At 38.1% G+C, this 144,179-nt stretch overlaps 3 protein-coding genes and 1 pseudogene across 6 annotated transcripts; all 4 read left to right on the top strand.

Moving 5' to 3' along the window:
• The first annotated feature begins 29,497 nt into the window (after positions 1 to 29,497).
• Positions 29,498 to 53,418, top strand: LOC145773819 (uncharacterized). Its single transcript, XM_082584949.1, has 10 exons — positions 29,498 to 29,626; positions 29,933 to 30,079; positions 31,110 to 32,435; positions 32,892 to 33,008; positions 33,795 to 33,893; positions 37,147 to 37,242; positions 40,583 to 40,651; positions 52,036 to 52,295; positions 52,522 to 52,704; positions 53,124 to 53,418. The coding sequence occupies exons 1-10, from the start codon at positions 29,548 to 29,550 to the stop codon at positions 53,181 to 53,183; spliced, it is 2,436 nt and encodes an 811-aa protein (XP_082441075.1). The 5' UTR covers positions 29,498 to 29,547; the 3' UTR covers positions 53,184 to 53,418.
• A 19,880-nt stretch (positions 53,419 to 73,298) lies between these two features.
• Positions 73,299 to 97,640, top strand: LOC145768262 (uncharacterized; annotated as a pseudogene). The gene is made up of 26 exons (XR_014288927.1): positions 73,299 to 73,511; positions 74,489 to 74,594; positions 75,050 to 75,159; positions 76,407 to 76,538; positions 76,893 to 77,074; positions 77,751 to 77,895; positions 78,170 to 78,239; positions 78,469 to 78,533; positions 79,645 to 79,782; positions 80,434 to 80,637; positions 81,122 to 81,256; positions 81,848 to 82,007; positions 82,653 to 82,723; positions 83,239 to 83,428; positions 83,676 to 83,838; positions 84,145 to 84,328; positions 85,100 to 85,199; positions 85,623 to 85,749; positions 86,278 to 86,424; positions 86,828 to 86,996; positions 89,477 to 89,566; positions 90,276 to 90,421; positions 90,822 to 90,992; positions 91,366 to 91,694; positions 95,079 to 95,187; positions 95,661 to 97,640. The product of XR_014288927.1 is annotated as an uncharacterized LOC145768262 (transcript).
• Positions 97,641 to 100,459: 2,819 nt separating this feature from the next.
• On the top strand, positions 100,460 to 118,210 carry LOC145768242 (uncharacterized). Its single transcript, XM_082579731.1, has 2 exons — positions 100,460 to 100,758; positions 118,061 to 118,210. The coding sequence occupies exons 1-2, from the start codon at positions 100,501 to 100,503 to the stop codon at positions 118,208 to 118,210; spliced, it is 408 nt and encodes a 135-aa protein (XP_082435857.1). The 5' UTR covers positions 100,460 to 100,500.
• An 11,737-nt stretch (positions 118,211 to 129,947) lies between these two features.
• Positions 129,948 to 135,246, top strand: LOC145764507 (protein N-terminal asparagine amidohydrolase-like). 3 transcript variants are annotated; one of them, XM_082576233.1, is made up of 8 exons: positions 129,948 to 130,058; positions 130,149 to 130,248; positions 130,480 to 130,608; positions 131,258 to 131,420; positions 131,878 to 131,997; positions 132,547 to 132,784; positions 133,275 to 133,370; positions 134,603 to 135,246. In XM_082576233.1, exons 2-8 carry the CDS (start codon positions 130,174 to 130,176, stop codon positions 134,763 to 134,765), a joined length of 984 nt encoding a protein of 327 aa, XP_082432359.1. In that variant the 5' UTR covers positions 129,948 to 130,058; positions 130,149 to 130,173; the 3' UTR covers positions 134,766 to 135,246. The 3 variants fall into 3 exon arrangements, with proteins under 3 accessions (XP_082432359.1, XP_082432285.1, XP_082432433.1); XM_082576159.1 differs by having other exon boundaries at positions 130,471 to 130,608; XM_082576307.1 differs by lacking the exon at positions 133,275 to 133,370 and having other exon boundaries at positions 130,471 to 130,608.
• Positions 135,247 to 144,179: the final 8,933 nt, after the last annotated feature.

The following is a 144,179-nucleotide window of genomic DNA, read 5'->3' as shown; positions in this document are numbered from 1 at the left end:
GTATTTTATTTCCTTCCTTTTTACTTTAGAATGGTTGTTTTTGAAGAGACTGGAGTATCATATAAAAGAAATGGCGCAGGTTTATAGAAATAAGGTGATGACATAAGGTGATCAATTTTAAGCCAATGTTGTTATAAGGTTATAACGTCTAAACGGTTTGCTGTCTTGCGCGCCCGGATACTTACTGCAACGTTATTAGGGAATAAGTTTCTGGTCGCTGATGTCGTCTTTTCTATGACGTAGCCCCTCCACAAGTGAGCATCACCAGACCATTACTTCAAACTGTTATATGATGAAGCTATTGTGGATCAGTCCTATTTGTATTTGGTCCTGTTGGACCCTTCCAAACGTCTTGGCAAAACAGCTAAGAAGTTTGCATATATATTTACAAAGAAAGGGGGTTATGCAAAATGTCTGGCTGCACAAGCTGCCTATACTTTTTCAAGAAGTGTGAAGAACACCCTTGCATAGACAAAACGAAACACTGTCTTGAAATTCCACAAACAATGAACAATTTTGAGCTGTTTTGACTGAAAATAAACTATAGTTGCTTGTTACTGCTTATTGTGTGCTTTTGTTGCTAGAGCGCCTGGCGTTACAGATCTGCTACGTTTCAAAATTCTGTAGGTAGTGCGAATGTGCCTGACGTAACAGATTTGCTACGTTTGAAAAAAAAATTAAAATACTCGTAAAAATAAATTTAAACATAAAACATATGTTGACTAAACTAAAATGTTTTCAAAAAATAGAAAAAAATTTTTTTTTCAGCTAAACCATTGTCCATATGTCCATATGTGATAATAGTGACCATGGTCATTGTTTTCATATCCAGGTTTATGCCAATGGTTGAAAAATTATATGAAATCAGCTAAATAAAAAAAAGAAGAAGAAAGTCTTCTTGTCCACAATCAGATGTGTCTTGTCAGGCGTGCCATTGAGTGTCTGGCCACGAAAGTGCATGTCACTTAAAGTGACAATCAGTGCGCTCGATAAGTTTTTATGTTTATTTCTTTCAGCTTCTTCGAGTCATGCAAACAACCAACAACAACCTTCAATTGACTTCACTTTACCACAAACATCTGTCCAGCAAACACCATCGTTGCAACCTCTATCAAGTAAGATTATATTCTGCTAACAACATTTAAAGTTAACCAGTAATGCTCAAGTGCATCTAGACACAGACGCACCATGGTGACCTTCTCAACAAACTTACCCCATCTACATCTACCACGTCTTCACGTTCGCGTTTGGGCGTTGATTATATTTTTTCTAAGTCTATTGGCTGTGATTGTCCTTCATAAAAACAAATGGAACCAAGTCAAAGACAACTTAGTTACACGAAGCCTAGCTACAGAACAATATTAGTCATCGCTTCTGCATTTACAACTGCATTGTAGCATGCCTTGATTATACGTACATTGCAAAATCCTAAATTATATTAGCTCTAAGAAGTCAATGCGTATGCGCTTGAGCAACGCATTTGAGAATTGCTTTCTATTTAGCGGCACCTAGCGAATGGATTAGGAATTCACGGATAAGACTTCAACAAGCAAACCTTGCTCTGTCAATCTCGGTAACCGGCCAGACGTCAGTGGTTCAAAGCTTCTAGGAATAAGCTATCAGAAGCTTTGCCGGTCCAAGGATAAAGATTCAAACCAACCAACTTGTTTATTCAGTAACTCACAAATGGAAACAGTTGCTTCGTCTTAATGAAAGTGTGGTACTGACGTAACAATCAATGCTGATGTCAGACCAACATTGAAAGGGAAAAGTGTGCGAGTATAGCATATGTGCAATTTTGCATCCAATAATAAGGCAAGGTTCTGGAAATATTATTTTGTTCGTCGGGACTCTGAAGTCCCGCTGCGCAAAAACGCTCTCCTTCATCCCCGAAAGATTTGAGAAACATTTTTTTCTGTTTAGTACACCAAACGATGTGAGTACTAACTCCAGATATTTTCAAACAAAGAGAATTCACGCTTGGGCCAAGAATCATGTTTTTTGGTACAAAAGCGACAGTGTTGGACTTTGTTGAGTATTTTACACCTTATGATATAGTTACTGTGAACAAATGACTAAAGAAAATAGGTAAAGCTTTTTTAGCTCGTATTTTACAGTTGAAAAACTACAGTGGGACTCAGAAGTCCCGTCAGTGATTTGCTGACATTTTTAGGTCAATTCTCTAAACTTTCGGTATGCTGGTGGTGTATGGTAAATTGTGTGTTTTATATCAAAGTTTTATATCGAGCATGTTACTCAGGTACTTTTAAATTGTTGTAGCCCACATAGTACTACCCATACAGCAAAGTCTGTCATTTTTACATTGATTCAACGTCTGCAGACGTTGAATAAATGCAAAAATCACAGATTTTGGTAGTAATTGGGTAAAAATTACAGATTTGGGTAGTGTTTCACTGTGAAGGTGATGTATGTTTGTGTGTTTATGGAATTGCACAGAAGCTGAACTATGGTGTATTATTTTCAGCAAAGTTTGTAAAATTACGAATTCAAAATGAGTAAAAAGTATCAACTAAATGATGCAATGGTAATAGTGGAAAACTTTCCAGATGATTCTTCATCTACAGATGAAGAATCAGATTTTGACAGCGATATTGAAGTTGGAAATAAAATAGATCTAACTGATACAGATTATCTGTGTCCGGATGTTACTGTCATGAACAATACCTAATAAAAGTGACGCTGAAGAAGTTGGTGATACCAGTACATCTGCTCGCACTGATGAAGTTGCCAGTACATCTCGCAGTGTTTGCAAGAAATTATGGAAGAAAGCAAATGTGAATATGGAAGCAAGCAAATTTGATTCACCCCAAGGTATGCTATACAGTAGGCCAAATGCAAATCAAAAAACAAATTAGTAGTACTTGCAGGTAGTAAGTAAAGGTCCCATACTCAGGTACTGAGCTTTGGGGAATGAGAAGATAAGCTTCTCATCATACTAAGCCTTCGGCACTAAGGAGAGTAGGGTGGCCAGTTCCTTTCTCTCGGCCGCCTTTACTTCAGCAACTACGCCCACCCAATTTATTACACCCTGGGTAGAGGTGAGCGGTATTTTTCAACAACCGGCTGAAGCCGGGAGTCGAACCAGGTTTGCATAATTGGAAAGCCAACGCCTTATCCGTTGAGCCATCCCACCACTTGCAGGTACTTGTTTGATTTACTTCTAAATTTAGCATTGTGTATATTTTTGATCATGCGTGCAATAAAGTTCATGGATATTATGTGAATTGTAAATAAGCTATAGGCTACATATCATGATTTGAATTTTCTTTGCAGGACCTCAAGAAGCTATGTTTGCCACTGCAAATACCCCTGGAGACTACTTTCTGCGGTTTGTTGATGCTGACATTAGACAAATGCTTCTGGAAGTAACCTATATCGTGTACAGAAGCAAAAGTCTGCAACTGTCATGTAAGAAAGAGAACTCTATGGCTTTTTGGGAATCAATATGTTGATGGGCTATCATAGATTGCCTTCATGGCCTCGCTATTGGAGGGCAGATTTAGATGTAAATGTTGCACTGGTTGCATCCACAATGCCTCGCAATAGATTTGCCCAAATATTGTCAAATTTACATGTGAATGACAATGCCTCCATTCCTGAAACAAACCAGGATAAACTTTACAAAGTTAGGTCTTTACTAACAAAGATAAATGAAAAATTTCAAGATTTGTATTGTTGCACAGAGAATCTAAGCATTGATGAAAGCATGATTCTCTTCAAGGGCAGGCATTCCATCAAGCAATACATTCCCATGAAGCCAATAAAAAGGGGATACAAACTCTGGGTGCGGGATGATATGCATGGGTGCATCAGCAAATTTGATGTATACCAAGGCAAGGACTGTAAAAATGACGAGCTTTATACAGATGTCGGATTAGGTGAAAAAGTTGTGCTAATGTTGATGGATGATATAAAAAACAAATACCACAAAGTATATTTTGACAACAACTTCACCTCGGTGAAGTTGTTAGAAACCCTGAAGAGAAATCAAGTCCTTGCATGCGGGACAGTTCGACCCAACAGAAAAGGGCTCCCAGTCCACACTGTTGCTTCCGACAATTAACTGGACAGTGGCCAGTTTGATCACAGAGTGGCAGAGGGTTTGGTTTACTACAAGTGGATGGACAGGAAAGCAGACCACATGCTGTCCAACTTCCATGGGACTGAACCAACATCTCTGCTAAGGCGACTAAAAGACGACTCAAGGAAAGAATTCCAATGTCCTGTGGCCATCAAAGACTATAATGCATTTATGGGTGGAGTTGACAAAGCTGATATGCTTTGTGCTCTCTATGGCACCAACCGCAAGTCTAAAAAATGGTGGCACAGGATTTTTTTTGGTGTGATTGATAGAACAGTCGCCAATGCCTATGTTGTGTACAAAAAGCTTGAGGAACAAAACTGCTCTTTGTTGGACTTCCGCAGGCAAGTGGCACAAACTTTGCTAACCCTTGGAAGAAGCAGCAAGGTTGGTAGGCCATTGCAGACTCTCACCAAATGTCACAAGCAACAAAAGACGCAAGTCCAACTTCTCAGTGTCCAAATCCATGCGTTTGGAAAATCGCGGCTGCCATTGGCCTGTGTTTGTAAAAGAAAGGGGACGTTGTGAAGTTTGTTCTGCCAATGGTTGTGAGTCTCGCCCACATTCAAAATGTTCATACTGTGATGTATTTTTGTGCTGCAATCAGCAAAAGAACTGGTTTGTGGTATTTCATGAAGTCTAATAAAGTGTGTCATTGCCGTTTGTTTTTTTAGTTTCTGCATTATTTGAACCATCAACAGTGACATGTTCGTCTATGTGTGTGTGGTTTCCTTATTCACAATATTCTGAATGTGTGTTCTTGTCCTCTCGATGCCATGTACTACTTGTCAATATACTCCATACATGTGGTATACTATTTTATTTCACATATTGCATTGATTTTGGCTATCCTCCTCTTTACTTCTGTTGTGAGAATATTATCATCGAACTGATAAAACCTCCTGAAAAGTAAATCCTGACAAGCTTCACATACTTGGAGAAGCTTTGAATCACTGACACATGCCTGATCAACGAGATTGGCCGAGTAAAATTTTTGCTGATTGTGGAAGAATTGTCTGAATTATTCCATCCACTAGGTGGCTGATGAATGGTGAGCTATCCTTGAAGTGCGTTGCTCGAGTGCACACCCTGAGAATCGAACCAGCGCCGCTTGCTTTTGTCATTTTCCGTCCACAAAATCCAAAACTCAATTGCAGTAAAGCACCCTTGGCAGCAGTATTCATTATGCACTTTAGGCGCATAATACCTGTCGGGACTTGTGAGTCCCATTGCACAGTTTCCATGGTTACAGTTGATGCACAGCAAAATAATTTTGCAGTTAAGCATTTGGGATCATAACTAGACGGTACCGGTATACAAAAAATCGCATTTCTTTGCATAAAAAGCGCACCATGGTAAACAAAGGGTAGTTGGTAGGCTACATGGCAGCAAAGGCCATCTTGGATTTTGAATCTCGAAAATAATTTTGATTGTGATACTAGAATCCGACCAAAAGTGAGGAAAAATTGAAACCTCGTGTGTAAAATCATGACACATTCGAGGCCAACTGGGTAACAATGAGATTTGTCCATTTATTACAATTGGCTCAGGAATTATGGCTCTTCTTTTCAGTGAGTGGGCTTAAAATGTTTTGCGCTTAAAATGTTTTTCTTTTTAAACTGTAAGCGCTCAAGAGGTGAGACATGGAAACATTAAGTTTGAATCTCAAAGTCTTTGAATGTAAAGAAAATAAAATTTTCACATTCATAGATTTAGTGAAAAATACAATTCTTGATATTCTCTGGTGAAAAATACTTAGTTTACAGGCAATGTAGTAATTTACATTACAGCCGGCCATACATGAGTTGTTTTGCTTCAGTGCTTATGCTTTAATTTCTTTAAAGATTATTCATAGAGCTGAAGTTGTGCTAAAGATTTTGCATTCAAATTGAAAACATGTTACTTTGGTTCTACAATCGTGTATGAACCAATTCCTTCTTGGAGCACGTTTTGTGAGTCAATCTCTCCAGAATATCAAAACCACCCACGATCTGTTTTGAGTTAGCTGCAGACAATGATGTCACACTGTATCTTTCCTCGTAATGTGACGGAAATGTCTCACTGCGCTCGATTGGAAGTCATCCAACTTGAGTCATAACTTGCACAGTATTTGATTGTAGCAAATCTGCTGCAATAACAAGCCATTACTTTACTTTGAAACGACTTTAATGCCCTTCTTGCAATTTTCCATTTCCCAGTTTATCTCACTTGGTGGTAAACGTTGGCACAGAAGCCTTTTCATTTTGGACATAATTTGTAGAAACCTCTTTTCCCTAAACTCGATTATGATAACTGCGAACAAACCCAGGAGCTAAGCAATGCCTTCACAAATTAAAATAACAGTCCTAGAAAAGCAGATTTTATTACAAAGTGACATTTTGATATGAGAGAAATTAACCGATGTAGATTGTAGGCTACATTCTTTCCTGTCGACAGCAATCTTTAATCATTTGTCATTTAAGTTGATCGATTGTGGAGATCGTTATCCTCGGACTATCGAGCGTCGAACCAGCGTTGCTTGATCTTGAAATGTCTTTGTTGGTAGTCGGAGCTAACCCCACTGAGCTATCTGGGTGGACTTCACACCAGAAAACACATCAGACAACTGAGTATCTGAGATTATGAACAGTAGTTGCAGACGGGAAGAGAAGCTTTTGTGTCAACTTTTCGAATTGTCTTTCAGCAAAGTGCCTTGCAAGAACATAGGTGCTTGACTTCGCTTGGTGTCGCATCCTCGTTCTTGCAAGCATCGTACAGGGTTCACATAACTCACCCTCACAGCAACAAAAGCATGTTGATTTTTCATCGAATTAAACACAAACAAGTTGTCATCTATAAAGTTTGCTTAAAGCTGGGTAATGTTGTCTGCGCAGACGAGTGGTGAGATCTCTCGATCGTCGTTTGATAGGACTTTGGTTTGACACCTCTCAAGAGCATGTGACAAGACTCCTAAATGCATGCCGTCGATGGCATAGTGACGTCCCTTCGACTACAGCCCTTGATTTCTCTCATGTAAGAACAGTACGCTGCTCCTGATAGAAATGCCCACGGCCCTTCATAGAGCTATAGCCTGGTGAACTGAATCAATGTTTTTGATTCGAGTTCAAAACTTGGAATAGCCCTTTTATTGAAAACAACTGCTGTTTTAATTAAAACGTTTAATACGTTTGAAATTAAATGTATTATACAAACAGTGCATTAAATATTCTTCCACTTAATTATTGATTCTGAGGATAAAATATTTCACTGAAAACCTTTAGTTTCTTCAAATTTTCATTGCCGGTCTAACACTAACCTTTCATTATAGCGCTGCATATGCTGGTGGTAAACGAAACGCCAAATCTTTCAATTTTGGCAAATATAAAGTATTTTTGTGATCATATCACAAAAATTTGATGTGATAGTAAAAATCTGGGTTTAGATTCAGATTCAGCACCCCAAAATTACGTGATAGGCTATCCGTTTTCAAAGTTCAAACAGCAGAAAAAAACTTTTTTTGTAGACCAGGGTTATATTTGTTACCGCAATATTCTAAGATAAACATTAATAGCATGCAGCGTTAGATACTGCGTACGAAATGCGTTCTTTTCTAACGTAAGAGTCAACTTATCTGAAAAATTATTAGTGCGGCCCGCCACACCATTCTTTAGTGACAAAATAGCCCTCATGCAAAAAATATTGACCACCCTTGCATTGAACAGCGATAACCTTCAGTGTCTTGCAGGTTACTATTATTTTGTTCAAGAAAGCAGTAGGCTACCTTGTCTTGCGTAAGGGTCGAACTGAGATTGGAAGCACGAAATGGAACTTAAACCAGTTGCCAAGTCTGCGGCCATTCACATAATAGCGATCGAATAGCTTGCTAGATTTTTAGTTGAAGTAAGTTTAATATTCCATTTCGAGCTAAAATAGCACGTAGGCTACAGTAGGTCCACTTCCTGCAAGCATCGTACAGGCGTTCCCACAACTCAGCCACAAAAGCACGTTGCTACCTCATCGAATGAAACGCAAACAATTTGTCATCTATAATTTTTTTTTATTTCTCCTCAATAATTTTTATTCTCGTTCAGGTCTGTTCAAAACAAAACTAGGATTATTCCTTTCTTTGAAAATAATTGTAGTTTCAATTTCTTTTTAAATTAACACTTTGATCCCAAAGGGAGGCCAGATCTGGCCCCCTCACATTTCCTTTAACTACTTGAAGCACAGTAATGTTATGCCCTTGGTTTTTTTCTTGATTTTTCCCAAAATTGCAAGGCGGATCTGATGATGTAAAGTTTGATAGGAAAAGTTTTGTAGTTTGTTTGTAAATTCAAGATTTTGGTAAATTTTTGCTGTTTTTGGCCAACGTTTGGCAAAGCATGAAATCGATTTCTTTTCGCTTACAAGGGATAAGCTCATAATTGCTCTGTGAATCAACATGCGCAAGGAGAGAGACTATCGCGGAGTTTTCCATTGTTTTGTTTGACCTAAATTTGTCCCGAGCGGATAGCAAGAGCAATCCAGTTAGAAAATCACTTTTTTTTTATATTGATTCAACGTCTCAAGACGTGAAACCAGTATAAAACAGAAAATATTTTCCTATTGGGTGGACCATAGAACATGTTATTCCTTTTTCATAGCATTGCATTGAAAAATCGCACAATGCCCAAACATTTCTTGTGCTATAATATACCAGCCAGTGAGAACGCAGTTGTTCATAAAAAAAGAATAAGTTCTATCTTGTCATTTTAGCGACCCGGGAAATAGTTACCCACCACCAATAGAGGGATTCCAGTTCCACGTTACGCTTCAATGCGCACTGAGAGGTGAAGCTTGCTTGGAAACGAAACCCTCTGTTACCAGTCAAGTCAAGTTGGTTGCTTCGATGCTAAATATCTATGATGGAAGTGAATGACTGGTCAAAATCTTTACATTTTACAACATTTATCATCGTTTGATATAAGATCAATATCAGACTGGATTGTACCATCTGCAAGACCTCTCAAAGGAGGTTATCAGTTTTTCATTGAAGATTATTTACATGAAATTTTTACTAAACGTGGAGATTCTCAAAGTTATATCTTTGTTATATCTGCAAGGAAAAATGTTGGCCAAGTCAGAGAAAAAATAAAAAACCGCATGAACTCACACTTCAGATGAAGCAATCCACTCCAGTAAAACAGAAAGGAAAGTAAGGCAGGGCTTGTAAGGCAGGGTAAGTATATGGTTGTAGGCAATCTATTGGCCTGATGCTAAATATATCTTTCTATGTCATGTGAAACTAAAACTAGGCCTATCACGTTTGGCTACATAGTATATATAGCCTACTTTGTTCTGTTACCGTACATAAACTTTTGTTTGGTATTAATTAGCATTTCTTTGTGTTGCAGACTTGGTGGTAAATGCAGTCACATTACTGCATTGCTATACAAGATGCATCATTTTCACATTCGTGATGTAAAAATGATCCCAGGAGCTTTATCCTGCACCAGCACAGAGCAACAGTGGCACAAACCAAGAGCCGATGCCATTTTTGCAAGACCGACCGGACCAAACGAAGGGTGAAAAACCAATCACCCAGATTCAATGCCAGAGGCAATGACCTTAAACGTCCCTTGCTTGAAAGCGAAATTGAAGCCTCTGCAACATGCTCTGCTTCAAATGCAGGGGAAGGTCGGGTTCTGCGAGCCACTTTTTACTTTGAGATGCATATCTTCTACGTTTCTCAATAATTTTCTCTAAAAATTGGTTTTACAATGCCTTGTAGTGCTACCTACTCTATAGCAAAAGTATAAGTTATTATTTCAGCGAATGTTTAATTTACGCTCAAAAACATAAACACGCGCCAAGCGTCTTATCGCACCTCACATGTGGGGAGCGACAAGCCACAATTGCAATAAGCTAAAAAATGTAGTATTTTAGCAAAGAAATCACTTCACCATATCACAAATGCAATTCTAAAACATAGTTGTATTATTTATGTTGTGAAATCAATCTTCAAGCCAGCTTCCAAGCCTTAAATTTTGAAATAAGCGATGGAGAATTTTCAAATGATTTCTTGGGATGAGTTGTCAGAATTTTCATGTGAAATAGCATAATTAATAGTTGCAAACGAAACAAAAGTCAGAATTGTGATATAACCTAATGGAAAGGTGTGAAAAGCAAAAAAAATGATGTCATATGACACTTTAACATCTACTATCACAGCCACTTGTCATGGCTTGCAGGTCCCAACACAAGGTGACTCAAGGATCCCTACCTGATCTTTCAGAAATGAAACAACAGTTGAAAAAAAACCAAGATTGCTATCTAAAAAACTTTCAGCTTCATGTCATCATAAATATATCACCTACCATTACAAAAAAGTTCATGAACATTTCTTGCATAACAAATGAGTTATTTTAAAACACATTCAGTCAAAAAAATTTACTTTTTTAACACAAAACCTATAAATCCTCATTGCACGTCTTCATTTTTAATACAATTTTGACCAAAGGATTATGGAAAAGTTATCCAAGCATAAAAAATATAAAGACTTCAAAAAATGCAAAAAGAATACTTTATATTAAAAAAACGGGGGTGGATTATGGCTCCCACCATGATCATGGGTCCCAACGTTCCCCACTATTTTCCTACCTTTCGAAACATCAATTGCATCAAATAAAGAGATGCTTGTACATGAGCTTACAGGAAGCACATGCTCTTGAGGAGGCAACAACTTCGCAGTCTCAATCAGTTTTATGGCGCAATAGCCGAAAACGACGACTAACCTCCTCAAACTTTGGAAAAATTATTATGTGGAAAACTAAGGCATCTACGGTAGGCTACTTCCTTTTTAAAATCAATTTTTAAACCACCAATGCTATAGACCATGTTCCAGATGTTCGCTACGGTTTGACAAAGGAGAAGCATGCAGTTGGGTTATATCTCAAAGAGATGGAAAAACAACTAAACAGAGACGTAGAGATTTTTGACAGCGGCCTAATAGTCAATCCTGGGTTAAATTTTTTTGGAGCTTCCCCAGGTGGAAAAGTGATTGACAAGTACGAAACCGGAAAAATTATTTGATTCTTGGAAGTGAAGTGTCCATTATAGAAACAACTGTGTACAAGAAGCAGCTCTTAATGACGACTTTTGTCTCCATTTCGTTGATGATGAACTAAAACTGAAAAGTACACACAACTACTTCTATCAAGTTCAGGGCCAAATAGCCCTCAGTGGTTTCCCTTGGTGTGACTTAGTTGTCTATACTTCAAAGTCTTTATTTATTGAGCGAATACACTTCGATATAAAATTCTGGACTGCAAAAATGGTAACCTACCTTCCCTTGCAAATTTTTATGTTAGTTTTGCGCTACCATATTTGGCTGAATAATTGTTTTTATGGTAATAATGTGGTTATGTAACCTGTTCTGCGTTCATGACTTTAAAATAAATCAGAAAGGCGGTTTTAAACAGGTTTTAATATGAACGGAACTATCTGTGCAGTGTGCAGTAGCCTACTGTAGTTTGTCTAGAGCAGTGGTTCCCAACCTGGGGTTCGCGGACTCCTTGGGGGTCCGTGAGAAAGCATTTGGGGGTCCGTGATTACCTTGATGAGTTTTGGACAATATGCATGCATTTGATGAATTTTGTTCTATATGCATGGATGGAGCACCAGCTATGCTCGGGAACAAATCCGGATTTGCTGCTTTAGTAAAAAAGCGAAGCTCCTCGCATGGTTTTTACCCATGGCTTCTTGCTCAGGTACGCCTTAGCAGCAAAAAACTTTACCAGCAAGTGTCAAAGAAATTCAAGGACCAGGTGTGAATTCAAGGACCAGGTGTGACTATAATTGATGCAGCTAAAAAGCTGAAAGCGTTTTTAGCCAAGTTGCCGGTTTGGAAACGCAGATTGGAAGCAGGTAATTACGCTAACTTTCCAATGTTAGAAAATCTTATCTTGATGGATGAAACTCAAAGAGAATGTACTCTTTGATCTCTATGAGAGAAAAATTTTGCGCACACTTGGAAACCCTGCAAATCTCATTTCAACGTTATATTAATTTAGAACACCTGCCGAACGAAATTGAAACATGGATTCGAAATCCTTTTCTTTTTGACTTGAACAACATTAGCGATGACGATCTCAGTAGCCTAAAGATGACCTAATTGATTTGAGATCAAAAGAGTAATTAAGCATTGAATTTCATTCAAAAACTGTGGAAGAATTTTGGTGCTCACAACTGCAAACCTACAGAATTCTTGGCAAAGCAAGCGATTATTGTTTTGTTGTCATTCATAACCACTCACCTTTGCAAGGCAGGATTCTCAGCTCTTGTTACAATAAAAACTACACATCGAAATCGCCTGGACGTTGAAGATAACATTGACATGCGTGTTGCATTATCAAAAACTCAACCACAGTTCAGTCGTTTAGTTCAGGAAAGGCAACAACAGCCCTCTCATTAAATTTGCTTATGTTGATAAAGTTTCGGCATGGCACTTTAGGTCACCTTAATATTCAAATACTGCTGACATTTCTTGGACAATTCATTCATTTTCTTATTTGAGTAACTGTTTAACCTGATATTTGCCGCAGGAGTCATAGCTGCAATGCAATATGACACAGTACAGTAGTTGAGTAGCATAATTATTACAATAGTCAATAGTATGATAATTGAGTTTCAGGCAAAATTTAGGTAGTGGTGCGCAGAATTACTAATTTGTCTAAAGGGTTCCGTGACAACAAAAGGTTGGGAACCACTGGTCTAGAGTTTCAGCGCAAGCTTCAACCCGTCACGGTCTGTTGGTTCACCGTGGAATCCCTCTATTACTCGTATACAATTCATTGAGAACAGTAGAAGTTCGATCCAACAAATATCCATTGCCGTATACAATACGTCACTGTGCGAAAGATATATAAAACCAATACAAATCAAAATTCTATGAAATGAGCAAAAATTGCCGTAAACATGCTTGATTAGATTTGAAGGCTTTATATAGCTATAAAAATTTCCAGAAACGTGTTCTTTATTCGTGTATTGGTAGATCCATTACGCAGATTCTTGTCATTGATAAAGTTTTTTTGTGCTGTCGTTACAGAGCCTTGTATCATATCATTTTATTCGAAATTGCATGCTCATATTAGCAGTGTTTGCAAAACTTGTGTTCATGCTTGCGTAAAAAAAGCATTTAGAACATGAGAAAATCCATCGTGAAGCTGCAATAAGTGTAGCCTAATTAGCGATATACAGTATAGTATGGGTTTTCAGAAATTCAAGGTTGATAATTTGCACCGCGTTTTTTAGGTGATAGACAGATACTAAACTCTATGATCATTTACTTTTGGTCATTGTTACATCACATTTTCACCACTGGATATAGCTATGAATGGATTTTGATATAAAATCATATGGGCTATTTTTGATCAACCTTTGTTTTAGGCTATGTTTATTTTTTGTAGTTTTATGATCTCATAACATTGATTTTCCTACAGAATTTAATTATAGGCTATTGCCATAAACATTCAGTAGGCTATTGCCATAAACATTCAACTACGTTTTATTTGTGCAGGACATGTTTGAATAATAGAAAACTCGCCCTTTTCGTTTCCATAATCTTGAAATTTTTGTTGATTTGCTAAATCGCGTTAGAGGTTTGAAATTATTACTTGACGTACTGCACAAGTTTCGTTTTCTACATAGCTAATACCATACTGTAGACAATAGATAGACAACAAAGTAGGCTAATTGGGATTGATTAGTGTTTTTCAATCCGATTACTTTGTTGTCTATCAATTGTCTACGGTACAACAAAATAACTTCTCTTCCAAGTAACTAACAAAATTGTAATTTTCAGCTTTGTAATAACAGGCGACTACCATAGACAGAAAGTGTAAAACGTGTAACATTCATAGAATGGCAAGACAATGCTTTACGGCCGAGGAAGCGATAGAGCAGTTGGTTTCTGGCGCAGAAGAAGAATAATATAATTAATATAATCAATCAACCAATTGTACGCAGACGATGATTTTTCATCAATGGATTCACCGTCAGCATACGATTTGATGGATTTGACTTCTGAAAGTGAAAATGAAGAAGATGGAGTTTCTACAACTCATTGCCCCAGGAAAGCCACATCTCTTCCCTCAAGGCCAGTGCATGACCTTGACTCTGCTCTGAATATTAACAATTATTCTATCCTTCCACTTGCGTCAGAACCGAAATGTTACAGTGCCATTCTGGATAGACCTGCAAGTAAACGTGCTGCACCTACTTTCATAACGTGAAAAAGTGACAGGCCTCTCAGCAGTGGTCGCCAACCACGGCATAACGTAATCCTTGGCAATCCTGGTCCATCACAAGAATCGCAACTCAAGACTGATTCCCGTGGTGTATGGGAACTGTTCTTTACTGCGGAAATGCTAGAAATGGTAGTAACCGCCATAAACAATCGTATAAGGAATGCTCGTAAGTCTTTCGATGCTTCCACAAGCCGCAGTACATTCACATTCACGAACGATACTGACAAAACTGAAACATCCGCATTTTTGGGGCTAATGTACGTGAGGGGCTTACAGGAATGAATGATAAAAACGTGCAGGTACGTTATGATCCCATAGTTGGTCCACAGTGTTTGGTGGCACTATGAGTAAGAACCGGTTTAAATTTCTTAATTCTTGCATCTCTTTTGAAAATCAGGAAACAAGAAAAGAAAGATGGATGTCAGATAGGTTTGCTGCAATGCGGGAACTCTTTGAAAATTTCAACGATAACTGCTCCAAGCATGTTGTGCCTGACGACTATCTATCAATTGATGAGACTCTTTATCCGATGCGCACGAAAATAGGATTCAAACAGTTCAACCCGAGCAAGCCGGCGAAATATGGACTTTTATTCAAATCGGTAAATGCTGTTAGATACAGCTATAGCCTACCTTCATTGCAACACCTTATTGCGGAAAACCAGTTGAAGATCCAATGCCTTACTATGTTTCAGGCACAGAAAATATTGTGAAATACCTCATCGAAAAGTTGCAAGGCCAAGTCGATCTCCAAGGATGAAATATGTCTTTTGATAGACTCTACACCAGCATTTCTCTTGCTAACTGGTTGCTATCCAACAACATCACGTGCGTGGGAACTTTGCAAGCTAACAGGAGAGGGTTACCTGTTGAACTGAAAACCTGTGGAAATCGGGAAGTTTACTCCTAGGAATGATTTTGGGAAGAACAAAAAAAAATTGTTTTGCATTCTTACATTATAAAAACAAAGAGCAAAGGTATGAGAAACGTCCTGCTTCTGTCAACAGTCCAGCCACTGCTAGGAGTCACAAAAGACGACAAGAAAAAACCCGCCATTTACTTCTTGTAGTTGCTTCATCATGAACGTAAAATATCTTGGTACGGTAAAGATGTTAAAAAAAAAACATTGGCTATAACTTCATTGTAATATGAGATCAATATTGATACTAATAGCAACTTAGTATTGTTCAAAGGTGCAAATTTGATGCGCATAGTGTGATAAACTGTAGAATTCTTTTCAGGTTGTAAGGTTTTAAGTGGCATGGATTAAGTAATGTTACTAGTTTGATAAGTAAATAGGTTGTCATTTTAGATTTTTTCAATGCAAATTTACGAATCTTGACTCTTGATATTTTGAACTACATCTTTATAATGAAAAGATTCAGCTACTTTTGGTCTGGCTTTTTATTGCAGTTGATCTGACGACATGAATACTTAGTCACTGCTGTCCAGTTATTGTTGAATTTTCAGTTTAAATTGTTGTTGAATCCAGGTAGGCCTAATATAATGTATATGCATATTTTTGTGCCACAAGAAAATTATTTCAATTTGATGATTTATTTAGTTTAAAGTTAATTCAGCCTTGTTTTGCTAAGTTGAACGTTTTGCTGCCTGTGCTTTTGTACACCACCAAGTTGATGACTGTGGAGTTTTTAAACTGCACTATCTCAGAGGTTGTGAGTAATTTTGTGTTTTATAAAATATATACTCAAAGACATAATTTGGGCAAAATTTGGGCAAATTTTGTTCGCCCCCCCAAAATGTTTTATTCTCCTACGGCTATGGCGACAACGTAACATGTAGGTGACGTCACAATATGGAACGATCAGTCGATCATGCGAGACGCCTACAATTTACTAATATACGAACACAAAAATGGTGGAAATGTATTTACGTAACACACGCAATGTAGAAGGAAATAGTAAATTTTCATTGGCTGGTGGCAGATCAAGATGTCGTCAGATTACATTCTAATTTTGCACAATTGTTTGTAGTAGTAACTGGAAAGTTTTCCAACCCCAAGAGCTAATAAAATTTTTATAAAAAGTGTTTCCATTACACCCTAGACTGCTTATGTTTTACCTTCTTTAAAGATTATTTATAGCGCTGAAGTTGTGCCAAAAGTTTTAAATTCAGATTGAAAACATTTTACTTTGATTCTACAATCGTTTATGAACCAATTCCGTCGTTGAGCACGTTTTGTGAGGCAATCTCTCCAGGATATCTCCAGTAGGTTTGGTGTGTTTAGAATAGGCTACCACCCACGATTTGTTTTGAGTTATGATGGAAATCACACTGCATATTTTCTCATCCTGCAATAGAAATGTCTCACTGCGCTCATTGCAAGTCATATAACTTGAGTCATAACTTGCACAGCAGGGGCGGATCTACCGGCTGGGCCTGATTGGTACAGGCCCACCCAGATTGACAGTGGACCCACTCAAAATAAGATTCATGAAAAAAAAAAATTAATGCTTAACACTATAACAATCAAGTGGTACTGAATTGTCTGTGGCATCACTATTTCACACTGAAAGCTACATAATGTACAGATGCATCTTTCCGCAAGAATTCGAAGGGTGACTTTGGTGACGTGCTCAAACTGACAGAAGAACTGATGGTAAAACACGAGAAAACTAACTGGGACGTGGTTGCTTCTCGTGAAAGCCAGCTGCCTTCGAAGTTTCACAAGTCTGTTGTCGCGACAACGTTAGGAAAAACGGGCGCTGTGGAACTGTATTCTTGACAGGCAGATAACGGAGTTAAACTGCCGCTTTATGGACGACACGTATGGATTAATGAGAACAGCGGCCTCTTTCGCACCGGGATCTGCCACTTTTGGCGAAAAAAAAAACATTCTAAATGGTCTGTATGGCATTGAGATCGCAGATGCTGAACATGCTGTATTTATTCAACACATCAGACGGAAAATGGTAGGGAAAACTTTCCTACAATAATGGAAGTACTGGACAGCTGCCCTGCTGACATTTTTTCTAACATGAACAGTTTTTTAAAGTCATACTAAAGGAAAAACCTGGCTTGGCGATTTTCCACTTTCTTTGTGTTTAATATGCTACCATAAAACGATTTTGAAAAAATTTGGCCCCATTGCGGTCTGACCACCATTGCGCACGTGCTTTTGTCAGAGGTTTCAAAACCGGATAAGGGCTTGAGCAGCGAAGCGTGCGACTGTACAGTCTACGTCACCAGCGACTAGCAATCAGCTGATCGGGCAAGAGTTTTTACTGCGTGAGTTTCAAATGACAGATCTTGTTCTTCAAACAGTAAATCAGCCTCTTTTACATAGATTCAACGTATTCAGGCCTTCAATCAATGTAAAATGAAATTGTAAAAAAACAATTTTTGAAGGCAAACTCCACAAAGGCATGTAAAACGATTTCAGCTAGGCAATTCAGAAGGCGTGGAGTAATCAGCATTTTTTACATGGATTCAACGTGTCCAGGGCTTGAATCAATGTGAAAGTTCTTGGAACGAAACACGTCTGAACTTTCCAACCCAACGCGGGAAAACACTCTTGATAATGCTACTGCTAGTACAGTTGTGGCCAAAAGTTTAAGACCAAACCGCAAATTTTGAGAAAATCAGTTCTCCGTCCTATTTCTTGTCGTTTGTTTACTTATTTCTTGCTAACTATATATAAGACAAAGTAATAAGCATTTATATTGTATTTTGCATCAAAATCTCAAATTTTTAATATTTGGTGTGTCCTCCTTTCACTTTGATGACGGCCTTGATTCGTCTGGGCATACTTTCGATTAAATCTTTGAAAAGTTTTTCAGGAATTTCACGGATCCAGACTATAATTTGATTGCTTCCAGTAGGAAGGAATACTCGAGGGATGTTTTTCAGCAACATTATTCTTGAGAAAAGTCCAAAAGTTTTCTATAGGGTTAAGATTGGGTAGTTCCCCGGCCACTGCAGAAGAGTGATTTTCTTAGCCCTAAGAAACTCTGTTACTGTCTTTAAACGATAGCATAGGGCTCCATCTTGCACCAAAATCATGCACTCGTGCACCGACATGTGCATTATTGTGCAGTTGTAGCTTCTCTTTCATTAAGTTCAAGTATTTCTGGCCGTTCATCATGGTTCCTGGTTTTAGAAAAATGAGTTTGGCTGTATCTTTGGTCAAAATGGCTCCCCATATCATCACACCTGGTGGATGTTTCATTGTTTGCCGGATATGCTTTTCATCAAATTGTGTTCCTGAGGGTCGACGGACATTTCTTTTTCTTGCATCAAACTGTTGGACACTAACTTGATTCGTCCGAAAATTAAACTTTAGATTATTGGGCAGAAGTCCAGTGTTTGTGCTGCAATGCAAACAGGAGGCCCTTCTTCATCGCTGGTGCAAGCCTCGGTTTTCTTGCTGGTTTTCGTGACTTCAGACCAAATTCTACAACTAAACGGTGGCTAACAGTCCTCCTGTTGACTGGAATACCGGCTTCATTCAAATCGGCCCTGATTTGTTTGGCTGAATATGTTGGAGACTTCACCACTTGCCTTTTCATGGAGATTTCAGATCTTGGAGTTGATTTTCAGGACAGCCACTGCGTTTTGCATCAGCATAAGTTCCTGATTTCTTAAATTTCACAATTGCCTGATGCACAAAAGTTTTTCTAAATCCAAGCTGATCACCAATTTGACGTTCTGTGTAGCCTTCAATGTGGAGAACAACAACTTGACATTGCTGAACCTCCGAAAGAGAGCACATTTTACCCATTTTAAGTAGATAAAAAATACAGAAATGTAATCTTTACTGGCTTATGTTCAATTGATATTTGCTAAATAATGACTGATTACATCAGATTTCGACCCAGAATAAAGATGATGCACTTTAAACAATATCAGATGCAGTATTATGGCGTAATACAAAAAAACGTCATAAATCAAGTTTGGTCTTAAACTTTTGGTCACGACTGTAGATACTACAGTATGAACCACTGATGCAGGACCCACAAAGATTGACTGGTGAAGCTTCCGATCGGTGTGCTCTGTGAATTATTCCAATCCCTACGTGATGCTATATGGAGAGCTGGCCTGATATGCGTTGTTAAAGCGCGCACACCGAGAGTGGAACCAGCGTTGCTTGATCTTGAAATCTCTTCGTTAGTAGTCGGGGATAAGCAAACTGAGCTATCTGGGTGGACTCCACACCAGAAAACACATCAAACAACTGAGTATCTGAGTTTATGAACAGTGGTTGCCGAAGCGAAGAGAAACTTTTGTGTCAACTTTTCGGATTGTCTTTCAGAAAAGTACCTTCCTAGAACACATGTGCCTGATTTCGCTGAATGTCGCATCCTCGTTCTTACAAGCATCGTACAGGCGTTCACACAACTCACTCTCACAGCCACAAAAGCATGTTGCTTGCTTATCGAATGAAACATAAACGAGTTGTCATCTGTAAAGTTTGTTTTATTTAAAGCTGAGTAATATCGGCTGCGCAGCCGAGTGGTGAGATTTCTTGTCGGCCCTTGATACCTCTCATGTAAGAACAGTACGCTGCTTTAGATAGAAATGCCCACGGCCCTTCATAGGGCTATGTCCTAGTGAACTAAATCAATGTTTTTGATTCGAGTTCAAAACTCGGAATAGCCCTTTTATTGAAAACTACTGCTGTTGTTATAAAACCAAGCAACCACACGGTATTTAACATTTATACATTAAACTGAACATAAACTATAAACTACGAACGTTTTCGGCCATACACATGTTAGCCCTTTTCAAGTAACGAAAAAAGCTGATTATACATCTACATTGAAAATCAATATCTTATCTACACAATAAATTCAAAAACGAAATGCATAAGAATGAAACGGCAAAGCAGAGGAGAAAGGCACATCACATGGCGGTTAATTCCGCGAGGCAAAAACGCATCATATGATGAATCATGGATGAATTAAGAAAAGACGTTAAGCAGACAGGAAGCACCTGCGGCAAGCAACTGCGTATTGAGGCGAGGATTGCATGATTTTATTAGCAAACTTAATAGTGTAGATTCTAATGATCTGTTATAGCCTGATGCTGCGAGTTCGTTTTGGCAATATCGAATTGCACTATCTTTCGGAACACAGTTCCCTAGTCATGTGCTATGACGAATGGTGTTGAAGTCAGTGAGTGGTTCTATATTGTGGCTCTTTGGTTTAGCTTGATGCTACCGGCTGTTTAGTTTCTGTGCTGTTAGGCGTTATTGCTGTGAAGTTTTGTTGGATCAGTTGATTAATAGATTAGGTGACGTAGTTCTTCCCTTTATTAGCAAAGCCTTGTGGATTTTAGTTTCAAATTCGGTGAAACATTTACTCACAACTCTAAAGGATTCCAATGATACTTTGTTGTTTAAGAATGATTGGCAATCGAATATATGGTCTTTAATGGCGCTTTTTCTGTTCAAATTACTTAAATCTAAGTGCTCTCACTCTCGTGGTCAAATGCCGCGTGGACATACCAATGTATGTACAGTTCGCGTCATGCGAACAAGTAAACTTGTTACACGACATTTGAACACAAGCAGGAGGGTGTCCTAGATTTAAGCTGAAAATAATTACCCACTTTATATTTGTTTTTATTCGTTTTTATATTCATTGAAAAACCATGTGGGGCATTAAAATAAAAAAGTAAACCATTGAATTCATCATTAAAACTATCAACATTAGAACAAATATCTTGCGTTCGCATGAGCAGGCACTTAATTAATCCAGATTTATAGGTAGAAGGACCTATAGCATTAAAATTGAGAAGCAGGTTGGTATTGGTTGGTTTTCGCCAAACCGAAGTGTCAAATTTGTTGATATTAATTTTAATTTCGACATCGAGAAAGGGAATGGTCTGGTTGGCTTTTTCTACCGTCACAGTTATACAGACGAAATCGCTTAATAGTTATACTGCTTAAACGTATTAATCGTTTATTTGAATCAAAAGCTGAAATCCCAAACCAAATCCAATCTAATGTTAAGTAAAAACATCGGTTAAGCGTATACCGCTTAAAAGAATAAGTCGGATAAAAGCATCAAGATTGCTTCTAGTTTGCATACTTCATTCATTTAATCGTATAATTGTACCTGTAAGCGAAAAAAGAATGTCTCTTTCGCATAATTGTCTGCAATGTGCAAAGGTGAAATGATGCAAAGATTAGACCAGTGGTTCTCAACCGGGGTGCCGCGGCACTCAAGGGTGTCATTTACGTTTCGCAAGGGTGCCGCAAGTTACTAGAGTAGCGTTATGAAATATGCGCCCAGACGTTGAAAGGATTTGCGCTAAAACTGAGCGCAAATTCACACTGACTTTGTTTGAAACAAACTTCATTAAATTGTACATGATATGATACGGAGCTGTAGTTAGTTTTGTTTTTGCGAAAACTCTTTTTAAAATTATTTTTATTTATAGCAGAAACGTTTTAGTTTGACTGTGGGTGCCGCCAAGCTATTTGGTTGTTTTCAGGGTGCCTAAGCCGAAAAAAGGTTCTTCTTCTTGCTTATGAGGCAGCAGTTCAGGCAACATCTTCTAATTGTTTCAACGTCTGCAGACGATAAATCAATGTAAAAAAGACCAGTTTTGCTGGCTGGAACATACCGCATAGTGCTACTGTTATGTAACACAAAACTAGTAAACTCTTTAAAGTTAAACCAGAATATTGTAAACAGTTGTAGGAAGCATCAGTTGTAATGTGCGTTGCAGCCCAGTCAGCACAGACATCCTCAATAAATACGCCCTTTCACAATAAACCTTTTTTTAGTAAATTGGTTAAACGAATCAATCGTATAATCGTATCAAAATGTCTGGCAAATAGATGATTCGATTAAAGGATTTCGTCTGTATTAGGATGTTGTGTTTGTTTGTTTTTTCATATGTTTACCCTGCATTGCGGGAAAGCGAACTTGAGCGCTATGCATCGGTGTACGCCTTCCGACGTACACCTGACCCACGCTGCAGCCAACTGCAATGTCTGTTTCCGGTTGTCTACTCTACTTATGACTTAAATTTGGTACTACCCATTACTCGAAATCGATCACTGGGTAGAGGCAATTATCGTAAAGTTTCTTGCCCAGAGAAACAATAGCAAGTGCGGGTGGCTGGAGTCGAACATGCAGGCTCTCGACTGCGAGCCCAACGCGCTAACCAATCGGCCATTGCTGCCGATTGTGAGTTAAGAATGTTGAGAAACTGCATACAAGATTTATCATCATTAAATATAGCAAAAATGTCGTCAACATAACGTAAGTAGCTTACAATCTAAGATGGCAGTTTACATCAGTTTCAGAAAAAAAAAATTAATTTATGCCAGAAAGAAATTAGCAAGAGTTGGACCCAGAGGCGAACCCATTGCCACATCATCAATTTGTTTATATAATTTGTCTTTCGAGAAGAATCCCAGTTTATATAATTTGGCTGTGGCCATTTACTTAATAGCAATTGAATAGCTTGCTATAGGTTAATTGAAGAAAGTTCAATATCTCATTTCGAGCAAAAATAGCACGTACAGTAGGCCCACTTGCTGCAGGGAGGTTGTGGAAGGAGGTTTCTATCTACATAGGTTCCGTCTACACCTAACTCAACCTCAAAAGCATAAAAGGCATTTTCGAATTGTCTTTCAGCAAATTGCCTTGCTAGAACACAGGTGCTTGACTTCGCTGGGTGTTGCATCCTCGTTCTTGCAAGCATCGTACAGACGCTCACACAACTTTCCCTCAACCAGTGGCGGCTCGTGACTTTTGGCCATGGGGGTGCTGTAAATGGTGATGTTAAATATGACGTCATGAAGTGACAGGAACGGACGAGCGCCGAAGGCGCGAGCCTCCTAGGGGGGCCTGGAGGCATGCCCCCCCAGAAAATTTTGCACATTTATATGCTCTAAAATGCCATTCCTGGTGTTTTCAGGACAAAAAATAAACATTTTAAGCAGTTGAAAATGTGAATTTTTAGAACTTTGAAACAAAAAAAATGTTTTTTCGTAATACTTTAGCTGCCAGCGTTTTGAAAGAGTGAGAGTTCTCCTCTTCCTCTTGTTGCCATGGTAATGAAAAAATAGGTTGCCAAACTATTGAAACGCACTTTGAAATTTCGGAGCAAATCGGTGTTGCAATAGATCGGCGAAATGACAATTGCATTTACAAGCGCCGCGCCAGTCAGCAAATCAGTTTTTTTTACATTGAATCAACTTGTTCAGACGTGAAGTCTATGCAAAGAAAAACGATAGGCCAATTGGTTGATGTAAATAGGCCAATGTAAATACGAACTGTTAGGCTAATTGGGTTCTTTGAACAAATCCAATGGCTTTAGTAAATGTTTCTCAATTAAAACCTGTACCTAGTCAGCAAAGTTCCCTTTTGTACATGATTTCAACGTCTGGCGATGTGAAATGATACAAAAATGAAAAAATTTGCAGGCCAAGTGCCAGGCTACCGTGCCGACGTTGCACTTGGCCTGTTGCACCTATAGGCTACCATGTTTGGTTTGCCTCTATATGACATACATTCAAAAGTTTTGTTGACATCAAAAATTCTTTGACTGTTTTGAGTTACAGCATCTTTTTGTGAAAAAGGTTGTTTTGATATAAAGCAATTATTTTGAAGAGTCTGTTCAAACTACTAACTTACAGGCTGAAGGCACTCAAAAGCAAACAGTGGATGAGATATATTTCAAATATCATATTTTTATTATTATTTATTTGCTTCAGACAAAGCTGTCCATATCCAAAACAACAAAATAATACACAAAATGCACAAAGGTCACAGAGAGCCACTTTGGATGTAGTCGGTTTAAAAGCTCACTAAATAGGCTAGGCTATCTACTGTTACAAATTTACATACAATCAGAGATGGGCGTGATCTTGATCTTGAAGATCACAAGTGATCTTGATCTAAGATCACTTTTTTGTGTGTGATCTTGATCTTGAAGAACAATAAGATCAAGATCACTTTAAAATTGAAATTTACTTACTAGATAGAGGCATTTTTTAAGAACTCGTGCTGTCCAAAGTAGTTAGTGGCAACTACTAACATTAAGCCACTTTTAATATGATATGTGTCCAACCAAAGACGATTTAGACTTTAGAGTCTCCATCTAATCTGGTCAGTGTTGCCATTTCAAAATTAAAAAAGTTTTCTGTGTTGGTCATAATAAAGAAGTCAACTTTCGTGTACTTTATGTTGACGTATAATAAAAAATGATTTAACTTTGTTCACAATTTTGTCCATGTATGAATTTTAAAGAAATGTTTGCTTTCTTTGACCCAATTTAGATGTTTCAAAAGTCTAGAATGGCGGTGTTAAAAAATCTGGACTCTAGCCGACTTTGGACATGTAGCCCAAAGTAGTTTATTGCAGCAAATCAACCAGACTAAGACTTGTTTAGTGTCTGGGTATGGAGCGGTTTGTCGGACCGCATACCTCTGAACTTTTTTGATAGCAGACAACAGTAGCCTATCAAGGTTGCCAGATGGGTAAATTGTGCAATAAACATTGACACAGTAAAAGTTAAAACTACTTAGTAACACGAATAAAAACTCCCACATGAACCAGACAAAAATTTGGTAAAAAATGATGCAGTTCAAAGTTTATATTTATTTATTTAATACTGGTAATATGTAATATGTAATATGTAATAATGTAATATGTAATATGTATCATAATATGTACATGTAAATATGTAATATGTATATGTAATATGTAATACTGGTAATATGTAATACTGGTTCATCTCACTTGAATCACCTAATGTTTGCAGATGACTTGTGTGTATTTAGTCCAAGTGCTAAAGGTACCCAAAAACTCATTGATGTGTGTGAATCCTATGCTTCTAGACATGACATTATTTTCAACTGTAACAAAACTGTTGGATTGGTCCATCAATGTCGCAAATTTAAAGTTTTGACTTCTCCATGCATGCGGCTGTACAATACACAAATTAAATTTGTTGGACAAGTGAAATATTTAGGTATACTGATTGGTGATACCATCAGTGATGACGCTGATATTAAAAGGCAAGTGCGATCTCTTTATGTCGCTGCCAATCAGCTTAGGTCCAAGTTTGGAAATTGCTCTACCGAAGTTAAAAATGTAATGTACCAATCATATTGTATGCCAATGTATGGTTCGCAACTATGGTGTAACTATAAAACTTCTACTTTAAATCGCATACGAGTTGCTTACAACGACTCGTACAGAATTATCCACAATTTGTCGAGATGCGACAGTGCTAGAGTGTATCAGGTACAGAACGACGTGTTAACATTTGATGCTCTATTAAGAAAAAATTGCTATGCATTTGTAGAACGTTGCAAAAGATCAATTAATCCACTTTTGCGCAATGTTATGTCTTCTGATTGCTACTTTAATTCTACATTTTATATTCACTACAACAGTATTTTGTACGTTGTTTGATGTAGCCTGCTTGATGTTGTGTTAGTCTGATAATTTGTGTGATGACTGTTAAAAAATTTGAATTCTATGGACTTTGAGTCTGATGCAAATAAATAATAAATAATAATAAATAAATTATAAATAAAATGTATAAAACCAATTGCAAATTTTGCGACTTTTTCAGTACTACTGTAACTCGGCCTTGGGTGTGACGTTGCGATTCTACGCAAACTACGTCAACAATAATCGATAAGCCTAATAGCAACAATCACTGACTTATTACAATTCTTAGGCCAGCGATCGAGTAGTTAAAAGTAAAAGTTAGCAATACCAACTATATACCTTTACCCAGGTTGCTTATAGTAATTATTTTTTGCAACATCATTGATCAAAAACTTCATTTTTTTCAAGTACACAAAAAGTGATCTTGAAAGTGATCTTGATCTTCAAGATCACGATCTTGATCTTCAAGATCACATAGTTTGGTGATCTTGATCTTCAAGATCACCTATTCTTGGTGATCTTGATCTTCAAGATCACCAATACTGGTGATCTTGCCCATCTCTGCATACAATGAGCGTTGGAAGAATTGAAAGTATTCAGAACGATAAAAACAATCAGATGACATCAGGCCTGATATAAAGCAATTTGAGGAGTGAATGCAACGGAGTGAATGCAACGGAGTGAATGCAATGCATAAAATCATCAAATAACTTATTTAAAAAATGAACATATTATTACAATAAAAATGTAGGACTAGCAGTAAAAATTGCCTTTGAACATTGATTTTGTTGTGATTTGCAGTAAGCAACTACTCTGACAGCAAAATCTGCCATTTTTACATTGATTCAACATCTGCAGACGTTGAATCAATGTAAAAATGGTGGATTTTGCTGTCTGGGTAGTCATGAAACATTGAGAGCTATAAGCCTTATTGTTACTCAACGCAAAAAGAAAGTTTACTAGCTGGACGCATATTGGACATATGTGTCTAAATGCCACTTGTACTATGAGACAACTTTTCTTCCTCCTGATCAAGACATCTTTCCCAACAGCTTTTCTTCTGACTATTTATGTCAAATACCATGATATCTTCTTCAGCTCTCTTCTTTTATTCCCGCATCTACATGAGTTTAAAATATACTATTGTCTTATTTCATTTTTAGGTAAAAATTTTCACAAAAGTTGCGGTACTTGTTTGCATAAATACGAGCAGTTTCCTTTACAGTACAGTAGGCTATGCTATTATCAGGTACGATACCATGTAAAACATCGTAATCTTAATGTTAAGCAACAGAAAGCAAGGTTGTTAAAACTAACATTTAAATTGGGTGATCATTTATTTTTTCTCACCTCATATTCCACTTGACTTTCACTTTCATATCCAAAATTACTTGTCTCTGCCAAAATACTTATATATGGTTTGACAAATCAATGTTGGACAACACATTTTATAGATTGGAAAGTTTCAAATTAACTTATTTACAACCTAATTGAATAACGCAAATCTGCAATTTATATATACCATTAAGGTTTGATCTGGCATTATGGATTTGATGTTTCATACAGTAGGCTATGCAGTTTAAAGATTCATAGCCTATTCACTGTTGGCATATACCGGTAGTTCAGTTTATTTTTCATCATTGACGTGTCTGAAATGAAAATGATTGTGAAAGCTACAATATAGACCTAACATCAATACGGTATACGAACATGCCAATAAACAGGAAAAGGTACCGGTAACCAGTTAATGCTATGCATAGGTCTATCTATACTGAGAAATGTTAAAGAAAATAAATGTAGCCTATGCTGTAAGCATCTGTTCTTAGTCCAACATCATAATTGTCTAAAACACTTGACGTTTAGGTCTAACTCTACAAAAATACTTAATTTACATTAGTCTAACTCTAAACAGCTCAAAAAGCAACTGCAAGTTAGTGAGGGAGAACACACATTTAGCTGCCTGACTAACTTCGACTGACAGGGTTGCCAATAGTAATACCACTGGCTTACAGTCCAGCAGTTTCTGTCGTAAGAGAAATTTCAAGACTACAACATGGCAACTCTGGTACTGCAAAAAACGCAGTCCCTCTCCCAGCCAAAATCGTCGCTTGTGAGAAATTCGCGCATGCGCAATACCGCACAAACTAGCCGAAACTGGGACTGCAGTACCAGAGTTTCCGTACCAGAATTTGTTTAATGCGGTGATTTGTGCTATTGTTTTCTAGATACAGTAGAATTCGCCTATAGTAACTTCGGCTATAGTGACACTTCGCCTATAGTGACACCTGTTGCAAAGTCCCGTTTGCAAACCATATGTTTTGCATAGAAATGACTTCGCCTATAGTGACTTCGTGTATAAGAACACTTTGCTTACAGTGACACCACATTTCTGTCCCTTGGGCTCAAAAATTTCCGTATAAGGACACTTTACGGTGTATTTCCAGTTTAAGTTGGAATCATATTTTGTCCTTATCAGCATTCGCCGGTTCCCAGCCAGCAAATCCATCTTTTTACATTGATTTAACGTATGCAGAGGTTGAACCATAAAGGATTGATTTGCTGACTGGGTTTGAATTAAACCAACATGGGATGCGCATGCGCAGATACTGCACAAGTGACGTTATCAACGACGTCATCATTCGTCTATAGTGACACTTCGCTTATAGTGACACTTTTTCCGCGGTCCCTTCAGGTGTCACTATAGGCGAATTCTACTGTATAACGATAGGTTTGAGAAGATTTTCAAGAAATACACATATATTAGGTTCTTCAATAAAAGTTAGGTTATACATTAAGTTAGGCTATATGTGTAACCAGTGAAATTACGCTAGGGGGTGCTGCAGTACCGCAGCACCTTCTGACGAGCCGCCACTACTCAAACCCACAAAAGCAAGTTGCTTGTTCATCGAATGAAACACAAACAAGTTGTCATCTGTAAATTTTGTTTTGTTTAAACTCCTCAATAATTTTGATTCGCGTTCTGGTCGGTTTAAAACAAAACTTGGAATATTTCCTTTCTTTGAAAAAATTTGTTGTTTTAATTTCGTTTCAAATTTAACTCGGGCAAAGCGATGCAATAGTCTATTGTTCCATTTCATTGTTGATTCTGAAGACAAAATATTTCAATAAAAAACTTCACTTTCTTCAAAGTTTCACTGACATTTAAAATTGGAAAATAAAAATAATTTCCAACCAACTTGATATTGCAAATTACACGATGTTTCAACGCTTTCTAATGTTGCAATTTTGCAAAGCAAAAAATCGTTCTGTTTGTTGTTGTGAGTTGAAAAAAAAAATCCACCAAGAACATTTCCTTTTTTCTATTGTTTTCCAAACTATGCTCTGCTCACGTGATCACTGCTATAAAACGCGCGATGCCGAGCGCTTCTGCGCAGTCGACGTCTACGTCTCGACGAGTTGGTTGGCCTTGGTCTGAATCCAGTGTTGGTCAAACTGGAAACAGTAAAAGTACAGTATAACTTGCTGTGTTGTTTTGATGATGAGGATAAGTTAGATTGGAATAATAATGCATGAATCCCGCGTATATAAGTTTGTACCATTTAATGTTGAACAAGGTGGTTTGTCGACATGAAATATGGACGTCAATGAGCCCCTGTCGAAACTATTATTCAAATCATTCGTTTGTGTTGATTTGTTCAATATAAATTTTATGTTGCTTGGTTTATGTTGTTTAATTTGATAAGGAAGAGAGATGTTTATGACTCACAATTGTGTTTTCTAGCATCAAGTAGGCTACTTGTTAAGTTTTATTTTGATTGGTGACTAACAGCTAAAAAAAAATGTCTTTCCCACAAAATCAAGAAGAAAACACATCAACTTCAACTGAAGAAACTGGAAGACCATTGACAGGAAGTTCTGGTAAGTTCATTTTGACAAATATCTTTAAGAAATTGCTCAAATATCGTGGTACGCTCGAAAGCGGCCAGTTTGACACCAGTATGACACGCTGCTGTGTCATAGGCAAAGCACTTAATAACGTGCCTAAATGTGGAGACTGACAGGCTTCCTTGCATTTCTGACGACTTGATTTCTGATCATCAACTTTTTACACTAATATAGCAAGCGATATGAAGAGCGTGGCTATGTTATACTAAAACACAAACCTGGTTCAAACGCCGTTACTTGTGTTCAAGGTTAAACTCAAGACACGATGTTTTCTTACAGAACATCCTCAGAACAACGTATTGAACGTCCATCTTCATCAACATCATTATGTTCATCAACAATTGGTCCAGGTTGACCAGCGGCAAAACACAACCGAGATTGTTCATCAACCCGAACAAAGCAATGTTCCATCTGGAGATCAAGAAGGTTTGTGAAATGTCCATGTTCATATTAAAGATGAGTAGATTTCAACAATAATGACAAATGAGACTAAACTAAAAACGAGGCTTATACGTTGACGTCTTTATGTTGTGCCATCAAAGTTTGAGCGATTTCTGTGATTTAAACAAATGTCAGTTTCCTTTAAACACCAAAAAAGAAAGTGGAGAATTCAAATATAATGTCATCACAACAGTAACAGAAATTACGTCACAATGTTTAATCATAACATGCATAATGTCAAAAAACAGTGGTTCCCAACCTTTATTACAAGACGTTGTCTTGTTGCGTTCTCCAATTTGCATCGACTCTTGATCTATGTCGTGACGTACCCATCGGCTTTTCTGTGCCTTTCCACTTAACAGTTTAGTTAAAGTTTCAGCTTACAAAATATTTTAAAAATGTTGGAGCTTTGAGAGAGGGTTTGCCTTGCTGAGCTACAAACGCATAAAGTCAAGCAACATGAAGGGTTCAACTTGTTTATCACACATTCGTATTTAATGTCGCTTTGCTTTAAGTGATTGTCTCACAAATGTACAGATTGGATTGATCTTACAAATGCAATCTCAATTTATAGCTGAGAGTAACTAATAGAATTATGTAAAGAAATATATTTTTATTATTAACTGCAGGCAGTGTACACCGTTTCGTTTTTTTTTTTTCGCGCAACGCCCCGAGTTTAAGACGGATACTCTTGCAGGTTTACAATTTTCCATATGAAATGGATTTGTTCCCGGTTTAGACCTTCCGGTCTTATCAGTGCAGTAGGTACATTGGAATGACCATGGAGATATATACCTCCATGCGTCATTTTCCATTTGTGGTACCTAAATATCAAGAATGGTACTACTGCCAGCCTTGCCAAAGTGCTCAAACTGCAAGCAGTGAGCTCTGCACAATGCATATCAAGGTCCTCCAGTTAAGTGCTCAATCGGCGTAAGCCAAGAGCACCCATCACTAATTACAGTGCACACCGTTTCGACCTTCCTTATTTTGATTACGTGTTGTACTTATTCAGATCCAAGCAAAGGCTTCGATAAACTGAAGAAAACCACTGGAGAGCTTTATGATCGCAAATTCGATGTGGATGTGGCGAGGTTCGATATTCCCGCATCGAATGTGCCAGAAGTTCATCCAGAGCTTCTTTCAATCGACTTCTACGAAGGAAGGTTCATTCCCAACGACGACCAGTATGATCCCAAAACCAGACAAATTAAGTTTAAAGAATCCGATAAAAATGTTTCGATTGATGAATTAATTTCACGTATTAAGTCACAAAGCTTCATATCAATCGTCGGTTACCCTGGGGCAGGAAAGACAACGTTATCAAGGCGCCTGGCAAGGCGTCTAGACGAAACTAGAGGCTTTCTTGTTCTGAGGATACCTTTCATGAGCATGAATGATTACGATGATGAGAAATTAACTTTGAAGGAATTTTTACTTGGAGATATAAATTTTGACTTGAATTTAAAAGAAAAAACTTATGTTTTCAAATGGATAAAAAATCACATGCAAAACTGTTTTTTCGTCTTTGACGGATTCGACCAGGTGAACTGGAATTTGATGGATAAAATGAAAAGATCGAATTATGACACTTTACTCACCTGCCAAGAGCTTGTGTCGAATCTGTGTCGAGGAACTTTTTTACCTAATTGCCACATTATATTCACCTCACGACCACACGCCATGTTTACAATTCCAAAACAATGTCGACCAAAACAAACATATTTTGTTGGAGACTTAACATCTGAAAACATGAAAGTCTTAGTTGATGCATTGGTAAATGATGAACAAAAATCAAGTGAAATTTTGAACAAATTATCTGTAGAAACTCCTCATCTAGAACCGATGTGTTACAATCCTTTGATGTTACAATTATACTTACGAGCTTCTCTTCGTTCATCACACGAGGCTGTAAATATTTCAACAATGACCCAAATGTTTCAAAGAGTGCTAGGAAACCTCAGAACATCAAAACACACAATTGCTTTAACAGATGAAATTGTCCTTAAACTGTCCCGAATCGCGTACAATGGAACAAAAAATGGAACCGTAGTAATCACAACTGAAGATCTTCGACAAGAGCATCTTTCAACTAAAAATGTGCAAGATATTGTCATGGCATTATTTGCTTCAAATAAAAATTGTGGCCTTTTCGAGGGTAACCAACAATTGTATTTTTCACATCAAACCTTTCAGGAGTGTTTTAGCGCATTATACATGGTCCATCAAATGCCGTTAGATAATTATACATCATTTGTACAAACTAACCTACTTGTCGATCACTGGTCAGTCGTTGTTCAATTCTTATCCGGACTTTTGTTGGATCCATGGATGAATGAAGGTAATTATATTTTATAAACAATAGTTTTGTTATTGCACTGCAATCGAATACAATTTATGTATTGAAATCAATTGCAATTGTGATTGTCCATACTTGAAGAATTTGTTTTCTATTAAACCAGGAATTCTTAACCAGGGTTTCAAGAAACAGTGTGAGATGTAGGCGACTGTTACTTTTCAACCAATTCTAAGAGGGCGTGGAAGATCTGGTTGGTGATTTGAAGGGAGAATTAAAATGACAAAAGGATAAGAACCACTGTACCAACTTAACCTCTTTAAACTTATCAACTGAATTATTTGTTTTGTTTAAAATTGTGTAAAAGATGCTGCTGGAATGGCACAAAGGGCTATGTGCCGGTATACTCAATTGTATAAATATTATGATAAACTACCGAAGCTGCAACTTGTTGAATCATTTTGTATAGCTTCATAAACTAATTATGAACATTTTCTACAGATTTATCGAGTTCTGCAATAAATCAGTTTCCTTCAGATGCATCTACGTCATCACTGACATCACTACGTCATCAATCACCATTTCAATCACCACCTCTGTCTTCACAAATTGCTTCAAGTAGGAATATCTACTAGACCACTTCAAATTTATGTTTGAAATAACAAATTATTGATTTGTATCAACGTAAAGTTTTCGTCCAACTGGTTAGACGTATAGCGGGTGCCAACCTTGGTTTCGCTGTTTATTTGTTTTTGTTGTTGTTTTAGCCACACATCTGCATTACCTAGTTGGTTTCTTTTAATTTTGTTTTCTGGTTTGTTTAGGTTAATCTAGATTCTAGAAGCTTTGCATAACTGCCACTAGACACATAGAATGAGAGAATCAGAGAAGAGATACAGAGAATCTTTTCAAAATTATGTTGCTTACCTTACGAATCATTTCAGCAACTAGGTGACGCTCAATGACCAGCTGTGTTGGAATTATGTAACTCAACTGCACAGGTGGATACTTGAACCAGCGTTGCTTGTTCTTGTTGGTTCTTCAGTTGCAAAGTCGATGAAGTCAAAATGAGCCATTGAAGCAAACTTCTGCTATTTATGAATTGTTTATTATTGAATGTTGTCTTTTATAGATGATGAAATGATGATAGCTCAGCCGTAACGGATTGTCCAATTATTATCTTAAGTGATAATAGTGACCATGGTTGTTGTTTTCATATCCAAGTTTATGCCAATGGTTGAAAAATTATATGAAATCAGCTAAATAAAAAATTGAAGAAGAAAGTCTTCCTGCCGCAATCAGATGTGTCTTGTCAGACGTGCCATTGGGTGTCTGGTCACAATAGTGCATGTTACTTGGTGACAATCAGTGCGCTCGATAAATTATTATGTTTATTTCTTTCAGCTTCTTCGGGTCATGCAATCAACCAACAACAACCTTCAATTGACTTCACTTTACCACAAACATCTATCCGGCAAACACCGTCTGTGCAACCTCTATCAAGTAAGAATATATTCTGCTAACAACATTTAAAGTTAGCCAGAATGCTCAAGTACATCTAGACACAGACGAACCATGATCACCTTCTTAATTCACTTATCCCTTCTACATCTACCGGTTTTCACATTTGCGATTGGGCGTTAACTTATTTGGGCGTTTATTATATGTTTTCTAACCCTGTTGGCTGTGATTATCCTTGGTAAAAACAAAGAAATTATTCAAAGACAACTTAGTTACACGTAGACTAGCTACAGAACAATATTAGTCTTCGCTTCTGCATTTACAACTGCATTGTGGCATGCGTTGATTATACGTAGCTTGTGAAATGCGAAATTATATTGGCTCTAATAAGTCAAGTCCGCCACGTTAGCTCAGTTAGTTAAGAGCGTGACTTTGTACACGAAGAAAGCTCACGATCAAGCGACACTGGTTCGGATCTCGGAGTATGCGCTTGAACAACGCATTAGAGGATTGCTCCTTTTTAGCGGCACCTAGCGTATGAACTACGAAATTACAGACAAGACTTCAACAAGCAGAAACCTGACTCTGTCAATCTCGGTAACCGGCCAGGCGTCCGTGGTTCAAAGCCTCTACAAGTATGCGAAACTTCTAGGAATAAGCTATCAGAAGCTTTGTCGGTTCAAGGATAAAGATTTAAACCAACCAACTTGTTGCAAATGATTTAGATTGTTGTGCAAATGCCAGCATTTGATGAATGCAAATTAGCAGAACCAACCAACTTGTCTGTTCAGTAACTCACTAATGGAAACCGTTGCTTCGTCTTAATGAAAGTGTGGTACTGACGTAACAATCAATGCTGATGTCAAACTACTAAATACCCAGTAACGTCAGTGAGGGAAAGCAAGGAAAGCAGAGCTTACCTGAGCGAAAACTATGCAAAATATAATGACTGAATTCTAGGTTTAACTTCTTATTATTTTTATCACGTCTATTTTAACTTGATAATTACTGTATTGTCACTAATCGTGACTAGAATTACTCGTAACGCTTGTGAGTAGTCTAAGTCCTCACCAAACCGCATGTCTTGCCTATAAATGCTAATTAAAGCAAACGCTTTTGTCAGAAACCACCACTGGGGCTCCAGGGAAATCAACTTTCAAAGTTGCTTTCCCTACGTTCAAAAACGTCAAAAAACGCCTTCGTTTTATCCAATCCTCACTCGTTTTGCAAAATGTCACCAGCTGCTTAGCCAATCAGATCTGTTATGGTTAGAATTGCTTTCCCAGTGACGTCGATGCGTACAATCGCTAGACTATCTCATCATACGCACAGAATGGTCTCTCGTCACGGTACACAGCACAGCATCATAAAGGCGAAAAGATGTCATAGAAACATTTCAGACCGCAGAGAAACTGCATTTCTTGTATAGATTCTGATGTCAGTCTCAGTTGGTAATAGAATCAACAGAAAGAATCAGCCTACATAAGCTTATTATTTCTAAGTGCAGACAGTGTACTGTGAGACAGTGGCACACCGTTTCGGCCTTCTGACCTCTTCAGTGCAATAGGTAGCCTACACTGGATAAAGCTGTAAAGCAGGCTTCGGGCTTCGCCCGACGGTTACGCCCTTCGTGCTTACTACCTTGCTGCAGCATATTTCCAAGTTGCTTTCCCTACGGTTTAAGTCACCGAACGTCACTGTAAATACCCTACTACTACCAATTACCCTCTAGGCCTCTAACACTCAACAAAGCTGAGTTATTAACTAAACTTACACGTAAAAAGTAGCAAAGTATCAAATATGAGATTTTGGCGTAAGCTGTATTAATGTGCCAATTATCATTTAACAATCATTTAATTTGTTTAACCATCATTTAATTTTGAATTCCTACTTTTACTACTACATATAAAGTAAATTAACCAACAACACTTTGAGTCACCAAAACTAAAAACTTCATGATTTTTATTGTTCACTTATTATAGTGAAATGTTGAGCAATGGGGCGCAGAAATTGAATCTTGCCTAGTGTGCACTGGCCCTGCCCGCAAGCAAATGTGTGCCGCTCAGGGACATCTGCAAAATGTTGTCATAAGCTAATAAATAATCTAACTGTTTAGCTAGACCTTTAATATACGCCCTGAGTTGTGACTCGACCATAAAGTTATCAGTGACTTGTTAGCAGACTTAGTACTGATGTGAAGTGTTCAAAGATCACATGACGCAAGCACAACAAAATTAACTATGGCTTCCTTTCAAGGCTCTCATAACCTTGTTGCTCTTGTTGAGCTTTCAAGAAACATTTTTGTTGATATCTGAGCTAGACAAGCACGTGACTATTTAAGAACGTTTTTTTCATCTTACAAACAATACAGAAAATAATTTTGCAGGTCACTTTTGAAACAAATTCAAATTGTTAGTTTTGGAAATTTGTGGCATTTAATTGAAACTTTGATCCAGCTGTAGCAGGTTGCAAAACTATTTTAAAATGGCAATATTGATGAAATACTAGTTTAAACATTTGAAACGCCAACATTTACTACTGAAGAGTCAATATTATGTTATTGCATACTTAACACTATCTTAGTACAAGCTGTTTTCGTACGCGGAAAGTACGTCACGGTCTATCTTAGGCCGTGCTAATTAATTGCTAATAGCGGGAGATATGAAAATCACAGAGCCAAAATGGTTTACAAGATAATTGCCATGTGTATTGTGCGTACAGAAATTAAGTTTTTACAAAACAAATTTATTGAAGTAAATTGTTTGAGATGAAAAAACGTCAGAAAGTCGGTTTTTATTCTAATTTACCAAAAATAGCTTCAAAGTTAAAATTTTTGAATTATAACATAAAGTAATGCTAAAGTAAACAAAAAATACTTGTGCACATTCATATAAGGTATTTTTGAACGTTTTTACATTTCAAAGTAATTGCACTAACATTTATATTGCACTAGCATTAACGTATATATAACTGGCATTGCACGAAAATTTCTAGTCACCTGAGACGAAATGTGTATTGTGAAGGGCAGGAAGGTTGGAGAATGACCAGTGTAGGTTTAGAAAATTCGCAAAGAATAAAAACTAAACGTCAAGAAATTTTACATTTCTAGCATATTTCCTTCTGTGAAATATTTCACTACTCGAGCGGGGTGTCTTCATAAACCCCGTGTTGCTACAGATAGTGTTAACCTGGGACTACTGTATACTCTAGTTAATCTATTAACGAAGTGTTCTTTTTTAATAATCTACTATCCGAAATTAAGGCGCTTATTGAAAACATATTTGTACTTTTATAGGTTCTTTAAGGTCAACAACCATCCATTCACCTTCAGAAGAATCCGATGTTTCAACACTCCAACCACCTTACCAGCAAACCCGATTATCTTCACCAGGTAAAATATATTTTACTTTGTACGTTAAATTAAAAATACAGAGATGGGCAGTAGCGCGGTACTTTTGTAGCGCCGGCATTTTCGGTAAATGGAGCCTTAGCGGCACTACATTTTGTTGGAGTTCGGCAACAGCGGCGCTACAATTTTTCAATGTAGCAGTAGCAGATAGGCGCTACATTTTTTCAGTCTTACTCCCGCTGCCCTTTACTTTCTATATTAAAGTGAAAAATTAGCTATTTTTAAGAGAATTTTTATGGAAACAATGCGTGAAAATATTAAAACATAAATAATTCGGTTATTGCTGGAAACATCAAGCCACGTTGATACCGACAAGAGTGACACCAACACTTAGGAAAGAGCTTTTTTAAATAGTCGAGGATTCGAATATATTCTAGAATAGTTTTTAATCTTTAATAGTTTAAAATATTTTTGTCAAGGAAAATGATTTAAAGTAAAGTGAAAAGTTTGTTTGGAGTACAAAATATGTTCATTACAACGTGAAGTAAATGCTGTGCTGTGTTCATAGCTATTCGAATCTTTTCCTGTTAAACATTCTCTCAGTTTGATAGTAGTTAACTCTGCAGTGGAAACTAATAATGTGGAGACTCACGCAATGCAGTCTCTTTTCCAGTATCCTGCGATTAACAGCGTGACATCCACTGACAAGATTTTATTTAGCTCTTATTGATATAATACAGTTATTCAAAAGAAGTGAAACCAAACAACCGGCAAAGGTTTTCATATTAATTTACCGTCTTCAAACGTTGAAACAATATAAAGACGGATTTTTCTATCCAGTGTGTTACGCAAGAAAAATGCAGATTGATATTGGTGTTAAAGTGCTAGGGAACCAAATCATTATATCGCACCAATGACTGCCGCACTGTTGGATTATGAATTATGATACCAATGTCTACCGCAGTGGTGTTGACCAGTCAGACCAAATACTATACGCTTCAGCACACTAATTATTATGTATTAACTTTAATAAATTAAATTAACAGTGTTATGTTACTTAACAAAAGGCGTATGTTGGCTAATGTTACTTATATTTTACTTTCGGTTCTCCCGAAAGTTCTATTTCAACGTTTTAAAAGAAACCTAGTTTTCACCTGAAGCCTCTTCAAACAAATATTTTTAACCGAAATCTCGTGCTTTTCTTGCAAAAACAAAAAGTTAAAATTATCTTCCTGACGTTGCCGTAAAGTTGCAAGCTGTGAAGAATCGCCTCAAATCGGTTATTTTCTTTTTGTTTTTTTTACTATCTTGGAAATACAGAATGACATTAACTCAAGTACCGAAATCGTCGATTTAGACCAGAGGTGACGAACCTGCGGCCCGTCAAAACATTTTGTGCGGCCCCCAAAACAATTTGACAATCACTCATGCATTAAAGTCAAAAGACATCTCAAAGCTGTTTTATGCCTTCACTGGTACACCTTTCCTTTGCTAGTTTCTTGCCTTAAACACTATAACTTTCAGGGTTTAAAGTTAGAAAATAGGAAAGCTATAAGGTAAAGTTGTGAAAACACTATTCACCAACTTCACCTTGTATTTTGAGAGTTGCCACATCGTCTGTTCGACCTAATATTGAACGCTTAGTCAAGCAAAAATCTTTCCAAAAATCCCAATAAGCAAAAAAATTCAATTCTTCAATGTTATTTTTTAATGTTTTATGCTTCAATGCTTCCTTAGATAGCTTCAGCTGTGTGATTTGCACGGGCTTTTGTTTGTTGTTTGAAAAAGAAATTTCATTAACTGATTTGTTGTTTCGGAGCATAATGGTCGAAACATTTAGTCAACTTGAGCAAAAAGGATAGAGCCAAAAAAAGAAGAAACCATACTCATATGAAAGCAAACGCTTCGAAAATTAAACTGTCTTCATTATCAGTGCAAGTATAGGCCTACTGTTGCTCTATCGCTAACCTTTTTGCTCAAGTTGATCTGTTTCTATTTTTTTGCTGCTGCATGTTTCGATTCTGCGTAAGATAATTTCAACTGTGTGGGTTTTATTACTTTCATCTGCCGTTTGTTTGTTTTCACGAATGATATCTTGAGTCGCTTTTAAAAGATTTCACAGTAGATTACGATTAAAAAGTTGTGTGGCCCGATAACTCATGTGTAATTGACAAAGTGGCCCGCGACCGCAAAAAGGTTCGTCACCCCTGATTTAGACGATGCGATTTCTGATGAGACTGCAAATGTCACGCATAACGCATAGGCGTTCAAAAATAAAGTTTAATCCGGTTTTTACTTTTTGCAAAATATTTCAAATCTAATTTAAGAAGAACCGAAACTTTTCAATTTGTATGAAATGATAACCTCCAATTGTTCATTCTTTTGAGTGAATTTTCATGTTTTGAAGGTATCTGTCAGCAACTCTCAAAATTTCTAAAAAATTAGCTAAAAAATGCAAAATTCCATCAACTAAACGCAATAAAATTATTTCTGAGTAAAGAAATTCGTTATATAGCGTTATATAGTTAGGTTAATAGGTAAATAGGTTATTATAGCGCCGAAATCTCGGGCAAAAACTCGCAACTCCTAAATGAGATTATCACAGTTCTGCGGGAAAACCTCAAGACTGGTTCCTGCGATGTCAATCAGCGTGTGTGCGCTTGTGTAACCAATTTGCTGGGCTGCTCGCGCGCAGTCCGATTCAGCGTCTGCAATTTATTTGCTGCAGTCAAACCAGAGACTTTAAAAATGGTACCAATTGTGTTCTTTTTTGCAGCAAGCAGTGAGAATAAGTCGGGTAGTAATGTGATGACATCGTAAACCTGATATAAAGAACACAATTGGTACCATTTTTAAAGTCTCTGGTTTGACCCGAACTGGTTAATCCCGAACAGAACTGGAATCAAATCAAGGACGCCGAAACGATATTTGCTGGGGGGGGGCAAGCTTATGAAAAAAAAGCACTTTTATTTACTGAAAGGCCAATTTTTATACAAGTTGATAAGATATAGCGATAATGCTCATCTATCAGCTCACTATCAAGTAATGATACAAGTGTCCGGTAGGCTATAAAAAGAAGGGCATAATGTTATAATGATGTAACCTACTGTGTTGCAGAATGTTGTGACGTGCATATTATTTTAAGGCAAAAATGAAAGATTATAATTAGGCTAAAAGCGAAAAGCTGAAATTGTTCTATTGCAAAATGTGCAGTAGCTTACATGACCCGCTTCCGGCACCCCTGAATCAGATCTACCAGTATCAGACCCGAAGGCTAAACCATTTGGCCACAGAGCTGGTTCACTCCAGCAATGATAAATAACGTAAATAGGACGAGAAAAAAAATGAATTAAGTTTTCATGATGGATTTAATATTTTTCAGGTGAAAAACTGCGAAAACGGGAAGTATTTCTTTCAGAGCTGTATAAGAAAACTCAAGAGGTTGCTGCAAGTAAGTAAATGTTTTTACATAGTCAACACAGTTTTCTATGCTAAGGATGTTTGACCAATTTTGGGGTGGCCGAGATTTAGGCAACTGAAAACCAACATTGCATCGTTGTTTTGTTGAGTAGTTTTGTTTATAAAAGTTTTTAAACTTCAGGTTAAAAGTGATCCAAAGATGAAAAGTTGCCAAGTGAATAAATCAGCCAGGTTAGGAAACAAAGGCTCTAGCAGCATATATTAGTGTAGATATAAGCACGGTAAGCATAAGAGCATAACAAGTAAGCTGTAGGTTGCAAAATAAAGTGGAAAATCATGATCTCTAGTTCACATTCAAGCAACAGTACTTATTTCTTTCAGGCAGCAAGAAATTTTTAAATTAAAGTAACTCAAACAGATTTTTCTACAAAGGTCTAACTTATCACAAGTTAATAAATATTTGTTAACCATCTCACTAATAGTCAGTAGCGTTAACAAGGAGATCCAGATGGTACGTTAAGACCCTGTCAGAGATGATTTTATGGTCCTTGACCTTTTCAAAAGGCACGGAAACTTGAAAAACATCGAGTATTCTTTGGATATACCGATAGTGTGTTTTTGACGTGTTTCTATCTAGGCCACAAGAATCTCATTGGTAGCCTACCTGTTACAAATTATACAGTAGAACCGCTACTCAGAGTCAAAACTGCATATTAAGATTCATTCTACTGGGAAAGCTTTGCATAAGCCTATGATAAAAGAATGCACCTCTATTAAATGTAAACCCAACAAAATTTCAGTCTTAAACAAAAATTAACTTGCCAAAATTACGGAATATACATTGCAACATGCACTATATGTCACGAACACTATGTAGGCCAAACCATCACAAAGTTTTCCACACGTTGGGCCACACACAGATCTATTTGGAACAGTTTTAATTACTCTGATAAATCCGGTGACAAAGCAGCATTATAGAAACATTATGCAAAATTCCACAACATTGAACTGAAAAAGAAACCAGCTCTGGCAGACTGCTTTGTTGTTACTTTCGCCGAACAACCCAGCAAACAATGTTTAGACATCGCTGAAGATAAATGGCTACATAAAATTAAAGCCACCATTAACATACAAAAATTGATTCGACCAACCACTTAGTCTGCTTTGTTACTCCCATGTTATCAGCAACCTCCGACCCCTGTAGTGTAGATTATTCAACCATGCCCATCCACAAGTTATTCTTTTTGGCGTTATATCAATGTAAACTTATGGCAGTGGACTGTAATCTAAATTGCGTTTTTCTTTGTATTCGTCTGGTTGAACGATTGTAATTTACTTGATGGATGATAATGTCATGTGTTTTTGAATTTTGTACCAGTATAGTGTTGAAAATCGTGGCAGAACACCGGTTTAAGATTTAGGCTTGCAGGTTTTGATTTTAATTTTATGTAACCATCTATTTAGAATATAATTTTATGCATGTTGATAATATCGGAGTTTGCTTTATTTGTTCGTTTTACGTATTTTCAAATTTTCTTTTTTACATGTGCTAGTTGAAGATGCAATTACTATAGCGAAATCGATTCTTAACTTAATAAATAACACTAAGAGGTTAGATTGTTGTGCAAATGCCAGCATTTGATGAATGCAAAATAGCAGTAACACTTGACAAGTCAGAATTATCATCTCTTCTGGCAGTGAGTCCTTCAGATCATCTAGAATTCTAGATAACAGCGAAGCAATGTTTTAGCACTCTCTTCTGTTTAGCTAATGTCGGCTCCAATCCAAGTCTCGTTTAGACATCAGCCAAATTTAACTCGATACTTTTATTTTAAAGCATAGGCTATAACTGCCCTTAAAAAGTGGCTGCCCCATAGCATTTTTTCACATATAAACTAGGTGGGCAGTTGCCCACCTAGTCCCTTCGCTTGCCCCCCTAGACCTTTCTTTGCCCCCCTAGTTTGAAACTAGGTGGGCAATTTTTAACACGTAATTTTTGTTTAAGTTTAATCCTAGTTTTATGTTAAAACAGCAAATCTGTAGTTTTTCTACATTTATAATAGAACACTTTACTTCTACGATCTATCAGCTTGCAATAATGAAAACAGCAAGGGGCAAATGCAGCGTTTTCAAGGTCTGGTGACTTCAGCTGTTCAAGTCAAATGTAAAACTTAGCTGATTGGGTTAGCGCTGCCAACCAAAACCAATATTCTGGTGTGAAGTTGTTATGATAGTCTATAAGTTATAGAGTGCGCAGCAGTAGGCCTACCTAGGCTACCGAACGCGGAAATTCGTTAAAGGTTTCCTATAGGTGTTTAGGCCTAGCAATAGCCTACACTGGTAGTGGTACGGTACTCTATCTGTGTAGTGTACCGTAGCCTACTTAAAAATGTAACTTAGGTCAAGCTGATCAGATGAAAGACCAGCTGTCACTAGCTGTAGCTCTGACAAATCCATGTGATGTTCTGGCTTCGCTAGTGTCGTACAGACAGAGAGCTGTTCTACTAAAAATACTGTGTTATGGTATTTAGCCGCCCCGTTAGCTCAGTGGTTACACGCCCGGCTCAAGATCACGCGGCGCTGGTTCGACTCTTGGGGTGTGCGCTTGAGCAACGCATTTCAGGACTGCTCTCCATTCAGCGGCACCTAGTGAATGGCATAATTCCCCGGCAACAACACTTCAACAATAGGAAAACTTCACTCTGCCAATCTTGGTAACCGGCCTTGCGTCAAGAGCCTCTACAAGTATGCGAAACTACCAGGAATAACCAATCAAGGCTTTGTCAGTCCGAGGATAAAGATTCAAAAACCAAACCAAACCATGGTAGCCTATGGATTTATTTATTCTCAGACTGGGAAAAGCCTATCAGTTGGGAGAAAACTTTGCAGCTTTTTTCAATTGAATTTTTAAATTATAAAGTGACCAAGTAACGTTTTTGATACTCTTCACACTTTGAATTACAGGTATTTTATTTCTTTGGCAGTTAAAGAATGAACTGCTAAATGGAAAGCTTTGGCATATGCCTAGAACTTATGAGCCTATACCTTTGACCTTACTTATAAATATCTTTAATGTTCCATTCAAGCAGATTATCAGTTTGTGTTGTAAGTAACCGGCACCTCAAACTTTGTGTGAGGTTTTATAATTTTGAATTGCCGAAGTTTGTTTCCTGATAAGATTCAACTCATTATAATATCTTAACACTTATGTTTTATAATATATATTATCATAACTTAGTTCTTTCTTTTTACTTTATTACTGCTAGATTAAATTTTTTTACATTATTATTTATAAAATATTGTGGGCGGGGATGAATATAGGAATTAATTATGGGTCTCAAAAGTTTAACCTAAGCAATAAGCATAATACGTCTTTTTAGTTTTACCCACAATTTACCTGAGAAATCTACATTTTTACATGTTTTACGCTAGAAAAAATGCTCTTTTTCCCATCATTTACACACGAAAAGTGCCCTTTTCAACATAATTTGCGCGCTAAAAATGTCCTATTTTGAAAATTTGCCCACCTAGTCCCAATTTGTGAAAAGATGCTATGGGCTGCCCCCATGAATCGAGAAAGGTTTGACTTCGATTTTCTTTTTTTCTTCTGTCCTCAGTGGTTCAGGTAAAATTTGAATCAAAGTTAAAAGTAATTAATTACACATTTTTACGTAGACTACAGCAATTGTAATTGAGACTAATTTTTGTTGTTGTGTGCAGTGGCGTTCGTAGCTATTTTTAATGAAACGGTTGAAATAATGCTTTACTGAAACAGCTTGAAATCCAAGGACTTGAATAAAATGAATCTCAGGATCAATATTTAAAAATAAATTATCTAGCTACGCTGTTAAAATGTCTCGATGCTGCTAACATGTCACAGTTAACATGTCCCTACCTGTATAAGTTACTGTATTCAATTCAACTTTTAGTTATCTTTGTTGGAACGCAAAAGAAACGAAACTTAGAAGCTTTATATAACCTATATTTTTATGAATAGCAACATTAAAATCATTCAATAGCCTACATAACTACAGCTGATTGCCTTTTTGTTCAAGTGGAGTGATTTTGAAAGCAAATAAAGGAAGCGTTTTGTCAAGCTGTCCTTTTCAATTTTTAAAGTTTCTTAGGAAACATTACTTCCTTTCACAAACTTAAAATAGAATATTTAAGAGACAAAACTTTAAAAATGATTTAAACTGGTGTAGCTTCAATAAAAAATCCAAACAATCCATTTACCTGGCATTATAGTCTAAGCGTAAAACGTATTGACCTGGAATAAATTGCGACCTTAACAAATTAGGTATCGTTGGAAAGCTTAACTCATCTAGATTAAGATTTTCACTCCTCCAACCAGAGACCCTTGGCAAAAAAAGTTATGACCGTTTTTTTAGCAGCACCTTGCGCCGCTAGTGTCGAAAGTGCAATTTTCCTTTTGCGCAAGCTTCTAGTCTAATTTTTAACTTTTTTCCCTACGTGTAGCCTATAAGAAAGAGACAACTCACATTTGAAAAAATATTTTTTATTTTTTAAATGACGTCACTCTGACCTCATCAAATTAAAATTGCTTACATCAGGGGTGTGCAACGTGCGGCCCGCGAAGATGTGCCAATTTTGAATTGCGTGCGGCCCGCGAAACGTGTTTATAATTTAGTTTAGTCAGGTAGTCTACGTACGAACAATTCATTAGAGCGGATTATTGCAGGTTAGGCTACATTTCGCACCTTCTGTTAACCACTTTAGAAATCTCCCACCAGCCAGCGCTAATCCGATTGTATTTAATTATTTGCAACGTCAGTAGATCAGATGCACAGAATTGCACAGGGAACAGCTCAAACTACAAAACCGTATTCTGACGGTAATTTGGTGAAGCAGTGTCTTATCGATGTCGCAGAAGAAATGTGCCCTAAAATGAAGAGTGAGTTCGAGAAAATAAGTCTGTCACGGTGTACGATAGCGAGACGTATCGATGATCTTGTTTGTGATATTAGTGACCTCTCAGGGATAAGGTGAAGAACTTTGTTTCATGGAGTTTTGCGATCGATGAAAGTACGGACCAGAAGGACACAACACAGATGGCCATATATGTAAAAAGGAGTGGACAAAGACTTGAACGAAACGAAAGAGCTTCTGTCACTACAATCAATGAAGGGTACAACAACTGATGCTGACATCTTTACTAAAATAATTGATGCTTTTGAGAAGCTAGTACTGGACTTGTCCAGCTTATGCGGAATCGTAACTGATGGTGCTTGATCCACGTCCGGAACTGGCATTGGATTCATAGGTCTCTTGAAGTCTGCCTTGAAGGAGAGAAAAATCGATGATGACATAGCAATTTTTCATTGTATTATTTACCAGCAAAATTTGTGCGCAAAATCCTTGAAGTTCAAACACGTCTTGAGCCCGCGGTTATTAAGGCAGCAATTTCATTTGAGCACGGGAGCTCAACCATCGTCAGTTTCAAAACTTTCTGGATGGTCTCAACGCGACACATAAAAATGTAGGGCTACTGTGCTTTTTCGAGTTGCGTTGGTTAAGAAAGGGATGCATGTTGCGACGATTTTACAAACTGTGGAAAGAAGTCGTGAATTTTTTGAAACTTAAAGGGTACCCAACAGCTGAAATGGAAGACAAAAAGTGGATAGGGCCTATACGATCTAACTTTCTTGGTTGACGGTACGCACCTGAATGATCTCAATACAAGACTGCAGCGAAAAAATCAGTGTATGCAAATCAAATGTATGGTCACATAAAAGGCTTTATCAACAAATTACAACTTTGGAAAGCCCATATACAGACAGGAAATCTTTTCCATTTTCCAACTTTGAGAGACTATGGAATGCATCCTGAAGAGAAAACTGAACTTGCGGACCAATTTGAAAAATTATTGTATAAATTTTTGGCACGTTTCAAGGACTTCAAATCTTATTCTCTTCGCCATTCAACACAGACATTGACAAAGCACCAGCTGATATCCAACGAACTGACTGATCTTCAAGAGAAAACGGATTTGAAAGCAAAGTAGGCTATTTAGAAATGAAAATTGGCGATTTTTACCGAAAACTTCTCAACCAAGATGACATTCCATATTTGAAAAAATTCATGGCTTCAAAAATGGCTCTTTTTTGCTCAACGTATTTGTGCGAACATTTTTTTTCTAAAACAGAAGAAGTCGTTCGGAAAAGAAGCCAGCTGCAAATTTCTCACTGAACTCGTTTGAAGTCAGTGTGACAATAAATTTGAATAGCAGTTTTCTTCAGAAATTTATGCGTCTTAACTTATTATTTCTTCAAAGAGATAAGGTCCCCTAATAATGCCATAAGAATAACACGAATAACAGAAAAATTAATTTTTGTGCCTGCAACTACTACAAAGCATATGTTAAATAAACGTGCGGCCCGCGGTTTCACCCAGATGTTTATATCTGGCCCTCCTGTAACAAAGGTTGCACACCCCTGGCTTGCATTACTCCCAGCCCATTGATAATTGCAGATCCAATACATTTCAGTTCAGTTGTTTTTATTTCTGACCATCATATCAAAAACAATATACGTCAACATAGCAAAGGTCCACAAAAAGGTAGAAGCGACAAAACGCGAACGTTAAAACGTGCTCGATATATTTAAGATTTGTATGGACAGTTGCTATGAACATCGTGCGTTATTAAGAGTGCTGATAGCCGTGAGGAGAACACGTCTTGATGCGTTTAACTCATAGCAAAGAGCAAGGCAGGCAAAGAAAACACCACAAAGAAATCCTACCACGGGTAAAGCCATTTCAAGCGCAACGCACCATGCCTGGCACGACTCACAAAATAGATAGGCTGTAACTTGACGACATGAAAACAAAGACAAACTAGCAAAAACAACATCATCATCCTGCGGAAATCCAATTCTACCCAGAGAAGTTATGTCTTGAAGATAACAAGCGTGCTTTGTAATAAAGTTGCGTTGATAAAGCGATAATTTTACACCCCAGTCAGTTAAACTCGTCACCTCCACACCGATCTAACGTCAGCAAACGTTTAATTAATGCAAAAATGGCAGGCATCGCTAGCTGGTATGCAGTAGTAGGATCTAAAAGATCGTTTTTAGACAGAACGGAGCTTCATATAATGATTCAAGGGGGCATTTTGACCCCAGGTCCGGTTTAATGACGAAACTAAGCGCTGTAAGTGGCGAGAGTATATTATGGGCATTATACTAAAAGTGCGAAATTTTTAAAACTTTACTTCAATAATTATGCCTTCGAGGAAATGGTTGACAGTTGAGTGCCCAAGGCGTGGAACTATTGTTCTTGTCGACGGTGAAAATTCGACTCACACTGCTAATGGATATGCCATGTCTGAGGAGTAGGCTACAGCTCAACTATCCAGTGGAATCTTTCGGGTAGCCCAAATTTCGGCAAAACACAAATATCCATCAGACAAAAAAAATTGGCAAATCATGCGTGGGTCTGGGCAACCACCCTATGTATTAACGCAGCAAGCGCTTTCCTGCCATAGGAGAATAAAGATCGCCATGAACTATGTGGTACCGTACAATTGTTTTTATTTGATATTGCTTTATATTTTATTATCATAAGCAAACTTAAGAAAAAAATTTCATACGTTTCTAGGCTCATTTTCAGGTTCAGTCCAGCCTTTGCAGCAACGTTCTTATATCACTTAACTGGTGTGAACTTCTATGCTCGGTCGCTCATAAAATCAAAAGGGCAAAACGTTCCATTTTTTTTTATGAAATCATTTATTGAAACGTGATCAAACTGTCGCAATCCTCAGGGCAGTCTTTTTGTACATAACTGAGATTGCAACAAGTTTCCCCACGACACTCTCCACATGCTGTTACGCACTTTAAGCCATGTTTTCTGCAGCTGGAAGACATTGTACCATATTGATTTTTTGTTCCTTCTTTGCATTTGCATCGTACAACGTTCAATAGCCATTCTGGTGCCGGATCTAAATTGGTCTTTATTGGCATTACTACTCCTGCTGTGTCAGCTTTCCATCGCCACTGTGCGAGATCCAAGATTTCGGTGTCAAGATGCTTCTACTGACATACCTGACAACAGTTTTATATCAACTTAGATAAATCAAATCTTGCTGCCATAAATTTTTTGATTTGTAGTACACCACTTGATTATGCTAGTCATGTTATAACGCAAGTTGTTTTGCTATAAATTGCATTTTTTCCCTTACAGCAGTTTAATACTGTAGCGCAATTTGCTGTAATATTTTGAAGTTACCGACAATAAACAATTCTTGAAAAATATCTTCAAGTGCTATAATCTATAGAGCAAAGACGCTTTTTTACTAAATGATTACCGGTATTGTGTTGCAATACCATTAGGCTACGCACTATTATTTCACCTGCAAATGTACTCTGAAGGAATGAAAACGAATCGCAGCTTCGGTGGGTGGCAATCTTTCAGGATGAACAGTGGAAGCTGTTGCAACCATCTGCATGTATTTGACGTACCGTAGTTGGCCAAGTGAATCTGCAGGTTTTTCACTAAAGCTTGATGATCAACAAAATATTTCATTATTATTGGTGAATTTCATTCAGACTGGTACTCAGCAACATTTTTATTTATTTTTATTTAATTAACTGTGCACCAATACAGTCCCAGTAACCAACCCTTTCAATAACAAATCTCTTCCAGCATCAGCTATTTGTCCCAATACAGTCCCAGTAACCAACCTTTTCAATAACAAATCTTTTCCAGCATACATATTTTCCAAATACATCAGCAGATTGTTTAAATTCTTCCTTCTTCAGGTAATTGAACATCTTTAGCTTTCCTAAGCAACAAGACAAATGAAATAATTAATCATTGTCACCAAATAATGTGTGCATACACTCCGTACATTTGCATTACAAATAGAAGTAAATACAATATTAGAATAATATTTAGTAAATTTGGTAATGACTTCCACGTGAATTCTTGCATATCTTTTAAAAGCTGATCAGAAAATGGTAAAAATGTACTTTCAGACAAGCATGGTAAGCAGTTCAGGAATGAAGAGTGGGGAAAATCCAGAAAATACTGAAAGCAAGATTAAAATGTACTGCTACCACAGCTGATTAATTATGGTACCTTGTTGATATATTGCAGAAGTTGTATCACATCCACTCCAAGCATGAGCAAACAGCAAGTAATTTGAAACAACTTAGAAATTATTATTTCATAAAAACCTTTGTAAAGCTGTGAAGAGAGAAAACTAACCTCAGACCTGGGAAAAAAAATGGCCACACAGCACATTTGCTCTTTCATACTTAATCTATATCTTAATATGATATAGCGTTTACAGGTGGTCTCAGAAGTAACAAGAACCATAGTTCATAGGCCTACTGGTAGGCTGGCCTCCTTATTTAACTGATAGAGTGTGCAACTACCAGAATACGCATTATTGCATGGATATCACTAGAAGCTACCAAGTCTCAATAAACACCCTTCATTTGTCAGTTTGTGCACCAGTGCACTGGTAGCCTATAACAGTGGCCTACTACGGTACCATATTGCAATCATTGGTACAAATACTTCACACCTGCATGCAATGCCATTTAAAATCCAAGATGTTAAACGAAAGTAAACTCAGCTAAAGGAATAACAGAAAACTCAAAAATTTAATATGAGCTAGACGATTAGACATTCTGCATGTAAAGAACATTTAGACCTGTTTCCTTTAACTTTCATCATAGCCTAGCATACACTGTTATAGGCCTAGTGCACCTGTGTATCCCCTGCTGCCCGGTACCGTACCTAACGTTTTTACTTCTGTTGCAAACCAAATTAAATGAATAACCTGACATAACTTACCGATAATGATGTTCTTGTAAACAGTTCCCAAAACAAATTAAACTAGGCTATATGCTTGCCTGGTAGGCTACTCAGTTCTGTGATATTTAAGCTAGTAGGCTACTGCAGAGTGGTAGATCAAGAATCTTTGCTGTCCCAAACCTACTCAGTACTACCACTGTCTAGTAACTTACAAACCTCATGGCTAATAAATAAGCTGGTCAGTGGTCACCGGAGCAACTTCGACTGCCAGAATTTTATACGGCTTGCTGGCCGTTAGCCTAATCATTCTGCTACAAAGTACGTACAATTTCAACCATGTTTCTGCTGAAAGCATAGCTAGCTGCGCCACTAGCGGCGCAAGGTGCTGCTTAAAAAACGGCCATAATTTTTTTTGCCAAGGGTCCCTGGTTGGAGGAGAGTGATAATCTTAATCTAGAGGAATTAAGCTTTCCAACGATACCAAATTTGTTAAGGTCGCAATTTATTCCAGGCGGCCCTATATTTTCGCATTTTACGCTAAGACTTAACATTCATCTTAAATTTTTGTTGATTACTATTTTTTCTGGGAAACACTACGGTACACAGAAAACTCCCGCGCAAAGCTGCAGACGACCATTTGTGTTGGTTAGAAGAGTTGCCGGAACAGAATTCAAACAAATTTTCCCGAAACTTAAATTTGTATTTTTTGGAGTATGTGTGTATTCTTTGAAAATTATAAGCTGATCGTATATTTTATTTTAATTTTAAAAACTGTGAAATTAGTACCTTATGTGTTTTTTCCCAAGTGGTTTAGATTTTTTATCTTTATTCTATTGTTTGTTGCGTCAACTACTTTTCAAATAAAAACTTATTTGGCAACTCTGCACAAAAACTCCCGCGCAAATCAGCAGGCGACAGTCATGTTGTTTTTGGTCGTTGAAGAAGAAGCAGGAAAGAAATGGTTGGTGCCAGCTTTTAATTCAGTCATCATTCTGCTTAGTTTCACCAGAGAAATGTTTTAAAGTTTGTTTCTGTCCTTGTCTTCTAAGTGGGGAACAAAAAGCATCAGCTTGGATGAAGTTTCAGCAAGAAATGACTGATTGGAAAATTTCTTGATCAAGTTGTAAAGTTTCTTCGAAGATTTGTCGAAAAAGAAATCAAAGTTTATTTCAATTTGCAAGCTTTGGTTAGTTTCATGTTTTAGCAAAAGTTTAGTTTCTAACTGCAAAGCTAGCCTAATACTGCTCAGGTTATTTTTCAAATTGTGATTTTGACTTAAACCTAAAAAGTTTTGTTTAAAGGCTGGGGCTATTTTTCCCATGTAAGTGTTGCCAGATAAGCAATTCTGCCTTAATTTGAGAAACTTCAAAAACCTTGAAAACAGAAACTTGTGAGTTGGAAAACTTTGAAGTCTCGGACACAGAAAACTTTTCTAATCTGCCACGAAACAATGATTTTTGGTTCAAAATAATTGTTTGTATTTTGTTTACGAGATAAATAAATTAATGTTTTATTCTTAAGTAAACAACTTGGATTCAATGTTTGATTATTTTATGGTTAGAACCAAACTGTGGTTTTAGATGACAACCTGGTTAACCGAGCTAATATCGATTGATATTATTCCTGCATTGTTAGATCACAATGATCGCTCCATCATCGCCATCAGCAGAATCCTGAGGGAAGGCAACAACGAGGATGTGACCGCGGTCGCAGGAAGTCATTTTGATGGAGGGATGATAGAGATGTTTGCCGCAACTCAGAATGACTTCCATGCGGTGACGTCATTCCTCAAATCGATGCCAGGGCGGATTGGAAAGCTTAATCTGTCCTGGTGCAAAATGAATTCCAACCAATTCCGTCCATGGAAGGAAGCGATCAAATCAATGCCTGGATCCGTAAGTCATGTTTAACTTTTATAACCAACGTTTAATTACATTGATCCATGGTTGCATTAACATAAGTTGTTACGTTGATTCAACGTTACTTTACATTGTTTTATCGTCCGAGTCCAATTCAGTTTCCAATTTTAATTATTTAAGTTTTGTTAAACTTTCACAAATAAACAAAACGTCGCAAACAACAACATTATTTAATTGTTGCATCATAATTATTTGTGTTTAGATTGTTGAGATGTATCTCCATGGCAACTTCCTATCTGTCCATGACGTCATCGAGGTAATGAGCAAAGTTGAGGAGTGGGTTGTGATGTGGAAATGCCTCGATGATGGTGATGGGAGGTGGAGAGATGCGAACATGATGGAACGATCCATGTTGAAGGAAGCTCTGGATCGGTCGGACAATAAGGTGAAAGTTACGTTGTATCAACGTTATCTAACATAACATGTAGAGTACATTACGTTGTATCAACGTTATCTAACATAACATGTAGAGTACATTACGTTGTATCAACGTTATCTAACATAACATGTAGAGTATATTACGTTGTATCAACGTTATCTAACGTCACATCTACCAAACTCTAACCTCGAATTGTTGATAATATTTTGCTTCTGGTAATTGTAGCCTAGCTAGCCTATGGTAGCCTACAATCACCAAGGTTTGTTATTCTATCGTTGATTCTACGTCAATAAACATCAACGTGAAGTATTTGCATCAACATTACATTGGTTCAACGACGTTCCATCAATACACAGTTGGAAGGATCCAAAGTATTCCAAGTTGTGGAAACTTCTTTAATTTAATTATTCGCTTCGTCTTTACAGAAGTTGAAGATCTGGTTTGGCCATCGTGACGTCATCACCCACAAGGATCGAGATGATTGAAAGATTTTGTTGTTTATTTATTTGATGTTGTTTTATGTTAAATTAATGTTATCCGATCTTTGTTTATTACATGACGACGACGAAGTATCAACCATAGACGACGTTGTATCAACGTAAACTTCAACGTTGTGATAATGAAATTGTTGTCAGGAAAGTGTTGGGGGCTCACCTCTCTTCAACGACATCTAGTGTTGCAAATTATTAATTTTATTTAAAGTTTCAATAAAAAAATTTAAATCAATTTATTAGTTCACAGTGTTGCCAGGTGAGTCAATTGTAAGGTGTTGTCAGATTAGGCTGTTTCAAAATTTAATAAAGGTTTCAAGTCAGGAATCTGTCGAGATGAGATGAGCTTTGATTGCAAGTAAGGTCAAATCAATTTCTTAACGTGTCGATAAAATAAATAATTTTAAAGTAATTGTTGAGTTAGTGAGTTAACTTTAAAGTAAATAAGTTTAAAGTGATGCCAGATTAAGTTGTTTTTTCTAATCCAAATATATGCAGTTTAAGTTTATACTGGAGGAAAAAATGTTTAATCGTAATTTTTGTAACGAAACACATAACGCAAGATTGTTGAACTAATAATAACAATATTTATATAGCGCCACAGTCAAACTATGCTCCTGGGCGCTGTACATGACAATGGTGATAATTAATACGCTACTTTCAGTCATAATGTTCATTGAAATAGAACGTTTTCAAGCGAGCTTTGAACTATGGGCTAAATACCCATTGTCGGGCATCTTTAGTGCTGCAGGATGTTTTTAAATAAAAGTAGTGTTTCTTATATTCGAAGTCGATTCAAAATAATAGAAAATCAGAAGAATCAACAATATTGCAACCTGCTAGAAATTGTCCTCAATCACGAAGCAAAACTCACGGATCTGGCAACACTAGAGAATTATTAGGCATTTTCTGAAATCGCCAGACATTTTAAAGGGTTTTCGGACCATAATCTTACTCTTAACCTCCCAATGGCAGCCCAAACAACATTCTGCAAAACTGGTCCAATTGGATCTGACAATGTGTATTTAGATTAACGTAGCCTACTTAAAGGCCGCGTCTAAATCTAATGACGAGTTTAACAATAACTTAAACTGAATCTCAAACCTACAGTAAATCGTCGTAGACAAAGGCGTAGCAACCGCCCTCCAATCGGAGGGGGCCCCGCAAGGAATGAGGGCCCCTCCGCCGAAGTTTTTGGAAGACTATCGAAATATAGGCTAACCACGTAGTCACAAACGCACGCGAAATAGCAGAGCTTATTGGTATTGAGCAGGTGTTTTCAAAAAACACGGTACGACGTAGAAAGTGAATGTTTGGTTACGAATGTGCTGATGATTCGAGTCGTCTTTCTGCTGAAGAAAAATTTAAATCTTTGACCAACTCGTGGTGTGGTGCAAGTTGTTTGAATTTTTGTACAATGCTAGCAGCCTGAAGAAGTGTCTCAGAGAAAATGATTGGGTTGGTTGATTTTGAATCTTTATCCTCGGACTGACAAAGCCTTAATTGGTTATTCCTGGTAGTTTCGCATACTTGTAGAGGCTCTTGACGCAAGGCCGGTTACCAAGATTGGCAGAGTGAAGTATTCCGATTATTGAAGTGTTGTTGCCAGGAAATTATTCCATTCACCAGGTGCCGCTGAATGGAGAACAGTCCTGAAATGCGTTGCTCAAGCGCACACCCCGAGAGTCGAACTTGCGCCGCGTGGTCTTAAGCGGGCATGTAACCACTGAGCTAACGGGGCGGACAATGGAACTGGACAATCACTGCAAATAAAAAAAAAAAAATGGTAGACATTGATGCCAACGAACTAATAATGGAATTGAATCGTTTTATTTATGTCATCGAGAAATAGAGAGGACTTGTCACGGCAAGTATTTTTTTAACGTACAAGAACAGCCTTCAGGAGATATATCCGAATCTTTGCATTTGCACCAGAATTCTTCTGACCGACCACACCAATTACTGTCGCCAGTGCTGAAGGGACCATCAGCAGAATGAAACTGATCAAGAATATCCTGCGCTTAACCGTGGCAGATGACAGGTTTTCTGCTCTTGCAGTTAGGCCTACCATCGAAAACAAGCTTACCAAATCCCTGGACTATGACCCATTACAATTTGCGCAGAACAAGGCTCCAAAAAACGCTTTGGGTAATTATGGAATATATGTCCACACTGTCGCTGTAGACCTTTGTATAGGCTACACAGTGGTGGGCGCAGCTAATGTAAAAGTTAGCTTTCGACAAAGAAATCAGCGGATTTCCAATAAGTTTACTTTCGCTAACGAGTCCGCTAAAATTTCTAAATATTAGCAAAAATTCTAATCCGCTAACCAAAGCGTTAGCTTCGCTAATTAGCTGAACTGTGTCCTCTACTATGTATAGTATATAGGTTACATATTAGTCCAGTCGTTGAAGAGTTTTACCTTGACTTAATTGGTGTAAAGCTGAAATTTTGCACATTGGTTCTGTTCATTGTGTACAATGAACAAAAAAAAATCCCCGTGAAAATTTTTTGGTGAAAAAAAGTTATCCACTATTTTCGAAATTTCGCCATTTTTTTCAAAATGGCGGATGTACAAATACTGAAAAATTCAATTTTTATGAAATTATTGTTAGTGTTGGTGCTCATTTAAAAGTAAATTTTATACTGCAATTATTTCACATTGGCAAAGTTTTGGTCCACCGTGATTGCCGGAGGAAGTTTACGGATACACGGAAAAGGGTTCAGGAATAAACTGTTCGTTGCTATTACACTACAATATTCATCAGCTCAGCTGTAACGCTAAACTGAATAAGAGCTCTGCTGGAACTGCTGGAAATGATGTAAATTCAGTGTATCACATACGCATACTCTCGCATTGCAGTGTTTTTGCTTTATAGCCTATTATAGACTGAATGTAATCCTATGCAATTTAACACATGCTTATATTCATTTCATAGATGAATAAAACCTCTATTACACCAAATTTCTAAATTAGGGGAGATGTGGGACCTATCGGACAAAATTGACCTAACTTCTATTATTTCTAATTTTCAAAGCGGTGTTGAATGTTCTGATGTGTTTTTGTTTACTTACATTTATAACGAATTCATACTGACCCATGGACAGCGGTTCCCAATAAGAACAGTAATTTTATTTACACATGAAAAAGATGACTCAAATGTTCGAAGGGTCCCCAGCGGTGGGGATCTTTCGGACACAGGGTGGGGACCTTCCGGACATAAAAAATGAAGTAAAATATCATGAAATAATATTTTTACAGCTTTAACAATTGCTGATGTTACAAAAACTGTGAAGAATGGCTATATAGAAATCGTCTTCAGAACACGATTTTATTTACAACCCATACAAAGCCAGATCAGCTCCAAACCTAAAAACTTCACGTAGTCGTTTCGTAGTGGCAACTGGGATGGTTTGGGAAGCACTTAAACAATGTTATTCAACGTAACTGATGCTACATCTACTTCTTCAGGAAAGTAAAAGCTGTTTTTGATCTTCTGTGATCGTTTCACAAAATTTACCTCGAAACCACCATCTTCATCAGGCCAGGCACAGATTTTTCCGATAAAATTTCTATGTTTTCCCTCTGATGAAAAGTCTTTAATGGCAGCAAAATCTCCAACTTCCACCTTGTGCTCCATAGAATTTGGACCACCTGAGATTTCACTTATTCCACTTGCATAAACCTAGAAACTTGCATAAACCTATTCCACTTGCATAAAGCAAAAGATAGAATCATCATGGTCACTTACAGTGTCCGATGATAAGTGTACAAATATATCACTTTTGCTGGTGGAAGAAACAGCTCTTTTTGGGCGTTTCGCCGGCAGCTTGTTGCGACGTGAAAGAATAATTTCTTTTTCTGGAGTATCTGTAATTATTGCATTCTTGCATCTATTTTTATTGGAGCGTTTGGAACAGTGGGGACCTTTCGGACAGTGTCTCTTTATCATGTCCGAAAGGTCCCCTGATCTCCATTTTGACCAAACTTACAAAATTTTCTGAAGTGAGAAAGGCGTTTTTATCTAAACTCTATTCCTTCTGTAACCATTAAACAAACTTAACCAAACAGCATTTACAGCATTTACACCTCTTGCTTAATGTTTACAAAAACATGTGGTCTGATAACGAATGAAATCTCGGATCCATAGAAGAAAAAGAGTGCGTCACGGTCACGTGGTATCAAAAATATGCCGCTGTCCGATTGGTCCCCGTGTCCGAAAGGTCCCACATCTCCCCTCAGTAGCGGCGCCACGGGGTGGACTGGGGTGGACATGTCCACCCCACTCCTATTTAGGGTCAATTTTGTAATTCGTCGAGATCCGATGAGAAAACTTGGGGGGTGTATGCAGGGGGTTAGGGGGGTCTAGTGACTGCGTCATAAATTAATTTCAACTTCTTGCGTATAAATTACTTTTGCAGCATTGACATACAAAGAAATGAAGAATCTTCAATTGTTATCGCTCTGTTGTATTGATTGATTGTAGTCTAATTTTACTATTTTGAGGTGATGGCTTTTATTACAACTGAGACACAAGCTTTATAAGACCTAATAGGCAAAGGTTTTGATGGGGCCACCAACATTTCAGGCAAGGATGAAAGTGTACAGCAACACCTAGTTGCAGCGAGTGCCAAAAACTGTCGGTATATTTTCATTGTTTTGCACACCAATTAAATCTTGTGCTTGGGCGCAGTGTTAAAAACGTAGCGACAGTCAAAACAATTTTTAAAACAATTGGTAACATCTACCACTTTATGGACTGTTCTCCCAAGAGAGATTTTTTGTATGAAGAGCATTTGAAAAAGGAGGGAATCACGTCTGAAAAAATTGCATTGCACTCGTTATCTGATAGGCTACTACAGTAGATGGTCTGCACGTTCAAATTATCTGGATGGGGTTTTAATGTAGCCTCTATCCAGCACTGCTGTCAATGCTCCAACAAATGTCAAACGAAGGTAATGATGTGGCTACTGGTTTGTTGTTCCGCATCAAGCAATCTGAATTTGTTACTGCTAGTCTTATTCCTCATAAATGCTTTTCGTTAAGTAAACAGGCTTCAGATTATTTAAAAAGTGAAGAAATGGATCTCACCACTGGGGTTATTGCTATCAACGACTTGACAAGAGCATTTGACTCACTGCGTTCAGAGGAAGATATTAACAAATTGGTTTTCAACTCATCGCTGTTTGCGGATAGAAATCAAATTACCCGTGAAACCACTACGCTGGCTAAGCGATGCCGCTACCCACCAAGCCATTTCCGAGATGGTAAGATATTAGATATTAGATAGGTTGCAACAGTCTTTTTTGGAGTGAATCTGAATCCATTACAGAAAAGTTAAGAAGAGATTTTTCTTCATCCTTTGACAGAATGCTAAATGAACTTAAAAAACGTTACTCGGATCAAGCATGTGAATTAATGTCAAATGCAACTGCATTTTATTTCACGCACATGTCTCCATCAAATTTGCCTAAAGTTAAATATTTAGTCAAATTTTATAATTTCGACGAAAATCAGGTTGGGCAGCAATAGGATCTTCTTTTTTTGAGGTCAGCTAATTGTCACAAGTGGAAACTAGAATTTGAAAAGCACCAAAGTGGATTGACCAAGACAGGCGCGGATTTATGGGGGGGCCCAGGGGGCCTGGGCCCCCCCCGAAGTTTTGTGAAAAATTGTATGTTTTCGCATCAAATGGTTTGATATGCTTCTAAACAGCTGATATTAGTCTCTCGCCATCACAATTGATGAAAATGGTTGTTTTAATGTCTATTTTCTAGCATATCGTATATGTCGTAGTATCATTGTTCATATCTGTTTAGCTTTTTCTTTCTTTTTAATTGATTTTCAAATTTTCTGGCCCCCCCCGAAAAAAACTCTTAGATTCGCGCCTGGACCAAGACCGCGTGGTTGTGTTCGCCTTTACTTTTGAATTTGTGTGGACAAAACGATCTTAAATCATTTGTAGGCTACAGCAATTTGTTTCAAATTATTGGTACTGTTGCTACTTTGCCCATGACTGTGGCATCTTGTGAACGTATCCACAGCAAAGTTAAGACAATAAACTATTATCTGCGGCCTGCCATGTCATCACAAAGACTTGAACATCTGCTGCAGATCAGCAGTGAGCGAGACATTGTCGATAACACTGGTCCTCAAAAATTAGTGAAAGCTTTTAAACTGACCTGTGAGCGCAAAATAAAAATTTAGTGCAGTGATTCTTAACCTATTGTTACGGCCAATCTCTGTACAAATCAAACGTCATATAAAACCGTTCAAGTCTACTGAATATTACGTCATGGAAGTTGCTAGAAAATGTGCCAAAATTGCACCAGCGTTCATAAGAATTGTGTCAAACCTGTTTGGGCCTGTTTGGGCCTGTTTAAACAGGAAATATTACATCAGCTTTAAACACCTGTTGGAATGACTTCATAATTGTCTTTCATTATTGCGTCACAGTACTGCATACGTGAATTTGAGATATTGCTATCTATTCTGGTCATTCGTAAAATGATTGTTTGAAAGTTGGCCGCACATTTAACTGTTGGCTTAGTGCTTGCTAGCTGGACAAAGGTTCCGTCTTTTATCCAAGTAATCTGTTCTGTAGTGACAGTTTTCAGTGGTGTACGCGTTGCACCCCCTCGTTTTCGGTAGCCGTGGGCTAATTTTTACAGAAATACACTGTTTGAAAAGAAGTTCAAGTGTGTGTTTTTTCGGTCATTATATGCAGACGAAAGGATCCGGGAACTTTAAGTTACAATTTTCCCACGAAGAAATTATGGTTTACCGCTGTGACCACCTATGGCTATGGGTAATATTGGGTAACAGCTAGGTTTTTAAAAATTATGTTTAAGGGACAACCCAATAATTTTTTATGAGGCCGCCTATCATTGCAGCAGCTCCATGACATAAAATAACGACAAGCTTGCTAACATCAAGATCGTAGTGGGCAATTCTATGGACCACAGATGAAATGTATGGGAGCGTTTGGTCCCATTCTATTATTTTGTTCATAATTTAGAGTGCGCTCAATGGAAAACCAGCTTTTGCCTCCTTTAAATTCCCTTTGTTTATTTTTCAATAAATTTCGCAACCGAGCTGCAGTGAGTCACATCGCAATCGGTAATCTTAGCGACCATACTTTACGGTAGTATATTACCTCGAAATATGTTTGTCCACCCCACTCATTTTTGGCTGGCGCCGCCCCTGTCTCCCCTATAGTTAACAAGTTAGTTTTCTGCAGAACCGCAACCAGCTTAGAAATGTTATCGTTTCTCAGACAGCAAAATCCATCATTTTTACACTGATTCAACGTCTGCAGACGTTGAATCAGTGTAAAAATGACAGATTTTGTTGTATGGGTTGGCTGTAACAGCGCAGCTTTCACGTAAATTTGAGACACTAACAATGGCGGACGCTTTTTTTAATTACTTCAATCGAGATGCGAGAAGCGCAGTCTAGTTGTTATAAGATGTCTATGTTCCCAACCTGGGTGCCATTTACAAAACTCTGGGGTGCTGCCAACTATTTCTCATATTTATTTTTTATTTGCCTTCAAATCGTCTGCTGGGATTATTGTTGCTGATAAAATTTTCATGCTCAATTGTTTTTTTACATCATTTATCAAGGGGCATTTTTTGTCATGTGCCGCATATGATGTTTCGTGGTCATAAATACTTAGTATCAGTTGAGCAAGCCATGAAAGGGCCATAGGCATTTCTCTCCTACGCAGCTTAGCTTATTGTTTATTAGAGTATAAAAAATCAAGCGCTATTGTCGAAAGGGCATCACTCCGCTATTAACGGGCATGCCTTTGAGGGTTGAATGCACCAATACCAATTAACTTAAACAATGATTAAAGTTAATCATTGTTTATCTAAACAGTGATTAAAGTTAATTCGTTGTTGGTATGCACCAACAAAACTTTGTTCATGATTATAGTTCAGGGGTCACCAACTGACGGCCCGCGGGCCGCATGCGGCTTGCCACGCTGTTATATGCGGCCCGTGGAAGGTATCAGCGTACAAGTAAGTATAACCAAAAATACTTTTCTCGAGGAGTTAAAGAGCATGAAAGAACAAATACTTTCCGGAAAGCATATTTTCACTTTGCATACGATTCCACCGACTGACCAATCAGATTATAGTTCTAGGTGGGGGTCGCTTAAGGTTATTCCAATGCGATGTCCAGCCACACTGTCCCAGTGGTTGATTAAAACGTCTGTTTTCGAATTTCGAAATTGTCTGTGAGCATAGGGTTTGCTTATTTTAAGTTTGTAAATGTCCTGTAAGCACTGGTGTGCGTTTCACCGTTATTGTGTTTCATGAGCAGTGTTCCCTTTATGCAAGTTTTTGTTGGCAAAATAGGTCGGTGTGTCAACTCAATTTATAATAAATTGGCAAAATGTTATATATAAATTTAAAGATTTTTTCTGGTTGTAATACGAAAATATTTAGCTTAGTACTGCGAAATGTTGTCAATCAACAATTCTTGCCATGCTGATACGCACCGCAAGTGACAGTTGTCTAATAAAAATCAAAGAAGGACGGTTTTCTAGAATCTCACAAAATGGATGAAAAAACAATTCATTGCTTTTTTAGAGGGAACACTGTTCATGAGTTTATGATAGAAACGTTTTTTTTTTCGGTGATTTCCTCAAGTGTTTGTTTCACGGTGCCTGGTTTCTTTCTCCTTAATTGTTACTGAAGCCTATTTTTTACTGATATGTTTGCAGGTTACTATTGTTGCCTGTATTGCGTTGTGTCAAACATTTCCTTGTTTACTAAAACTGTTAATTGTAAGATATCTTTTGTGAAGCGAAGTGACAACACCACTCTTGCTTGGCGATGAATATTCTGATGAAACCGCTGGCCTCGCTACATGTGCGCAAAACAAGTAGCCTCGTTTATTAGACATTATTAAAGAAGTCAAAAGTGTTGTTGAAGGAGTTTGGCCTGGCAGTAGCGTTGTTCGACTAATTTTGTTGCTGCGGTATTCTAAGACAAATATTAGCAGCAAATAACGCTGGATACTGGGTACGAAATGCGTTCTTTTCTACCATAAGAGTCAACCTACCTAAAATTTTATTAGTGCGGCCCGCCACAGCTCTCCTTAGTGCTAAAGTGGCCCGCATGCAAAAAAGGTTGGTGACCCCTGTTATAGTTGATCAATGATTTAAGCAGACTGTTGATGGTTTTTGCTGAGTCATAACTCTAGCAATGAGTATTTCTTTGATTTGTTTTGGGATTCAGTACAGTTCAGTGGTAGAAAAAGGTAGCCTACTTGTATCAGCTAATCGTCGTCGTCGTAAGAGCATCTGGGGTTGAGAGTCTATCTTTTTATCACCTCAGATTCACGATGTTGCCGGACTACACTGGAAGGCTGTTAGAGAACAGCCAGTCTTTGGTTTCATCATCCAAAACACGCAGACCTTCCACTCCATTACACGGGCTGAAAATGTTGTAATCGTTGATGATGTGGTCTGCGGTAGGCCTATACCCTATAGCTATTGAAGACCTGTAGAAAAGTTCGTTTGAAAGTTGTCTTTCTTTGATCAAATTTATGCGGTATTTAGTCATTAAACACGTTTTGCATGCTGTAGTATGCTACTAAACCAAACAAAAAATAATCTGAAATCTGAATGTAACACTTTGGCTGCTAATAGTAGCTTAGTCAGAGGCAGTGATAGGCAATTTTGTTGTTTAACATTTTGCGTACCAGTAGCCTATTGTAATGTCGAATGTTTGTTTCTAAGTATACGACGCACACCTGAGATCTAATGTGAACATTTGATTAGTTCTGTGTTGTGTTTTGTGCGAAAGGTGCTTATTGGCATGCTGATTTCTGAAGCCCACCATTGAATATAGGTCTATTCTACTCTTACAACTGTTTTGGTTTTATGTACCGGTAACTAAAATAACCTTTCCACCCTTTGTTACAGAATTATTTTGACAGAGTTTTACTATTCATTTAGGCTTAAAGTACTCTCAGAATGCGTGTTTTTTCAAGTTTTTTTTCACAATTTTGTGGTGGTGGCCTCCCAGATCTCCTATATGTTTGCTTTAATAAACTACTCATTTGTCTGTCACGATTTGTTTGCTGGCTAAGCCCCTGCATATGACTTTAGTCAAAGAATTTTCCAAGGCAGAAAATTGAACATTTTGTCGTAAAGTATGGTTTAGCGTAAACCTTAATTTTAAAGTAAATTATATCGCTTTTGTTGTTGACGTCACGGAAAATGTTGCACCTTTTGGAAAAAGCTTTGCCCTTTACTTGCTCCCTTGTAAAATGGAACAAGTAATACCACTGTATGATCATCTATTGATAATACTGTCTGGTTTGCTTGTTTTGTCGTTTTTGGGTGGTTATAAGGACAAATGTTTGTGTGCAATAATATTGTAACTTTATTAAACTTATACCCTATAATTAGCAAAGGAAGAGGGGAATTAGTTTAATTACAACTTCAGCCATGGTATTAGAATACAACAATACATTCTAAGACCTTACATTCTACATTTTCCTTACACTACATTATTCTTTACATGACATTCTAAGACTAGTTTATTCTAACAGCTTAAAATGTCCTGTTGCACACTAAAAGCAGGGATAAAATTTGTGTTGAAAATGCAGCCGCTATACACCCCTCCCTCAATTACATTATAAACTTAGTTTTATTTGAGATATGTAGAAAGTAGGTCAAGTCGCATTTTATGCCCTGCACTTATTCACGGATGACTTTTTTAGGCAGAAAGCGGAAAAATTATTCTGCCAGAATAACGGTGGTCTTATCAGCTAGGCTATTAACCAAAAACACTCCTACAGCTTCCCTCACAAGCTAGCCCCAAAAACCCTGTCAACTGCAAGCAAATTGCATAGCTTCCCAGCAATCCAGTTTAGGGTTTCCGTTAACGGAAAAAAATGTGATCCGTGTTTCCAATTTAAATTTGAAGTTTCATAACTGATATTTCTTGAAAGTTCACGCAGCAAGCGGCGCGGCTTTGTCATTTCAGGTAACCACTTTAACAAGTCGAAATTCTGCCACTGAAATTGACTACAATGCAACCGCCAACCAATCAGAACGTGTTATAAGAGGCTACCGTCCAGTTGTGACCCTTCTAGCACTCATCCAGAGAGTTAATGCTTGTTTTGAACTTTATTTGGTAATTACAGAAAAAAAAGAGCAATAGCAGTGGTGAGAATCGAACACGCGTCAATGAAATGGCTACTTTCTAGCCCTAACCCTAACCCCTAAGCCAACCAGCTGACAAAAAATCCATCACTTAATTTGCTTTCTATGATCTTCTTTTCGTCATTTTTTACGTCACTTAAACCGTAGCTTATGATTGGTTGGCGGTTGCATTCTAGTCAATTTCAGTGGCAGAATTTCGACTTGTTAAAGTGGCTACCGTCATTTCAACCTTCCACGCGGCGCGGCACGCGGCGAAAATATCAAAAGCGGCCGCGAGCGCGGCGCGGTTTGCATCACTAGCAAAATTTTCTCCGGGTTTGGAAATGTTGCCAGAAGCACATTAAAAATTTTGTATCTTTGTTAGGAAACTTTGTAGAATAATTAATAAAAAAACTTGAAAATTTAGGATCTGGATTCTGTTTGTTTTAAAAAAAAAACAAGATCAAGATCCGTGTCCGGTTCCTGTGCACCACTGCAATAAACACACAAAGTTAATAGCAATAGCTCAGTCCGCCCCGACAGCTCAGTTGGTTAGCGCGTGAATTCCGGAACGGAGAAGCTTCAAGATCAAGCGGCGCTGGTTCGACTCTTGGGGTGTGCGCTTAAGCAACGCACGGTAAAGACTGCTCTCCATTCAGCGGCATCTAATGGCTGGAATAATTCCCCGGCAACAAGACTTCAACAATCGAAAGCTTTACTCTTGTCAATCTCGGTGACCGAGCCTGCGTCAGTGATTCAAAGCCTCTACAAGTATGTGTAGCGAACAGTATATAATTTAGCTTATCTGCCCATACCTAGCTGTGGAAGCTTAAGCTACAGCGACATTCCGAGCGCAGTGATCGCAGGGAATGATCGAGAACGTCTAAACTTCTTAGTTACAAGTATGCTTTTATTGTAGAAAGGAACTTCACGTCAATCAATCAATCAATCAATCAATCGTTTATTTATCAAAAAACAAAACACAAAAGTGACATAAAACAATAATACATACAATGTTGAGGTTTTGTTATTGATAGGGAGACAACGAAACGACCATACGGTCAACTAGTCAGTTGCCACCCTGGAAAGAATAATTTGAGTTATGAAACTAATCAACAATTTAACCAAATTAGTTACAATCAAAAAAGAAAACACAAACAAGACTAATACTTCGACTAGTAGCTTACAATTAATTGTCAGCTTCATAAAATTGTGTGCGAGATTTTCCAACAAATAGTAATTATGAAAATCAGTGGACACTGGACACCATGACAATAGACATTGTTGAATGTAAGAGCTTAGGCCAAATGAAGACCCACTTATCAAGTATCATAACTTTGCAAGGCTGATGCTTTGCTATGTTTTTTGAAATCATAAAAAGATAACTTTTTGAGATTGCTTGGAACCTCTGACCACACCACTGGTCCAAATACTTGTATGGATTTTTTGCCAAATTCTGTATTAGTGCGTTTAAGTCACCGTCACGTCACCATATAACTTAGGAGGTTGCAACCATCTTGATTATAATCGAACACAATTCCAAATCACCACAACCAAACTGAGCCTTGGCTTAGATTCCTGAAGAAAATAACTTGATTACAAATTATAACATACTAGAAATTATATCACTACTGGACCAAACATGGTCTTCCAATCTCACAAAAACAACATTTCTACTGCACCAAAAACTATACTGTTACTGTCTGTTGAATTGAAGGCCAGAACGCGATATACATAGTCGCTGAGGAATCAAGTATCTGTAGGCTATAACGTTGAAGAGACGAAAAACTACGCATATGTGATTAAAACTGCCGGTTGCAAGAATGTGTTTAGCTTACTGGCATGCATTTCTTGAGGCACGCAAATTCCTAATCACGCTTCAAAATCCCGAAGCACAACTGCAAAATTACTTGAATTTGTTTGGTTTGGTTTATCTTTATCCTGCATTGCGGGAAAGCGGACTTCAGCGCTATGCATCGGTGTACGCCTTCCGACGTACACCTGACCCACGCTGCAGCCGGCTGCAATGTCTGTTTCCGGTTGTCTACTTTACTTATGACTTAAATTTGGTACTACCCATTACTCGAAATCGATCACTGGGTAGAGGCAATTATCGTAAACTTTCTTGCTCAGAGAAACAACAGCAATTGCGTGTGGCTGGAGTCGAACATGCAGGCTCTCGACTGCAAGCCCAACGCGCTAACCACTCGGCCACGGGTTACTGGGTAACGTAACATATATGCAAAAGAACGACAATTTCACGACGGTAACAGACGTTGAAAAGACCTAAGGTTGAACGCAGGGCGCTACATATGCGAAACTACCAGGATTAAGGTCTGCAAGAAGCTTTCCCAGTCCGAGGATAAAGATTCAATCAATCAAATATGTTTATCTTGCATAACTGGTTTTCATCTGTGGAAGAAAATTCATGCAACTTTGTCTTGATCTTCATTTGTCCAAATGGCTTTGCTCAGCTTACCAAAACCCTATTTTAATTTGATGAATTTAGCCACATACTGAACGACCAATGGTTACATACAAAATGTGTACCTTGATAAAAAAGGACATCAGGCCTATTGTGGCAAAAATGCCAATTAGGGAACAAAAACAAGATGATATTTGTCAAAATTTTTCGAGGGCCGAGCCCTTCACCCGACTTTTCGGACATTACCTTTGCATCGTCCATTTAAAAAAAAATTTTTTTACAGCATTAAAGGTCAAGTTCTTCCCCAACTTATTTCTAGATCCGTTACTGTATTTTCGGCCTATTTACTAGGCTAACTTATTTTTAAAATTTTAGAGTTATTTACTCGTTGCTAAAATGATAAACGTAAGTTTTTCTCCACATTGAAAGAGTTTGCGGATACAACCTTTCTTGCCCTAGTTTAAGAGCCATCACTAAATATAGGGGCCCACTAAGTATTAGATTTTCAGGGGGTAAATGGTGCACACACGCCCCGAGTGTAACTTAGTAGATAGGCTACATAAATGCTTTATTTTTTGTTTTACGTTAGAAAGCACGAGGTGTTTGTGGTCAACACAGCGAGAAAAGTGTAGGTACATAAAACACACTTTTGAAACCAGGTGATATCAAAAAACAAACGACTCAAAAATTAGTAGCGACGCTACAGCTTCCTTTGAAAGTGAAACGAAATAAATAAAGGGGTTATGAAACCATGAATGCGATTGCGATATCATATTTATGATGAGCCAGAAGCAAAAGAGCGTCGTTTCTTTTAGCTCTTTGTCAACGCAAAGATAAAATCATTTGTGACGTAGTTAATGCCCAAAATTTATGCTTATAGTGGTTGTCAAATAGTCATAATAATAATAATGTTTGTTTTTATACAGCGCTGTATCCATCGCAGAATGCGTTGCTCCTCAGCGCTTTACAAAGCAGACAGTGTCAATGCAGCCGTATAGAGGCGCAAAAACTGTCTACACTGGCAAATTTGATCTTGCGACCGTGTGCATTCAAGCGCTAACAACGTCACTTTCTGCTTGGTTACGTCATCTGGCGGGAAATTCGCCTCCAATTGATTCAAACTATTCAATCAAGCGCATCCATCATTGTACTGACACAGTGTAATACAGGGGTTCTTAACCTTTTTTCCCTTATTACCCATTTCTGTCCAGATCAAAGTCCCATTACCCAAAATTTAATTTTATCTATTTTGACATATTAAAAATATAAAACAGCGTTATTCAACAAAAACAACGTTTAATGCAAACAAGGACATCAATAGTGTCAGTGAGACATTTGCTCTTGTTTTATGTGTAGCCTACAATCGGTGCAATATTTGGTGCGATTTTGAATAATTATTGCACAACGCAAATCTGACTCCAGATCTAACAGCTTGTCTGCTAGACATGCCACCCTGTTCTGAAACATTGTATTTGAAATATCCGTCTTCAATCCTTGTTTATGTTGCATCTCAAGAAATTCAGTAACCTCTGGTAAGAAACACACAAGCCGAATCAACATGTTTCTATTTGAGAGCCAGCGTGCAGAAGTATGAAACAACAGAAAATCATACTCCACTTGCTTATCTTGACATAATTTTCACAAGAGTCGTGTATTAAGGCCACTCGCTTTTATATAGTTCATAACTTTAATAACACAATCAAGTGCTTGCGTGGCTGTGACATAGTTCTTGAACAATCGGAAACTTCACTCTGTCAATCTCGGTGACCGAGCCTGCGTCAGTGGTTCAAAGCCTCGACTAGTATGCGAAACTGCAAGGAGCTCTGCAAGAAGCTTTCCCAGTCAGAGGATAAAGATTCAATCAATCAATAGTGTTGTTGCGAAGATACCGAACAAACACCATCAGTTGAGAAAGATTTGCAACATCAACAGACTCATCAAGCTGTATTCCAAACACAGGAGAAGCTTTGATATTTGTGATGAGTTGTGATTTGTTTGTTACATCTATAATTCTAAATATTCTGGTTCAGCTGATTACCCACCTGCTATCCTGAAATTACCCACATGTGGGTAATTACCCATAGGTTAAGAACCACTGGTGTAATAGGTCAACTGAAAATAATCCAGAGTAGTATTGTAGACCTAGAGCTATTCTATAACTTGTAGAGTTGAACACTGCAATCAATGCAAGGCTAGCAGGTAGGCCAACCCAAGTTTGACCAAAAGCCTGGTGAAGTACTATCTGAACCTGACCAACAGCTAAAGATAGTTTGAATCAGTCTAAGAGGTAGGACTACCATACTAACTGGAAGGCCAACTTTAATCATACCAAAAGCCTAGTGAAGTGCCACCTTAACCAAACTAACAGCTAAGTAGCCCTATGTAAGACTTTTTTAAACCTAACCTTTTAATTTTTATCTACACACACCAACTAACCTATTAAATGAAACAGAGTGCCATCCTTCCAGAAAACTGAAACTGCCTTTCCATTTAAGTTCCACAAAATGCCAAGACCTGAGCTCAAACTAAATTTTGCGCCAGAACCTTAATCAAGCAAATCTCTCCAGAGCGTAAAAAAAGCTCGCGACGACCAGACATTTTCAGGCCGACGGCGGCGCTGTTGCCGAGAGAAGCTTTGTGTTAAATAAACAAAGAATGAGCCACGCTCAGCTCAAAATATTTTGTAGTGTAGACCAGGCTTTAGGTCGCAATGTTGAAAATACATGATTTGTATGACTTCAGCGCTGTGTTGTGTGTGTTGTATGTACAGGGCCGTAGCAACAAAGAACATGGCCCCCTCCGAACATAAGTCCGAGGCCCCATACAACGCAGAAACTGGAATGTGGTAAGCTTATTTATTTTACACAACATGCAGGGTTCATATTTTGTAGCCTATACATAGTAGAGGGCACAGCTCCGCAAATTAGCGAAGCTTTCTTTTTGGGCCTACTTATTCTGCCATGACATTGTTTGGGCTTGGTGAGTTTGTTGCGGCTAACGGCGAAAGTTGAATCGCCTACTGGTAGAGCCGGCTTGCTGGGGGCAGCCGAGTTGCACGGGTTTTTTGAGCGTTTGGTGTGGTGGGAGCGATGCAGAATTGTGCATTTTTGCTACCTGGATAGTCTTGGCCTGGCAAAAGCTTTTCTACCAAACGACAAGCGCCCTTAGGTTGCACATTACTTGTCGAATAGTTGTTGTACGACTACATAAATCGCTTGGTTTACATTTTACATCTTATTATCAATTATGATAGCCTATTTGGAGAGTTTGCACAAACACTTTTTTTTCAGAAACCCCAATTATGATGTACGGTAATGTTTCTTCCCTTATACCCCAATCCTCAATTACGATGGCCTTTCATTACTAAAATCTACTATGACACAACAATGCGGTTGAGATTGGATTCTTGAATCTTTAATAAATTATGCCAATTGAAAGCTTTTTTTAATAGTTTTATGCAAATAAGGTAACTTAGCATTTGATATAATTCCTTGCAGATACCAAAATTGCTTCTTTTTGTAACACTAAAGTATCGGCCAAAATATCGGTATCGGCCTAAAAACGTGATATCGGTATCGACCAAAATATTGGTATCGGTACATATATCACCACCGTTTCAAACGGCTAAACTTTCGCTACCGTCGTCCACTTTGGCCGTCGCCCAACTGTTCTCGCCCAAGTGGGTATCGCCCAGTTGTGGTGTAAGCTACCGCTTGTAAATGTACTGCTAAATTCACTTTTTGTTTTGGAAGGATTTTCTTTTAACTTCAAAAATGTTATTTGCCATGTGATTTCAACTCAAGAGTGTGATGATTCTTTACTTCAAACTGATGTTTACCGTTCACCTTCATGTCCTGTCATCATTGTGGTTTCTGATGGTGATATTTGCAAACATTGCAAATTTTGCATTTTGATCAATGCAAAATTGCAACGTCAAAGAGAATCCTATAATTTTCAAATTGGCAAGTTACCGTTACAAAAATTTCCACACGGGCAACAAAGAATGGACTTCTGCAGACAGCTAGGAAACAAAAATCAGACTGAGTTTAGTTTGTGTGATGATTTTGCTCTACTTTTTAAAGTATCAACAGCATAACATCTTTTTAAAACGAATATATATACATGTTTAGAATTGCAAGAATAAAACAAAAGTTATCCAGAAAGGAAGATATTGTTGCATTGGATTCTCTAATTGCTTCAGATATTCATCAGCTTATGGAACGAAATTCTGACTCGTTTTATTCCCTGTTTTATCGGGAACAATTGAAAATGCAAAATCAACGTAAAAACGGACTACGATTTCATCCAGATATCATCAGGTAATTGTTAACACTTCACCAATAGTGCAAACAAAGCAATTAAATTATAAATTAAACATTCTTAACAAACTAAAAGTAACATATATACATGATGCATGAAATAAAACTGGAAATTGAGTTACCCCGTTCAGTTTTCAAGGTTACTTTAGTAACCCAGCTTCAGTCACTATCTACAACTCTTCTTACAAAGTTGAAAAATTTTTGCTGAACGTATAACGATTAACAAACTTTGGTTGATTAACCAGATATGCATGTTAATGAAAAATGTAGTTGTAGCTGTAGTTGTATGCTGATAAAATTTTACGCTTTTTGAATGTGTTGCTTTTTTCTTTTTTTAGATTTGCTTTAAATTTAGCAATGAAAAGCGCCTCTTGTTATGATAAGTAAAGGCGAATTTTGATTTTACCTTCACGTCGCACTTTGATTGATTACCGGTAAGTATTAACGGAGCTAGATGATGTAAAAAGATAAAAAAAGGGTATATAGTACTGCAGTTACTTCCTTGTTTTTTCCTGTTCAAATGATATCGAATTTTTTTGTAATCGGTAACCTTGCTATAAACCTGTTTTAGTAACTTTGTGTGATTTGTGATTATAGTATTTTAAAAATGAAAACTAACAAACCTGAAACACAGTACTGATAACTTCTGGTTAAACTTTTGCCTGTATACAGACTATCGACTATCGAGTGCATTTATGCAGTACGGTTTGGCGGTGTTGTTGATGTTTTACTCTGCTCCTTAAGAAATTACAAGTGGTTTCTAAACTATACGGCACCCTATATTATGCAATATTTCACTCACTGTTTAACTGGATGTGATTGTTTTGTGGTATGTTTATGATCTTTTTGTTAGCCACGAATAAGCAGTGTGGCTGTGACAATTTTTGTCATTTAGGATTTATGTTGACATGCTCTTTTGATTGTACCTATAATATGCTGTTTTGCTCTTTTGCAGCACCCTATAATATGCTGCTCTTTTAATATTTTGTAGTAACATGAAATAGGCTAATAAAGTAGCCTCAGTGGACCTATGCGGTTATTCAAAAGATTAAAGTGATTATTTTTAGAAAGCATTGCGGCAATCCAAAGTACTTCTATCTTTGTTGAGATTGAAGCATTGCGCAAACGGCATGTTATCCCTTCATTGTCCAACGATACTAAATTCAAATAGCAATTACTTCGTTTTTCATGCTAACTGGAAGTTATTGATCGACTTTTCGGTTTTGACTTTTGTTTTGTTTATAAGTTTTTCTTAACAACAACCCAGATAAACAATGAATGTTTTTTACATTGATTTCACATTGGTTCTACGTGGAATCAATGTAAAAAGTATCGATTTACTTAGTGACAATAATCTTTCGCTTTACATGCGACTGCTGGAAGAGTTAGAAAATACCAAGCACGGTTTGACTCTCCCAACTCTTTCTATTTGTTATCAGGAAGCAATAGCATCCTCTCTGTATTATGATACTTGTAAAGTCATAACCAAAATAAAAAAATTTGTCATTTTTACATTGATTCAACGTCTGCAGACGTTGAATCAATGAAAAAATTGCGGATATTTCTGTCTGGGAATAACTTAATACAAACATAAAATCGTTTTATCGACGACACAATAGACAAAAAATTAAACTGAAAGCTGTCACTGCTCAGCAAAACCCAGCGGGTATTGTATTTCAAGCATATTATACCTATAAAAGTGTCCTCACGGGGAAACAAAACAGCTTTTAGAAATGTAAATATAGCTTTGCCTAACACATGCACATTGCTTTGAACTTATTCGAACATCAGAGGCTTTGGTTTCTTGGTTTTGTCAATGGAGTTGCATATAAGCGGAATGGCCCGTTTCGGTGAGTCCGATCCCTATTTGGTGATTTTTTCAATTTTTTTTTTTAAATTATTGGGTACCGTAGCCTAATTATCATTACCGTTTTAGGGTTAGAGGTTAGGGTTAGGGGTGAGAGGTTAGGAACTCACCGAATCGGACTCACCGAATAATAGCAGACCCGCATATAAGATGCCAATCCTCTCTAACAAAGCTGTTGGAGTGTCGTAAGTAGTTGCAATAACATTATTACAGTATTTCGTGGAAGTGATGTATAGCCTTGTGATGGGATCATCAGTGGCGCTGGGACATGTTGGTGGCAAAGACATCGCGAGCTTTATTACATCATGTGGCTGTGAGTTGGGGCACAGCTAGTATGAAATGTGAGCTCAACGATGTAGAATAGCTTTTGTACAAACAATTTTATCCGCACTGCTCTAACTTAGGCATGACGAGTGCAATGAACAAGTGTCTACTTCCAGGTATGGACTCATCTCTTCGGAGTTATCGCTTACGACCGCCCTCTCGTGGCCGTACAAGGTCGAGAGCTGACTCCTACTTGAATACGAGTGAATATAACGAACCAAGGTGGGTGAAAGGATGTAATGCTCTCTCGTGGTGTAATCTCGGTTGGATTGCCGAACCTAATCGAGACGCATCGCTACATAATTGTGCAGGAAGACAATGCAGGTTCAGTTCAAACAATAGTATTTTTATTGTCTATACGTGTGGTTTGCTTCTGAATTGGGTTGATTTCAACAATTCAAAGCTACCAATAGGTTAAGTGATGACGTAGGTGTTGACGTCTTTCAAAACTACCATTATGCTTCTTGTCAAGGTAAGATAAGTTTTCTTGTCATGCGAACACAGCACAGAGCAACCTAACTTATAGTTTAGAATGTTGATAAGGCAACTTATTGGCAAGCCATAGACAACAACACGCAGACTCGTGGCATCGGTCATGCTTCACTGGTTATGCAATTTGTTTCATCTTCAGCCTCACTTTCAAGTTCATGTTAATTCTCTACTTTTTCATTTGTACGTGGTTTACTGTTAAATGATTTAATTATTTTGTGTAAACTGAGAACTTTAATTTGATTCCAAAGACTTGATTTCACTTCTATTTTTTTTTTTTTTTTTTTTTTTTGTTTATTTTTATTTTTTATTACACAACAATAACAACACAGATAACAAACACAAAAATATTGTACTCATCAGCACATCAGCAAGATGCATGCAAGTTCTAGTTCACAATCTATCTATGTCATGTGGTTCCATTTCAATTGGTGTTTTTTCAAATTCTTAGACTTTACGGCGATCACTCGCTCTGATTGCTGAGTTTCTTTCACCGTTTGAATAAACTGGGAAATTGTCGGGTAAGCTTCGGCATATTTGCATCGATAAACAACATAACGTGCGCATAAAAGTAAGCAATTCAACAAATTAGAATTCACAGTTCCAAACAGAATCAACTGGTCATTAGCTATGACAGGGTATCTCAGTTTTGCTGATATCCAAGAAAAAACATCTTCCCAATAATTCTTTTTAACATTTTTCCATGACAGAGATGTCATAGCGCCCTCTCGTAGTCGTGCTTCAACACCATCGGCAGCCGTTAGGAGAGCGATGCAGGTGCTTGAAGATACGTACAGACAGCAATCCTACTTGAAGGTTTGTGATTACGGTCTTTGTTCTGATGTTCATCTTGTAATACTTCTTCCTGGTCAGGAACTAACATGCCAGTGAAGGATAACATTAGTGCTTGTAAGCGATTGCCGTGTTGTTACACTTCAAGAATTGTTACAATTTCACTTCTAAAGCGTTTTAAACCGATTGTCGTTTGTTGGAAACGTATCTACAGGTGAGAAATCTCGTTATTATTGTTTTTTTTGCTTTTAACCTACGTTTTTGTGGTATGTAGATCCTTACCTTTTTTACTGCAGTATCAATAATCTGTCTCAATTTTGACCAGATATATTATGGTATATTAGGTTCATGGTACATTTAGGTACGTGGTACTGGTACAAGTAGGTAACCTACGTATCAAAATTTGTACCACTTAAACGGATATATTTGTAACTACAATTTTTTTAGTAAATACATTTATTTTCTTTAAATCCAACCAGAGTGATCGATGGTCACGGTTTGCTGATCATGGAAGCATCTACAACGGACCAATCAGAGCGCGCCGTTCGCCGTCTCCCATTCGTTCCCGATCTCCTTCCCCAATCAGAAGGTAAGTACATGTTGCCAGGATGAAATGATAACTTCTCATGTGGCAACCATGGGAAGTAAAAGATTTATGAAAACTGCCAAAAACGATGCATTTAATTCATTCTTCAATGAAATAATTTTGATTGAAATTTTAGTTAAGCTTGGACTTTATATTGTTTGGTTTGTTTACCATGAAACTGACTCTGTAATTACTGGTAGATGGCTTGACCAGTTAATGGGGTCGCACGTAATAACCTCATAGGTTTTAAACAGCATCCTCGTTTGAAAGCGGAAGTGGCTACATTTTGATACAGTTCAGTAACGTTAGTTTTGCGTTATGATTATTGCCTCAGTGCTAATGCATTGCACCGAGTCGCATGCGCTTGATTACGTCGTGCCGCCTTGTAGCTCTGAGTAGTTCGTAATTATTGCAGCAGGACTTGGTAACCACTACACAGTGATTTGTCACTTGTACACAAAGCTCTACTCGTGTTAAGACCTCTTTTCGATTCCTTTACGTTTGTGGGTTTCTGCAGCTATTCTGCAGCACCTACAAGCGTAACACATTTGAAAGTGGGCGTGGCTATATTTGAAAGTGGGCGTAGACGCTGGCATCCTTCATCTTGATTCAAATATACCACTACAAGGCATTCTGAGGCGAATACCAAAACAAACAATAATTTTGACGTTGAATTAGTTTTACTCTTTCTCGTCCCAAGATTTTCTGCAATTTGATCGGGAAACCCATGTGGTTTTGCAGATGTTCCATGCAAGGTTTGATTTCTGATACAATTTCCTAAAACTTAAATATTTCCTCAACTTTGAATTTTTGGCCTTTTTGGATTTTGGCCATCTTGCGTCTCGCGTGTTGAAAGTAATCAATAAACTTCTAAATATTTTGTTACAAACAAAGCATCGTGTCACGCACTAAGGAACATCATTCGCTTTGTTGAACTCAGATCGCCATCTTTGTGGCAACAATTTAAGGAACATCATTCTAATTGTGCTTTGTTGAACTCAGATCGCCATCTTTGTGGCAACAATTTAAGGAACATCATTCTAATTGTGCTTTGTTGAACTCAGATCGCCATCTTTGTGGCAACAATTTAAGGAACATCATTCTAATTGTGCTTTGTTGAACTCAGATCGCCATCTTTGTGGCAACAATTTAAGGAACATCATTCTAATTGCGCTTTGTTGAACTCAGATCGCCATCTTTGTGGCAACAATTTAAGGAACATCATTCTAATTGCGCTTTATTGAACTCAGATCGCCATCTTTGTGGCAACCATCCCGCGTGGTAGAGCTAGAGAGGGCAACTTTCAAGACGCTTTGGACGACAGTGAGTCCAGAAGGGAATTGCTCTTGAAAAAGTTGGCTGACGCTCAACAGACAATGGAGGTAATTATTGGATAACAATCCTGTTTGTGTTTGATTGAAATGCTTTGATGGAGAAAAAAATAAAACACCATTTGTTTCAAAATCGAAAACACACAATAGGCTAGTTGCCATTTCATGCACAATACTGAACCTTAATGGATCACAAGTTCACAGCAATTGCTTCATTTCATGATGAAATAATAATACAAGTCCTTGAATCGATTTTAACAGCGGTTTGATTGTTTTTTCGATTTATACTTTATTTGTTCTATTGAGGTTGCAAACAGAAAACTTTTAGTTTTTGCGAGGTTTCAATTGACTTCTGACCTCATGCAATTAACGTAAAACATTTCAACCTGATGTTGTGGAGTTCAGATTCAGAACGAAAGACTCCGAGATGGAGAAATGGATGTGAACGAGTGCAAAGCCACCATCAGGCTGCTGCAACAAGTCCAACAAGAGCTTGAAACTAAGACGCAATTCCTCCAGAAAGAAAGAGAAAGTTTCCTGGCAAAGTCCAAGCATGACGCGGAAGAAAAAGAAACGCAACGGAGAAAGTAAAATTTAAACTAACTGTATCAGCTTGGTAGTGGTGTTAATAGAAGACAGAAATGTAACTTTAAATAGGTTTTAACATGCAGGTATTTTATATTTAATGTACAAAAAGAACCTACAACATAATTGAATTTGCAATTTAATTATGTTGTATGTTCTTTGGGTATGAAAAATAAAACATGGTAAACTCATTGAAATTATTTTATTTTGTGTGTCTGCGGTACAACAAAGCGAAATCTTTACCAACGCTTTATCAATATGAAGCTATTACAAATCTTTCGCCTTTACATGATGTGCCTCGTGCATCAATTTTCTTTCTAAACTTATCATAAACTCATAATTTGTTTCATACAAAATTATATAAAATATAAGTTATAGTAGAATACAGAATTACACAAAACATTTTGTTAAGCAACTCTTACAGTAGCCCAATCTTTTGCAAATAAATTGTGTTCTTACTGTTTAGACTTTCACTGCTTATACCAATATGACTCTGATTTACTGGATGTTTAAAATTTATTGCCACATAACAATGTCACTTTTGCAAAATCTACCAACCTTTCATTTGCTGAGGGTTGTTGCTTTATCGCTCTCAAAAATTACGCGAAGGCATGCGTTCTACAATTTAAGCTCTAAACTTGATGCAACGACGGTACGTGGTTTAATTTTTATTTACAGAATAGAAGAACTGAATCGGGAATCGAACCGGCTCCGTTGTCAACTTGAGCTGATGCCGGCAGACAAACAACAGCACCACGTCACACTTGAACATTTGCACAAATCAATTGCAGATTTCAAACAACAAGTTAAAGATATTACGGAGGTTGGCAATTATTTCCAATATGCGGTAGGCTACAGTTGTTGTGCTTTAGTCGTATATCCAACAGATTTACGCTCTGTGGTTGAGATTTAGATTTAAGTGGATGGGAAAGCAAGGAAGCCTAACTTCGTGTCCACCTTCAGGCATACCATTGTTAATGTTGAGGAGATTTTTAACAGCAGAGTTTACAATCTTGTTTCATTTCTTGTTATTACCTATTGACTTCGCAATTCGCATACGCATCAACAAACGTGTATTAAGTTATTCAACTTCGCAGACTCAATCTACAACTAGTTCTGAAATGAACACGGCCAAAGAGAGGTTGAAAGTTGCTAGACAACGAGTTTGCTAGACAACGTGGCCGGCTGCATAGCCGAGTGGTGAGAACACTGGAACGGCAATCGGAAGGGCGCCGGTTCGACACCGCGCATGCGGCTGTGTCTTTGGCAGGACACTTAAAGGCATGCCTGAAGGTGGACATGAAGATTGGCTTCCTTGCCTTCCCGTCCACTTAATCTAAATCTTCAACCACCAGGTGTAAGCCTGGATACGACAAACAAAAAAAAAAACGAGGAGAACTGCTAGAAAAGGAAAAGAATCATGCCTTCTCGGAGTTGGAGAAGAACCAGAAGACACAACAAGTAAGTGTTTTTTCAAAGATTAACTATGTATTTTTTTAATTCCTATCCTATAAAAGAAGGATGTGGTCATAATAGTGCCCAGAACACCGACTAGGTTATTGATTGTCAGACACACGGATTTAAAATTTTAGTAGAATTTGTAAGAAGTTCACCAGTGAACAGTGGTTGTTGATGCAATTAAAACATTGAAATGAACAAAAGTAGGTTTAAGTTCTCTCAAGATTATAGATATCAAGAACTTTGGGAACAACATTCCCAACGAAATTTAATAGGTCTTATTTTAACGAAATCCATCGCTTGAGCACTGGAGTTCAATGACTTCTTGTCACAAAAGAGAATTTTCAAAAAAAAATAAGTTAAAATATGCAGAACCAGAGAAAACTAAGTAGCCCATTGTATAATATTTTACCGGTTAGTGTTTTTTAATGAAATAATCTTTCACGAGGAAAGATTATTGATCAGCAAACTACACTATTTTAGTGACAACTTATAATGTCATAGTTGTGACGTCAGCAGCTCTTCAAGGGATTTTTTTTATTGCCTCTTTATAATTTGATTCAAGTTTAATTAAAATAATTCTTGATTTTCGTGCCTTTTGTGTTTGTACCTGATCATCTTGTACCGGATCTGTGGAACAAATAAGCTCACTAGTTTTTAGTTGCTACCAGGGTAGCCTACTCCTAAACCTCAAGGTCATGAAAATCTAAGATTTCTTTTAAACAAAAGTAAGCTTTGTTTTTGTTTGTTTATCTTTATCCTGCATTGCGGGAAAGCGGACTTGAGCGCTATGCATCGGTGTACGCCTTCCGACATACACCTGACCTACGCTGCAGCCGACTGCAATGTCTGTTTCCGGTTGTCTACTCTACTTATGACTTAAATTTGGTACTACCCATTACTCGAAAATCGATCACTAGGTAGAGGCAATTATCGTAAAGTTTCTTGCCCAGAGAAACAACAGCAAGTGCGAGTGGCTGGAGTCGAACATGCAGGCTCTCGACTGCGAGCCCAACGCGCTAACCACTCGGCCACAGCTGCCGACTAGAATGTTGTAGAACGTTTTAATAACTTAGTTCTGTACAGTAACTAATAGTGTTGCTCTGGTCAACAGAAACTATCTGCTCTTCGAGAAAGTTTTGAAAACTTGGAAAAACATCACGGAGAGGAAATGAAAAAAATGAGCAAAGATATCGCCGAGCTACGTCACGATAAAGACAGAGCGAACACTCAGTTCAGAGATGCGCAATCGGTGAGTGTGATGTCACAGTGCTTGCTGCTACCATGCAATAAAGATATATTTCTTAAAATTTGTTGCACTTTTGTAGTAAGGAATCATGAAAAGAGAAATATCTCCTGGCGAAGTTAAACCACAACAATTAAAAATTCGGTTTCATGTCTTGTGATACGAATAAACTTTTTTTCTCACAAAGTAGAACATTAAAAGTGAACCAACGTGAAAAAAAAATTGAAAGTTCCTCGTGGCGGAAAACACATTTTTCTCTAACTTGTCGCAATTGGATAAACCTGTGTCATTAGTTCTTTTTGCTTCTGAGGGTTACTGTTTCGAATTGTTGCCATTCGCTTAATTGCAAGAATCCATGTATTTTGAGTTGACTACTTATTGTTGGGCTATTGCAGTAAAGCTGAACGTTGCAAATAGTGCTAGGCTCTATGGTGGAGCCCAAATTCGACTTGTATTGGCTAAGTTGTATATGCTCATTTAACACGAAACACCGGAATATCTACGTTTATTGAACCAACCCATGCGATATAATTCACAATAAAAATTTAATAAACGCATTTCAGTTGAAGTATTGGAAAGAAACATAATATTCAGCTTTAACATTCTCAAAACCTTATATGCTGTTTTAATCTAAAACAATTTTTTGCAATAATTCAGCAATATTCAAGAATAAAAAAGGAACTTGAATCCAACAATCAACATACACAAGCACAACTTGACCACTGGAGGCAGGCTTGTTCAAAGCTCACCTCATTGGTCGAAGAAAAGGAGCATGACCTGAGCGATTGCGTCACCCAACGACGAGAAGCTGAAGAGAGCTTAGCTCTCGAGGAGGCGCAAAGAAGAACGTTAGAGATCCAGGCATGTCGTATAAAGAAGCAAACGATTTAATAATACATTGCCGTAACGTTTGGGTTAGGTACGATATCAGTTGAAGTCTTTCTCTGCCTTTGTGCTTCCCGATAGCTCAGTTGGTTAGCGACTGACTTGGTGACAAAAGAAGCTTCAAGATCAAGTGGCGCTGGTTCGACTCTCGAGGTGTGCGCTTGAGTAACGCATGTTAAGGACTGCTCTCCATTCAGCGGCATCTAATAGATAGAATAGTTCCCTGGCAACAGAACTTCAACAATCGGAATCTTCAGTCTGTCAATCACAGCGACCGGTCCTGCGTCAGTGATTTAAAGCCTCTACGTCTACAAGTATGCGAAAGTGCCAGGATAAAGCTCTCAAAGAAGCTTTCCCAGTCCGAGGATAAAGATTCAATTAATCAATCAATAACTCAGTTGGTTACGATCTCGACTTTAGCAACGACGATCAATCGAAACAAAATCTCTCTTGTCTTCAGCTGAATGATGCGCAAGTAGCTGATGAGGAGCTCAACCACTTGCGTTCCGAACAAAAGCGACTTTCCCAAGAATGTGCAGAAAACCAGCAGATGATCACTGTGTTGGAGATGCAGAGGGACATTCTGGCCAAATCAGTGAGTATTTTGTTAGGCGACAGTTAGTTTAGTTGTTTTTTTTCCACAATGGTAAGGATTCATTTGACTCACAAAAGTCAGCAGTTGAGAACTATGTGACATGAATTAGTGGTGCGATACTGATAAGCCCATCTTTATGGGCGAAACACGTGTCTATCACTATCAATTCTTGCTACACTCGACTGCCGAGAAACATCAGTGAGTATTGGTAGAATAGTAGATGATTACTTATTCCATGAACGTGCTGTTTGCAAGATTCAAAACACCGGTTTATGGATTAGTTGAACCTGACATTTGGATTACTGAAGACACAATCGAACAAATTAAATCATAAAAATAAATTGTCACTCACAATGTCTCCCTCTTCTATCACCGGTTTAAATTACTATTTTACTGAGTAAAATTAACATGATTAACTTTAAGATTTTATTCTCACTTTCTATCTGCTGTTTGAAACCTCTTGTTAGATTTGGATCCTGGGTCTAGGACACTTTTACAGTATATAGGCCTAGCCTACTTTTTATTGAGACTTTTAGAAGTATCCAATTACTATGTATAAACTACATTAACAAGCAATTTACTGTTTTTCAGCCGTCCAAGACTACAAGTGAAAATATTTGTCAGCCTCAAATTGAAAAGCTGCAAGCCGAACTGGCTTTGATGAAAGCAAGGCTACAACAAACAGAATCAGAACGAGACAATCTTGTCAAAAATAAAGATAAATTGGCAAGGGATACGTCGGTAAGGATCAGTAGACTTAAATGCAATGAAAAAATATTTGCCAAATTTTCTCACTCTAGATATTTAAGTTCAAGTTACAACTACGCAAACTTTTATTTGAATATCTTGATGTCGAACCTGCACTCTTGTAATAAACGTAACTATGTGATGTAATAATATTATTAATATGCGATATATCAATTTTGCCCTAACCGGTAGAGCTTCGATCCCGAGAACGGTTTCAACCTAATAAACTGACTCACCATCCAGGCACTTCATGTTATGTTCTGTCTCGCTGTCACAAAAAACAAACAAATTTTCCAATATCATATCAGCATTAGCATAAAATCATTTTATTTACAATTCTATGATGCGTCATGTGTAGATTCCCTACTCATCTTCTTGATGCAGACTCCATTGATATTAAGTCTGTACTGGAGTCAACATACACCAGCACTGCATGACCGCTGGAGGCAGGAAGCCTCCTCTTACAAAAAAGTAGCAGCAGAATAGTATCAGCCTAACATCAGTTCATGACGTGCCCATAAAACAAATGTTCAAAGTGAAACGCATTGTTCAAAAGGAAAATCAACTCATAAACAAAACAAAATCCTTCAAAATCCTTTTTAATAATCCTTTGTTATTTCATTGTTCCCAATATTTTATCAGGTTGAAGCCTATGGTGACGTCACCACGCTAAAAGGAGTGAACCAACTTCTTGCTGAGCAACTCACTCAAGCACGACAGGTCAGTTGGGGTAGCTGGATAGTGAAACCACCTTTGCTGGGTAGCTTTTACGTTGTCACACGTTGAAACTGCAAAAATTAGATGCTTATTATTTATTTTTCTAAATAGAATGAATAGACATATATCCGTTGTGGCAGCTTTTGTCTTTCACAATATCTGCTTTCAAAGAGCATTCCGCATTATTGCATGTCGCTTTCTATTAATTCTAAATGTTCTGCAATCACTCCCTTCATTGTGACGAAACACCAAACTTCTTCTACAACTGCCTCGCCTGAACCAGGCATCGACGGACTCGGATACTTTTGTCTAAAGCACAGAAGGTTATGCTCTTAAAGTCTAAATAAACGCTTAAACGACGATTTTTGCATTTTCGCTTTTGACTTCATATCATCAATCATCATATCAATCTTAAACTATGGGAGTTTTAAAATCTTTTTTTCTTTGCATTTAAATATTGAATTACTGTCGACACCAAGTTTACTTTATGTATGCGTTATTTGCTTTAATTATATTAGGAAGTGGAAACCTTACAAAATCTCTTGGAAGAAAAATCGAGAGCCTATGAGAGAGAAGTGAGAGAATTAAGCAGAGAGAAGCAACACCTTGATTTAAGATTGGCCAGCATGTCTGATGAACTGAACGCGTTACAAAGCGATCAATCGCGAAGAACAAGTGACAACAATTCGGAATTGAAAGGCATAAAAAGTAAAATCTAAACCGTTCAACACACAACAAAATCGAGCATATTACAATACAGACGCCTAAAAATTTCAAAAGGAAAACAACCTTTGCTTATAGATTACAATTTTTCTTCTTACTTAAAGACATTATTCTTACTAACTTTGAAAAATAAAAACAATCTTTTTCCGACAGCAGCATTGTCTGTGGATGTTGTTTTGTCGTTTTATCTTCATTTAAAACCTTTTGAGCGAAATTAATTGTCTATCATCAGCTGAAATGGTTTGGATGGAGCAAGATCTTAAGGAAAAGAATCAAGAAGTTTCAGTTTTAAAAGGAGAGTGTGCTGTCTTGGAAAACGGGAAAAAGCGAGAAGAAGATCGAATTAAAGTCCTGGAGGAACAGTTGGAAGAGATGAAGAATGCAACAATTAACAAGTAAGATGGATGTGTATTAAAGTTGTGTATGTATTTTATAATTTTCATATATTTATAAGTAGTTCATTGCTTTGCCATTTAAAGCGATTTAGTTAAAGTGCACTTGTTAGTTTAGATATTTTTTTCTTAATCAAGTGAGATTTTTGTGATATGTTGAACTACATTCATCATTTCATACAAAAATGCATTGTTACTAAGACACTATTTTGGTGATATATTATATATACATATATTTTTTTTGTAGAATTTAGTAGCTCATATGTATCATCGATATTTTTTGATAAGAAAATGAACTTTCAAAAGCAGATCACTAGAGAAAAAGCCAGATGAAAAATCCAGCGCCGATCTTCGAATCAAAGCCGCGAAGTTGGAAGCTGCAGAAGCGGAGAACGCGGTCCTCCAGATGCAACTTGTTGAGCTGGAATCGCTGAAGACATCTCACAGCACAATGATAGGAGCGCTGAAGAGACAACTAGAACAAAATTTAACAGTAAGTTTTGCTCATCTCAATCGTTTTCTTTCGTTGGAGACAGGATTGTTGAAATGTCAGGGCAGGTGATGGAAAACCAAGTCAGTGTAGCTTTGTCCAGTGTTTCTATACCATGCATTCCAATTGATGCCTTGTAAACGGGATATTCAAGAATGACATGGTCAGCAGTTTATTCTGCCAGGCCGATGAGGGAGCCAGAACCCATTTGTATGAATTGGAATGGAAGCGGCCGAATCCTGTACCCATTCTGTGAAGTTTGACCCAAGTCGGCTGGGCCAGGTCCATACCATGGGGGCGCGCCACCGGGTGAGGTATGAAGCCATGGAGTTTGGTGTCGGTGGCACACCATGCTGTGTTCCCAGTGTCTTCCATACAATGTTCTGCATTGGTGGCATGATCACTAAATGGTTGTAATAATTCAAGGGCAGCTGATACAAAGGGGTGTCTTGATTTTAATCGCCAGGAAAATTCCTGAGGTGGAACGCTGAGTTTGGCGTAGAGCAAGTAGATCAAAGATCTTCTACCCGGCCATCCAGGTGTATAATTGTTTCCTTTCTGCGTTGGTAGCCATTATATAGCTTCTCAATGTAGCAAAGGCATCAAACTTTTTTTAAGTCTTTGTGGAGCAGTCTACTGTACACAAAGATTTGTTTAAGCCATTATCTTAACAATAAAATTACCTTCAAGTTTTAAGACATCTTTTACATTTGATAAAGATTTCAAAGTTAAGTGTAATATATGTAATATATTCTGCCATAATTTTTATTTTAGAGTTCCGGTGACAGCGACAGTTCCGGGTCGGGAAATTCTCTTATTGCAGCTACGAAGGAAATTAAATCATTGAAGCGTGACTTACAACGAGCCATCGAAGGTGATTTGTGATGGATTGATGTTGTGAACAAGCATCCTTCGTTACTTTCAAAATTAAATGCGTTTGTACAAAATGGAACGCATTTTATGTTGTTGACTTCGTCTAACCTACACCCAGACATGTTGGTCAACGTCTCTTTTGTCATCGCTACTGCATCATTTCTCCAGCTTCACCGGAACAATTTATTTTGGTCCCGATAGGGTCACATGGTGACGGGTTGATTGGAATGCTGTAGCATTCCATAGATTATAGTGTGGACGATTTCCATATGCGCATAACTACACATGGTGTTCCACGTGTAGTTATGTTTGAAAGTTAGACTGGGTTGAATATCATTGGAGTAAATAATGGTGTGGAGAATTCATAGAGGAATGCCAATCCACAGTGATCGAGCGATTGAGCAAATAATTCAATGTTGCTTAGAAATTGGAATTAAAGAAAAACACGTCAGTGATCTGAAGAAGAAATTCGTCGAGAGTCAGCGACTCGAACAGAAAGCTCGACAGGAAAGAGATGAATTGCAAGGGAAAGCCATCATCATGGAGTCATTGTGAGTAACAAACTAAATAGCAACAAAGTCCAAGTGAAATAAATTGAAGAGATTTTTTAATAAAGAGCATTGAGCAAATTATATAGCACGTTCCTTTTGTTCAAATATTGGTTTACAAATTACGCCACTTGTCTTTTATCGCTTTAAGAAACATGAAAATGTGTGAAATACTTTTGTGATAATAGAAGCTGAAGATAAATCCGGAACAACTGCCTTAATTTTGGTAAACCTAATATCCGCCATTGTGTCAAAAATGACTATTTTTCATTTTTCTACGTTTAAAGGCTTCATGTATCTCCTGACAAAAATTTGTGCCTCTGTGTAGTATGGTTGTTGAGATAATTGGTGTGTAAAAACTAACATATTAAATAAATAAGCCTAACATAATAAACACAAAAAGTCGTTTATCTCGAAAACTTGAAAATGGCGGATATTAGGTTCTGACAAATAACGGCAGAGCTGTAAGCTTTAGGTTTTGACGTTGCCGTCAAAGTTTCATCAGATTTTTGACAAAACTTTGTTTTCTAGAAACGATTCCAGCCAAGATTTATTAAAGGAGCTTGATGAGATGCGAGAGGAAAAGTTCAACCTTGAAAAGCAGCTCAGCAACTTCCTGACGACCAAGACAAGTCAAACTCCACCGACTACGCTTTCGTTGCCTGAAGATCTTGACAGGTAATCTGGCAACACTATAGCCTACTATTAAATGCTTTAATATTGACTGATTAAAACCATAATAAACCGCATCCTTGATTCTTCTGAAACACGTTACTGCTGAAGCTTTTTTCACAGAAAAATATTTCTAAGTTGTAGAAATTCTTCTTTGTTGTGAGCACAAAATTGAGTGCTGTTACACCCCCTAACATAATTATGCTTGTTCTAATTTTACATTTGTAAAATTAGAAAAGTAATTCTACATGATCTTGTTCCACCAATTACACAGTCGCATATTTTGTAGCTGGAAACAGAACTTTTCTTTAGAAAGTATTTTAGTTCTAACTAAGATGCTCTTATGAGAAAGTAGAGCATGAGATGGAAGATTATAAATTTTAATCATAACCTTCAGAATGTTTTACAGAGATCTGGAAAACCAGTACCGCACAGTATGTGAACGAAACAAATGGCTGGAAACAAGGATTGAAACCTTACAACGCGAAATCGAGCTCATCCGAGACCAGAACACATTGTTGCAGGAACAACGGAACAATGCGGAGCGCGAGGCCGCTAAGTTGCAAGATGAGCTGAAGGTTGTGAAAGAATATGACTTACCGCAGCAAAAACAATTCTTTTTATGATATGACAATAATTTAGTGTAACCAATGCAGACATTAACAGTTTGCGCTTTGCTATTCCGATGACATCGGGAACCCATAGAAGGCACAAGGAGGGCATATGTTTTCAAGCAACTGCAGTCAAACCCGTGTGATCAATTTGATTGCTACAGTAGCCTATGTACTAGGGTGTTTCATTTTTTCACCATTTTTGAAATTCAAAATGCCTGGGGTCCCATCTGGTGGTATTTGGGGAAAAAAGTTTACACCCCAATTTTTTTTCAATTATGACGTCATATTGAGGTGGTCCACGAGGTTTGAAATTTTTGGTCCTCAAAATCACGAAATTTGGCCGTATCTCCGGAACCACTCATCATAGATCGACAAAATTAGTATCAAAATGCGCAGAAGGGTCGGTTTCCTATACCTGATGTAGAGAATATTAAGGTCTATCTGCTTCAGAAAAAAAGTTATTTCAAAAAATCTGATTTTCGGTCTATTTTCTCCTGATGAACAGAGATCAGGTGATCAAGATAAAAGTTTTTCTGTATTTTTCCACTCTTGGAAGCTGCTATTGCGTAATAATAGTTGGTGTTGAGGTTTCAGTACTGGGCTTGTCTAGTCTTGCTATCTGGTTAAGCAAAGGCCCATTTTGCATTGCTCCAGGACCTTTCTTGGCGCCGTCCACAAAAGAAATGACATGGGAAAGATATATTTCGTTTATGTGGAACATGCATTCAAGGGTATGAATATCATGCCAACTTCATCATTAAAATAATTGACCAATCGAGTATTGGCTCCGGGCTTTTTTCCTCTGTTGAGAGCAGTCGTATCAGCCATGACTGAATATACTTGGGATAAGTGAACTCTGCAAGCCTCCTGGATGATGGTGCCAAATATCAGTTCTGCAGTGACCGACACACTTTTGGGAAAAGATTTAACAGCAAGCACACTTTAGTGCTTCATGCCATTATCATCAACAAGTTGGTCCAAGAAAACGTATCGATTTATTTTATCGACAACGCGCCCATCATAACATAACTGCATGGCAGAAGCTGAGTAGAGAAGGTTCTCACTTGCCATCAGAGATTTTTCTCTCGTTTTTTGTCGTTGACGGTATACTGTCGAAGGTGATGCAGTTACTTGATCTTTTCCAAGAAACAACCTCATAAGATCTGACTGCTGGCGTACCGAAGTCATCCTACGATCAGCAAGTACATAACTTCTATCATTTAAGGAAAAAGAATGTACTTTCTAGTAGCCTACACTTTTCCCCAAACAGCTGGTTTCAGAGGCTCGTATTCCTTATCATCTTCCCAATTCAAATTCCCATCAGAGTCACTTTCGCTACTGTGTAGACACCTAACTACCGGTACTTCATTTCTTTTTCTCTGTTTCAAACATAGTAGTGCCGATGCTTTGCAGATTGCATGCCAGAAGTGCTAGGTTTCTCTGTTTGCTAAGCACTGGAAGACCAGCTTTGTTCCCTATGCCAACTACATCTTTCAGCAGTTCATCCTCTGGTTCATCTTTGAAATGGGGAATTTTTTTCAAAAAATTAGGATTAGTTTCGGCTACTTTCTTCCTCAAGTAAAACTAGTGACTGACTATATCTGAATTAAGGGGAAGCACATTTCTCACCAATTCCTTGAAGTTTTGCATCGACTTATTAATACCTGACCTTAATGCCATGATGACACTTATTCTAAAGCAGGTGAGCACTGAGCAGCATACCTCTCCTCAATGGTTACATTACGGTAATATTATATGATAATAGTAATACTTTCAAATTACCATTTCATCTCTTGCAAAACGAACAAGGACTATTATTACGCAATAGCAGCTTCCAAGATGGAAAAATACAGAAAAACTTATTATCTTGATCACCTGATCTCTGCTCATCAGAAGAAAATAGACCGAAAATCAGATTTTTTGAATTAACTTTTTTTCTGAAGCAGATAGACCTTAATATTCTCTACATCAGGTATAGGAAACCGACTCTTCTGCGCATTTTGATGCTAATTTTGTCAATCTATGATGAGTGGTTCCGGAGATACGGCCAAATTTCGTGATTTTGAGGCCCAAAAATTTCAAACCTCGTGGACCACCTCAATATGACGTCATATTTGAAAAAAAGTTGGGGTGTAAACTTTTTTCCCCAAATACCACCAGATGGGACCCCAGGCATTTTGAATTTCAAAAATGGTGAAAAAATGAAACACCCTACTATGTACTGTAAGAGAACACAAATTTATCTTAAAATTTCATTGAAGTGTTGATTCTGAAGTGTCCACGCGAATCAGTGATAACCATGCTACAAAAAATCCGTTTCTTAATGGTTTAAAAAATTGAAAACTTTTGTGACATGTCAAGTTTTTAACTATTTCTGGTTTTGCGACTAAACTCGATTCATGAAGACACCTTATAATTATTTCTCAACATTACATTATGATTAGGATCTACGGATGACGTCAAAGGGCACGCGACGTCAGGGCGAAGTAGAACAGATTCATCTTCAGCACAGCAACGCGGAGAAGATGCAAAAAGTAAGATTCGTTCTAGAAACTGATAACAATTGTGACGTAGCCTAATTACCATATTTCACTAACAGTGCCATATAAATTGCATGAGCGTCTACCCAATAGCTCCGATCATTAGCCCACCTGATCCGGTTATTTGGTTACTTACAGTAGCCTACAGTGGGAGATTATGCTGGAGAACTGCTTATATGTTTAATCTATTCTTCCTGTAGTTAACGGGTTTATTATAAGAAATTAATTAAAAAAAATAACTTTTTCGAACTAAACAGTACTTTATCTGTGGTTAAGCGTTTAAATTAAACTTAATGAACTTCCCTTAGATATTCTGTTTTTGTTGTCTTAAATTTAAGTTCTCCACATTATTGACACATATAAATGACCATTATAAAATGACTCTTCTAACCACGCTTTGGTGTAAGACTATGAAATTGCAAAAGTCCTCAAAGTAGCGAAGTCGTGTTGCGTTGTGAGTGGTATATCCATGCTTAGACCTGGTGGTTGAAGATTTAGATTTAGTAAACGGGAAGCCAATCTTCGTGTCCTCCTTCAGGCATGCCTTTAAGTGTCCTGCTAATGACACAACCACATGCTCTTGAGCGGTGTCGAACCAGCGCTCTTTCCAGCGCCGTACCAGAGCTCTTGCCACTCGACTATGCACCCGACGACCAGGATTGATAATATTGCAAGCTTGTATTGATGTAGTTTACATTTGCAGATTTTAGATCTCGAACGCGAATTGTCTGAAAAGAAGCAATTGATTCGTGCTATGACGAAAGAAATTGAAAGTTTGCATAGGAAAGCAGATAAAGGAAAGATTTCCTCGTTCATGAAGAAGCTGAGACGAAGTAGCGATTCGGGAAGGTAAACAACATTACGCTTTATTTAGTTTTTATATCACTGTTGTGTCACTGTCAGTAGCTACGTGTCATAGAGAAGAACAAAATCACAGAAGAGACGATAAGTTGGAAAAGCGATATATCGGGGATTTTATGACGTTACAATGTTTCTTCATCGAATTATAAGTATACAATATATCTTTACAAAAATTAGCATTACTTTTAAATGCAGATTCTTGTGTAATAATAAAGCCAAATCTTAAAAATCATGAATGTACTCGCTACAGCGTTTTGTTAAATTTTGTTTGAACTTTTCTTGCGTAAAATGTATTTTTGTGTTATAACTTTATTATTGTGTCATAGGATACTATACAATATTTCATGACTAATGTTCAGTTTGTTTTATAAATTTTTCCCAATTTCAGTCACAGTTTTGAGAAAAAGGCCAACCTGAGCAAAAGTTTCGATGTCAATGACACAATGAACGAAAGATCTGGGTTCGGTTCCCCGCCAAGCACTCTTGACCCAGGATATTCCACCCTGTCAATACCTCAAACAAAGTCTAAAAGATCAAGTTCATTGTCACCCAAAAGCAGGTTTGTACCATTCAGAATGAACCACTAGAATTGACTCAATTGAGCATACAGTGCTCCTTCCATACCACATTCATTCAACCATAGTTCGACGCCACACTAAGCCATGTTTGTTATTTCAATTATAACAGTAAAATGTCATGAAGTCAACTATAACATTAAAGCACAACTACACTTCTCAAGGATATTGTTGATGCTAAGTAAGTAATGAATGTCAAAACTTAAAAATCCATTCATAAAAGTCAAATAGATAATTTATTTCACTAATTATACAATCTTACTATGCGGTTCATCGTAGAACAAGTCTGAGAGGATTTTAGTTTTTACCATATGTCAACAATCACAAATATCAACGGTATATCATCTTACCTTGTAGATCATCTTCCGGAGGAATCCCAAAAGTTTCACGAAGCACCTCAGAGTCCCAAAAGTCTAATAACGTCCTTATGATGCCTCTCTCTCCTACGCTCACGTACGTCAGCGCGATTGATGACGTCACGGACCCATACACTCCATCGACGGGGAAGCGTTCGCGGTCACGGGACGATCAGTTGTCTCCTACGCGAGTCAGCTTCGATGAGAACTCGGACCACGAGTTGCACACCCCATCATCGAGAGGAAGATCAAGAAGTGAAGGATCATCTCCTAGACGTGGAACTGATGAAGATCACGACGGTGCGTTCTATGCAGAAGATTATCTTCCTGAGGATCACCATCAAGCCTCCATTAGATCTCCAATAGAAAGGTTTGAACAATTTTAAACTTTTTCGTTTGCAGTAAAAATTCTATGCGCGTGACATGAATGACCTCAAGTTAGCTTTTGCCAGCAGCTCAATAATGATCTAATTTTGTAAATGTACAAACTACAACATCACGCAACAATGTAAGCGGCATCTACGCGCGCTGCTGGCCAAACATGTTTAGGAAAGCTCGCTATTGCATGAAATACGTCCTGTCACTTCCGTTCGTCGTAGGCTCCCTCGGGAGCTATGCTCCGTTGAGCTCTCGAGCTTTGGCGGCCTTGGGTGTTCCTGCTCGTGGGGTAGCAGAGGTGGCTAGAAAAGAGGCTTCCCTTTCAATCGAAGGTTCCCTCCGTGTCTGGAAAGCTTGGAACGCCGGGCTCACTCGTGGAGGGGCTACGTCATAGAAAAGACGATTCCAGCGATCAGAAGCTCAATTCCCCAACAGCAGAAGCTCTGCAGTAAGCATCCGAGCGCGCAAGACAGCAAACCACCTCAAAACCCGCCAGTAATTGTGTGACGTCATGTTAAGTCCATTGTTTCATTATCAATTTATCTGTAAACAATTGTCGTTTCATCAGCATGCTGCAGCTCAATGAAGAATACAATCATCATCAATAAAATAAAATAGCAATATATGAATTAAGTATATATTGCATATCGTGAATGGACTCATATCATCTATCGATGACGTAATATCATTAACAACACTGGATCTGTATTTTCATATTTCAATATTTTAGAATATCTGTCACGATTTCTTTCTATCTCTTACCAGGAAAGAGACTTGGAAAGGTTCAATGACGTAGTTTAATGGGTATAACCGAAAACAGTCAATTAAATGTCGAATAGTCCTACTAGTGAAATGATAATCTAACTTCTTGAAGGACTTTAATAAACGGCTTCTCTTCTAACTCTAATTTCGAGCACAATTTATATCAGCACCAATTCTCATCTACTTGTATTCAATTACTTCAAGTCTCAATCACCAATAATTTCTGCACCAACTACCAATCCACAACTCATAACACAACTCTCATAATCAACTCATAATAATTCACATCATCAACTCAATAATAATCTCAGAATAATCATTACGCAAATTACACCACTATTTATAGAAGATTTCTCGGTATAGTAACTTCGAGAAGGTTACGTAATGTCACACCACTCATTGTTCTGTCAAGTTGAATTAAATGTAAACAAGCAGAAGCTCAAAGAAGTTTAAAGAATATCACGTGGTGTAGAAGATTCTTACATAATAAATATTTCGCAATCGGACATTTACTGATAAACAACCTTATGACGTCATGACAAACGACGCTCAGAAATCATGAAAAACAACAGAACCTTCCAAAATTGCATACTTACAGATGATTCTAGAAATACGTTACATAATACAGATTTCTCATTCAAAGGTTACTTCAAGTCATAACCGATAATAACACATCGCACTAGAATTCTACAACCAAAACAACACGCTCGTTGAAGATAAAAAGCAAGCCATCGCGAGGCATTGCACGTTGATTGTGACAATATCACACACTACCTTCTCCCGATATGCTGCTCTTTCCCGCTCGGATCAACCTCGCGTTGCTTTTAACTCATCGATAAACATGATTTCCCAATCAACTCGATGCAACCTCCAAAGTTTCATCCCACTATTCTATATTTTTTCCTGGTATCGTAGCCTAGTCATATCTACGCTTCGATCGCTAGTCCCCCCGACCCATCTGGGCGAACCTGCCTCAACGTCTGGACAGTGCACATTTGTGCTCGTTGGTTCAACGTCAACACTTTTCCAGTAAGTAAAGCATACAATATATTCCCACATACCTTATTTTTTTACACCAATTAATTGAGCCTTTGCTCTAGATTTTATATAAATTTTGTCTCCCACGAGTATTCAAATCGTCCTTGTAGCTAAGCTTCTCTTCCTCGTGGGAGACCCCAAAGTTTATCCGCTCTGCCTACGGGCAGACCGGGTATAGGAGTCAAACGTACCTGTGTTACGGTCACGTGATGGAGACGTGGGCGCTGCCTGGCTTTATAAAACCTCTGTCGCCCGGCCCGTCGTCAGCAGACCTTTTTGCGTTTGCAGAAAGCTAAGCCCGTCTCCCTGGCCCGTTCCGCCATTCTAACTTTTGCGGACGAGTTGCACAAAATTCTTGATCCACACTTTCCTTCCACAGGTACCTAGACTCCCCAGCCTGGCCCCCGCGACCTAAGCTGGTGGACTTCCCTTCCGGGTGCATCGCCACCCCATAATCACACCGCTCCCCGCCTCCACGGGGCGTGGCAGGCCGGTTCTTTAAAGTCTCTGACCTGGCTATGTTTATTGTGTTCTTCTCGCCGTGTCAATTATTTTGTACTCGTGCGTCGTTGATCAAAATAAAACAGTTCATCATCGAGTACGTTCCTCACAAATTGATAGCCTATATGTATTCTTTATGTTTGACTTTACTACAACCCAAATAACCTCAACAGTCTGTTTCAATTTTTGTGAAATTATATCAGATCTTTTGAAAATCCCAACAAGATTGAAACAGATTGTTGCGTTGTTTTCTCCGTTGAGTGAGCTTTTTCGCGAAAAAGCCACTCTGTCTCTGGTTCGACGGGCACTGGATCCCAATCATCTTCTCCATTCCAAGATCTCTGCTCCCCCAAGAAAGCACCTCCATCGATTGAAATCAAGAAACCCATTCGTGCCAGCCGCTGAACTTCTGATCAACGAAGCTGATGGACAAAACATCTCTGCGGCTAATTGGGCGGACCATAAATGGAAGTCAAACACAACCAGACTCCGTTTGTTCACCCCCGATGCCGACATGGCTTAGTGGCATGGTTCCACTCGTCCCACTGGCCTGGCATTACAAAGACAGGCGTTGGTGCGCCTCAACCGTCTCCGAAAGGGCGTCGGGATTTTCCTCTCAACCGTACACTAATCGGGAATGACTTCTTTATCTACTTGTGAATGTGGTGCTGCGGAACAGATCACATCAACAGTTGTACCATCTTCAAGCTACCTAATGGTGTGGTAGCTGGTAGGTCAAGCCTACATATCTTGAATGATGAAATAAAAGACTAAGTGCTCTCTAGTAGCCTTCCAGCTTAGTCCGGAAACATCATGAATCTGGAGTGGTAAAAGGATAAACTCTCGGCCCCAGAGGCTCACACGACGACGAGCACTATTTTTGTTCTGTTGACAACATTTATTGTAGCCTGTAAACATATTTAGATACCGGTAGTTATTTTACAGTGTTTCTATTTTTGTTTCTACGTAGCCTACCATACTTAAATGTTGTTTAACGTTACAAATAAACTAAATGAAATGCATTTTCCACGTTTAGAATTTCCAAAGCTCCTTCTCCTGACGACCATGAGCCCCATCCTGAAGAGTTAGGAAACTTACCTACTCCCACTTCAAGCCCATCTCTCCCCTCCCCATCTTCAGCAGGGTAACACTTTTAAATAAATTATTAATAGTTTTTCTTTCAAAGCATTATTCAAACCCAAAGAGTCAATTGGATTGCCAAACAGCGGTATCGGGGTAGACCATATTTAAAGCGTCCGCCCCGTTAGCTCAGTGGCTACGCGCCGGGCTCAAGATCACGCGGTGCTGGTTCGACTCTCGGGGTGTGCGTTTGAGCAACGCATTTCAGGACTGTTCTCCATTCAGCGGCAACTAATGAATAGAATAATTTCTCGGTAACAACACTTCAACAATCGGAATACTTCACTCTTTCAATCTCGGTAACCAGCCCTGCGTCAAGAGTCTCTACAAGTATGCGAACAAGTACCAGGAATAACCTATCAAGGCTTTGTCAGTCCGAGGATAAAGATTCAAAACTAAACCAACCAAAACCAAAGCGGCTTATCTTAGTATTAGAGCTAGTATTCTTGAACTTATTGCCTTTATAAAACTCCGCAGAAGACGAGGCTTGCCAACATTAGTAGTTCGGTCGAGCGAAGACTCCGATGATTTAGAAGAACAATCTTCGATATCAGGGTCAGAAGACAAAGCGACGTTTAGTCAGAATCCGAGCGGCTATCCCCGGCCAATGCGTGCAGTCGCCCCCGAAAAAAGCAGTTTTTCATCGAAACTATCCTTTAAAAGCAGTTCGCATCCACAGCGGCCAAGGTCTCAACCAACCTTCAAAGATGTGGACACTTCTTTAGCTGCTCATTCGAGCAAGAAAAAACGGTCCAGCCTGGTATAGGCATAAAATCGTGATACCATGGTAGATAATCTTGATTCCATATGTACAACGAGACTGTTCGTCAGGAATAAAATTACGTTTTTTTTACGTTCTTTTTATAGCTAACAGGCTGAGCTTCCACAAGATGCTGAAAATATGTTGATTACCATTTTTTTTCTTGCTTATTGTTTTCAAAATCTTGTGGCAGCCTAACATAAAATCACGAAAAGAAAGTAAAAATTTCTCGGCAACAATGTCACAGTGATATCATTGTATCAGATGATTATTTCAATTGCTGCAGTATTGCAAGTCTAGTTATGAAACCAGTGTAGCTCCAATGCATGCGAGATCGTTGTTTTCTGAATAACTTGCCACCTATTTGTTCAGTTGGCATCGAACCCACTCATCGAGCGACTGTTTCATATGGTGATCATTAGAATGACTCTGAAGTTTGTTTTATTAATTGAAAGCCTCGATCTTTCAATAGCGATGGAAGGTTCGAGCTTGTTGCTGGCCGAAGCTTCATCAGATTCGAGTTGGTAGCTGACGTCACAGTGACGTCACAATGCAACCACTACAATAATAGAATGTACGAAAGTAACATACAAGGATAGGTTAACGATTGTTTACTTAATCGGACTCCCACTGAAAGCTACAAGTGAAGAAGAACTAATTTACTCAGATCAACGTCAGGAAAATACGGTTATAGGCAAATTGTTCGTAAGCAATTGTTCGCAAGCAATTGTTCGTAAAGCAATTGTTCGAAAGCAATCGTTCGCAAGCAATTGTTCGTAAAGCAATTGTTCGAAAGCAATTGTTCGTAAAACAATTGTTCATAAACTGTTTTTCGTAAAATGAAATCCGTAAAACAATTCTTCATAAAGCATTTCTTCGTATACATCAAATTTTAACTGCATGCACGAAAAAATGCTTTAGGAAGAATTGTTTTACGAAGAATTAATTTTATGAACAATTTGTCGGACACCGGAAAATACCCGGCGCAACTACCTACATAGTAAAATCTGTCATTTTTACAAAGACATTTGTCTGCGGACATTGATTCAATGTAAAAATAAAGGATTTCGATGTGTAGGTAGTGATGCTTTTTGCCCAAAGAAAGCTAAAAACTATCTCCAGTAGATATTTCATGCCGTAATTACAAATAATAAAAATTTTAATATTCTAAAAACTTAACTTTTACGAAATTGATGCTAGTTTCTAAACAAAATGTAATATTTTTTTTTTGTTGACTACATTTTCAACTTCAATTCTCCAAATTTTATTTTTGTTTAGAAAGCGTGAGTTAAAAGTTTATTAGGTCACACTTAGTTACGGCTTGTTGATGTGTTTGTTGGCGTTGGTATTATTTATTTGTTAGATGTGCAAGTCCATAGGCGTAATGCAAAGCACCTTCCATAAATTACGTTTTTATAAACTTTTTTAGCAACCAAATCAAACTGATGCTTTGCAGTAGAAACAATATTTTTGTGAAGTGGCAGTTGATGTCGAAGTGCCAAAGTAGCCCACGTAAGTAAATGATGTTTTTTGTAGGCTATCTCAAAGAGGAATGTCCAAATGGTTTAATTTATGTTATATTTTACCTTTCATTTCAACATTTTTGTGATATTATTGCTGAAACAATTTTTGGAATAAAATTACTGAAGAAGTACGTACGATTGAAGGTAAAGGTGGTCCCATACTTGATTCAAGTGTCGGGTATGAGAAGATAAGGTTCTCATTGTAGTAAGCATTCAGCACTAACGAGAGTAGGGTGGCCCGGCCGCCTTTACTTCAGTAACTACGCCCACCCAATTTATTACACCCTTGGTAGAAGCGGTGTTTTCAACAACTAGCTTTGCCGGGTGTCGAACCAGGTTTGCATAATCGGAAAACCAAGTCATTATCCGTTGCGCCATCCAACCGCATATAAGACTGTGAGCTGTTTTCAAGTTCCACCACTCTATTGTCAGGGTTTTCCAGACAATACAGTAGCGGAAGCTAATGGGAATGAAGAATCTTCTACTTTTGACCACTGACCGAGTGAGCAAAGTGTTGTTGTGGGTCTGTGGGATGCATGTGGTTGTGTAAAATGTAGAACACTGTAATTTTGTTTGATTAAATTCGGGACTGGGATTTAATTTAAAATAATTTCATTTTTGAAATTGAAATGTGTAAACTTGCGGGGTCTTATGGTTTTTCAATGCTTTTATTTGATCAGAGTTTGAATTGAATTGATTGACGATGAATGATGACTCTGATAACAGCAGACCACGGCACCTAATGAGTGGAATAATTCCCAGGAACAAAACTTCAACAATCGGAAAACTTCACTCTGCCAATCTCGATGATCGGCCCTGCGTCAAAAGCCTTTAGAATTATGCGAAACTACGAGGAATAACCTATCAAGGCTTTATCAGTCCGAGGATAAAGATTCAAAACCAACCAGACCACTGCTCGGCGTAACGATTACTTCAATGATGAAAGGTTTGGTTTTTGTGAAAATATGAAAGTGGTAGGCACTTTATCGTAACCCACTCTTCAAAAAAAAACAAAGCAATCATGCGTAACGTAGCCTAGATACGCGAATCAGCTGATGTCGGTCATTTGTCTCAGCTCGTGATATTCTCATCGTCTTTCAATCAGTGCACCACAAGCGTCCTTCAATCAGTGCAATCCTTCCGTACCACACAAGCCTCCACTGGCAACGCATCAGACCTAGCGGCCAGCAAACTAATCACAAGGCTTGATAACAACAGACGAGAGCGATGAGAAGAGACGGTCCAAAACATCGACTTCACCCACTCAAGCAGTAAAGCATGGTCCACGATAAACAGGCTAACTGGCAGGTCCAGACTAACCGCTTGGATAACGCCCCATTACAGCCAACTCTATTGCATCACAACTTGTAAACAATGGGGTATACCCCTTAGGGGATAAAAGCACGGCTCGCCAAGTGGCTAAGGAAGTGTCTCAACTGTGGAAGGTTCCAACACCACCTGAGCAAAATATATCCCGAGACTTCACCCTCGCAGAATTCCAGCATGCTCTAAACCTCCTAAAGTCAGGCAAAGCACTGGACCCTGACCATATATGCCCAGAGTTCATCCTCCAGGCCGGCAAAGCATTGATATCTTGGCTGCACGGTTTCCTCTCCTCCTGCCTGCACCACCTAAAAATACCCAAAACCTGGAGACGAGCTGACGTGATAGCCATACCAAAGCCCAACAAGCCCCTGGATGACGCTAGGAGCTACCGCCCTATCTCACTCCTATGTATCCCCTATAAAATCCTCGAATGGCTCATCCACACCCGAGTGGATCTAATCATAGACCCACTCTTACCACCAGAGCACAGGTTGTCGCCGTGGCCCATCAACTGTAGAACAGGTCAATCGCATGAGCCAAGACATATAGAGGATTGTTTTGAGAAAAAGAAAAAGGCTGGTACCGTATTCATTGATCTCACTGCAGCATATGACACAGTGTGGCACCGCGGCCTCGCCTGCAAACTTCTTCACTTTCTCCCCGACTGGCACATGGTCAGAATGATTATGGAGCTTGTATAAAACCGCAGTTTCACCAGTAATATAATAATCTTTAAATATGTTAAACTTGATAACGTTGCTCGGCTTCGTATGCCTATGGTTCAACAAATATCATGAGAGAATTACATTTTGAAGAAAGTTAAAAACAATGGAAATTCATCACGGGTCCCTACAGATTCTTTTTTGAAAGATGTAGATACAAAGAAATTTACCTGAATGTATCGCCACAACCAGCGTGGCCTAATGGGTTAGGGTAAAGGAGTAGGCCTAGTAATTTCGATTGCGTGGGTTCGATTCTGCAACTTAACTGAGTGCAAGAAGGATCATAGTGACTGCAATCAATTGAGTTTATAAGGAAAATTGTGACAAAAACACCAGTGGTGTCGTATGCGTTATGCATGATTGAGTTGTGTCCTTCGAACAGTGTGGTACGTTAAAGTACCTAGCCATGAAATCGTGGTTGAGTGAATTTGGCATAATATGTGAGAAGATTTAGTGGAGCAGAACTGACAAACTTTTCTCAGCCCTTAATTGGAGAACTCACCTTGGAGAGCTGAAGCTGGTGGAAATTAACACAAATTTGTGGGAGTTTCGGAGCATAGCAGAAGTTAAAAAAATTCACATCTGTATCCAGCCCTGCATCAGTGGTTTAAGCTTACACAAGTATGCAAAACTGCCAAGAATAATAACCTATCAAAGGTTTTGTTAGTCCGAGAATAAACCAACCAACTAACATGGAATCATCTGGCAACACCATTTGTTTTGCAATTTTTTATCATCATTGGTGTGAGTGTGAGTGGTTGGGCTGCTATGGAAGATTTTTGATCAAAATTTATGCTTTTATAAAATTTGGTTTGAAGTTGGTTTTGGATGTGACCACCAAGTTGTACAGTAGTACACAAAATGTGGTACCGATATTGACATTCAAAATTTTACTTTAACCAAGTCGCTATTTCCAGCTACAGTACAGTAGGCCTATTTGTTTTTGCAAAATAAATTTGTTGCTTTAACCAACTGTTTTGATATCAATGAGGATTGCTTGCAGAAAAAGAACATCTCCATTGATTCATCTGCTTGATGTTGAAATCAAACGTCAAAAGCTTCTAATAGATATAAAAAATAAGCGGAAAGCAGAAGAGAGTGACATAAAAAGTTGCAAGCTCATTAAGTTAGAAAACAATGAAAACGAAACATTTCATCAAAACTTGGACTTAAAGTTTTTTTCTGCATTTTATTCTTCTGGTTCAGCAACAAAGGAAGAGAAATGTGACACTACAAGTACAAATGTGAGTGATTAAACTTTTAGTGTGCACTGAGCTTGGGGTTGCTTGTGTTATGTGAAGTTCCTTATCAATTTTGGTCTTAAAATCACGTGGCACTCAAATACAAGAACGCAACTCCAAGCTCTACAAACAATTATATTCTGGAGAGGAATATTTCCTGCTAAAATTTTATTAAAGTTATTGTGTTGAGTGCAAAATTTGGATTTTTGTGAGCTGGTTAAGAGAAAAAACATTTTGCACAAGGTTGAAAACAATAGATATTCATAACAGGTAATCGTAAAGGTCAACCCTGTAACGGTACTGTAAATTGAGTGCAACCTATTCCATCTTCTGAACATGCCGTTTCCCGATTTCGTCCCTTAAAAAGATCGAGAAAAAAGTAGGCAGTGGCTATTTGACCGGCGCCGGTCTTTGAATCTGAAACACTATTTGACCGGTCATGACGTCACTATACAGTCACTTTTTTTTCTTTTTCTCTTTCAAAGCAAAAGACGAAAAGCGCGCATTTAAGTTCTAAATCCAACCATTTCATTCAACTCGATACGGTACGTGGCGCGTGCGATACGTCGCCGACTCCTATTCTAGAGGGACTGAGTTTGATACTACCCGGAAGCGTTCCTTTTTTTATTTATTTTTTTTTAACTAAATTTTGACACGAAGTGCATTTTTGTAGTCAATTTTTAATTTGAGTTGCCTACAGCCCAATTTTTTATGTCTTTTCAAATGTGAGTAATAAAGTTAGAGTTTTTTTAATTTGCTGGAATTTGAGAATTTCTTTGGGTAATTTTCCGTTTGTGGCCGTGCTAACTACTGATATATAGCCTACTACATAATTTTTCATTCAGGCACATTTTAAATCTTTCAAGGTTTTGCCACCTTTTCCCGTTCATTAACGTGCTGGTAGGTCTATATCGATTTTTGTATATAGGGGTAGGCAGTACAGGGTGGATTTTAGCCACTAACTTCGGATTTTGCATAGGACTCTTTTTTAAACAATAATATGATATGACAATGCAAAATCAGCAAAAAAATTTGAACTTTAGGCGTTTTTGGCGGTTAGCACCACAAAAAACTGAAAATTGCATTTTCGGATTGTGAATTTAACAAAAAATCACAATTTTCTGGAATAAATGGTTTTCAAATGTACAATACTGCATAAACTTGTCATTTTTTTATGCAAATGGGCTCTGTGAAGATGGAATAATAACTCAAGACTAATTTGGAATTTTATTAGTAAAAGAAAAGTCCAAAAAACACAAAAAAATGGTGAAAAAGCATCAATTTTTTATGATAAAGTGTTCAGGAAAGGACAGGCCTATTGCAAAGCCTTGGACACTAGAAGAGATACAGTAGAAGAATGGTGAGATATAAAATGGTGAAACTTTCGAGGTTAATGCATTTAATGGACTTCTTAAACCGAGGGGAGGACATTCCTGGGGGGAGGGGGTATGAAATAAGGATTTGAGTAACTGATTCCAGAGTCATGCCGCTGAGGGAAAATACCTAAACGAATTTTATTAAATACATTTAGTAGGCTACTATGATTATGTTAATCTTGTTACTAATACTATAATTGTTTTTTTCAGATGACAGAAAACAATACAATATTTGTGCTAGGGGATGTACTTCCCAAAAATTATGATGCAGCAATTGATATATTTAGTGTTGCCTAAAAACTGAAATCAGAGAAGATGACGCTTTGCATCAGGTTATATGTTACTGCTTTGATAAAAACATGGACAAAAGCATTCGGAAAAGATTACATCATTGACCGGAAATGCATCATGGAGAAAGTTCAAAAGGTCATAACCCACTACCACAATCCTGTTTATGCCGAACACAACCGCACAAAACCAAAAAAGATAGGAATGGCTTTCGTGAAAAAGAGTATTCGGCATCTCCCACATATCCTGGAGAAAAATGTTATTGATGTTCAATTGTTCATAAAGAATCGCAAGACGTATACAGTACCAACCAATGGTCTTCTTGAAATAGGGAAGAATATGGATGATTTAACAAGCGACTAAAAGGCTTTTTATATCGACCAACTGGGTATCAAGTCATGCGCATCAGTGAAGAAATTGAGTATGGCATAGAAAAGGAATCAGAAGTAGCTGAACAACCGGCAATCATTGAACAAGATAGGATTGAAGAACAATACATGCAAATTGAAGACGAAACCGACCTATTGAATACATTAAGTGATCAACTGAATATCAGTGCTAATCGGCCGGGGCACATGTGAAATACAATGACAACCAATCAGTTGATCACTTAATGTATTCGATAGGTTGGTTTCGGCTTCAATTTGCATGTATTGTTCTTCAATCCTATCTTGTTCAATGATTGCCTGCTGTTCAGCTAGTTCTGATTCCTTTTCTATGCCATACTCAATTTCTTCACTGATGCGCATGACTTGATACCCCAGTTGGTCGATATAAAAAGCCTTTTCGTCGCTTGTTAAATCATCCATTTCCCTATTCAAGAAGACCATTGGTTGGTACTGTAGTGTATACGTCTTGCAATTCTTTATGAACAATTGAACATCAATAACATTTTTTCCAGGATTTGTGGAGATGCCGAATACTCTTTTTCACGAAAGCCATTCCTATCTTTTTTGGTTTTGTGCGGTTGTGTTCGGCATAAACATGATTGTGGTAGTGGGTTATGACCTTTTGAACTTTCTCCATGATGCATTTCCGGTCAATGATGTAATCTTTTCCGAATGCTTTTGTCCATGTTTTTATCAAAGCAGTAACATATAACCTGATGCAAAGCGTCATCTTCTCTGATTTCAGTTTTTAGGCAACACTAAATATAGCAATTGCTGCATCATAATTTTTGGGAAGTACATCCCCTTGCACAAATATTGTATTATTTTCTGTCATCTGAAAAAAACAATTATAGTATTAGTAACAAGATTAACATAATCATAGTAGCCTACTAAATGTATTTAATAAAATCCGTTTAGGTATTTTCCCTCAGCGGCATGACTCTGGAATCAGTTACTCAAATCCTTATTTCATACCCCCTCCCCCCAGAAATGTCCTCCCCTCGGTTTAAGAAGTCCATTAAATGCATTAACCTTGAAAGCTTCACCATTTTATACCCCACCATTCTTCTACTGTATCTTTTCTAGTGTCCAAGGCTTTGCAATAGGCCTGTCCTTTCCTGAACACTTTATCATAAAAAATTGATGATTTTTCACCATTTTTTTGTGTTTTTTGGACTTTTCTTTTACTAATAAAATTCCAAATTAGTCTTGAGTTATTATTCCATCTTCACAAAGCTATTTGCATAAAAAAATGACAAGTTTATGCAGTATATATTATACATTTGAAAACCACTTATTCCGAAAAATTGTAATATTTTGTTAAATTCACAATCCGAAAATGCAATTTTCAGTTTTTTGTGGTGCTAACCGCCAAAAACGCCTAAAGTTCAAATTTTTTTGCTGATTTTGCATTGTCATATCATATTATTGTTTAAAAAAGAGTCCTATGCAAAATCTGAATACCTTCATTTTTACTGCCTACCCCTATTGTATAGTATCTTTTTCGTCCCGGACGCGTTAATGACGAAAAATAAAACGATTGATTGATGTGACCGTGTTTGCTGAACGAAGCATTACATTTTTGCTCTCAATAAGTTAGTTATATACAATGTTAAATTGTATATCGACAAACACTGGACACAAACATGCAAAGACAGACAAAATTATAAAGATATGGGGAAGGCCTTCATCCTGCAGTGGAATAAAAATGGCTGACAATGATGATGATATACAATGCTTCTTTTAAAAAAATGGTAATGGTATGTAAATGTAATGCAACTCAAATTAAAAATTGACTACAAAAATGCACTTCGGGTCAAAATTTAGTTAAAAAAAAATAAATAAAAAAAGGAACGCTTCCTGGTAGTATCAAACTCAGTCCCTCTAGAATAGGAGCCGGCTAAGTATCGCACGCACCACGTATCGAGTTAAATATAACGGTCGGATTTAGAACTTATATACGCGCTTCTCGTCTTTTGCTTTGAAAGAGAAAAAGAAAAAAAAGTGACTGTATAATGACGTAATGACGGTCAAATAGTGTTTCAAATTCAAAGACCGGCGCCGGTCGAATTGCCACTGCCAAAAAAGTACATCCAAACTGGAAAATTTTGTAATGTTTGCAGAAACTTCGATCAGCGACATCGTTTTTCTTCTATGGTCTAATCTAAAGCAGAGGTGATGAACCTGCGGGGCGGCCCGTCAAAGAATTTTGTGCGGGCCGCAAAACTATTTGACAATCGCTCATGCATTAAAGACAAAAGACATCTCAAAGCTGTTTTATGCCTTCATTTATAATATGTTTTATGCGTTATATGAAAATCCGGAATGGCCCGTTTCCGTGAGTCCGATTCGGTGAGTCCGATCCCTTAACGGGGAATTTTTTCAATTTTTTTTTAAATTATCGGGTACCATAGCCTAATTATCATTGCCGTTTTAGGGTTAGGGGTTAGAGGTTAGGAACTCATCGAATCAGACTCACCGAACCGAATAGTAGCAGACCCTAAAAATCTTAGTAGGCCTATGCAGTTGAAAGTTGCCACATCGTCTGTTTGACCAAATATTGAACGCTTAGTCAAGCAAAAAAACTGTCCTAAAATCGCACTAAGCAAAAAAATTCAATGCTTCAGTGTTATTTTTTAATATTTTATGCTTCAATGTTGCATTAGATAGCTTCAGCTGTATGATTCGCGTGGGCTTTTGTTTGTTGTTTGAAAAAGAAATTTCATTAACTGATTTGTTGTTTCGGAGCATAATGGAACATTTAGTCAACTTGAGCAAAAAGGATAGAGCAAAACAAGAAGAAATCATACTCATATGAAAGCAAATCGAAAATTAAATTGTCTTCATTATCAGTGCAAGTACTGTTGCTCTATCCTTTTTGCTCTAGTTGATTTGTTTTTATTTTTTACTGTTGTATGTTTCGATTCTGCGTGAGATAATTTTAACTGTGTGGGTTTTATTACTTTCATCTGCTGTTTGATACTTTTCATGAATAATATCTTGAGTCGCTTCTAAAAGATTTCATAGTAGGTTACGATTAAAAAGTTGTGTGGCCTGATAACTCATGTGTAATTGACAAAGTGGCCCACGACCACAAAAAGGTTCGTCACCCCTGATCTAAAGTGTTAAAGACTACAAATCACAGATACACATATTTTCTCTCATGTGTTAACTCTTGATACTTGCAATGCTAAAATGGTCTGGAATACTGAAATAGTAAAGTTCAAAAATAAGTTGTGGGCGCTAATGTATCGCCACAAATAGGCAGTGTGGGCACGGGCAGTTGCATGCTATTTTTTTAACACTGCTAATTTTTGGTAGTGGTAGCAGCGATGCATTTATGTTGGAGTAGTGGCGCTACTTTTTTCTAATGTAGCGGTAGCACGTTGCTTTTCAGTTGCATTCCAATTGTTTGCTACTTTCCAATTTAAAGTGAAAAAATGACTCGTTTTTGAAATTTTTTGTGGAAACAATGCGTGAAAACATCAACCCAGAAATAATTCAACTGCAACAAACATCAACCCACATTGATACCAACCAACAAGTGTGATACCAACATCAACTGCAACAAACATCAACCCACATTGATACCAACAAGAGTGATACCAACATCAACTACAACAAACATCAACCCACATTGGTACCAACAAGAGTGATACCGACATCAACTGCAACAAACATCAATCCACATTGATACCAACAAGTGTGATACCAACATTAACTGCAACAAACATCAACCCACATTGATACCAACAAGTGTGATACCAACATCAACTGCAACAAACATCAACCCACATTGATACCAACAAGAGTGATACCAACATCAACTACAACAAACATTAATCCACATTGATACCAACAAGTGTGATACCAACATCAACTACAACAAACATCAATCCACAATGATACCAACAAGTGTGATACCAACATCAACTGCAACAAACATCAACTCACATTGATACCAACAAGAGTGATACCAACATCAACTACAACAAACATCAAACCACATTGATACCAACAAGAGTGATACCAACATCAACTACAACAAACATCAATCCACAATGATACCAACAAGAGTGATACCAACATCAACTGCAACAAACATCAACTCACATTGATACCAACAAGAGTGATACCAACATCAACTACAACAAACATCAATCCACAATGATACCAACAAGTGTGATACCAACATCAACTGCAACAAACATCAACTCACATTGATACCAACAAGAGTGATACCAACATCAACTACAACAAACATCAACCCACATTGATACCAACAAGTGTGATACCAACATCAACTACAACAAACATCAACCCACATTGATACCAACAAGAGTGATACCGACATCAACTACAACAAACATCAATCCACATTGATACCAACAAGTGTGATACCAACATCAACTACAACAAACATCAATCCACATTGATACCAACAAGTGTGATACCAACATCAACTACAACAAACATCAACCCACATTGATACCAACAAGAGTGATACCAACATCAACTGAAACAAACATCAACTCACATTGATACCAACAAGAGTGATACCAACATCAACTACAACAAACATCAACCCACAATTTAGGGTGCATCAAACCCTCCATCATTTTTTTAATGTGAGTTTTTTATTTTGGCAATTTAACAAAAGTGTTCTACCTCCTGAAAAAATGATTTTGTCAAAATTTTGTAAATTTTTAATAACATGTACCGGGTCAACATCGAGGTTGAAAATTTTGAAAATATTAAAACTAAATTTTTTTTTTGAAAATATCAAAATTTAGAAATAAATGTGATATTCATTTCAGGATAAAGAAATATAAGGGTTTCAAGTTTTTAACACAGTTTTTGCACAATTAATGTGAGGTCAATGCGTAATTGTACTTTTATATACATCATTATTTTATGCAAAAACTTTTTAAAAAAAACTTGTTTTTTCAAAAATATTTAAATTTTTCAAGTACAATAATTCCTTGTTATCATGTAAATTTTGAAATACGGTCATCATAACAATAAAACATTGTTTACATGTTTAAGATTCAAACAGTCAGCAGTTATGAATCATTTTCGAAGGTTTGGCCTCTTCTTTCTGTCAGTTTCTACCACTTGGAGGACATTCTGAAAATGTTCTTCAGCTTTGGCAGCACTAGTAAAGTCCGCACTTAATTTCACCCCTCTTTCTGCACAATCATTTACAACATTAATGGCGCAGATTTTGGCTTTTGAAGCAATGTAAGATGGCAATTTCTTCCATTCATCTACTTCTTCAGTCAAGAAATCACTATTCAGATGCAAGACACTGAAAAGAAACCAAGAGTCACAGTCACACGTGACCAAATCATGAAGGGATGTAGAAGGAGTAATATCAATTGGAAGTTGTGGCTTCCTGAAACCAGTGCTAATGCGATTACTTGGGTTTTCCTGATTGTCTCGATCTTTCGGTTTTAATACTAACAGCCTGTCAGCCAAGTGGCGAAGCTCATGTAGTGGGGTAACATCGCTAAAAAGTGCAAGTGGTACCTTTTCTGCAGTCAAGTACCATAGGTGACGTGCTAGAGCTGTTACAGCACTCTTTGACACAGTTGGATTGACTGCCTTGTACTGCAGAGTCTTCTTGTACAAAGATAAGTCATTCCAAAGAGCATCCGAAGCTGTGGCACAAGTGTTCCACCATGGACTGTATATCAGGCACACAAATGTAATAAATTCACGCAACTTCACACTCTGTTGTTTGCTAGTAATTATTCCAGATGGTAAGGAATTTATCTGTTGTTGCAGAAGAACAACTTTTGCAAAATACAAAAGTTTGGCCATCCATCTGGCCTTGTGCAAAGCACCGGGACGCTTGAATTTGAATTCTCTGAAAAGTCGTGACCATATAACAAACATATATAACAAACACAGTTCTGAGAATTCCTTGTAATCATCACTTTGATGGTGTGTGGAAGCTGCTGCATGATGGAGTGCCTCACGGTACACGACAACTGGGCGAGACAAAGTGGGCGATACCCACTTGGGCGAGACCAGGTGGGCGACGAGACAAGTGGGCGACGAGTCAAGTGGGCGACGAGTCAAGTGGGCGACGAGCCAAGTGGGCGACGGACCATTGGGCGACGAGCCAAGTGGGCGACGGACCATTGGGCGACGAGCCAAGTGGGCGACGGCCAAAGTGGGCGACAGCCAAAGTGGGCGACGGAAGCGAAAGTTTAGCCGTTCGGAAAAAATATGACTTAATTTTTACTTTAAAATACAATGATTGATTTGTACAAGGGAGGCAATGAGAGTTCTCACGCTGAGTTTCACGAAGCATTGGAAGCAACATTTTCATTATTTTTTGTAGCCTAGTAATACTAATAGCGCTTGCTGTTTGATGTTAATTTGCATTGTGACATCATCTTGACACACTATTTTGAATTTGCGGCGTCAGGGTTTATCGTGAAGCTTAAGAGAAACCTCTCAGAAAAGAGACAAACGAATGGCCAAAGAGTGGTTGAAGTCAGTTATGAACGTTCTCGAACCGTTATCAAAGCTTGTCAGTATAAAATATGATTTTAATTTTACTTTAAAATACAATAATTGATTTGTGGAAGGGAGGCAATGAGAGTTCTCACGCTGAGTTTCACGAAGCAATGGAAGCAACATTTTCATTATTTTTTGTAGTCTAGTAATAGCGCTTGCTGTTTGATGTTAATTTGCATTGTGACATCATCTTGACACATTATTTTGCAATTTGCGGCGTCAGGGTTAATCGTGAAGCTTAAGAGAAACCTCTCAGAAAAGAGACAAACGAAAGGTCAAAGAGTGGTAGTAAGAGTAGCCTAATTGTAATCAAAGAGTTAGAAAGGAAAACCCCGCAGAGAGTTGTTGCAGCAAAATTTGATGTGGCACAGGCGCAAATTTCACGGATATGGAAGGCATGGGAAAAGCTCTTGAACAACCATCGTAACAACAACATCGACAAAACTCACCTTAAGCAAGTAGATCAAGAATTTCAAACATCATTATCGATGGAGTATGTTGCAAAAACTTCCGGTCACCATCGATGCTAATAAAAACGCTGCAGCCACCAACATAGCACCCGCAATTTGTTTGTTTTGTTTTTTTCGCTGAGACTTTTCGGTCATTTGTCCGAAATGACTTGTAAAAATTCGGTCATTTTTTATTTATTTCGGTCATTTTTTCTGATGAAAATATTTCCTTTCAAGTAGCTGATACAAACCAAAATTTGCACTTTCTGACTCGCCACAACATTAAGTTTCGCTGAGAAACGTTGTCGTGTTTTACCTGAGAAAAGTTGGAACAGACAAACGTTTCTTCAACGTTCATCAGCGAAACTCAACCTTGCAACACTTGGCCGAATTGACTATATATTTGTGTGCACATTTTGACCGAATTGGCTAGGCTATATTTTTTTCGGACATTTTTCTAAAAAATCGGTCAATGACCGAAAAATCGGTCAGTGACTGAAACAGCGCACAATTAGTGTTCTTGACGCTATAAATCGTATGTGCGCGGAATATCCAATGTCTCATAGAGACTTGCCATTAACTTACATTTACAATGTTGTATGTGAAAGTACCAATAAAACTTTAATCCGAATGCTCTAGTCTAGACGCTGCGTAGCTGCATCAGCAGTTTACAGAACACATTGTGACTAACAGTCATTACTAGAGCCATTTTGTTTATGACCTAAAAATTGAATAATATGACTTTAGTTTTAGATATTCTGTCAAAATTTTTATTTTAATGGATTATTTTTAGAGCATCAAATTTATGCTAATCTCCGTAGTTAATGATTCGTATGTAAGTTTTTACATGTATTTTAAACAATAACACACTCGAACAACTAACAAAAACTTCTGTTTCGCTTGAAAATCACTACAAACATTCAAATGTCTAATGCATGTACCTACCAAACCAGCTACTTAGTAGTTAAGATCTCACCACTGGCTGACCTAGGGACCTACCGCAAGTGTTTATAATATTCAGAGACTGGATTGTGTGTTGCAAAATAATGTGTCAAGATGATGTCACAATGCAAATTAACATCAAACAGCAAGCGCTATTACTAGACTATGCTAGACTATAAAAAATAATGAAAATGTTGCTTCCAATGCTTCGTGAAACTCAGCGTGAGAACTCTCATTGCCTCCCTTCCACAAATCAACCATTGTATTTTAAAGTAAAAATTAAAATCATATTTTATACTGACAAGCTTTGATAACGGTTAGAGAACGTTCATAACTGACTTCAACCACTCTTTGGCCATTCGTTTGTCTCTTTTCTGAGAGGTTTCTCTTAAGCTTCACGATTAACCCTGACGCCGCAAATTGCAAAATAATGTGTCAAGATGATGTCACAATGCAAATTAACATCAAACAGCAAGCGCTATTACTAGACTACAAAAAATAATGAAAATGTTGCTTCCAATGCTTCGTGAAACTCAGCGTGAGAACTCTCATTGCCTCCCTTCCACAAATCAACCATTGTATTTTCAAGTAAAAATTAAAAGTCATATTTTATACTGACAAGCTTTGATAACGGTTCGAGAACGTTCATAACTGACTTCAACCACTCTTTGGCCATTCGTTTGTCTCTTTCCTGAGAGGTTTCTCTTAAGCTTCACGATAAACCCTGACGCCGCAAATTGCAAATTAATGTGACAAGATGATGTCACAATGCAAAGCGCTATTACACAAAAAATAATGAAAATGTTGCTTCTAATGCTTCGTGAAACTCAGCGTGTGAACTCTCATGGCTTCCCTTCTACAAATCAACGATTGTATTTTAAAGTAAAAATTAAAAGTCATATTTTTTCCGAACGGCTAAACTTTCGATTCCGTCGCCCACTTGGCTCGTCGCCCACTTGGTCCGTCGCCCACTTGGCTCGTCGCCCACTTGACTCGTCGCCCACCTGGTCCGTCGCCCACTTGTCTCGTCGCCCACCTGGTCTCGCCCAAGTGGGTATCGCCCACTTTGTCTCGCCCAGTTTCGTGTACCGAGTGCCTCATTTGTCCATTCCTGTACTAGAGCTTTTGTCTCATCAGAATAACAGCTTAAATCAAATAATGCAAGTGTTTCCTCGTTGGTATGGAGTACACTTTCAAAAATGTTCCTAAATCTGCTGAACACAGATACTTCTGGAGATTTTGAAGCTTCTATCTTCAGGTCTGTAAACACTTGTGCCAGCATTACCTCACCAACATGATGGCGGCATGCTGCCCAGAGTAATGGTCGTCCGAATGCCTGTTGCAGACTAACACAAGCAGCAGTCACATGGCCTGTATTGGATGCTGTTGTGTCAAACGCCATTGACGCAATATATTGCAGGCCTCGAAATTCGTTTTTGTTGACGGCGGACAAACGTGTCCGGTCTGAGCAGCTATCTCGGCGGACAAATTAAGTCTCACGGCGGACACACCAGTTTTAGCGTCGGTCGTCACGCTTAATCACTTTATCTTGATAATTCTTCGCCATTTGAGAACTATAGCTACGGTTTAAAAGGCTTTTTAAAATTTCAGCGCAGTCACTGTCTCTGAAAAGCTTTCATCAGACCACCGACGTGAGCTTGAAGAGTCAAAGCGCCGCGTAGCTGCTTTACGCCGCATAACTAATTAACTTCCACCGAACGAGGTCGTGTGGCTTCTTGCGTCACAATGCTCTGGTCTGGACACAAGTTGAAAAACTTCTACACTAACGCTACTATTTTCTGTTGTGCAAAGTTTCACTAGGCTTTTTTCTTTAGATTATTTTTGCGAGTCATATGAGCAAAAGTGAATTTTCCCTGGGCCTTTTCTTTCTTACTGTAATACCAAAACTAAACAAATTTTGCTGCATCTTGCTGTAATAGCCTACTCGTGTAATCTAATTTTGTAACCAACCTTGCCTTATCAATCTTACTCGGAGATCAAAGCCAGACATTGTGACGTAAGACTTGAACTAAGTTGCGCGTGATTAGTGTAAAAGTACCGGTACTCCCATCGGTTCTTAGCGAATAGTTCACCTTTGTTACGCTGATTCAATGTCACCAATCGTTGAAGCAACGTAAAAATCGAAAGTTTTCATGCTTGAATGGAAACTAAGGGATACAGTATTAACATTTTCTAGATGCGCGCTAGAATGCACGGGAAATTATATATCCGCAACAATTGTTCGTGCTATGCAATGACGATTTCTACCGCTATTTCTCGGCGGACAAATATGACCGATCTAGATAGTACTTCCCGCGGACATCACATGCTGTGACGGCGGACATGACCGCCGTGTCCGCCGTGAATTTCGAGGCCTGTATTGTTTACAGTTCCATATCTGCAGAAGTTCCATGCTTTTCTCTGTTATAATTTCTCCCGAATGCTTGGTAGTGCCTGGTGGATAAGCTGGAACTCCCAGAAGCTTCATTTCTTTCTCATTACCTACAGTCACAGTCAATTGTTCTTCATTCACATTCTTGTTGGATAAAGTATTCATGAGTTTTGAATCCCAGTGAAGTGATGCATATGTTGGAGGTATCCATTCTTTTTTAACTGCTGCAGCGATCTTCTTTCCAACTTCACGTCGTGACCTGTCTGCAGTGGCAACTGCAACTTTGCCTTTGTCACCACCACACTCTTCAATGATTGTTTGGGTGTATGCTGCCTGTTGAGCTGGCGTGAATTTCTTTCTTGTAGCTAATGAAACAAGTTTTGGAGATTTCAAAATATGATGTGGAATGAAGGCTGATGTTCCAGGACGAATGACTCGATGATGAGTTTTACCTTGTGATGGAACAACAAAGTCTTCGATGTCATTCTCTTCATCTTGACTGCTGTCACTGTCAGACAGGTGAACTGATTCACTAGTAATTTCTCTTTCCCTTGCTGCCTTCTCTTGATAGATCTTTTGTCTCTGTATACGTGTCTGCTTCCGCTTCACTTGCGATGTCAATGCTTGATCAAAAAGTTTTCATTGATTGAAGAAACTTAATATCTTGTGGGTTTTTGATTGCTTGCTCTGCGTCTCTGCTCCACAAAGGGAAAGTTTTTTGTAATACAGTTTCCAGTTTTTTTACTTTACCCAATGCTCCTGGAGTTGAACGCCGGTCTACTGGTATTTCTCGAAGCTTAGCATTCTTTTCAATCAATTCAATAATTTTATCACAGCCCCTTTTATGTGGCACCATTGGAATGATTCCTTGAGATAAAATGGAATTATCTTTTTTAGAACAATCTTTGCATTGTCGCTTTTCGTTCTGCTAGATTAGTCTAGCATCGCCGATGCATACTATTGTTATTCTGATAAGAGTAAACAGTGATACTGTAAAACAAGAGTCAGGAACCTGTTACGACATGAGAATGTCAGGTCTGCCACTGTAAAAGACTTTTGTGTGTGAAAATACCTTTACATCATGTAAGACTATATCACTCCGCATGCTTTTTGCTTAGTCCGATTTTGCCATTATTACAGATATTCAAGGCCAATGTTGACCCGGTAGAATTAATTCAAATTTTCTGAAACTTTACAGATTGTGTTTTTACCAGAGGTAGAACATTTCTAATTAATTGCCATGACCAATTTTTTTGATCGGGGGGTTTGATGCACCCTAAGTCCCACATTGATACCAACAAGTGTGATACCAACATCAACTGCAACAAACATCAACCCACATTGATACCAACAAGTGTGATACCAACATCAACTACAACAAACATCAACCCACATTGATACCAACAAGAGTGATACCAACACTAATCACAACTTCAAAAATGAATTTTTTTGGTGCATTAGTTTCAGGGCTGGAAAAAATGTTTAGCTTCCTGGAAATCTGTTTTTTAGCGAAAAAATTTCCCTCGGCTTACAATCACGATAATGACGTCATAATTACACCGTGTACAGTTTTCTGGCGAAAAGCCTCACGCAAAAAATATAGACGGCCATCTGTAGCTTCATAGTCCAATAAAGAATCTTGGTATCCTATTCGTAAGCAGGCATGGCGCACTGTTTGTGCCTGATGTTCCCGCTAAGGCTTTGATCGGAATACATTGGCCAACAACAATAGGCTTAATAAATTAGACGCCACATGCTTACATATTAGATCCACTGACTCACCAACCACCATGTGAATATCATGAAACAATACGACATCACGAGCCACTTGTTATGTACTTGACAAGTTGACAGTATGCTTCATGCTCGAACGGGTTGATAGTATGTGCAATGTGCATGAATAGCATAACTAATTATTAAGCGATATAGGCATATAACACAAAAACGGCCAGACGGCTGAATGCACAACAAGTTTCGCTGAGTGAGAACACAAAGCGTTGGGAAATTACTTCTGTAACCTACAAAACAACCAGTCGGTTACACGAAGAATAACGAAACGCATTTAATTAATTTGAAAACAAAATCAAAATTACGACGCTAAAACAGCTGTTTTTGTAAATCAAAGAAACCGCAAACAAATTTTGCCCATGCGAAATTACTACAAATACATTACCAGGACATAAAAAATGGTGACGATTTCTTGTTGTTTGGTCTATCTACCACAGCAGACACTTTGTACATTTTCGAGCGAACGTTATTAGTACTAAAATGCCATAGTTTTCCTTTGAAATGTAGGTTAAGAGCCTGTTTCACAATGCTATTACACTTGCTTATGTGAGGCCCATTCCAGTGAATGAGCAGCTCGTTGCTAATGTCTTTATTTATTTATTTTTTATTTGTGGATGTTTTTGTACCTCCACAAACATTTCGAATTTTTTCAATTACACTTCCCGTTCTTTTTACGACGCTTTCGGGCGGACTACTGCAATCTATTTGCGCAATTTTGCTAAGAACTTGTTCAGCTCTGAGGTACAAGTTGAAACTCGTAAATACGCACTACGCAGATATACGAATCAGTGTCGGAACTGCAATGTGTCAGCAAATTACGATGACGGTGAATGAAAGACGTTAGTAACGTGATTCTTACGGTAAACATTTCCCGCAAACCGACAAATTTCCCGGGAATGTCATTCCCGGATTCCCCATTTTTTCCAGTTCCATTACATAAAACATTAGCTGGTTTTTTGTTTTTTTTCGCTGAGACTTTTCGGTCATTTGTTCAAAATGACTTGAAAAAACTCGATCATTTTTTATTTATTTTGGTCATTTTTTTCTGATGAAAATATTTCCTTTCAAATAGCTGATACAAACCAAACTTTGCACTTCCTGACTAGCTACAACATTAGGTTTTGCTGAGAAATGTTGTTTTTTTCTGACATTTTGACCGAATTGACTATATATTTCTTTCGGACATTTTGCTAAAAAATTGGTCAATAACCGATAAATGACCTAAAAAAAAACCCAGTTAGTATGGAAAGAAAAGTCAATTGTGGAAGCCCATTTTTCGACAGAAAGCAAGTCGTTGCGCTTTCCCAGTGCCAATTTAAAACATGTCTTCATTAAATACCCCCATTCCTTCATGTCCTGCGGTGGAGAGACATTTCCTCATTGGTAAAGATGTGCCCAAGCAGCAGGACTCGGCAACTCATATTTTGAAATGTTTGTATTTTTGAATGATGCATAACAATAAATTTCTAAAATGACGTTGAAATGGCAGCTTGTAAACAAATGATATTCGATTTTAAGGTCATTTTTATTGTTGCAAAGTGTTTCTTGTGTCAGTTTAAAATAAAAGTAGTGAAGGAAGCAGAAGGTAGCGCGTCCTACTTTAGCCAAAGTAGAAGTAGCGATTGATGTGCTACTTCTAAAATAGTGGGTAGCGCAACACTGTTTAGTGAATGCCCACCTCTACAAATAGATTTGGTCATCTTGTAATATGCTCAATTGTTTATGCATGCAGGGGCGCAACTAGGGGGGCTGTCTAGTCGGCATGACAGCTCCCTTTAAGATTTACAACTTCAAGAAGAGAGACGACTAACTAGACTGAGACTTACGTACTACTTAACGTGTGTCCGTTCAAGCTACGTCCTATGCATACCAAACTTGTTTCACGCTCAAGTCGCATAAACCGCAATACAAAATATTAAGAGACCGTCATTTATTCACGCAATATAATGTCATAAAAACAAAATGGCTTGGGAAACCGGCTCAGCTTTTCGCTTACAACGGCATGAAAAAGAAGCTTTGCAAAGCCATCATTTTAACAAGTTCTAATTCTCAGGTTCAATCGTTTTCTTCTTCTTGCCTTTGTTCTCTCAAAACAACACACGCGTGCACACACGCGTAAGGGACCTCTGTTAATCACATGCAGAAACGGATTGGCATGCACGACGCACATGACTTGCAGGCGTTGTGCGGACGGCGGAGCATTTTTTCATTTTTTTTTTTTAATTTTTTTCCTTTCCGTATTATTTCCGAATCCAATTACCCGATAAAAAGCGGTTTTTAGATTCGATTCTGGATGGATTCGAATCTTAAGGATTTGAAATTCTACTTTGGGCATCCCTACTTAGGATGCAACCTTATTAACCCACAAAACGAAACTGCAGCTGGCTTTAGGCTAGTCTGATTTGTAATCTTTGTATGGTCCCAACTTCACACATTCTTAAACCAATTTTATAATTTTGGTATCAAAAAGACGGTAATTAAATTTTCTTTACAATCTTGACGTGTATCCAGGCCCTAAGCTTGCGTGGACTACTTTTTAAAATGTGGGCTTGGAGAGCAAACAATTTGCTGCCTACTTTCGAAAGCGCGGGAAACTTTTTTGAGAGAGTAGCAAGCGCGGACAGAGCGAAAACGGTCGCTTCGCACGTCACAGAATTGGATCATTGCGCTGTCAAATTACACTAGGCTAATATTCTAACAATCTAACTGTGATATATCCACTTCTACAAATCATTGTTAGTTTTCTCGTTGCCGACCCCCTTTGATTTTTTCTAGTTGCGCCGCTGCATGCATGTATTGTATAATTGTATTGTTTCACTTAGTGTACACAATTTCTTGTCTAAACATTCTGTAGCCTGTTAATCGTATAACTTGTCCTTTTAATAATAATGAACTTAAATAGTGGATGCAGTATACGCCACTATACTGCATCCACTAGTTAGGTTCATAATTAATAAAAAGACAAAATAATAATAGTAAATAATATAGGCCAGTTTATTGAACTTGTTAAACACGCTAAGTGTAAAAGTCCACCAAGCCTCAATCAAAAAATTCATTCGGTAATAAACACTTTTAGTGCTTGGCCTACTTCACAAGCCCCCAGTCATATTGTCTGTGTCAAATTGTGCTTGAGTTATATTGTTAACTTTGCAGGCAGGAAGCAACTATATTGACAATGTGTACTGGAAACAGCCCATTGATGATGTCACTAAATCACCTGAAGAAGAGAACTCATCCTTTCAATATTGGAAACCTGTGGAATACTCTTTAAACTCAATGGACTTTGAAGAGTTGTGTGGCTGAACAATTCTGCCTGTATATATGTTGCAAAGTGTATTTTGCATTTCAGCCAATGCTTCAATGCTCGCCATGTTATCTGATTGCGATTTTCTCTTCAACATTTTTAATTGTAGTAATGTGTTTCTTTTCAAAATAGTAGACTGGTAATGTCCATCTCCTCTTCTAGATAGGTGCAATACAATAAATACTTATAGTGTGGAGTGTTTGCAAGTGCTTTTATCATGAGGGTCTCTGCCACAGTGTCAGTGCTCTTTGTAAGTTGGTTTGCAGGATGGAGCAGAAATATTCTGCCTTATGCCAACATTTTAGCATCAAGGTTAATGTCCTACCATTTAATAATTCAGTGTTTGATTTTTATACTGCTGCGTACATGGTTTGTTGTCATTGGCATCAAGACTAACCTTGTGCTGCAAATATTGTTGTTCTTGTGGATTAGGGTGGAGTGAAAAAGTTTTTTTTTTCCAAATCAAAAAACATGGGGTCTGTATACAGGCCAAATGACCCAAAACGGCTTTTAAAAACATTTTTTGGGGGTGGCTGTCACTATTGGCAGCGCTACCGCCATCTGGTGGTCATCAGTAAGCAAAAATTCTTGAATACTCCATAACTTTTGATACACACATGCTAGAAGGTTGGTTTTGGTGTCTATAGATGCAGAATACATATGTTTATATCTGCTCTAAGAGACATGTTTTCTTTAAAATGCTTCTAAATTAAGTTATTTGCAAAAAACTGATTTTTGCATTAAAATTTAACAAGAATAACATTTGATGTTATACTTTTTCCTTTGCAGAAATACAATTTATCATAAGTTACTTGTAACTTTGTTTAAAGCTATTTATTATTCATTATGATGAGAATAAGAAGTCAATTACAAGTTAAAAAAGTATTGCACAAAGACTATGTTTTCAGAAGTAAGAGTTTATTTCCTGATGGGAAGCTACCCACTGCAAAAGATGTTTTACAACGAGTACTACACGAAGATAATTGGACAAAAGAAATAACAGCCAGTAAAATTGCACTAGAATTGGTTAATCATTGGATCTATTGCAATGTTTATACTCTACATCACACCACAGCTGCACACTAGGGTGATTCAAAAAAAACTTTTTTCTAAATTTGATCAGTTTGGTTGTTTAGACCTGTGCATTTTGGACACAAAAAACACCTTGTCAAGTCTCAGGTCAATCGGTCGACATTTGACGCCCTAGAAGTGGACCCCTTTTTGCCAGGGGCTCGAAAAGGGTATTTTTGCTGTATCTCGGTAACCACCTGAGGTAGAAGACTGGGACTAGGCTTAAAATGACCAGAATACATGACTTCCTATTTAACTTTAAGAGAAACATAGGGTCTATCTAGCTTATTTTCCTCATAAACCTTAATAAACTGATTTTTTAGCCAAATTCACAATGACGTGATACAAACCAACCCCCTATTGCCATGTTTATACTTAATTATAACTTCAATAAACTTTAAATATATTTGTTTTCATTTGCTCAGGCTGTATATTAATTTGAAAGTAATTAACTTGAAGTGTTTGATTTCTAAAACCTGAAAATCTGATGGCAATGGAAATGAGAACAGAAACCCGCTTATGGCCATTCGATCGATGTCTAAATGCCACTGATTTTTCATATGTTGGATCACTACCTCCAACAGTTGAAGATGTCTTGTTTAACTGCCGCTCTCGTCACAAACATCACCAACTTGAGACAAGCAGGCAGTCTTCTTTAAAGGATTCAGCAAAGGAAACTGTGGTGGAAGTACAAAAATGGTGGATTCGAGCAGGATACAAATGTAAGAGAGAGCATGAACTGGTCCTTGACATTTTGAATATTGATAAAAGGTGGAAACAACTCACCCAAGATCACAATAAAATTGTTAATAGAACTAAGAAGATGACAGACTCTATCAATAAGAAGCAGAATGATTTCCTCAAAGATTGTGAAATGACTTTTGGTGTTGTACCAATCACATATGAGAAGTATCTCAGTGAATCTGCTGTGCAAACCCAAGACTTGTCTGCTAAACAAAAGTTTCAAACTGACTTGAAATACTTGATGGATATGCATTAGGGTGATTCATAAATTGAAATTTTTTTTAATTCAATGGGGCACCCTCTTGTATCGTGTCAATACCTGAAAAAATAATCCTGTCAAATTTTTAGACCAATCGAAAGCATTTTTAAGGTTGCTACCGACTTTGAAAGCTGCACATAATACACAAATGGGTCATTCTCTGTCAACTCAACAGGGTGTGCAAGCTCGATCCTCTTAGATTTTCTTGAAATTCACACTAAAGTTTCATATTGATGAATAATGAACACAAAAAAATTTCAGCTCATTATCTCAAGACGTTTAGAAATTACAGCCCTTCAATCACCAAGGTCCCTCAAAATGTGTTCGCATGTAGGCTACAATTGTACATTTTCCTCCATGTTTGGGTCTTCATAACTTTTAATCTAAAGCATTTACAAAGCTGAAATTTGGTATTCTGATTAAGAAGCAGCCCTAGTTTTCATATCTACCACCAAAATTGCTAATTTCCAATTGGTTTTAGATAGAGAACTTTTCAAAAATTGAATTTTTTTACATTTGAAAATTTTTTATCAATTTTTGATGTCCGCTATCTCCCAAACCAATAGTCACAGAACTACCATTTTGCATATCATTAATCTATACTAGTTGATAATTAACCACCATGAGACTGACACCAAACAAATGTGAAATTATTGAAGTTTGGAGGGTGTAAAGATGGTTCGGGCTTCATCTTTGCACCCTCCAAACTTCAATAATTTTACATTTGTTTGGTGTCAGTCTCATGGGGGTTAATTATCAACTAGTATAGATTAATGATATGCAAAATGGTAGTTTTGTGATTATTGGTTTGGGAGATAACGGACATAAAAAATTAATAAAAAAATTTCAAATGTAAAAAATTTCAACTTTTGAAAAGTTCTATATCTAAAACCAATTGGAAATTAGCAATTTTGGTAGTAGATATGAAAACTAGGGCTGCTTCTTAATCAGAATACCAAATTTCAGCTTTGTAAATGCTTTAAATTAAAAGTTATGAAGACCCAAACATGGAGGAAAATGTACAATTGTACATGCGAACACGTTTTGAGGGACCTTGGTGACTTTTGAAGGGCTGTAATTTCTAAATGTCTTGAGATAATGAGCTGAAATTTTTTTTGTGTTCCTTATACATCAATATGAAACTTTAGTGTAAATTTCAAGAAAATCTAAGAGGGTCGAGCTTGCACACCCTGTTGAGTTGACAAGGAATGACCCATTTGTGTATTATGTGCAGCTTTCAAAGTCGGTAGCAACCTTAAAAATGCTTTCGATTGCCCTAAAAATTTGACAGGATTATTTTTTCAGGCATTGACACGATACAAGAGGGTGCCCCATTGAATTAAAAAACAAATCAATTTATGAATCACCCTAATATGCATGTACTTGTTGGCAATGATAGGTATGGAGGTATTGGACCTCAAGATAAGGCTCTTGTGTCTGCTAAGAAACAACGAGATGAAAGTACCTTGTAACCTTACCTTGTAAAACAGTTCTGTCGTCTAAATAGATACCCGAAAAAAAAGAGGAGCAAAATATGAGAAAGATGTAGAAGACTTCATGGAAAAGGCAAACCAACTTTTCAATATTTTTTGTTATGATATTGTGCGACGTAGAGAACATGAAAAGCAACATCAACTGAGAATGTCAGACGATGACTATGCATTCTTCAATGACCAAAAAGAACCAAGGGTTGCCAAAACAACATCTTCTGTTGAAACATTAACATCGTCTGATGTTCTTTTTGCTAGAAAAGCACATGCTAGTATTGTATCTACTAGTACTTCAGTGTCAGATGATCAACCTTCTTCGTCATTGCAATCCCTTGGTGGTGGATCACAATCTGCAGATGATGGTGATGTTTCATCTTCTTCATCATTCTTTGGTTCACAAGTTCCTGCTATTGGCTTCCAAAATAGGACTTCCTATCACAGTGTAGCAACCGCCGCTCTGAAAGACCATGGTATTATAACAAATGAAGAAACCATGTTTGTTATAGACCATTGCAAGTTGCGAAGAGAACGAGCTAAATACAGAGAAGAAATGCGTAAGAACGATGATCGAGTTACATTCAAACGTCGATGGAATATATGTAGATGGAAGGAAAGATTCTACTCAAAGTGTTACCCAAATTAACGGCAAATATTATCGCAATTCTGTGCTTGAAGAGCATTATGTAATAGTAGGGGAACCTGGCGAGTTCTACTTGTCTCATGTAATTCCTGAAGATGGAAAGGGCATCAGTATTGCAAAAGTGCTTCATGACGAATTGGAAGGAACTGTTCTCTTGGATCATCTTTGTGTGATAGGTAGCGATGGTATGGCATCCATGACGGGAGCCCATCGAGAGGCAATTCACTGCTTGGAACAATTAATAGGTAGGCCTTTACAATGGGCCATTTGTTTGCTCCATTGCAATGAGCTTCCTTTGCGTCATGTTTTTATGGAAATTGGTGGCTCAACCAAGGAGACTGATTCCTTTTCTGGAAATATTGGGAAATGCCTATCTGGATCTGTTTCTGACTGGGATATAGTCCCATTTAAAGCAATCTCCGGTGTTAATTTTCCAGAATTACCAAATGCTATTGTAGATGATCTCAGTTCGGATCAGTATTATTCGTACAGAATATGTTGGGCGGTAATTCTTGGTGATGTGGATGCAGATCTTGCATTATTAGAAGTCGGTGGGCTGTGTCACTCAAGATGGCTAACTTTGGCATGTAGTTCATTGTGAAGAAAGGGGCGTTCTTCCCGGCTATCAGCACAAGGCTGAGCACTCACTAGTACAGCTAGCAGTTGCGATTCGCTAACCATAACGGTATAGCTTGTAGGTTTGGCATGTAGGATCTTAAGGTTTTATGTTTCTGTATCAACGCCATCTCCAAAGCTTGTCATTATTGTAGAATTTTGCATAAAGGTTTATTTCCCCTCTTCGTTTGCAATTAAACACAAACATTCAATATCATTCTGATGGTGCCAAAAATTTCTGCAACATGATTAGAAGAATAATGACCTTTCCAAACTCAAAAGTACAGAAAATTGTTCTGAAAACTCTGCAACGAAATGCTTTCTTCGCAAACCCTGAAAATATATCCCTTGGCATGCTTGGAGATGAAGATGAGGATACCAGAAGAATAGCCGTCATTAAAATACATGCTTTGTGTGGTAATGCAACAACATCAGCTGTAATCTTTGATTCAGACAATTTTGATGGTGGGGCATTGGAGCAATCAGATAGTGAGGAGGATGAACAATCAGAACGCCTGCTTCTACAGCCACTGTCAGGAAGTTCATTATTCCCAAGTTAAACTTTGGTGCAAAATGTTATTACAAACTAGTAAACATGAATGTGTTGGAGCTGACAGAATCACCCATTCTAAGAAGCTTATCAAATAGCGACATTGATAAAATTAGGAGAACACCCTTTCGTATGAATCATCCTTGTTATAACCAAGCCGTTGAAAGGCTGTTGTATTTCCAGACGTTTAATATAAAATAAACAATAATAATTGTAGCGATAGCCAACCAAGTGAGAAAACCATTTACCTCTTGTTACTTACTGATTCAGTGTATAAAATCAACGCAATATATAGTAAGAAAGAAACGCAAAACAATCAACTGAGGAACGTGGTACAGAACGCTCAATTGATTACACGCGCAGTGCGGTGGTAATCAATTCCAACGTCTGTACCAGAAAACGCTGAACGGTGATTATGTAGTGACGCTGGTCACGAGTTACATATATTCAACGTAAATAAAATGACGACTATAACACCTCCCCGATAATTTTTATACACAAAAAAAAATATGAACAAGACACCGAATTAAACAATAAAACTCAAAGTCCGAAACGGGCCGGAGGTCTGCGGCGACGGCTCGACCTTCGTGGGTTGTGTGGCCCGAATTCCGGTACAGTCGGTGTGTCGTCCGAATCCGTTCGAGCTGAGGTGGAGACAGGGGAGGAGTCGACTGTTGGTGCAGGAGTTTCTCCCGGCTCCTGGTCCTCCGATGATGCATAGCGAGGTTGCAGTTGGTCCATATGGCGCCTCCACGTCGGACCATGTGGCAGCAGACGTACCAGGAAGATTCGGCTACCCTGTCGCTTAATCACCTCGGCTGGAACCCAACGAGGATCCTGGCTCCGTCGTGGAGTGAATGATAGCGCGTAACAGGGATCTCCCGGTTTGAAATGCCGTTTTGTACCTTCGGAGGCGTCCGTGCTGTGAGGTTTTTGTCGGGGTACCACTTGAGACGATGTGGGGAGAAGCGTGTCGATCTTGGTTCGAATCTGACGATTGTTGAGTAATTGGCTTGGAGAGTAGCCACTCGGAGTTGGCGTGCGTCGATACTGCTGTAGGAATTCCAAGACGGCTTGTTTCGGGGGCAGGGAAGATTTGCGAAGTGCTTGCTTGAACGTACGTACGAGGCGCTCCGCCGCTCCATTGGTTTCCGGATGGTAAGGTGCACCCGTGATGTGTACCATACCCCTCTCCTTACAGAAAGTTTGGAATTCTGTGGATTTAAAAGTAGTAGCGTTATCGGTAACTATAGTATGGGGATAGCCGAAATGAGCAAAATCTTCTTCTAGCAGGTTGATAGTAGCTGTTGAAGATAAGGAAGTAGTAGCATGAATACATGGGTATTTAGAAAAAGCATCAATGCTGAGTAACCAATGGTAACCCATGAATTCTACCGCATGATCTATGTGTAAGCGACTCCACGGTGCTTCTGGAACCGTCCATGATTGGACCTGGGTTTTAGATTGCGGTTGATATTCGCCACAGGTACTGCACTTGTGACAAAGTTCCGCTATGTCTCGATCGATGTTTGGCCAGTAGACGGACGTTCTTGCCAACTGCTTCATTCTCTCAATGCCGAAATGTCCTTCATGAAGCAATTGAAGGACGGAAGGACGAAGTTTGGACGGGATGACCACTCTGGAACCGTAAAGTAGACATCCGTAACAAGTAGAAAGAGAGTCTGCGTACTTACGAAACGGTTCGACCGGGTCTTGTGGAGAAGACTTGGCCGGCCATCCTTCATGAATGAAACGCATTACCGTGGAAATGATAGGATCTTTAGAAGATTCTTTACGTAGTGATGCAGCATTTGGGGTCTGGACCTGCAAATCCAAAGCATCGATAGCGCAGACGATATCAATGTCATCCGCACTTTCCTCTTCATCGAAGACTTTATCCCCTCCTGCTGGTAAGCGACTCAAAGCATCAGCGTTTTGATGATCCTTCGTCTTCCTGTACTCAATAGTGTATGTAAATTGCGACAAAAAGAGTGCCCAACGAGCCAAACGATTTGCTGCCAAAGAAGGTGTCGATTTAGTCGGGCCAAAAAGACTAAGCAATGGTTTATGATCTGTGACCAAAATGAATGATCTACCAAAAAGATATTGATAGAATTTCTTTAGCGCAAAAATTATCGATAAAGCCTCTTTCTGAATTTGACTATAGTTTCTCTGCGAAGCTGTTAATATCTTCGAAACGTTTGCTATAGGCCGTTCTGTGCCATCTGGGTAACGGTGAAACAAAGTAGCACCGATGCCCACACTAGAAGCATCACATGCGATACCTACCGGAAGTGAAGCATTGAAATGTGTAAGAACCTCATCAGTAGATAGATGATGCTTCAGCTGAGCAAAAGAGTTTTCCTCTTGTTTTCCCCATCTCCAAGGAATGTCCTTTTTTGTGAGATGGTATAGTGGTTCTGCTACAGTAGAAGCGTTCAACGGTAGAAACTTCGAATAAAATTGTAAGGAACCTAAAAACGAACGAAGAGAAGATACGTCAGTGGGGGCAGACATCTCCAGTACGGCGTTTACCTTGGGACCTTTGGAGATGCCCTGCCTGGACAAAATGTGTCCGAGATACTCTACCTGAGGTTGTGCAAACTTACACTTGTCTTTCCTACACCTCAGGCCTTTTGAGTGAAGTCGATCGAGGAGCCGTCTAAGATTCTGGAGATGCTCCTCAGCAGTAGTGCCACTGACAAGAATGTCGTCTAGGTAGACTGCAACCCCTGGAAGGTCGGCTGTAAGGTCGTCCATGATCTTCTGAAAATAACCTGGAGCAGAAGATATGCCAAAAGGTAAAACATTTTGTAAAAGTACGCCACGGTGAGTGCTTAATGCGAGTCGTTTTCGACTGTCAGGACCAAGTCGAATCTGATTGTAGGCATCAGCCAAGTCTATCTTGCTGAAACCATACCCACCACCCAACTTTTGCATTAAGTCTTCTGGTAAGGGTAACGGGTGACGATGGGTCTCCAGGGAAGGGTTCACCGTGACTGAATAATTGCCACAAATGCGTAACTTGGCCTTCGCTTCTGAAGAATTTGAACGCTTACGAACTGGAACAACCGGTGTGCCCCAATCGCAAAACTGAACTGGTGTCCATACACCACGTGCAATGCCCAAATCATAGGCTTGTGCTAAGTCCTCCTTTAGCGCGAAAGGTACAGGCCTAGGTTTGAGAAAAACAGGTTTAGCATCAGACTTAAAATCTATGTCTAGTTCATAATCTCGTAAGCACCCGAGTTCAGGCTTAAAAACATCTTTGAACTCGTCACATAAGAGGGAGCATGCTTTCTCCAGACTCTTATCAGGCTTGTCGTATGACTGGATACTCTGTAAAGTAGAATAGTTAGACAGAAGGAATTTATCGATAGAAATTCCTAAAGACGAAATTGCATCACGACCTAGCAAGTTCAGTCCTTTGACTGTCGTGACTACAAAAGGAATATTATCTGACCTTCCCGTGGAAGGACAAGTTACCTGGGCCGTGAAAGAACCCGTGATTGGTACTAGATGCTTGGTAGCAGATTGGAACTGCGACACTGGTGCTTGCAATTGAGGTGCGCCTACCCGAGTCCAGACGTCGTTGGAAAGGAAATTTCCATTTGTAGCAGTGTCCAGTTCTAAGTGTGTGGTTACCGAATTAATGGAGATCGGTACTTCCAACTTTGAATTTCGAGGTTTTCTGCAAGAACTAGAAAGCATGTTAATTTCCTCGATACAATTTATCTTAGAAGGTTTGAACTGTCTAGCTTTCTTTCGACAAACACTCTGTAAGTGTCCCGTAATATTGCAGAAATGGCAAGTGGCTTTCTTAAACCTACAGTCATTGGCGTTGTGGTTGGAATTACCACAGCGATAGCATTCTTTATTTTTAGAAGAAAAGAAAGTGCCTGTAAGTTGCCTAGTTTTTGGAGGTTTGCTGATGGTCCTTACTTTCGCAACTGGTACTGGTGGAGTGCCGTAAACAGTTTCTTTGGCCACCTTGGCTGCCTCTTCGGTTTCTGATGCAACCTCCACCGCACGTTTGAAAGTAAGTTCATCAGCTCTGATTTTGAATAACGCCTTAAGCACAGCCTCGTTACCTATTGAACAAATAAAACGAGTACGTAAAGCTTCGTCCAATGGATTTGAAATGGACGAGAAGTCACAGGTGGCAGCTGCCTGGCGTATGCGGATGGCTAGTTCTTGAGCTGTTTCCCCGGGTTTGCGCTTCATTTCGCTCCAGAAACGGAATCGTTCCCTCACGATGAAGCGTTTTGGGTCGAATTGTTGAGCCATGTAATTTGTAATTTCCGTCATGGTGAGATCGTTGACTTCTTTTGGGTTTGTTTCCTGCGCAGCCAAATTTGTTAACATTTTGTAGATTGTAGGTGATTGATTGGTGAGAAAAACCTGCGGCATTTTGTCTTGTGCGACTGAATGTGCTGCTACAAAGGTGTTAAACCTCTTCCAATAGTCTGCCCACAGTTCAGTGGTGGCATCGAACGCTACGAACTTAGGTAAAGATACCTGTTGTTGTATTGTTGTTGGCTGTGATCTCGCAGTTTGGGCTCGTATTTCTCGTAGTTGTTCTTGGTGGCGCCTTTCTTGTTCTTCTTGACGTTCCTGGTGACGTTGTTCTTGTCTGGCAATTTGCTCCTTCGTCTGACGTTCTTGGTTGACAATTTGTTGTTGCAGGACTTCGATCAGTTTCTCCATGTTTCTAAAATCCTGTAGAAATTCTGTAAAGATCCTGCCGGCGACGCCAGTTAAATGTCTGTTGTATTTCCAGACGTTTAATATAAAATAAACAATAATAATTGTAGCGATAGCCAACCAAGTGAGAAAACCATTTACCTCTTGTTACTTACTGATTCAGTGTATAAAATCAACGCAATATATAGTAAGAAAGAAACGCAAAACAATCAACTGAGGAACGTGGTACAGAACGCTCAATTGATTACACGCGCAGTGCGGTGGTAATCAATTCCAACGTCTGTACCAGAAAACGCTGAACGGTGATTATGTAGTGACGCTGGTCACGAGTTACATATATTCAACGTAAATAAAATGACGACTATAACAAAGGCATATTAAACTTGTTACTGAAGCAAGTGCATCTGTTTGCGGTTTTGCTCGACGTGATGGAATGATTCGTCAAAAACTGAAATCAAGAAATCTAATGAAAAAATATGACACGAAACAACAATTTTGCTGTTGACGAAAGTAATGAATATTTTGAATTTGATTATGAATGATAATACGAACATGAACAACACGATTGATGTAAATTAAATAATTGATAGTAAGTTGCTTTTTGTAACTTGGTAAGCTATTGTTAAGAATATCGATATCACAGTAAACTAGTAAACTATATATATTGTGAGCATCTAAAACGTCATTGATTTAAATAATTTGAATTTGACAAAAATTTAAAACGTCATTAATTGCCAATTGGGTTTATGATTAAATATAATGTGATACTGATTACAAAAAGAATGGTGAATTGAAAAAGTTGTAATTCATTATATAAAATTCTACATGTATATTACATTTCCTACAGATACAACATTATACAGTACCAGCATACCAAGGCCTTACACTGAAGTACATAGTAAATTCCACTTACAAATGATCAGTCAAATTGGTCAAAATCATTTTTTACTAATAACTCAATTTACAAGTGTTTTAGAGAAAACATGTCTCTTAGAGTAGATATAAACATGTGAATTATGCATCTATAGACACCAAAACCAACCTTTTAGCATGTGTGTATCAAAAGTTATGGAGTATTCGAGAATTTTTGCTTACTCATAGCCACCAGGTGGTGGTAGCGCTGCCAATATTGACAGCTACCCCCAAAAAATGTTTTTAAAAGCCGTTTTGGGTCATTTGGCCTGTATACAGACCCCATGTTCTTTACTTTGGAAAAAAAATTTTTTTTCACTCTATCCTATTGTGGATGGAATGAAGCAACTGTGTGGTTACACAAAGTTAGTTACGTGTTTTATCAACTTTTTTCATGTGTATAATATCATGTTTGCTTAACTGCCTTTTACATTTTGACATGTTTTGTAGTGTAACTGATTGTGCATTATTTGTTGCCATGACGATTTGTCACAGAAGTAAACCCCAGAAATCATGTTAGTGTTTACATTGCGTTCAATTAATCAAAAAAATGTAAAAACAAAGACACAAAATTGCTGACTGTGTTTACAAAAAAGTTGGAGATTTAAGGGACCAGAAACCATCAAATGAATGATCAATTTGCTGTTCTTTTTAAGGGTCAGCCTATTCTGTCTGATACTTCTCAGAAGCTGCTGTGTCTGGTTGATTTTTGTTTTGAAACTCAAGTTAAATTGCATTGTTTTTCATTTGCAGGTTGGTTAATAATAATTAGTTGAAATTTTAAAACACTTTATTTGCACACTACGAACAGCTTGTTATGCACAGTCGTTGGGTAGGCTTGAGTTCATAACCAAACTTTGTGGTGAGTTCATTCTTATTGATAATAATAACTTTTCTGTCTCTAGTGATATGTTGATTAGTTACACTTTTATAATGTTGTCTGTATTTGCAGAGCCTTCAGGAACTAATGATGTGATATGCCGCTGTTCATAAACGACCATGAAATCCAGCAAGATGATGACTTGTTAAAGAGCTTGAGCAGTTTCTTGCAGGTGGAATGAAAATGTGAACATACTCTTTTACTGCGCTTGCCTGCATTTTAACTTTGTGTTGTGGAATGCTGTGATAATATTACATCTAATCAAACTTCATTTCCAGTCTGACAAACAATTTCTGAAGTAGGCCCAGTACACAATGGCACGAAATGTCAAAACCACAGCCATCTCTCTACAGATGACTAACTAGGAGCAATGCTTGTTGATGTAAAGATTTAGATTTTGCAGAAACATGAAAATTACTTCCATGAACAAAACGAAACCTTGAAGAAGCAAAAAGTTTGTCACATATCTCCGGAACATTCATTCCTCTATGTCAATCAGCGGGAACTTGCCAGTACGTTGATAAATGATTCTGTAAGTCTATCATTGCCTTCATTCAGAGTCTCGCTGGAAGTTAGTATTTCTAAAACTTCAAATTCTTTTACTATTTTAGATGAAGTTTTGCAAAATGTATAACTGCCTTGAGTTAATTATTTCGTAGCTAGAATCTGCCAGTATGAACATTCATATCATGCTTAATGCAATTCTGAGGATAAGGATTCCTGCACTCGATTTATGCTGGTTTATGTTTTTATGCTGTACTGCTATATAGCGTTTGCTTCTGTTTTTCCATTTTTGTTTGAAGTAGCCTAATCTTTATCCCGCATCATTCATCACGTGACATCATTCAAGGTGACATCATTCATGACACCGAGATATGCCACTTTGGTACAGTAAACTTTTTTTGCCATTTTTTATTTATAAAAGTGGTGGCTTAGTTTTGTGCAATCTAATTCATTTCGATGTGTGAACTTAAATTACCTTTCTATCTTAATTTTTATTAAAGTCTGGGGAAAATTTTTCAAGAGTTTTACTCAAACTTTATAAACTCAACTTAAACGTTGGGTTGAATGGCATCCATCCCAAGGAACTTTTGTTCATGTGCGCACTGTTTTATCGTCTATTATGTTGTCATACTATGCCCAATAGTATTGTCATAGATAACTTATTGTCTGATCCTCAGATAGAAGGCATCGGTACTGACATGATGACGACCTGTCACGCTGTCGTACTGAGGTGTGGCCGGACCAATGTGACTTCCCTGGGGCACTTTGATGGGGCTGCCACAGTGGACGGGGTACGTACTATGGCCAACACCGTGTCATCGATGTCGCGTCATAAATCAGGTTGGTTGTTCCACGTTGTTACTCGATTGCATGAACGACTGTTCAGTATTTTAGTCATCCTTTCTCAAATTCGGAATTATTTGTATGGTTCATGTTTCTTGTAACTTATTTATCAGTTGTAACTTGGGTAGTGCTGTCCAGGGCTATTGCGAGGATTATTTTGGCCTGGTACCAATGAGATCTTCAAGCCCCATAAGAATCCCCTTAGGAAAAGGCACTGTATCAACACAATGCAACGTGTTTTTTCGTGTTTCCGGTCCCCTTGTAAAGGTTACCGGCCGGGGTCCAAAAGTACCCCTAGACCCATCTAAAGTACCCCTAGACCCCTATGTATAAAGTACCCCTATACCCCGTCAACGTAGTTGGTATTGTCTGAATGTTACGTTATCCCGCCATGTACTGACCTTGTATTCAACCGTTGGCGTCTAGCAGCTGACTTGTAACGTTTTCTCCCCAGGAGAGGCGTCAGAGAACTTCGAAGTTGATCTCCATATTGTCGGAGGATTTGATGACGATCGAGGAATTTCGCAGGAACTCTCACTAGACATTCTTAACGCGTTTGCTTCCGTTCGAGTTGGTAAGAATCAGTGTGATCGTAGTTTGAGGTTTTGCGGCCGAGGGTCTGACCCTATGTGGAAGATGTACCCGGACTGCACGGGATAGAGTGCAAGGGAGCGCTAGACTTTAATGTCGCCATCTGGCACTAGCATAGCCTACCTTCTCCTCCGTTCAGTGGATGTGTTAGTTTCATATCTCAGAAATACCTGAGGTATTCGATAGCTGATATTTTCGTTTCGGTTGATTTTTCATCTCGGTTACGTACGAGTGACGTCACCATCGGGTTGCCATGAATCGCTCAGTGGATCGTGGTCCCCTGCATGAATTGTCGGTGGGGCCAATTCATCGCGTTTATCGCTTCCAAGGCTGCTGAGAGTGATGCCTCTCTTGATGTATTTAAATATTAAGTCAATCGATTTGCTCTGACGATGTTAAATAAAGAAATAAACGAAATAATGGGTTACGGAAGGTCACTATCGGTCATTAAAAGGTCACTATCGGTCATCAGAAGGTCACTATCTGTCATTATCTGCCACTCCGCACGTTAACCCCATGTTCTTGATGTTAGATTTGTACGAGAATTTGGTCATCAACTTGATAACGTTTTGTTGCACCACGCTGAATCAGAAGACGATCCACCAAGATGGTAGGTCCATCAAGAGTCCGGTGATCTTTGGTCTTGGCGTTGCCTTGGCAACCGGAGAGTTATTTCCAGCTGTCTTTGAAGATCCTGCTAAGGAACCAGCCTCGTCACTACGTGGCGCCAAATCACTTCACGGTCCATGGGTCATGCAGGATATTTATGAGTGAGTCTGCAGTTTAAAAAATCTTTTTGTGATCCGGTATTATCACGTTAGCGTGAAGATACAAACATCAGTTTCTCAATTTACTGAGGCAAAGTCATGATCTTTTGCATTAATTTGCAGTTTATAGTCACCAGAAGAACGCAAGAAGTTGTTTTATTAACTTTAATATCATTATAAAGGTGATTATCGCCAGATTGGTGTAAATCAAAAGAGATTTGACGCTTTGCACTTCTATGTAACATTGTGACGTCACCTTATGTTTGTTGTTTTGTAAAGTTTGACCGAGCAACCAGCACATCAAGAACTGTTCAGGCGTAATTTTGTTTTGTTTACAATTTCTAGTTGTATGATTTCCTTGTTCTTTCAGTAAATTCTGATCATTACAACAACTATTCGACTGTCTCTTCCACACTATGCGTTTATAACCAATCATTTGCTTTACTCTGATATACCGTTATTGATTATCGTCAACCTCTTCCATTGCTCCCAGCTGGAGAACAAACAATATTGTGATAAAACCTTTCACTTACGATGCATTCCCTTCCATATCCGCTTGGTTGGATCAGCCAGACAGCATCATTCGAAAGTGAGTGTTGTGGTAGCAACAAGGCCTATGAGAGGGGGTACGGCGTACCTTTGAGGGCCAGGCCTATGTTTGTTGGGGAGCCCGAAATTGTGACTTTATAGTTTAAGCGGAAAAATGTCTGGTTAAAACCATCCTAAACGACTAAATTCAAGCGTAAAAGTTGTTATTTTTTTAGCCATGGGGGACCGTCATGTAGCAAATGGGTCCGGAAAGGTATTGAGAGCATTGCGAGCAAATTAGGGGCCTAAAATGGAGATTTAATGCTTTACGTGCAAAAATGTTCTGTTATAAGCACCTTAAATTAAATCATACAAGTTGGTTGTTCTCCTGTCCAGGGGGGGAGGGCATAGTGTAGCAAAGGCAGGTTTGAGAAAAGAACAGGCAAAAAGCCCGTGTGTCTTTTTTGTGTTTAAAAACTATTTGAAAAAAGTAGTTTCACGCTTATTTCACTTCAAAATGAATATCGGAGTTGGAGCGGAGTCGGAGTCAGAAAAAGTGGCTCCGTTTACCTCTGCTAGGCATGTGGTGAATGCAAAAGTTCATGAAGAAAGGTTATTGGTCGGATGATTAATTTGATTATGTTTTAAGAAGATGTTATTTTTGAGCCTTGGTAGAGAGCTTGACTTGCTGTACCAGATACATGTAACACTCAGTAACGTTAACGGACTTAACATTTCTTATTAAACACACAAAAAAACAAGACAAAAACTACTAAATACAACGTTTTTCGACATCCCATAGTGTCCTCATCAGGAATAATTATCGGCTACATCTAAAAGAAATAAATAAGTGAATTTGAAAATTTTACATTAAAGCTGTACAAGTGTACAAGCAAACACCTCTCAACAGCACCATCAACAACTGAAACACGAATTCAATGCAGGATACACAAATTGGCGAGGAACAGATCACATGATATGCACAACTCAAAACACTAAATAATGGTTTTATTGCTGCCTGATAGTGATACTATTATTGCGCACAGGTGTCCGATTTTGCAGTAAAAGGCTGTATGGTGTGCAATACGCCTATGCAAACATCACGCGTTTTGCCCAAGACAAAAGGGGCCCGGAATGACTCTTCGTACCCGTAATTCAGAAGCCCTGGGTAGCAATAGGCAATTGATATTAACTTGACTAAACTATTGATAATAACAATGAGCTTTGTGCCATGATTGTTGGCATTGTGTGGCATCAATCCCTGCAATTTTCTCACTGGCACTTTCATCCCAGGCACTTGTCCACTTCGCCGGAGGTGGAGCCGGAGAACTTCGAATCGCACATCCGGGATTCCTTGGCGTTCATCTTCAGTCATCCCGACCCGATGCGGTCCGTGTTCAAAGATGGAGCCATCCGCTTCAGGAAGACAGGAGTCGAGTGGGTCCAGGTTTCTTAGGAGATTCCGAATGCAAGACGCGGAATTTGTTCCAATTATTCACAATTCGCTTCACTTCCCGTAAAAGTTTCCTCTTAATGCAAATACAACGTTAATAATAATCAGCGGTATCAAAACACTCTATTGTCAGTTACGTCATAAACGAGGTTGTGAAATGTTTGTTTTCTGTCGAACCACGCTGTGAATTTTTTGTCGAATACTTTCAATTACACAACTCGCCTCAAGAAGTTTGTGATCACGATAATGTTCATTATTTAAAGATAAATTGAGTTTCCCCTCTCTGCTTTATTTCGTCTTTCCCTGAAAGAATTTTCTTTGCAAAGTATTTCGCCTTGACCCAATTTTCTTTTGAAATGCAAATTAAATTTTTTCACATTGATCCAATGTTTGAAGATGTTGAATCAATGTAAAAATGACGGTTTTTGTTCGCTGTGGAATTGACCAAATACAATTGTGATTTAATTAAATTCAATTAATTTTACTTTGCCTGTTAATTGCCAGATTCACCCAGACAACTAAGTAGAAATTGATTTTGTTTATTCAACGTACAGCAGGGGTTCCCAACCTTTTTACGATCTCGTGCCACTTGGACGCTTTGTACTGCCAATCGTACCACTTCTTGCAGAACAACTAATTTGATCGAATCATTTTTATTCCGAAGAGTAATATTGGCCTACAAAAATAACACTAAAGCACCACAACTAAATTTAATGAGATTTATGTTTACTGCCCACTAATTAGTCGATACGCGGTATAAATTTGCCAACAGCTCATCGAAAGTCATTTCCGGGCGCACCTAGTCGGTTTCGATTTTTTAACTTGATGTTCATCTTGACTGAAAATCCCTGCTCGCATTCCCACGTAGAAGGGAAAACCAGTAGCTGTGGAACAGCATGGGAAGCTAGCGTTGAATATGAAGAGGCCATACTGAGCTAGAAGTTTATTGGAGAATATTCCTTGTAGGACTAACTGTTATTGAACATTTTATTCCGATATATTTTTAGCTTACAACTAGCAATGTTCAACGCTACTTGTAGCTTTATCTATAAAACAGTAGATGATATCAGGAGCAATCATTTGACATAATTAACGCCCACTGTCCCACAGGGTTGTACGGCTTTTGGTTGGGAACCCCTGGCAGACACAGACGTTGATACAAAAGTATGCTTTTCTGGCTGGCATTTTTTTGTTAATTCGGTCATGAATTAGTAAAGGGGAGAAAATCTCGTTCGAAACACAGAGTTTCAAATAGAATGTGTCATGCAATGCATAGCCGTGACAGGTTGTTGTTTGAATTTATTTTAAGGAATAATATTATCAGAGTCGCCGGACAAAGCATTGATGAATGCAAAAGTCTCTTTAATCAGTACCGTTGTTATTACTTGTGAAGAAAGGCGTTCTTCCCGGCTATCAGCACAAGGCTGATTACTCACTAGCACAGCGAGCAGCAGTAACGCTTCGCTAACCAGAACGGTGTAGCTTCCACGCTAGCCATAAAGACCTCCAATTAAACGTTTAAGTTATTTTGGCAGCCGATTGTAGCATCGAATAGACAGCGATAGACACGTGTTTCGCCCATGAGGCTGGGCTCATCAGTATCGCACCGTATTCTTGCCACTTGAGTAATCGACCGCCGCTTTACCAGTCAGTTTAACTCTTATCTTTGTGGAAAGAAAGAGCCAACAAAACCAGCAGGTGCCTGGGGTGGGTTATGTGAAGAAAGGCGTTCTTCCCGGCTATCAGCACAAGGCTGATTACTCACTAGCACAGCGAGCAGCAGTAACGCTTCGCTAACCAGAACGGTGTAGCTTCCACGCTAGCCATAAAGACCTCCAATTAAACGTTTAAGTTATTTTGGCAGCCGATTGTAGCATCGAATAGACAGCGATAGACACGTGTTTCGCCCATGAGGCTGGGCTCATCAGTATCGCACCGTATTCTTGCCACTTGAGTAATCGACCGCCGCTTTAAGATAAGAGTTAAACTGACTGGTAAAGCGGCGGTCGATTACTCAAGTGGCAAGAATACGGTGCGATACTGATGAGCCCAGCCTCATGGGCGAAACACGTGTCTATCGCTGTCTATTCGATGCTACAATCGGCTGCCAAAATAACTTAAACGTTGTTATTACTGTTGTTTGCATTTTTCATAATACATAAAATGCTTCAATTAGTCTAATGTAGGGTAATTAAATTCAATACATTATTATTCATGAATTTAGATTTTAGAACATAACTATGTGTGCAGTGCAGTGATTTTTGCGTTAGTTTCGATCTGGGGTTTCGGTAATACCAAATATCTATGCGTGGAACAAGTTTTTTTAAACGAAGTCAACTTTTTGAAGCAATGTGTTTTGTTTTTTGTAAGGGTTTTGAATGTAAGGAACTGGTTCCAGATACTTTAATAGATCAATGAAAAGTAAGTTTAAACCGTTACTTATTTTAAGTAGGGGGGGGACTTAGACCAAAAGTTATGCTCTAACCCCCTGAAAATATGGAGAAACATGTAAAAACACCAACCATCTTACTTTTAACGCGTAAAAATAACGTTTACCCCCTTGAACATAGGGGTTGAAAGTTTTGGAATTTTTCAAAATTTTTACTGTTTGTGGTACGTAAACAGTGACTAAACACTACTTTTTTGATTCAGTCACAATTGTTGTGATTGCTTCACTGAAGTCTTCCATTGTCACATCAGTCTTTGATACCATATTTTCAAGGTATAGTTTCAAGTTTGTTATGTATGTGTGAAGTGGAAGCTTCTTGTGTCCTTTTTTCAGCTTAAAAATATCGCTAGTTTTGGGAATGGATAACGATGTGTCCCTGGCGTAACGTATTTCCCTGTACAATCTGTCTGTCTTGGTCCTTTCTGCTTGAATTGAATTTGCGTAATTGTCGAGCTCCATTGGTGAAGTAAACGGTCCACCTAAGGATTTGAGAGCTGCAAGATCTTTTTGGCGTCTTTGGTCTAGTGCAATATTAGCGGACATTTTGTTTTCTGATATCGTTTTCTGCAAGTTATCTTGAAGTTTTCTCCACTCTAGCTGCAATTCGGGAATAAGGATAGTTTTTTTGGTATAACGTTTGAAAGATCCAGAAGGCATACTTTCAATTAGATCTTGGGATTTATTTTTTACTTGTGATGAAGAGGCTGCTGGTAGTTCTCTGGCCCCTCTGCGAGATAGTTCATAGTTAATGAACCCAACACTTCTCTCAGAGTCAATGTTGTGGATAGGCACTTTTTCCAGTTTTTCCTGATCCATGTGGGCTAAGGATATATTTGCCTTTGGGTTATGATCTCTGAATCCAAAAATGTTTCCTTTTTGTCTCTGGAATGCTTCAGCGATAGTTGGAAGAAGAACTTGTAACATGCTTTTAAGTTGTGCTTTGTATGTGGATGTCACTTGTGCAATGCTTGCACATATTTCTGGGCTGTACTTTGTGGCATGAAAACGATCGGATGACACGAATTGGAATGCAGGGTTATCAAGATCGAATAGCTTTTCAGGATTTGTGTTGTTCAGATCCTCATAAAGTTGATGGAATGCAGGTGTTAGTTTAGAGTATGTGGTAGTTTGGGACAGAGTGAGTGACAAAAAAGGTTCAACCAGATGTAAACCCAGAAGAGCTCCAATACAAAACATAACCTCTAAAAATTCGATGTCAAGGAAAGACCTAACAATGCATGCTAGCTGATTTGAAACATGACAAAATTTACGCAAAAAATCAGCTACGTCTTCCATATGATACAATACAATAGCGCAGGACAAAGTCAAACGATTAAATCTTTCATCTTTGAGGCTTACTGATAGATTTTTTCTTGGGGCAATGTGAAGGTCAAAGTCTCTGGCTTTATTCCATGGTTTGTGATCAAAATCATGATTAATTAGCCTTGTTATGCAATTAAGAGCTTGTTCAGTGACACTTCTTGCTGATGAGGTTGCATTAACAAGAAAGTTTGCATAAATTTTGTCTCTTCCAATTGCGTTTTCCAAACTTGCCCAGTGCTTACTTATTTCACGATTGAACATCAAGCTTGGATAAACATTGCAGAAGACATGATCAGGTAGTTTTTTTGTTTGAAACTTTTCAGCCACTGTGTGGTCCACTTGAAAATTATGTGAAGTTTGATCAGTCAACACAAAGTCAATCTTTTCATATATATCTTTAGCCTCCACATCACTAGCCACAGAGAGGATCCGTAGTGTATTCATTTTCAAGTCTGCCAAATTAGCTCTGCTTTCTGAAACAATGGACAAGGTAGGCAGTGCTCTATATTTTCCATTTATTATTATTCCCTGTACAATGAAAGAACCAGCTCCTTGTTTTTTTGATCCGTCATTAGCATATGTAATGGCTGCATTATTCTCAGAAAACATAATTTCTTGAACAATGGAATCAAGAGCCATTGTTTCGATGCTTTTGCCGGTTTTCCTTATATTATGTCTGTCCGGCAAAGTGTCCAAATCGAGTTGATCCGGGTCACTACCATGAAACTTCCAAGTTCTTCCAAACATCTTGTTTGCTGTTTCCACGATAGCTGCCTCTGCTTGGAACTGAGACATATGATAAACACTTTTTAGTTTGTCCAAGGTTTCATAAAATTCACTGCGAACATTTCGCAAAGTAAGTCGAACATGCTGGTATTGCTTTGCCATAGTGTCATCAACCACATGATTAATAGCTACTTTCCTCCTCTTTGGCTTAGGCTCTTCATCATCAGTTGGAGTGTCGTCTGAAGTCACCTCAACAGCACTAGATTGTTCAGAGTCTGAAAGCATCTCATTTAATTCAGTTAAACCTTCATTATATTCTTCCGTGAATCTTTTTTCGGAGCACCTCAATCGTTCAAGAGCATGAAGATCTTGCTTTCGCCTTTCCATTGTTTTACACCACTGTTTGTCAATGTAATCCTCACAATACATTTTTCGTTCTGAGCGTTGATCTTTCAGAAAGTCCCATTCCATACTGGTCATCGTTACTCCATGGAGAGCTTCAAGTTTTTTTCTTTGAACGTTATTTTCACAAAATATATCAAAAACACCACTGGATCTGTCATTGAAGTCATTCACTCGTTTCTGATGCCGATTGTTTTGACGAGATTTTCTTATTCTCAAAAGATACATAAATTCATCATAAATTTTAACAACACGATTTTTAATTGCAATAGTGGAAACTGTATACAAATTGCAGAACAACCAATGTTCTTGCAACATCATTGCTATCATACCAGCAGCATCCAATTTACTTCTCTCATTTGCACCTGCTCTCTTAGGCTGTAACAAGTACAACATATTTTCAAGGACTGCCTTTTCTACAGGAAGGGTTCCTGCTGGAAAGCCAGCTGCTTCAGTGTAAACAACATCACCTAATTTCTTTTTTGCTTTGGACCGAGTTTCAAAAGCAGACATTATTAGGTGTAAATAGACTGCTAACTGCCCAAAGGGGATAATAGTACACTTTCAGATTTCTGTATCTTCAATATAATATAGGTTTATAGTACATCTGAAAAACAATAAAAATCAATGTTTGCTCTGGGTCTGTTTTGGTTATGGTATACTTGACTGCAATATTACAACATACCATCAAGGTGTTGGCCAAACAAAAGTTGTTTCAAAGAGCAAATTAAACCTTATCCTCAAAATAAATCAAAAAATCCAAATAAGGTTAAGGGGCAGTGGCCCCTGCTCCATCCCTCTCTACACCATAATAAAACTCTGTAGATTTAAAACTGAACCAAAATAATCATTTTATTGCAACTGTTGTACTGATAGTCACCAATGGCTAGGTTGGTTTCGCCACAAGCTATAGCCTAGCTTCTACAAGATTGTAGGCTAAGAGCTGTCAGGCATTAGCCTAATATGGCCTACTACAACTTTGAATTGTATCTAAATCAGTACTCTCTTCTCCATTGGAAAGGCTTTATACTCATTGATCAGGCAATATTCCAATGTAAAGTAGCCTAGTTGCCTTGCACTATCACTCATACTAACGTGTACAAACAATCAAAAGGCACACGCTTTTTATGACATAGTCTCCAAAGCAGAACACATGTTGCCATTCACAAAAAAAAATACTATTTTTTAACTTAAATTCAATAAAGTGTGTCACTAAACAACTAAAATATCTTTCTACATACTGGTAAATTATCAAAAACTGCTTAAAACTACAAAGGAACAAGTTTTGCGAGATAAAATGTGTTAAGACTTGATCGTATTGCTTTATATGGCAACACTGCAAGAAAATATCCAAAATCTCAAAGTGGTCATCTTCAAGGGGTATGTTCAAGGGGGTAAACGATCTTCCAGAGGCATAAATTTGGGCTTGTTGGAGTTTTTATATCTCGGTCCATATTTTTAGCCCATTAGAGAACCGTTTTTCGCCAAAAAGCGTTCTAAGTCCCCCCCCTATATTTAAGTCAGTGAAGATAGTTTGTATTGAATGAACACTGAACCAAAGTAATAAAAATGCTCATTCATACCAGCAACTTGTTTTGTTTTACGTTGCCCGTTTTCGTGGCTCAAACTGTTTTGTTGTATGACAATTTTACGATTGTAGTGCAAAAGTCCGCCCCGATAGCTCAATTGGTTAGCGCGTCACTTCTGGAACGAAGAAGCTTCAAGATCAAGCTGTGCTGGTTCGCTTGAACAACGCACGTTAAGGACTGCTCTCCATTCAGCGGCAGCTAATGGATGGAATAATTTCCCGGCAACAAGACTTCAACAATCGAAAACTTCACTCTGTCAATCTCGGTGACCGGGCCTGCGTCAGTGATTCAAAGCCTCTACAAGTAGGCTATGCGAAACTGCCAGGATTAAGCTCTGTAAAAAGCTTTCCCAGTCCGAGGATAAAGATTCAATCAATCAAAAATAATGTCATTTCTGGAAGCAACTCATTGCTTCGCAACACAAATTCAATAATGATTATGCAGGCTAACGTATTTTTTTGCATAAAGTTATAATTATTACACTATAACCGCTTTTTGATAGACTTCGTGTAGGCATGGTTCACAGCATGTGCTTCTCCAGATAGCAAAATCCATCATTTTTACAATTACAGTGATTGAATGTCTGCTGACGTTGAATCAATGAAAAAATGAGGATTTTTGCTGTCTGGCTGACGCTTAGTGGTCTAACAGTCATCGATTACCTTGTTTTGACTAGTGAGATGAATAGCCAAACGGTCGATTAGGTAGCCTACTCTACAGCGAAATACTGAATAAAATTTCCTAACACTACCGCAACTTATGCAATATTTGGAATTTCTAGATTCTATCAAGATCATCTGTTGTTTACAGTTGGCCTATAACTTATCAGTTGAAGCCTACATCTAGATCACTTTCAACAAATATGGGTAAACCTGTATATGACATTGATCAAGTTTTGTTTCATGTGTTGGAACCTGATATAGACTCAGAAACGGAAAAACTAGAAGACAGTGATGAGGAGTCTGAAACATTAGTGGTTCCCCAACGGATTGACGATACCACAATAGAGTCTGAGGTGGATCTGATTGAAAATGATGCGCATCAAATGCCTACAGCAGGTGTCTCAGAAGATAGAGTTCCACTTGCTGATGGCCCTGTGACTAATTTTTCAGACCACGTTTTTCGTTGGCGTACAATGACTGTACCACGAAGTAGATCCAGTACCCAACAAAATGACTTTAGTCTTCCACCAACCAACGTGGAAGACATGACTCCTCTCAAGTATTTTGAATTGTTTTGGAATCTGGAATTAAATGAACACATTGCTCAGCAAACAAATTTGTATGCCATGCAAAATGCATGTGCAGTAGTGTCGACCTCTCAAGGTGAAATTGAAAAATTTATCGGCATGCAAATGCTAATGTCTATCGTGCAATTACCCCAGTACCAAATGTATTGGGCAAATGAAACACGCTATGCACCTATTGCGGATGTAATGGGGAGAAACAGGTAAAAAACCCTTACACGGTTCTTACATGTGAATGACAATTCTCTTCTGGACGATGAAGTTCAAAGCAAAAACAAGTTGTTTAAAATACAACCTGTCATAGATCATGTAAAAAACAACTGTAGAAAAATCGAGCCCGAAAATGAACAGTCCATAGATGAACAAATTATTCCAGCAAAAACAGTCTACAGTGGCATTTGACAATATAACCCAAAAAAGCCTAAGAAGTGGGGGCTTTAAAAATTTTGTTTGATCTTGACGCTCTGGTTTGATGCATGACTTTTTTTTGTACCAAGGGTCTTCTACAGCTGATGGACAGAAGTGCACTGGCGCCTACGCAGTATTGAGGCTCATTGAGACATTGCCTAAAAATGAAAATTTTAAGCTTTTCTTTGATAATTGGTTCTGCTCCCTGCATCTGTGTTTACAATTGAAGTCATTGGGATTTCAAGTGGCAGTAACAATTAGAGCTGATCGGATGAAAGGATGTCCTTTGCCTGCAGAAAAAGATCTGAAGAAGAAAGGTCGGGGGTCACATGCTTTCAAAACTAACGCCAACTCTGGAATTACCCTAACAAAGTGGTTTGACAACAAATGCGTTCAATTGGCTTCTACCTATTGTGATCCAGATTCTGTCAGTATTGTGAAGCGGTGGAACAGAAGCGAAATGAAATATGTCGAGATAAACTGTCCAACAGTTGTACAAGAATACAATAAAAACATGGGAGGGGTTGACCTGTCTGATATGTTAATTGCTTTATATCGCACCACCATCAAAATAAAGCGGTGGTACATAAAAGTTTTATTTCATTGTGTTGATATATCAAAAGTGAATGCATGGTTGTTGTATCGGAGACATTGCCAACAACTTGAAATTCCGAAAAGCAAGCAACTCAGTTTGCTTAAATTTACCACAGCCATCGCATCCGCATTGATTCATGCGCATTCGATTGTGAATTCGGTATAGTCCGGTTGCCAAATCCAATTTTTTGGCTAAACCTGGAAATTTTATGCAAAGTTTTTTTTTTATTGATTTTGATAGCCTAGAGTCTACTCTTTCAGAATCTGCCGGGTGCACTCCGCGCACCCTTGAGCGTTTTGAGAAATTCAAGATGGCGTCCAATATGGCTGCCGTTTCAGATAACTCCCTATAACTCAGTTAGTATTTGACCTAGGATGATAATTTTGGTGTCTAACCATATGTTTTGAGGGGCAAAGAATACATTGAAACTATTTATTTGACTGGTTGGGGATTGCATCATGTAGAAATGCAATAATGCCGCCAATAGGGCTGCCATATTACAAATTTCAAACAAAAACAAACAAATTCACTTGTATTTGGTCTAGAATGATAATTTTGGTGTCTATCCATATGTTTCGTTGACAAGGAATCCATTTAAGGGATTAAAACATTTGCATATAAATTATATCACAGCAAAATCCAAAATGGCTGCTGATATATTTGCCAAATACTTACTGTA

The sequence above is a fragment of the Aplidium turbinatum genome, chromosome 1 (assembly GCF_918807975.1).
Source record: "Aplidium turbinatum chromosome 1, kaAplTurb1.1, whole genome shotgun sequence".
Classification (NCBI taxonomy): Eukaryota; Metazoa; Chordata; class Ascidiacea; order Aplousobranchia; family Polyclinidae; genus Aplidium; species Aplidium turbinatum.
This window is presented reverse-complemented; position numbering and strand designations above follow the sequence as displayed.

What these genes read in the sequence shown, in the direction of transcription:
- LOC145768242 (XM_082579731.1), top strand. Translation starts at nt 100,501, where the DNA reads ATGAGGATTGCTTGCAGAAAAAGAACATCTCCATTGATTCATCTGCTT. An exon ending in GTGACACTACAAGTACAAAT is followed by an intron (nt 100,759 to 118,060) that starts GTGAGTGATTAA and finishes TTAACTTTGCAG; the next exon opens with GCAGGAAGCAACTATATTGA.
- LOC145773819 (XM_082584949.1), top strand. Translation starts at nt 29,548, where the DNA reads ATGTCTTTCCCACAAAATCAAGAAGAAAACACATCAACTTCAACTGAA. An exon ending in AACTCAAGAGGTTGCTGCAA is followed by an intron (nt 40,652 to 52,035) that starts GTAAGTAAATGT and finishes CTGCATTGTTAG; the next exon opens with ATCACAATGATCGCTCCATC. An exon ending in TCAAATCAATGCCTGGATCC is followed by an intron (nt 52,296 to 52,521) that starts GTAAGTCATGTT and finishes ATTTGTGTTTAG; the next exon opens with ATTGTTGAGATGTATCTCCA.
- LOC145764507 (XM_082576159.1), top strand. Translation starts at nt 130,174, where the DNA reads ATGCCGCTGTTCATAAACGACCATGAAATCCAGCAAGATGATGACTTG. An exon ending in GATGTCGCGTCATAAATCAG is followed by an intron (nt 131,421 to 131,877) that starts GTTGGTTGTTCC and finishes TTTTCTCCCCAG; the next exon opens with GAGAGGCGTCAGAGAACTTC. An exon ending in GTTTGCTTCCGTTCGAGTTG is followed by an intron (nt 131,998 to 132,546) that starts GTAAGAATCAGT and finishes TCTTGATGTTAG; the next exon opens with ATTTGTACGAGAATTTGGTC.